Raw genomic sequence first — 144,179 nt, forward strand, 5'->3', positions numbered from 1 at the left:
AGCCTGGTTCCCGAGATGATCAGATTTGAAGGGTATTCTGAAAAAGCTCCTCCGCTGTCAAAGTTACTGGCTGCCCTCGCCCAGCCCCTCTCCGTGGGTTCTCCAGAACAAGCGCCCCGAGCCGGCGAAGCTCAGATCAGCATCCACGCCGAAGCGAAGGCGAGCATTTGCTGCGGGCGGGCCCAGTCGGGGTAAGGCTTCGCAGCGCGCGGTAAGCCGGGCGCCCCACGGCTGGCCTTTTGCTTTGAGCGAGCATACGTCTTCTTCTCCGCCAGGTAGCACTGGAAGGAAGAAGCGATCTCTAGATTTCCAATTACAAGACCCTGGATAGTAACGGGGGCGTCTTTGTTTGTTTCTTTCGTTTTGCCTTAGCCAGAGTTGATTGGAAATCGTACGACAGGAAAATAACCTGTGTGGTGAAATCCGGGCAGAACCAGGAAAGCTAATAGCATCTGGGAGCAGGAGCGAGATTATCAGAAGCGTTTTCTGGTGTTTTTAGACAGGTTGAGAGCCCCCGAAATCCAGATTGGTAATTTAAATGACTCTGAGCTTGCAGCATCTATGAGACCTATCAGATTTGGAAGGAAAAGATACGGATTTGGGACTTGCAGGAGTTTGGACCGGCACAGATCAGACCTCGACTTCCAGCTCTCCTCCCTCCCCCACGAAGAACCCGTGGGGGACCGGGAAGCCAGGGGTTAAAGTGGGCCCTGGAGCATCCCCGGGACTACCGGCGCGGAGCCTTGGCCCGAGCCTCAGTCTCTCCCCTCCTCTCATTGGCCCGCACTCTCAGGGTTTCTCCTGTTCCCTCCTCGCCATTGGTCGGGGGCTGGCTTTTTTTCCCCTCAGTCTTTCTCTTCCTCCCCCTCCCTCTCCCTCGCCCCTCGGACAGGAGCGCACCGCCTGCCCCCAGCTCCTCGTGAAGGGAGGAATTTAGAAAAAAAGTTTCCCAGAAGTTTGGATCAGAGGGAGGACGGGAAGACCAAGAGAGGAAGAGGGAGAGGGAGGAGAGAGAGGGAGAGGGAGGAGAGAGAGAGAGAGAGAGAGAGAGAGAGAGAGAGAGAGAGAGAGAGAATAAAAAAAAGATGAAGTCCAGTCTGCACAGCCTGTGAGCGCCTGCCCGGGTAGGGTGGGAAGCAGGACTCGGGCGCTCATGCTGCGAGCGGGCGGCGCTCCGGGCGCTCGTTCCTAGCGGCTGGGGCAGCTAGGGGCGCCGGTCCGACCCGCGGCGGCGGAGGGCGGGGGAGGACGCAGGGGGAGGGTGCCGGGGACCCGCAGGGCCGCCGCCTCAGTCTCGGCCGCCGCGCCGCCGCCTCTCCCGGGCCCGGCCCGGCGGGCGCTCGGAGCGTGAGGGCGCGGGCTGCTCCCTCAGTAGCGGGGGCGAGCGGAGGCCGGGGTGCGGGCGGCTAAGATGAGTGAAAGGAGAAGATCTGCAGTCGCCCTGAGCTCGCGAGCACATGCCTTCTCCGTTGAAGCCTTGATCGGCTCAAATAAAAAGCGGAAACTGCGAGACTGGGAGGAGAAGGGGTTGGACCTGTCCATGGAGGCGCTGAGCCCCGCGGGCCCACTCGGAGACGCGGAGGACGCGGCCGCGCACGGCCTGGAGCCTCACCCGGGTGAGTGCGCAGGACCGGACCGAGGGAGGCGGGCGGAGAGCGGACGCCGGGCGGCCGGCGGGCGGGCGGAGCGGTGTGGAGGGAGGCCCTGCTCGCTGACGCCCTGCCTTGCTCCAACGCGGGTTTCCTTTTCTTCGCGCAAACGCCTTGAGCCTTCTCCAAATTCGCCGCAAGCAATTTGGGGGAACTGAGCCTTGCATTTTCGTCGCCAACCTCAAGCAAGGAGGCCTCACTCGCATCCCTTTCTCTTCTGGGAGCGGAGCGCAGTGTTCTGGTGTGCGCGGCTGAGCGGCCGCAGGCCCTTGGGGTTAAGGAGGGGCGCAGATCGAAGGCGACGGCGGGAGCGGAGAGGGGCTGGGACTGTCTTTTGAGAGCCCCAGAGGACTGGCGCGGAGCTGTCGGGCTCCATACCCAGTCTCGGGAAATGCCCGGTTTGTCCCATTTAGCTTTCGACCTCGGTCCTCGCCCTGCCCCCACCAACTTTCCTGGGACTCAAGTTGTGTTTCCCCTACCCCGGCGACAACGGAGCATAATTATATTTCTACTTCGTTGGCGTTTATGGAAAGAGAATGTATGTTAGACCTCTCACCCTGCGCCCTGGGCCACTCTTCAGGGCCCACACCTCTGTGTATTGCGGGGGGAGCGGTGCGATTAATTTCTGTGCACGTTATATGTACACAACACGTAAAACTCAGAGCGGATGTCGGTGTCTGTATTTTAGCAGAAACCTGGGCGGGTGGTTGAGGGGGGAGACAACTTAAAGTTCTGTATTAAGTGCCAAGATTTCAACTGTGCAAAACAGCCCCGGGGAACAGCTGTTGTCGGAAGAATCTTGCGCGCGCGCGCGCGCACACACACACACACACACACACACACACACACACACACACACCCGCTCGCAGCTTGGGTTTAGCGGTTTCAGAAACTTTCCAGCCAGGACTTATGTAGCCATTCTGGAGGTGCTCCTGCTGACCAGCTAGGGCTGGGGAGTAAACCTGGGTCAGCGCGCCGGAAAGCGGAAAGCCAGGGTGGGGGCGGCGGCCCGCAAAGGGATGGGGGTGGCCACGGGTCGAAGAGCTCTGGGACGGAGCTTGGGGCCCAGGGGCTTGGGGGCTGGAAAGCTGGCCGACCCAAGGAGGGACAGCTGTCGCTTACATTTTCTCTTTCGGCAGTGACAGTTCAATTTCCATGCTCCTGAGGCTAATAATAACGCGATTAGCGTGTGACTTGCAGAGACAGGGTTTTATGAATTCTCCGTGTTCTTGTGGCCCGTTACGGTATTTGAGTTTAGTGCTGGGGAATTATTTTTATTAGTCGATGAAAAGAAAATTAAAAGGGAGATTTATTTCGTCCGCTCAAGTCTTTCCCTGTATTTGGATGCGGGTGCTTGCCCACGCGGACCCCTGTGTGGGCAATCCAGAAAAGAACGCGTGGCTAATGTGTGCTTCCCATCTCTGGCCAGACCCTACTTCCTCACCGCATTTATATGTTGTCAAAATCTCACTCGGGCCTTCGCACAGTTTAGTGGAAGTTCTTTCAGGCCTCATGACAATTCACGATTCGGGAGGTTAGTTTATTTTACTTTCCCAACGGTGGGAAGGCAGAAGTTACTTAACTGCGTGTGGCAGACGCCTTGTCCGGGGGACTTTTCTTTAAGGAGGGGGTCAGGTCTGCGGAGCTGATCTTGGGTCGCACGTTCAAAAGGACCAACACGTGGGGTCATAATCAGAGGCTCAACTCGCAGTTTTCTCTTATCGCCGTTCTTTTCAGCCATAGTGAGGAGAGAAAAGGTTGGAGCAAGGTGAGACCAGCCCGGAGACATAAACGCGAGGGCCTGTTGTCCAGAATGCGGTTCCCTCGCTCCCACAGTATGGGGGCCAGAGGGTGAGGACCTAATCTAGAACTTTGTGCCACACAGAGCTCAGCTGACCGTTTTCCTTTCCTGTATCATTCTTTTTTAAAAGAAAAAAAATGTGCTTTTGTATTAGAGAAAACGAAATATGTTTGTGGGGCTACGGTCTGGGAGGAAGGAAGAAGCTGAAAGCGGAGAGCACTCCCGGGCCTTATGCCCGGCCGGCTACCAACCGGGCCTCGCTGCGAGGTGCGCCGAGGGGATCTCCAAGTCGGAGCCCCTTTAGTGGCCAAAGCTTTCTGACGAACCGGACGTACGAAGAGAAAAAAGATCTTTCAGAAAAACTGCGCGGTAGCGTGGAGCCTAGGCAGCCCCCGGAGTGGAGGAGGCGGAGCTGCAGGCTCTGGGCCCGGATGGTGGTGGAAGGCAAGGCCAGGGCTTGGGGTCCCCTGTAGGCCTTTCTTTCTTTTTCCTCTAATAGAGCTCCCTAACGAACACAAACAGACTGGGCCACCTTAAAGGTGTGTGTATGGTGGTGGAGGTGGGAGGGGGCACAGGCGACTCCGTTTGTGCCCAGGGCCGTGTCTATGCCGGTCTTAGCCTCCAATTGTTTAAACTCTCTTCCCGGGTTAGGACAGAGAGCAGGCTGGACCCGCTGCGTGGCTCAACTGCGCTAGGCCGGTGATAAGTCAGGAACCGGGATAAAAACGACAACAACAAAACCAAAATTGCCACGGAGCTTGGGAAGGATTAAACAAACAGGCAAACATACACAGGACACCCGCCTAGAGCAACTCTATTTATCATTTTCCCCCTTCCCCTCCCCCCGCCCCCCTGACTGGGACCTCCGTTTCCAGCCTTCTCTGTCCGTGCCTTTAAATCCGAGGATCCTCAGACAACCCAAGGGTCAGATTTTAATGTTTAACTTTTATTCAAAGACGTGGCCTTTTGCTTTTTCACAGCCCGTTTTTCTTTTCGCGTCCGGACAGAGCTGGCTTTAGTTGGCGCCGAGCGCCCCGCAGCCTGGGGCGCCAACCTGCAGCAGCGGGGGACCAGCCCGGCCTGCGCGCCGTGGGCGCTCACACATCAGAGGACACACAGTATGTATTTCAAACGTTTCCACCGAGTCTGCTGGTCCTGAAAGACCCTGAGGCCCTAAGGGCCTTGGAGAAGGGCCTGTGAGATGCCCTCATTATTGCCAGAACTCCGCGTCTTTGGAGAAGCCGCCAGGACGCAGCCGCCGCAGGCTCGGGAGGGTCTCCCAGGAGCCTGACTCTCCGGCCTGCTTGCCTCCGCCTCTCACCGAGCAGCAACAGGGAAAACTTTTGAGCCAGGATCGCCCGGAACAGCTGCTCCGGCTGCGGCCTTAGAAGTATATTTCAGGCACGCGGCGGCGCCATCTGCGCTCGGACCCCAGCCCCGGCTCCACCCGGCTTCCCCAGCTCGAGTATGGGCCTTTTCCCGCCCAAATCCACAGCCGAGTGCTGCCGAGGTCCGGTCTCCCGCGGAGCGAAATAATTCAAACCTTCTGCGAAAGGATTTCCCCCTTCAGGGCCTGCGGCCCTATGCCTTGCAGCCGTGGCGCTCCAGAGGCCTAAGAAGGTGGCGGCGTACGCGGGTGGGCACACAGAGCAGGCACACTCAAGAACGTGCGTGCAGAGCCGCACTCCGCGCGCACGTGCACATGCATCAGGCTCGCGGGGTCCCTGCACCCATCTACGCAATCCCTAGAGGAATGAGACGGGAACAGCCCGGGCGGTGCCCCAGGGCCCTTTCTTCTTCCGAATTACCGAGATCAGCTGTTCACGCGAATTAAGCTGCCAGTTTATGGCTTGTTTGCTCAGAGTAAAACTCCCAGGATTTTAATCCTGACATCACCCCTCCACCCACCCCCAATCCCCAATAGGGAAACACAGGGTCAAAACGGAGGAAGTGACTCTTCACTGACGTTTAAGTAATGGAGAAAACGCGATGCGTTTGAAGCCAGTGGGGAGAGTATGCTTGTGCTGGGCAAGAACCAGACAGGGCGCACGCCGGGGCTTGGACCGCAGGGCAAGGGTGTGGGGTGCGCCGGGCCGGACGCCAAAGCGTATGCCTGAGGTAGAGTCCGGGGCGAGGAACACTGGTTCCTCAGCGGTGCGTTCGCCCCATCGCCGGTGCAGGCCTCAAAGATGCCAGGCCTGGGCCCGGAGGATGAGCCAAGCGTGGTGCCTGCTGGACATGCGCAACGCTCTCTCCTGCCAAGTCAAAACGGCCTTCCGCGGTGGCCGCGCCTTTGGTGAGTGACCTTGCGTGAACGGGAGTGAGGGGGTAGGCGAGATCTGAATTCGTCCCAGGCTGGTGAGGACGGGTGTGTTCGAGGAGGGCCGCCGACGCCCTTTGGTCGAGGTGGTCGGACGCTGGCTGGGTCGCGGGGCTGGGAGAGCGCGCTGCACGGGCTCGCGGGAGGTGGGCAGGGTTCTGGAGCGTTCTGTGTAAAACACCAGCCCTGGTGCGGTGGCACAACAGAAGCCCCCCACCCCCAGGAAGAAGGAAACAGTTCTAACCCCCAGCATTCCGTGGATGGAACAAACTGCTGGAGGGCAGTGGGGAGGACGAGGAATGGGGGAAACACCCTAATGCCCAGCGTTTGGAATGTGATGGAAGGGGGGCAGACGGAGTGTGCTGTGCTTTGCACCCCCCGCCAGGTCGACCGGTGTCCCCCGAGCGCTTCACCGGTCCTTGTGATGAGGGTAACAGGCAAGTGCGGGGGAACGGTCTCTCGCGGACGGGCGGTGCGGGACCCCTCGCCCGGCCCCGCCGCCCACCTCTGCCGCTCGGAGACTGGTACGCCGCAAGCGTAACGCCGGGAGCAGGCTTTTCTGGACGTGACAGATCAGCTCACAGCCTAGGGGCTCAGCGCTTCTGAATTCGTGTCTTCCTTCCACGCCCCACCCAACGCTGTTTCTTATCGAACATTTTTCTTTGGGTTCAGAGCTGGACACTTTTAGGTTTCCTGATTTTATAGGTTAAACTCCCGGAAAGGAAAGTTCGCGGGGTGACGTTCATGCAGGGGGAAGGGGGAATTAAATTTCTAATAATGGAATTCGTATTGCAATTATATTGACACATAGCCGCTACGGTTTTTCTGGCCCCCCACTATCACTTCAAATGGTCTCACGACCATCTTTTAAATATTAAAGAAAAATTAGTTTAAAATCTAATTAATACGCCCGGCACGTGAGGAGCGATTGAAGAATGGTGTGAAATGCCTAACCCAGGGGCCCAAACTAAAGTGATCGGTTTGTGTTCCCCCATTTATTTGTATAATTTCCTTTGTGTGTGCAGACATGAGTTTAATGGGAACAAGTCCCTCATCGTTAATCCTTCATGTTGGACCACAAGGAGAGAGAGACAAATATGTTTTGGTTCAGAAGACCTGAGATGTTTTGTTCATCCAAGCCTCTCCAAGGGCAACGCTAGTATTAAAGAGTGAAATATTCCAGGTCTGTCACAATTGTTCTCTCTATTGCCAAAAAAATGTAATATTAATAAGACGAGAGAACTTTTTTGAGATCCCGATTATGGACTCTGTTAGAAGTTTATTTCCCACACCCAGGAGTAAAATCATTGCTTCTTAAATCTGTAAGTTCCTTCTCTAGGTGACTGTAGAGTTAAAAACAAAAACAAGACTGAACTGAGCAGATTCCACAGGGATAAAGAGCAGAGAGCAGATTGGCATTCCACTTTCCTTTCTGGAAATGCAGAAATCCATCTAATGATTGTTCTGGGGGTGGGTAGCTGGTTATTGCTTTTTTACTCCCCAAAGACAAAGACAAAGTAGTTCAGCAGGAGAGAATATTTAAGTGGTTTTCTAGTTTTGACCTTATGGGATATTTTTCCACAGGGGGAAAAAAAAAAAACTAGGGAACTGGTGGAATGTGAAATCTTCCCCCCTTCTTTCTCTCATCCATGTGGTTTATTTTTGCCTTGCCTTTTCTGGTTTCTAGTGAGCTTTGAATTTTATACGTGTATGACTGAGATACTCAGGGGTCTGCGCTGGGAACGGCAATTAGCAAATTTATAAATTAGGGTCTGTTTACACGTCTTTGGGCAAGGATAATCATTACTTAATTTAAGTGAGGCCCTTGCTCTAAGTGTCAGGATGGAAAATGAGACTCAGTAGGGAGGACAGGAGGTGAAATGGGAAGAGGTGGGGAATTAAGCAACTGGTGACGACAAATCAACATTTATGCAGTGCCATTAATGGCTTCACTTTGAGGCAGGACATTTTGCTGACTACAAACTGATGATGAGCTTTTGATACCAGAAATGAAAATAGACCTTGCAATTGATACTCTATTCTATACTCTTTTTACCAGCCAATGTTTAGCTATGCCCTTCATACAGAAGTGTATAAAATGTATTAAAGAGTATATAAACAACTGTATGTGATTATACACAAGTTTATGTGTGAACTTGACAGCTCGGAATGGCACATAGATAACATCTCAGGAAATATTAGAAAAACATTAGAGAAAATAAACTGCTCTTGTTTTTTTGTGGAGCCAGTTAAAAAATTGGGAATACCTAAAATTTGGGGAGGCCAGAAATTTTGTCATCTGTACGTATCACTCACTTGCCAGTTCAAGAGAATCCCAGACTGGAAGCTCCTGGGCACTGGCATTTTCACTTAACTGCCAGATTAAGTGAACATTTTGACCAAAGTCTAAGAGAAAGCAGCAGAAAATGAGGCTGTACAGATGCAATTTTTAAAAGATCGGGAAGAGTGGAAGTTTTTTTCTAACTAACTTTGGCATTTAATTTTGTGAAGAATGCTACCTTCATTTCAGACGGGCAGAATGCTGACTTCTATTGAATAATTTCATGTTCTTCCATGCAGAGAGCTAACGGAATCACCAAGGGAAATCTGGTTAATAGAAATAACGAGAGAAACTTGATTTGGGGGAAATCACTTAAGAACATAGGAGATACGTGCAAAAATCTTCTCCCTATGTGTCTGTCCCCTTGTATTTTCTTCAGAATAGTTGCCGAGGCTAAATGAGCCGGTTCCAAATTGCCACACAGCCCCCAAGTCTGAACTGCACCCGTAATATCCTAATATAGCCTTCTTTTAAAAACCGGAATACTGCAGATGAGAGCAGAGTTCCCTTGAAAGGTATCGTTAGGGGTCATTACCGAGCCGGTGCCTTGGTGTTGCAGCGCGTGGTTCTCAACAGGGTGACACGAAATTCTTGCTTCCAACACCCACCCGCTGCCTTCTCGGCTGTCCCACAGCCCCGAAGACATGGTCGAAGCCCCGGTAAACCCCCGTAGTCCCCCCGCACCCCTCCCCCCACATCCTGTTCCCCTCCCCCCACTTCCTATACGTATGCTGAAACGCCCATATTTTCCCTCTCTCTCGAAAAAAAAAAAAAAATTCAGATGAAGTTTCAGCGAGGACTGACTGGGGATGGCCAGCTCTTCCCGCGAAACCATCCCGGGGAAGATGGGGCGGCTCGGGGGGCCTTCCCGACTCAGAGAGCGGGGCCGCGGCGGCGCCCTGGGGCGGGAGCGGCGGCCGGGTCAAGAGCGTCCGGGCCGGGCCTCGGTGCGCGCGCCCCGGCTCGGGCCCCGGTGCTCGGGGCTCCGTCCCCGCGGGCGGGTGCGCGCCGCCGCTGGCAGTCCCGAGGGGTGTCCCTACCCTTCTTAGCTCCCGCTACATCCTGGAGAAATGCGGGACTCTGGGGCAATCGGGAAGGCCCCCTTCTCCTCGCAAAAAATCAAGGGGGAGAAAACCCTAAACAAAAACCCCAAACGGAACCCAAGAATCTTCCACCTCGCGCCCCGAGGGGAGTTTGAGCCTTGGCTTTCATCAGGCTCAGCAAATTTCCAAGGAATCAAACTGACTTCAAACATCAGCAATTAGAAACCAAGAATCCTTCGGCCCGAAGAACTTTTAATCCCTAACCATTTCCAAATGGGTAATAATAGGGTCAGTAAATATCATAGCTAGTCTGTTAAAAAGGAAAGGCATTCTGTCGGTTCGAGGAGCGCAGGGTCCCCGGGTGCCTCAGAGGGTCATGAGGGTAGAGATGCCCCTGCTCTCTGGAGAGCGGGCATTGCCCAGCCGAGACAAAATGACAGCAAACAATTGTCCTTTACGCTATTCTTGGAGATTAAAAACAGTGAGGTAATTATTTTTCTAAAAAAACAAAACAAAACAAAACAAGAAACAACAAAAAACAACAATAACGACAACCCCCCGCCCATCTCTCCAAAGTGGATTGAGAAATGCCTATTAGTCACTGGGGGACTATGTTCGCAGGAATAGCTTCCCTGCTACAGCTCGGTGTGAGCTGAGAGGGAAGTCTTCCCTTGAGGCGCCAAAGTGTCAATCACACCAGGCCCCAAGGCCCAGAATTGTAACCTAGGGGCTAGGGGACTTGGGTGGTTCGGGGATTGTGTTCTTACTCCTGAAAAGTACAGAATTGGTTTTTGCCATAGGGAGGGGCAAGCATTTGTGCCAATAAGTGATTGTGAGCATAGCAATACTTTCTCTGGATTTGACAAAGCTTCCTCCATTTAGAAGCCTTACACACACACACACACACACACACACACACACACACACACACATTTATTTATTTATTTGTTTGTTTATTTATTTGCAGGAAAGCTGAGGGAGGGTTTATATACCTATGCACTATTTAGAATTAAAAGGATTTATGAGAAAATTAATCATATGAGCAAGTTTGCAGAAAAATACTGACTTGCAGAACTTTTCAGAAACCTTAATTGCTTATGTGGCTATCCATGAGTCTTCACTATACTACAAAGCTTTCAACACAGGCTCTCATAATCTAGATTATATCCATGCATTATGGTAGGAAGAGGGCTCGACTAGCTTACATTAGACCTAGAGTCTAGTGCTAGCTTTATCATTATTTTTTTGGAACCAGGAATATTTGTTCTAAAGGCAGACATACAGATGTGGCAAAAAGGGTTTCAAAGTTGTTTGATAGCCACTGATGAGGACTCAGTTCCTGGTTTGTGAAATGAGGCTCAAAGACCCCTAAGGCCCCTTTAGCTAGAAGATTCTGTGATCCTGTTAACTTTTTTAAAAAAAATACTAACATTTTCTCCTAATGTACGTTGGCTATCACTGGACTCATCCCTTTGTTGGAACAAGGGGAGTATTACTGCAATTGTAGAAAGTAATAGTAATAGCAACACAAGGACCCCTGTCCCAACCAGAAAAGGATTTTTACAGCTAGAATTGAGAGCTTCCATAAGGCTCTTGAAAAGTTTTTAGATTAATATCACATGTTCAGAAGTTCTGGATCTAGTCCTTTCTGTTTGATGTAACCTATTGTTGCTTGTGTGACTGCCCAGGACCCTCCTGCTGGGAGAGTTCTATGGCATTAGTGTATTTAAAGGAAATATAAGTTATTTGTGCTTTGGACATTTTTTTTGTGCCATTCCCAGAAATAGCTGGAAAAACTCTGGATTCGAAAAATGCAGACTGAGAAGAGCAACTTCACTAGTAAATTGAGTTAGTGGGACCTCCACTCCCCCCAAGGAAATCAGTTGCCCCTCATTACTCTCTGAGCCTGATGGAAAGCACTAGTAACTATTTTCCATGTCTAGCCTGCTAAGCCGAGGTCTTGATCTGGCAGAGATGTGAGAATGCTAAAAGGATGACTTAGTAACGGGCAAAACGCTTGTCAACAAGATGGATCAGAAGACAGCTTAGCGTTGGAGACCTCTATTCATAGCTGCTGAACTTGAGGGCAGGGTCAGACAAAAAACTGGGCCCAGCACACACCTAGGAGGGTTTCTTGTATTTCTCTCTGTGGGACTGTCTCTCCCCCTAGACTTATATGGCTGGGCTAGTGATAGCTCCCCACTTAAAAAATTTTTTTTTAATGTTTATTTATTTTTGAGACACAGAGTGTGAGCAGGGGAGAGGCAGAGAGAGGGAGACACAGAATCTGAAACAGCCTCCAGGCTCTGAGCTGCCAGCACAGAGCCGGACGTGGGGCTCGAACCCACGAACTATGAGATCATGACCTGAGCCAAAGTTGGACACCCAACCGACGGAGCCACCCAGGCGCCCCAACAGCTCCCCACTTTTATTTGCTGTCTCCATTCTCTGCAGCCCCAGCCCTTAGGTAGATTGGAGTCATCAAGGAGCTTATGGATTTACTGGTCATCCTGTCTCACTGCTACTCTGTAATATACTGCTGAAGGGCAGGAACCTTGTTTTCATTGCTTTTGTATGTCTAGAGCCTAGCACAAGTGGCTGGCACAGAGCAACACTTAATATATATATAATGATAATGAATAGCATTATTTGTTGAACACTATGTACCGTCTGGCTTTACCGTCTGGCTTCCTATGTTATTTGTTATATATTATATATAAAGTAATAAAATATAATGTATACCTATATATAATACATATAATAATTCATACAGTATGGCTGTATGTTATTATATGATATATGTATTCCAAATCACAGTATGTAACAGTCATATATTCCAGATAAATACAACTATATATATGGAATGTGTGTGTGTGTGTGTGTGTGTGTGTGTGTGTGTGTTATTCCATACAGATTTTGAGCTCTCGTTTCTGATCCCTGATTCCAACACTTTCTAGTTGTATGACCTTGGACAAGTTTCTTAATCTCTCCCAACCCCAGTTTCTGCACCTATGAAGTTGTAATGATAAACATATTCATCAAAAGGTGGTTGTGAGGATTAAATTAGTGCACATAGAGGAACAAAGCGTTTAGCAGTGTCTATATTCCTATCAAGTGAATTGATAGTAATTACCTCAGTGACCAGCTTGGATAATAAATTGTTGCAAATTGTGAATCTAGCAGGCACCACCTCTCTCCCCCAGTCTTTGGCTTTAAATGGGATGTTTGGGACTTGGAGGGGATCAGCACTTGGTGCATAGCCTATGGTTAGAAACAGTGGAGAATCTGAGTACGAATGGCTGGCTAATGAAGTCAAATAGAACTTTGAGGGCTGTTGCTGTTTAGGGTTCCACTGGGGCAGAAAGCCAGCATCCGAGTGAATATTTGAGGGAGGGAGAAAGGGCCTCAAGGGTGAGGACCAGCTGTCTGGCATGTGGTAGGAAGAGAGGGTAGGTGGAAGGGGGGGGTGGCCAGGGAACCTCAGCTTTACCAGCTCCCTAGGAATTGGGCTCTGGCAGAGGACAGAGGGGCCTTTCTGGATGTGGGGAAGTGAAAAAACACAAGCATGTTTCTCTGGTTAGTTTCTGATATTTCTACCTGGAGCCCAGAAATCCCCAAATGGCCAGGTTTTATCAGATGGGAAATAAGGAAGATTCATTTTCATAAGGCTTTTGTTTGTAAAGCCTGTGTTCCTCGAGGTTTTTTTGGGTTAAATGAGCTAGTTATATCAATTAGTTGAGACTGCAGTAAAGGATTTGTAGGTGTTGCTTGGTTGAGTTACAAACCAAAAGAGTAAAGGGACTAAACTTAAGGAAAATCTGTAATAACTAAGCTGACTGTCAGGAAGAGGAGACTGAGGAGTCTTTTTTTAGAAAAACAGCAGAAGCCCCAGCCGTTGTGTTAGAACTTACATCTGGCAGCACGGTTTCGCAGTTTTCTTCCTTCCAGAAAACAGAAGCCTGGGTTTGATCGTTTACTTTTTTTTTTTTTAAACTAGTTACACCCCAGACTTTGTTTATATTGATTCCTGGTAGCAGAGGGGGAAAGTGCATTCCCAGGGGAAGAGGAACAGAGGGAAGATCCCTCCCAAGGCCTCCTTCAAGGAGCCCAGTCCCCTTCGGGCACTGCCTGGCCATACATAGGAGGAGGGAGTTGCTCTGTCCGGCTGGAATTCAGGTCTCAGTCTTCCAAACGGATCTGTGCACCACATTTCATCTCCAAGACAGCTGTTTCTGTACTTCCCCAATCTTACAAACATCCTCTTATCTCAGAGTGCCCCCAGTGCTAACCAAGAAGCACTTTTATGGATCAAGGGCACACTTTGTACCAGGCACTGTGCTTATGGTTTTATTCGCATTTTCTCATTGCATTCACCCAATGGTCCTCAGAGGGCGGTACGTGTTTCCCCATTTTATAGATGCAGAAATTGAGGCCCAATGAGATTAAAGAACTTGCAGTGCTCTTAGCCACCAGACAACATTGACTTCTCCTGTAGATGACTCTTCAGTGCTCTGGGGAGAGGGAAATTTATGCTTGCTGCCTGTGCTCTCCACCCCCCCCAAACAGAAATTATTAAATCATAAATGAGAAAGAGCTCATTTACAGTTTCTGGGTCTCTGTCTAAAGCTGCCTTCTCCATACAGGCTGGAGGAAGCCTCTGTGTCACAGTGATACGGGGCGGAGTTTCTGAACCATGGTCTTTGGAATATGGCATGTGCTGCTACCCCAACCTGACTTGCTTTTCTTTGACTCTCATACCCAGAAATCTCAGGGTCTGAAATGTGGCTACATATTGAACTTGATCTAGACCCTCCTCAACCTAAATCCCCTCATGCAGTGCAATTCAGGGGAAACTTTAACTGCCCTGTTTTACCCATATCCTTCTCCATTCACAATGGGTTGGATGGAATCTTATTGGTAATTGATTCAAAATGGAACAGCTTAGACACATATCAGTTGCAGTGACGAGCAATTTGTGCATTTCTAAGTACTGTTGATTTTTTCAAACTCAGCAATCACAGCTGAAATCCCTTCGCCATGGATTGAATTTACAAAGGAAGAGATTCTGATTTCCACAGTGGCTTCTTTTTAATGCCCAAGGATTTGGTAACTGCCTTGAGGACCCACAGCAAGTACGCCTGCTCTCAGAGCCACAGCTTTAACTTTAACCTCTGAGTGACTGCTCTGATTCATTTATTTTGTAACAGCTCTATTTAGAGCAGCCTCGTTTGGTATGGGATCGGTTATTTGTAGAGATCTCTCAGCCCTGTACACACTTCTACCCCGTGTTCCTTCACTCTTCTAGCATGCTCTACGTGGACGCACCCCCAGCAGTGAGCTTAACAATGGGCCTCAGGATTTCTGGTCCACCTGTTCCCTGTCTTTCCATCACTTTCCCTCCCACTCCAAGTAACCTTCCTCTCTTGGAAGTCTGATGTCTCTAACAGGGATTTGGAGAAAAAACTACTCCCCCTCATTTCAGGTGCAGACTGTAGCATTCATGTAGTTCTTGGCTGTGTGACTGTAAGGTCTATCATATTCCTGTTTGTTGTGCCCAGTGACAGAAAAGTGGCTCTTAGACAGTAAAATGAGAGGGATGTAAAGTCTGTCTCTGTTTTAAAGCTTTGCTTTTTCCTACTGCCTGCCCCACTCTGTGCAGGCAGAAATTGATGGGTTTCAATATGCTCTCGCATCAACAGAAGCATATGAATCTCCGGGCCCATTTCCTTTACCAAGGAACCCATGTGGAGCCAGACTCTTGAAATACAGAGTGTGGCAGAAGGTGAGGTGAGGGCTGCAGTCTTGGATGGTTTGCTGGGCCTCACTCAAGAGGTCTCTCCAATTAGAAAGGTAGATTCTGCAAGGCAGGAAACCAGCCAGCCTTGGCCACCTCCTTTTTCCTCCAGCATTCAGAGCACTGGTTGCATGGCCAGCACTCATCCTGGGAATGTTAGATTCCATCTGGTGCAACTGTGCATTACCCAGATTAGACTGTGACATCACAGAGATTTAAGGCATCTTTGTGATATTCTGACTGGGTGGTAGGTACGGCAGGAGACGCTTCCTGCAGGCACAGGATGATGTGAGTGCTGTAGGAATGAGCAAATACTGAACAAATCCCTGGCGAGTGTGTGCGTGCATGTGTGTGTGCATGCATGTGTGTGTGTGTGCGCATGCATGTGTGTGTGCGCGCGCGTGCATGTGTGTGTACGTGTGTGTGTGTGTGTGTGTGTGTGTCGGGGAGGGCTGACAGGGGTGCTGAGGGGGTGTTATGGGGAGCTGGGAGTAACGGTTCCCCCAGCCTGCGTGGGTGAATTGGTTCCGGATGTTAACATTTTTTCCTTGGGGCTTGACTACATTCTTCTTTTTCTTTGCCTGTCTGTTTTCCTGCCCAAACTGTTGGGCCTCCACAGCTGTGTGGCTCATTGCTGGTGAGTGTTGGGAATGACAGATCTGGCTTTATTGCAAGGGCAATTTGGGGGCATGCATATAGGTAAACTTTTGAGAGGTTTTCATCCAGCATCTTTCATAAATTTTGAGGGTTTGCTTTTTTGGCCATCATCTTGTCGGCTGAGTACCAACCTGTAGTGCATTGGGAAATGAGTATGAAATGCTTTGGAAAGCAGAGGGTCCTTCATATCCTAGAAGCAGAAGAAACTCCATCCAAATAGATGGAAGTCAAGGAATCAGCAGAACATAGTGAAGAGCATGCGGTGTGGGTCAGGGCACATAGTTCTGGTTTTGGGCAAGTGCCTTAACTCTGCCTCAGTTGAATACATATAAGCAGAGGGTAATATCGCCTGCTGCAGGGCTGGTGTGAGAATTCAGTGGGATAGCAAATGCAAAGCACTTGGCACAGTGCCAGGCTCATGGAACATGCTCAGTATTAGCCCCTGCCTCCCTTGCTCATAATTAGACTTCTCGTCAATTGCAAAAGCTCAGAAGCTCTTCGGGGTTCTTATGAGGAGCGTTTTGGTGAGTGTCAGACACAGGACCACCCCAAGCTACCCTTCTTAGCTTGTCTCCACTGCTGCCCCATTCATAGCACCTCCCTTCCCATAAGCTGTTGTTTTTAAATGGATGCATATTTGACACATACATCTTGTAAGTTTAAAGTGTATAGTGTGTTGGTTCGATATGTTTATATATTTGCAATATGATTGCCACCTTTTGTGGTGAGAAAATTTCAGATCTAGTCTCTTAGCAACAGTATGTAATATGTAATATGTAGCAACAGTATGAAATACAGTGCTGTCAACTCTAATCACAGTGCTTTGCCTTCGATCTCTAGAGTGTGTTTATCTTCTCACTGTGAGTTTTGCACTCTTTGACTAACATTACCCTGATTCCCCCACCCGTAGCCCCTGGTAACCACCGTTCTAGTCAGCTTTTTAAGATTCCATGTAGAAGTGAGATCATACAGGATTTGTCTTCCTCTGACTTACTTCACTCAGCATAATGCCCTCAAAGTCCATTCATACTGTGGCAAATGTCTGCCTCTCTCTCTCTCTCTCTCTCTCTCTCTCTCTATCATGTCTCTATCTGTCGTCTTTATCCATTGATGGACACTTAGGTTGTTTCCATATCTTAGCTATTGTGAAGAATGCTTCAGTGGACATGTGAGTGCTGACATCTTTTTTGAGCTCCTGTTTTCATTTCCTTTGCTCACAGGCTTCTTATCATCCTTCATGCACTTGCTCCTTCTGCTTCTGTTTGGAACACTTTTTTCCTTCTCTTCTCCTAAAATTCCTCCTGAAGAAAGTTTATCCTGCTTTCGAGACTCATTGTAAGCACCTAGTAGGACAGAAACATTTTAAGATGTACAAGGGCGATTTGATACCAATGTGAATTGGCATGATGTACAGATTCAAACATGTGATGAGCTCCATAGGAAACTACATGTGTCCGTGCGGAGCTCACATACATTTTGGGCATTATGGTAATGGAAGAAAGTTCTTGAATGCCACCAGCTTTACCTTCACTTGGAGTCTGTTTTAGAGCTCCTCTTTCAGGGGACTCATTGTGGTTTCCTCTCAAAATGGTGTTATGCACTTCTGTCATTTTATAGTCACAAAGGAGTCTCAGTTAGGTGATCTTCAGCTGAGCAGCCAAAGTGGTAAAAATACAGGGGACCCCCATTGGCTCCATTGGCTGCCATCATCAGCGAGCTCCCCTGGAGAGGAAGTCTTCACCGAGGATCTGATTAGACCATTTCTGAGCAAGACTTCTGTCCTACTTTTGACTTCGTATTACCAGCAGGCCAGTAATTTGACTTTAGTCTTTCTTTCCTTGGCAGGATATATGCCTGCTACCTTCTTATTGTCCTATTAGATTGGCCTGTACCTTTAGACTCTTGAGTAACCAATGACCACAGTCAAGGAGACCGTGCCTGAATGTCTCTTTGTTCTGTGGTTATCTTTGCTCATATGTACACACACACACACACACACACACACACACACACACACACACACTGATGCACTGCTTGTGATCGCTCTTCTCTGCATTTTAAAACTGGGTACTGAAGAAGGGGTAAAGTAGAAGTCTCTAAAAATTAATGCTTGGTGCCTTTCTTATGACACTGAACACATTTTGCCTTGACTGATAACGTTTTGGAGGACCTATTTGTTTGATAAGTGCACTACAGTGGAAACCCCAGGGGAAGCACTGTGGCTTACTCATCTCTGAATCCCTGTTAGCTCTCCATGAACGCTTGTAAAAGGGAACTGGTACTTGTCAAACTTTAGTGATGGGTTTTGTAACCACTGTAGCCACTTTGCAGATGATTTGGCTTCAAGATGGTCCTGGACACCCAGCATGACGTGTCTGCCAGTTGCCCGTAGGTGTGATCCTGGACGTGTCAACTGATGTCTCTATACTCTGGAGTCTCTCTATCTCTAAGGGACGTTAGTAAGGAGACTGTGTCTAACTGTACTATTAACAAGGCATTTTTGTAGCTAATTGCTGAATGCTTTCTGCACGGAGCCTATTTTGGAAGCTCTCTCCTGATGAAGCATTAGCATTCAGAAGCACGGTTAGTCTGTGGGAGTAACTTTGCCCCATCTCACCTGATTTGTCTCAGGCCTTATGTCCATGGCAGACTCTGTTTTCTGCCCAGCATGGGAGAAAAAGAAATAGAATAAAAGGCAGTCTGAAAATCCCCCGTGCTACACAGAAGTGCAAAAATATATCCAAATGAAAGACAGATTGCATGAGTTTGCCCTAGAAAGCAGCATAGAGTTAGACCGAGCTAGAGCAGAATGATAGTCTTCTGGCGGTTGTTTTCCATGAGCAGTAGGGATATGTGAGTGAACCGACAGGACGTCCCAGCTCAGGGCTTGGCCCCATGATGTGGGAGAAGGCAGAATGTCAGGAGGAGAAAGGAGACCATCCTCTGAAACATAAGGTAAGTTTTGAGCAGGGTGGGGGCCCGAGGAATGTAAGGCAGGTCTGTGAAAATGTATTTCACATTTCAGAACCAGCACGTTCATAAAGAAGAGTCAGGAACTGAGATGTACAAAGTGCCAAGTACTTTTTGGTGCCTGTCAAATTACATATAAAATCCTTAGTACTGTCCTGGGTCTGACTCAGATCATCAAGGGGAAAAACAGCCTCACTTTGCTATCTCCCCTCATCCTACATGCCTTCACCATTACATGCCTTACAGCTGGGAGTAGCTGGAACTTGCTTTAGAGGAAAAGGCTTCCCAAGCTTGTCTTTGTTTGGGCTCTCAGCCACCATGCCCATAGTGGCGGCCGATCGTTGGGACCAACCCACTGTCGTTACGGATTTTTCAGGGATTTTTCAGGGCTCTGGCTTCTGAGCCATTGTTACATTGTGAACGCAGCCAAGTGGAGACGAGCTTACATGGCGGTCAATAGACCTGGAGCTCCAAGTTATGGGAAAGAAAGCTTTTCTGCACTTTATATGTAAACAAGTAGGATGATTCTGAGTCTCTTTCTCTGGTTGAATATCCTTGATCCTGAATCCTGAGGATGCTTCTTCAAGATGAGTCTAGTGGCCTCTGAATGTTCACTGCCAGGGGATTTTAGCAATTGTCCAGTGTCCCAGTGTCTTTTGGGAGTCCACCATTCCAACATAGGTGCTTATTCTAGATCCTCTTAGAAAGAGAATGTGCTTCAGAAACTCAGACTTGGGAATGGGGCACATGGCAACTAACCACGATCTAGTTACAGGTCACAAAGGGCCCTATTTGCACACCTCTGAAAGACAACAGGGCTCTTCCAATGCTGTAGTGCAGCTTACGGAGTATATATTGTCCACAAGAGGTTTAAAAGTTCATTGTTTGTTCATTGACATCCTAATTCTTAATAGTATGACAGGCTTTCCTTAAGGTCTCTCATGGTCTTGAAGGTCAGGAGCAAATAACCACAGATAGTAACCCCAGGAGGCCACTGCCCTCTGGCCCTTGTACTAATCACACAGATGGAGCTCCTTCTTTTCTGTTTCACAAAGATGTGATATGAAGGACCGTGAGCTATCGATGAGGGGAGGGGCCTTTCCTTTGAGCTGCACTAGGTACAGGGAGTAAGTATATTCGTCCAGGGTGCTAAGGAACTTGGCATAGATACTCTGGGGAAAGACATGCTCTGACCATTGTGTCAGTTTCCTTTCATGGCTTGCAAACCTCTTTAACCCAGTTCTTGTTAATAGTCCCTGGTAGGTGGTGCAGTGATTATGATGCCTGGGCTATTCTGTCTCAGGAAAACCCCCAGATTGACTTTCTAATGTCACCCATGTTTATACTTAAAAAAAACCCCACAAAACCTTGAGGCACCTGGTACTCAAGATTGAGTTTGAGGTCTTGTATCTTTACCTGGAAGGTGCTCTGGACAGAGAAGCTCCCCAAGTGTGGTTCAGGGGCTGGGTTCATTGCAAACTGGAATTCAGCAGCCACGTCACATGCTTCTCTTTAGATGGGAGTGGTGGCACCAGCATCCTCTTTCAGAAGCCCAAGCCAGAGCCACCAGCCCCTCAAACTATGCGTGTTAAGAGCTTCTGGGTCCTTCCTTCCTCATGAGGCGGCATCAACAAAGCAGCCTGATTACCTACAGGTGCGAGATATTATCAGCACCAACTCTTCTGCTGTCTGAGTAAACCCTGTAAATAAACTTACACTTAACTTTAACCAGTGGGACTTAACAGTTAGGGGCTGCTGTATCTTACCCTTTGAAGTATGTGAATTTTCACCACATGGGCACATAGAAGTTTGGGATGATAAACCTACTTTTCAACATACAAAGTTGTTTGCTGTTTTTAAGTATTCTAGAGTGAAATAATATGTGGGACGATAAAAGGACTCATTGATAAAATGAGTACAGATTTCTATCACTTCGGTAATGCCAGATCTTCACATATCAAATATGCCAAAAAGTAAGTCCTATCTTCCTGGAACAGACTCTGTGTTTTCTTGCTGGGGCTTGAAAATGGACCCATTCTGTACATTTGGTGACTTGGATTTCACCTCCTGCATTTACCAGACTCACTGATTCTGTGTATTACTGCTTGAAAATGAAAGTGTCTTGTTTCAGGGAATTTCAAAATACTTTACAAGGGTCAAGGGCAAAAACGTGGCTCAGGTTACGGTTAGGGAGAGGGCGCTCATCCTATTTTTGGGGTAGAATATTGCCTGGAAAGTCCTCTTCCAAGGGAAAAATGCCAGACACCTCCTAGTAGCAGGCTCCTGGCTATCCAGGCAGATCACGTGCCCTCTCCGCATGCATATGGGTCCGTGTCAGTGGGGGAGGATGCCACGTGCTGTCTTTCGGAGGTAGTGGAAAATAGCCTTGTGTGGCAGAAACAGGCTCTGGTTCTTATGATTGTTCTCTTCCAGACAACTAAACATTTTATTATGAAAATTTCTCACCATGGAAGTACCAGAAGCCCCCACGGGCCCTTCCTTCACCTTCAAAGTCATCATGATGTTTGCTGCACTTGTCCTCCATCTTCTTTTTGCTGGAGCATTTTGAAGCAAACCTCCGGCTTTATGGCATTTTACTGCTAAGTACTTTAGTACTTGAGTAGACCTCCAAAGAGGATCATCTGCTGACCTAGGTACAATGACAACATCACACATACCATGGTCAATAGGGATTCCTACACATCATCTTAGTCAAGCCCTCAGGGCCAACTTTTCTCCTCTGATTTGCCTACCTGTTTTTTGTTTGTTTGTTTGTTTGTTTTTTAAAGGATGTCACACACCAAACAAAGGCCTGTAGTAGGCTGACTGCCCATTGTACCTGAAGGGTGCCTTTCCGGGATACATTCTGGGGTCCCCAACGTGGCTGACTTCTTTCAGGAGATCTGAACAGGTGGTGAAGCCTGTGTTTTGGAAAAGTCCTCAGATGATTTTGATGGGCAACCAGGTCTGGAAAGCACTGTTCTCTACCACTGTGTTCTCCTTAGGAATGCCCGGGAGACAAAGGACTGGTCAGTGCGTGTTTGGCATGTGACAAGAATGCTCTGGAACCTGTAGTTTTAAAACTATTGTTCTCCCAGCACCCAAATAAATGCCATATCTGAGAACATTTGTTATTGTAACAACATCAGAAATTTACTTTTTGTTTTAATAGGAATGACTAGTGGACATTGAAATAATGTGGGCCAGTAAGTAATATCTGATTACAGAGTCCCCAGGCAAATAAAACTCAGGATGTTTTTCTGGTTGTGGCAAATACAACTTGTCTTATAGAGGTCATGGAAAACGAAACTCCTTCAGGGTTTTGTATTGGCAACAGAATACTATTCTGGAAGTGAATTAAATTAGAATTAAATTTAATTTTATGCAGGTTAATTCAAGGAGCTCAGCCCAACATTTGCAACTCTTCGACTGATATTTAGACCTGAATGAAATACAAAGTTGAATAAAACACAGGTTTAAAAGTGAAACATTTGGTTAACCTTTCCTTTTGTCCACATGGCTCTAGACAGCTGCTTGGGGGACTTTATCTTTTATGTATTCATCTCCTCCTCTTTTTAAAAATTTTTTTTTGCATTTATTTATTTTTTATAGAGAGAGACAGAGCATAAGTGGCGGAGGGGCAGAGAGAGAAGGAGACACAGAATCCGATGCAGGCTCCATGCTCTGAGCTGTCAGCACAGAGCCCAATTCGGGGCTCGAGCTCACAAACCGTGAGATCCTGACCTGAGCCAAAGTCGGATGCTTAACCGGTGGAGCCACCCAGGCACCCCTATTAGTCTCCTCCTCTTAACCGATGCATGGGATCCACTGAGTTGGAGGAAGGAATACAGCTATATTTTTCAGGCACATGGAGAACATCAAACCTGAGCTTGGTGGTGAACGTATTATTTGAAGTTACCTTGATTGAAATATTGCCTAATGATGCGGCTGTTTGCAGGTGATTTCTTTAATTTTTACCCAGGGTTCCTGTGATTGTGAAATCTGCAATGACCCCTTGTGGGAGGGTCATGTTTAGTCATTTAGTTTTGAGGTTGTTCAATGAGAGCATTGATTAAATCAAAACAATACTGAAGAAATATGTTGATTACTATTGTTACAAAAATTATTACTGATCACTTACAGATTGCTTACCAAATACATGTGCATTTTACTGAGCAACTGTTATTAGTCTGTGTACCATGCATGGTATTTGGTGAGTCTGTGAGGATCACAGGGTCAATCCTTGTGTTTTTCTCCTGTGGCCCTCTGCTTGTACCTCTAATAAAATATACTAGTAGCAATGATATTGGAGTACAATTATTTGCTCATGTGTTTCCTTGACTAGACATGGCATTTTCTAGAAGTTAGGAGTCTGGCTTCTCTCTCTGTATCTCCAGTCCTGGCTTGCCACGAGTGCTTAATTTGCACGTGTGGCAGTTAGTGAGTGAATCGTAACCTTGGTTTTTGTGTGTGTGATTGACTGTTTTGACTGAACCAGCTGACCGCACAGTGGGGTCCAGTTGCTGTCTTTTCACCGAAAACATCGCTTGTGTAATGCTGCTAATATTTTACGTTGGTGTATTCTACGTTGCTTTATTTTCTCCAAAAGTAGTGTCTGCCCTAGGATGGAAAATCATGAGGATCTCATTTGATTTTCTCAAAAACCACCCAAAACAGAGCCACTGGACATCTTAGGTTAGAGGTGGGAGAACAAAGGAAGACAAGTTGCCTCAAATCATAGCCAAGTATGAGTAGAGCGCTGAGATTTCTGTGGCTTTCCCATGAGCATTGTCCCCGCCCTATCCCCCCTCCCCGCCCCACCTCAGTACACTATACTTTCCTTACGCTGGCAGTCCGGTGAGGGGTTAGAGGATGTGCTGGAGGCAGGTGGAACACTGTGTGAGGGTGTCTGTGCAATGGGTTTTCCTCTAGTTCTACAGGGGTTTGGCTGAGCTGAGCCTCAGGCAGGTGGTAGTGATATGGAAGGTTTCCTTCACTCTTTTTGAAGAGCCAGTGTTTTTGGCCCCAAATACTTTTTTTTTTAATGTTCATTTATTTTTGAGAGAGAGAGAGAGAGACAGATTGCGAGCAGGGGAGGCGCAGAGAGAGAGAGAGGAAGACATAGAATCTGAAGCAGGCTCCCGGCTCTGAGCTGTCAGCACAGAGCCCGACACGGGGCTCGAACCCATGAGCCGCGAGATCATGACCTGAACCCAAGTCAGATACTTAACGGATTGAGCCACCCAAGAGTCCCCCAAATACTTACCTGTGTGTTTCCTCGGCTGCTGCCCAGTGGGCCCAGGAGCATCTGCTCTGCTATTTGTTGTATCCCTACTGAATGACAGACATCGTCATGTACCTCCTTCCGAGGATGGGCCTCTGGTTACCTCTCTGCCTGTTGAATCTCTCTCTGCTCAGCAAGTGTGTTTGTAGGTTTTCCCTGAGAGACTGAATCAAAGCCTCAACATCACAAGATCGGCTCTAGTCTCCATTTCCCCTTAAAGTACCAGTATCTGTATCTGCTCATGCTGGCCTCTAAGATTCCATTCTCTTAATAGGCTGTGACGGTTGTTACTTACTCTCCTCTTTTACTTATAAGTTAAAAAGAAAAAAAACCTCAGGGGTGCCTGGGTGGCTCAGTCTGTTAAGCGTCCAACTCTGGATTTGGGCTTAGGTCATGATCTCATGGCTTGCGAGACTGAGCCTCGTGTCGGGCTCTGTGCTGACAACTCAGCCTGCTTGGGATTCTCTCTCCCCCTCTCTCTCTGCCTGTCCCGTGCTTTCTCTCTTTCTCTCTAAATAAGTAAAGTTAAAAAAAAAACTCAGATAATTTGTACACATATTAAACAGTTCCAACAGCACAAAAAGTAATTACTGAAAAGCATGAAGTGAAAAGTAGTCTCCCATCCCTGGTCTCCTAGTTTATCATCCCAGGACCAGTCACATTACCAGTTTCTTTAGCATGATTTCAGACATATGTAGGATGTATATGAGTCGTTATATGAATGATATGTGTGAATTATTATATGTAAGTACATAACATGCAAATACGCAAACCTTTAAAAGTAAAACACTAATTGTGGCATAATGCACACAACTTTGGACTTTATGACTTTAGTTTTGAACTGTTACACTAGAGAGCATTTAAAAAAAATTTTTTTTTTTAACGTTTATTTATTTTTGAGACAGAGAGAGACAGAGCATGAATGGGGGAGGGTCAGAGAGAGGGAGACACAGAATCAGAAACAGGCTCCAGGCTCTGAGAAGTCAGCACAGAGCCCGACACGGGGCTCGAACTCACGGACCATGAGATCATGACCTGAGCCGAAGTCAGGCGCTTAACCGACTGAGCCACCCAGGCACCCCTATACTAGAGAGCATTAAATAGACATACTTAGGAGTTCCCTTTCCTGCTGTTTTAAAGGACACATAGCATTCCATTTTGTGGTTCTATCACAATTTTTATCGAACCTATGTTAATGAACCTTTAGGTTGTTTTCAGTCGTTTGCTTCTATAAATATAGCTCCCTTGTTACTTTGGGTCCCCCTTGTGATAGCATTTATAGAATAAATTCGAGAAGTGGAGCTGCAGTTATGGCATTTAAAATTTTGATAGGTGTTCCAAAATTGCCCTCCCCAAAAGGTGCAATTTACACTTCCACCCACAAGGTATATGACAGCCTATTTTCCCACCCACCTGCCAACAATACATTAGAAAATGTTTCCATCTTTGCTAACTAATATCCTTGTCTTTGAAAAATGTTTGCAAATTGATCTTGTCATAAATTCTCTTCAGCTCTCCCCACCGACTTTCCAATTTTTTCCAGGTACAGAGCTTAAGTTTATAGGTCTATAGGGCAATTCCTTCTTCCCTTTAAACAGGCATAGGGTTTTGTTTAATCCCTTGGGCTTCCCTGCTCCTCCATTTACTACCAATCATTACTTTAACTTATTCTTTTAGGATCCTGGGGTGCAAGTTGTCAGTGCCGGAGGCTTTCAAGGTGTTGAGTAAATAAGAAATGGCAGCAAACATTTCTTGTTAGTGAGGGAGAGAATAAAAGGCATATCACTCAGGGTTTCTGGGGGCAACTTTGGTTCAATTATCTTCAGATGTTTAAAATCAAGGCTGTTTCCAGACCATTTCAAAGAACAGCAGGGCAACCTGCTGGGAACTGTGTGAAATGAACACCCTGTTACAACTAATTAGTGTTACTTTTTTCCTTCAGTTGGGAGTGAGAGGAAATATATGAAGGGTGTTTATCCCTTCCTGTAGTAGGAAAGAGTTGGGACCACTGGAAAAGCCTGGAGGGGCACCCAGGGTAAGATTCCTACATGACTATCCCCTTTTCCCAAAGAGTGGCCATGAGCAGTCGTGATCCATAGTGTGTATTCCATCCCTGTGCTATGCTTTCTTTGAGCCATGCGTTAGCTCTTCAGGTTGTTTTTACAAGAGCCCTAAGACAAATAGTCCATTCAACGAAATTCAACAAGTATTTGTTGAACACTTACAGTATGTAGATGAGTAGGAAATGGTCCCAGCTCTAAGGACTTTAAAATGTGGGCATAAAGAATAAATGGCGGGGTTATTTGGAGCCCCTGCAAGATTTTGAGGAGAATAGTGATGAGCTTAGACAGGGTTTCAATTGTGACTTTGTCCTTTACCGGCTCTGAAAACTTGGGGAGGTCGCTTAACCCTCCTTATGTCAATTTCCTTACCTATAAAGGTTTCAGAGTTACATCAAGTTGTCCATGGTTAGTGATCAGTTAATGTTAGGCCATCAGGCCTGTGCCTTAGGAAGATTCATGAGACAGTAGCAAATAAGATGATAAAGCGTGGGATGGGGAAAGCTAAGAATGGGGAGATCAGAGTTTCCTCAGGACAGGTCAGTCTGCAGGGCAGGGACCAGCAAACCCCGAGTCATGCTCCTTTGTCCTAGCAAAGATGGCTGCCGTATCCCCCTGCTGCTGTGCAAACAGACTGCTGTGCGGCACAGCAGCGCCCCCTCCGTGTCAGCAGAGGGAACGAATCACACTTGTAGTTCAGTCGCTCATTCAACAAGCACGAACCTAGGCAGACAGGCTCTCAAGGTGCTGGGAGCCAGAAAGGCAGATAAACACAGTGGCTGTTTTCAAGAAGACAGATGGGTCACCAGATAAATGTGACTCAGGTGACGAGTACTCCCAGGGTGTATGTGCAGGGTCTGTGGGTGGACAGAGCAGGACACCTGACCCCGGCCTGGGCTGGGAGGGAGCCGGGCGCTCATTTATAGTCTCTTGATTCCCACCAGGTTTCCCAGAAGCAGGGCCTGGATGAAGGAACACCTTGCGTGGATTCCCTGTCCTTGTGGGGCCTCCCCTCTCCTGCTGTCACCACAGTCCAAACCGCTGCCAGCCCCCTTCTGCTCCCAGCCTCTGCTGGCACGGCTGCCGCAGGTCGCTGGCTGAGGCTGCCCAGTGCCCATGACAGCAGCGGTAACAAATGTTCCTCCCTCACACTGAGAGGACGGGTTGGACCAAGCCCAGGATGATTAAATTGCACTTCGAGCCACTGCTGTGTTGACCAGACCTCCGTTCCAGCCGCCCCCCTCCCCCCTTCAAAGCAACAAGTAGCAAACATTTGATAGAGTCAGAGTGGCCACCCGTCCCCGTCCCCGTTTCCTCACACCCGCTCAGCTTTGGAACACGAGGGCCAGGTCGTGAGGGCAACCGCCGGCTCACACACCAGCCTGCTTGGGACGCTGTGTCATGTTCTGTCAATTACAACCGCGTGCTTCCTGCCCTGGCCTGCATTCCCGCGGTCCTAAGGTTCATTCTCCGGTTTGGGCTTCTGGTCACCCTGTGCTGTTGTGCAAACTTCAGTGCTTTTGGGGACTGGCTCCCTCTTTGGGGGGGGCCTGGGGCGCTGGCAGCGGTGGACACGGGAGCCTGGAGAAGCTCAATCATGGGATCTGCTCACCCAAGTCAGTCACCTCGAAGGTTAGATGGGGGAGCTGGCCACCGGCGAGTGCAGTGAGGAGCTGCAGATTCGCATAGTTGTTTCCATGGGGCGGAGGGGGGGAGCACAAGTGCACTGGGCTCCCTAAACCAGAGCTTCCTGGTGTGAATCAGATGAAACCTGAACCGTGGGGAAGGTGGCAAGTTCTCCAGTGCGAGCCCAGGGAGTGTACTTGGGTGGAAAGTCACGTCGGGCCCATAAACAGCAAGATGGAGAGGCCGCCAAAAGCAGAGACAGAAATAGCCGAGGGGTCCCCCATCCTGCCTCAGTCAAACCCACCAGCTCCCGCCAGACATTCCTCTCCCTCGCTCTGCCTTCCCTCTTTCTCTTGTTTTTCTTTCTCTCTCCAAGTTTTGTTTTGCTCCAGGGACTCCTCAGCTGGCCTGCAGGGCTGCAGTTGGCTTGATAATCGTGGAGTTGCTGGGTCTTTTTTTGCAAGTGCAGGAGAGATGCAGAGAAGCTGGCCTTCTCCAAGGGTTTCTCCTCTCTGGGAAGCCGTAGGAAACATGCCTCTCTGTTCCACCCCGAGGCAATATCTTCCAGGTGTTTCTCCTACAAGGAGGAGGAATTGGCTCCTAGCTCACGTTTTCATCAGAGTGCTTTTGGATATGTCGAATTCGTTGCCGATATTTGTGCTTTTTCTGGTTTTGAAGTCAGACTTCATCTCTTTCTCATTTGGTCTGTAGGTAGCTCTTGCAGCACGCTGAACTGAGCTCATCCTCTATTTGAAAATGATGAATTAGGAGCCTGGAGGAGGACTGAAGCTGTTCCACGGAGCAAAGCTCTGTATTGTGCTAGTGCTCTGAGGTGGTAGGGAGATTTTAGGAGATGGGTAAAACACAACAGCAATGAAACAGGTGCTGCCGTAGCAGTCACTCCCGGGAGGGCTCAGCCCAGCTTGGCAGCGGTGGTGTGCTTTTTTCCAGCTACAGAGACTGGAGCCCCCGCAGTGCTGACAGAGGTCAGGTACTGGAAATATCAAGGACCATCATCTCTCAGGCACCAGCCCGAGACACCTCGTACATTTCATGTTAGGATGCAGAAGCACACCTGGCAGACCGCAGCTTTCTGCCTTCCAGCAGGGAGAGCTGATGGTCTCTCTCTCTCTCTCTCACGCGCACAGATGTCTATAAATACACGCTCTCATTCGCCTGAAAGCTTTTGGCAGGAGGGCAGAGTGTATCCTTCCTGGCCCAGCTTTCCGAGGCGGGAGGACTCTGAGCTCATATGGGAAGCGCCTAGCACAGCTCCTGGTGCAGAGCAGGAACTCGATCACCAGCCTTCTTTCCTCCATTCTGCCTCCCCTTTCTTCTTTATTCCTACCTTCTCCCTTGAGGGAAGCTACCAGAACATGGGTTTAATTTCCCCTTGTGTGTATATGTATAATAGAAGATGTTGTGCTCTTTGATGAGTGGGAAGACACCTCTTCTCTGGGCGAGACTCCTCCTTAAGGAGTGTAAGTCACACTGGGCCACTGATCACGGTCTTCTCCCCCTCCCCCACCCCCCCACCCCCATCAATCTGCGATCTCACTTACTATTCCAGCATCTATCTTTGCCCCTCCTAGGGTGAGACATCTGTTTAATATTTTCCTTCTTTGGAACCAGGCCATTGGAAAGCAGACGAGGCAGGGCCAGCCAGGTGGAATTGGCAGGGAGTTGGTGAGCACCTCAACATTGCCTAACGAGGCAAGACGTTGGTAATACACAGGCCGGGAACCATGGGGATTTGGCTACTAGACTGCGGGAGGGAGGGCTCCTGGCAGTACGTGAGGATATTTTAGTGGGAGCAGAGTTCAGCCCTAGACTGCGTTTCTCAGGGCAGGGCCAGCACACGGGTGAGGCAACACTTCCCTCACTATCAAGGTGAGTAATGTTTTAGTGCAATATTAAAAATAATAGTTAACTAGCTTGAATTTAAGTAAAAAAAATAATCAAATTTAATGTGAAAAGAACCCATGATAAACCAAGTATCAAAATATTGGGGTGATAGTAATACAGATCTTGTCTGTCTTAGTCATCTCGGGCTGCAACCACACAGTGCAGACTGGGTGGCCTAAAACAACATTTATTTCCCTTGGTTCTGGAGGCTGGAAGTCCATGATCAAGGTCCAGCAGAGTCTTTCCAGTGAGAGCTCTCTTCCTGCCTTGCAGACAGCTGCCTTCTCTCTGTGTCTGCACTTGGTTGTGGAGAGAGACAGAGTGGGAAAGAGACAGAGAGAGGGAGAGGGAAAAAGACATAGAGACACAGAGAGAAGGAGAGAGACAAAGGTCGAGAGAGGGAGAGACAACAGAGAGACAGAGATAAGGAGATAGATAGAGGGACAGAGACAGAGACATAGGGAAAGAGAGACAGAGAGAGGGAAAGAGAGACAGAGAGACAGAGGCACAGAGGGAAAGAGACAGAGACAGAAAAAGAGCATTGGGTGTCAGTAAGAGAGCACACTTTCTGATATCTCTTCCTTAAATGGCACTAATCCCATTATGAGGGCCCCATCCTCATGACCTCCTCTAGTCTTAATTATTTCTCCTAGTCCCCATTTCCAAATACCATCACACTGGGAGTTAAAGCTTTAGCATACAGATTTTAGGGGGACACAAACATTCAGTTCACAATACTGGCTTTAATATTTTGATATTTTGTTCATCACTGATTTTTGTATTAATTTTTATCTTAAAAAATATTGCATTAAAACATTGTTTATTTGGACCGTTGAAGTTTTCGTTGCCACCTTCAATTTTGCCTTACTCACCTTGTCCTTGTCGTGGCTCTGCTGTAGAGAAACCCCAACTCCTGGATCTGGGGAAGGGACGTTGGGCCCAGGCATCATCCTGAGCTAAAGGATCAAGGTCGACCACTCGTTGGACCAATCCAATGCTGACCAATTCTTCATTTCCTTTTTCTTCCTTAATCATTGTCAAGCGTATGGTTGCATTGTCAACACTTAATTATTTCTGTTGTGCCACAGGACTTGGCATTTCATCCAACACTGCAATAGTTAGTTAAATGCAATGTTCCGTAATCAAATCTGATTTTTAAAAGTTCTCATATGAATGGAGGTAGTCAGGAACCAGAGAACCCGTTCTGAATCTTCAGCTTTATCAGGTGAACTTTTGCCATAATTTCTGTAATTTTGGTGTGTCTGAAGATTTAATCTAATTTTAAAGACTACGAAAGTCTTTTCAGCTCTCCAGTAATGCGGTGACCTTTTTCAAAATCCTTTTGATGGTTTCCCCAAGTTAAACATTTTTTTAACTTTTGATTTGGATATAATATTGAATTTACAGAAAAGTTATTGGAGCTATACAAAGAATTTCTGTCTGTATATCCTTTACTCAGTTTCACTGTTTATATTTTGCTTCATTTGCTCTCTTTCTCACTGCATGTATACATGCACACACCCACATATAGGTATGACCACACACGTATATGTATGAGCACACACACATTTATATGTGAACACATATATACATGTACCCATGAATACACGAATATACATATCAGCACACACCTATATACACACACATAAATATGTAATTATTTTCTGAGCCATTTGTTAGTAGATTAGAGACCCCATTAATTGATATAATCTGTTATATAATCCACAGTCCATATTCAATTTTCACCATTTGTCGTAATGTTCATTATAGATATTCTTTTTTCCTGGATCCAATATCTAATACAAGATCATGCATCACATTTGGTTGTCAAATTCTTTTAATCTCCTTTAATTGGGAACAGTTCCTCAGCCTTTTCTTGTCTGTCTTTTCTTTTTTAATAATTCAACTTTATTTTTTCTAATTTATAAAACATGTTTATTTATTTATTTTTATTTTCGAGAGAGACAGCACGAGCAGGGATGGGGCAGAGAGAGGGAGAGAGAATCCCAAGCAGGCTCCATACTGTCAGCGCAGAGCCTGATGTAGGGCTTGAACTCATGAACCATGAGATCACGACCTGAGCCGAAATCAAGAGTCAGACACTTAACCAACTGAGCCACCCAGGCACCCCGTCTTTCTTCACCTTTTTAGTTTTGAAGTGCTCATTTTGTAGACTGTTCCTAAATTTGGATGTCTGATGTTTTCTCATGTTTAGATTGAGGTTTTGCATCTTTGGCAGAAATACCACAGGAGTGATGTGTTTTCTATTTACCATATCAAAAGTCTATTGGTTTATCTCCATTTTGATGATATTAACTTCTTTTTTGCTGTGTGTGTGTGTGTGTGTGTGTGTGTGTGTGTGTGTGTGTGTGTGTGTGTGTTTTGTGAAGACATCACCCAGCTGCTTTTTCTCCCCCTAGTTTTTTTCTTCCCATTGTGTTGAGATTTTATTGACATATAACATTGTGTAAGTTTAGGGTGTATGATGCGACAGGTTGATACCTATGTTGAGAAATAATTACCATAATAGCCTAGTTGCTTCCATCTTGGTGATGTTCGCTTTGGGCACTTTGTTAAGGTAGGGCCAGACAGTTTTCTCCACCATAAAGTTAGTTTGTTCTACTTTGAAATTAATAAATAATGTATAGAGAGCTATTTTGAGAGTGTGTATCTTTGTTCCTAATCAAACTTTCACTCACTTGTTTTAGCATCCATTGATAATTGTTTTCCGTTTTCATTTCAAAGTATTAGAAAAATTTATCTTGAGGTTTCTTCTTTGATTTATGTGTCACTTAGAAGTGTATTGTTTAATCTCCAAGGATTTGGGGATTTTCCAGTTCTCTTTCTGCTACTGAATTTTAGTTCGGTTCCATTGTAGTCTGTGAGCAGACACTGTGATTGGGGCACAGGTGAGACTGTGCTCCTAGACCGTGAACTTCACCAGTACTTCTAGGGTTCCTTCTCCCGCCCCTGGGGGTGGGACAGGATGGCTAGAGGGGGACAAGAGTTGGATATTTCCCTTCCCCAGGTAAGGTTAGGCTCTGGTAAATCATTTCTTCTGAGGGTGGGCCTTGTTGAGAAGAGAAGGCTGTGGGATATTTCAGAATGGTTCCTTGTTTTCTCCCGAGGCTGGAAATATAAGGGGACTTTTCTCTGATTTGTTATGAAGAGCTCACAAAAATGTGGGAGCCTCCTATGATTGGGTCCCCCTGGAGTTTCCAACTCTCACACTTGTCCAGATTGAGCCTCCAGCAATTTGTCAATTATAGTCAGGTTTTCTGCCCCTGGCACTGTTTCTGCAGGGTTTGTGCTCCTGGGTTTCTGCTCCAGTAAGTTGATTCTCAGTATCTGCCTGTCTCTTCAATTCGGGGTGGGGAGCGGTGGGGAGCGGTTGCCCTGTGACCTCATTTCTCTGACACATCTAAGGAGAGTTGTTGGCTTTTCAATTTGTGAGGTTTTTAGTTGTTGTTCAGGTGGAGTGATGGCTTCTAAGCTCCTTACATGCTGGGCCAGAAACCAGAAGCCCATTGATAAATGATATTTTTATCTCTATCATTCCTTCTATATTTATTAGCTGTCTAGTGCAAGCAGGAGCTTTTCTTTTTTATTAATTAAAGAAAATATTTATGTATTTATTTATTTAAACAGACTCATAGACTCATAGGTTCCTGTATTATTTAATGGATTATAACCTGTTCTTACTTATTTTGATACTCAGATCACTCCTGACTTGGCCAGTGGAAGTCTTTTCCAATTAACTCTTGAATGCGTTGACATGTTCCCATTTTTCTTTGAGTACTTTCTTACTTTCTGATGCAACAAGATGTTCCAGGCTTGTCTTGTACTTTTCCTGCCCCAGGCCTGGCACAATATGATTCAATTGGAGTTCATGAGCTATTTTCTTTTTTTGGAGAGGTTATTCTAGCTGAAGATAGAGCTTGGATTCCATGTTATTTGTTATGTCCATTGTGCCATGCAGCATATTCTGTGTGTGATGTCATCAGCATTTCCTATGAAAAGGTATCATCCGTTAGTCTTCTTTGAATTCACTGTTCCGCTTTAATTTAGCATTTCAGGCCGGGGTGTGATTCGCACGGTTGCATTCATGTATTGTTTTGATTTAGGTAATTGCTTTATTTGGATCTGTTTGCCAAGCACTACAATTGAAAGCCCTCAGTTAACTCAATATGTCTGGTGATGGTTGGTTCTGTGCTTAGCCCTTGTTGATTCTCTAGACAATAAAATACAGTACCTACTCCCAAGAAGTGTATAGTCTAGTAGGGAAGGCGAGAAGACTCTACTTTAACCTGTGGCACACGCCTCATGCAAGTGTATAAACCGTCACTGCATTTTTTTTGGGAGCCAACAGTTAGTCTGTGCCAGATCTTATGGATGAGGATGGAGAAGGCAAGCAAGACCCCACAGCTCATAACCATCAGGACAGGAAGTCTTTTCAGACCTAGGAGGAACTCTGCATATTTGCTTTGCCTAGAAAGATGAACTGTTTCATAGATGACCTTTTAACACCTGGGCTATAAACCTCAATGGGACACACATAGGGAAGAGTGGGCCGGGTCTCACTAGCTTTCCATATGTAAGCATTCCCTGGAGCCTAGAACAGGGTCATGAAGTTGAGGTAGGAGAGCATGACCTTATGAGATTCTTTGCCTGTATTGACTCCCGATTGTCCTAGAGCAGGAGGCTCTGGGGCTTTGTAAAATTGCTCTTGGGAGCAATGTTGTCAGACTCTTGCAGAAAGAATGTTACCTAGGAGAGAAGCATGGCGAGGTTTTTTTCTGGCCCAATAATTTTATATCTCCATCCTGTCTACACTCTAGGTTGTAAATGCCTTGGGGAAAGGGCCCTGCATTCTACTTATTGGCATCTCCCATTGTATGTGCATAGGAGTTAGTCATTGATTGATTGTTCTTCTGAAATAACTCTAACTGCTTTGGGATGTGTGACACGGGAGATACAATGATGAGATTTGTTGAACTGTGTATATATAAAACTTTTGCTGTGTTAGCTTAAACTTGTGGCCCTAGAGTGGCTCTAGACTTCCCCCCCCTTTTTTTAAATGTTTATTTATTTTTGAAAGAGAAGGTGGGGGAGAGAGACGGAGACAGAGGATCCAAAGTGGGTTCCACACTGAGAGCATAGAGCCCAGTGCTGGGCTCAAACCCATGACCTGTGAGATCATGATCCAAGCTGAAGTTGGACACTCAACCAACTGAGCCACCCAGATGCACCTAGACTTTCCCTTGTAGAAGCAAAATCACTATAGTAGTTCCAGACCTCACGTTTCCTAAACATTTTTTTTTTTTTTTACCACATTGTTCCTTATTTAAAAAACAGATGGCCTTTTAAAAGGTACTCTATATATTGAAAAGTCTCTTTTGGGTAAAGGTAAAGTTATGACCTAGACGATCTTCAGTGTTAAGCTGTAGGCAAACTTAAAAGCAAGAGAGGCCCTCCTGGCAACTCTAAAATGAAAGCATGTAGGTGACTTCTCTGCTGCCCAGGAAGATGGCTCCTGGATGGTTTCCATTCTTCATGCTCCTTTCTTGGGCCCAGCGAAGCCTGAAGCTTGGTAATTCTTCCAGCCAAGGAGGCACTTGGGATTCTCCCCTATTTATTTATTTTTATTAATTTTTTTAACGTTTATTTACTTTTGAGAGAGAGAGAGCACAAGAGAGAGAGAGGGAGACACAGAATCCGGAGCAGGCTCCAGGCTCTGAGCTGTCAGTGCAGAGCCCAACATGGGGCTCGAACTCACGAGCCATGAGATTATGACCTGAGCCGAAGCTGGACGCTTAACCGATGGAGCCACCCAGGCACCCCAGGGTTCTGCCCTTTTAATGGTAGAGGTAGCTCTGGTAGAACTTGAAGGCTGTATTGAATAAGGAACTATCAGATCATGCAGTGCTCACAGCTGGGATGCCCGTGTGCATCAACTTTGGAAATCAGCAGTTGGATTAAGGAAATTCTCCAAACTGAAATGAATATCGGCTTGAGTTATTAAGCCCAGAAATATTTCCTGTCTTTGAGATTTGCTGGTAGGCCATGCTTGCCTTAAGTTAAAGGGTCAGATTTTCCCGTAAGCACTTGAGCTCTCTTGCTATTTTGGGTAATCACCTCTCCACACACATATGCTTAATCAGGAGCCGGAGCATAGGGAGTGTTGTCGACTTTGTCCTGTGCTGCATTAGGATCCCTTCCTTGGCCAAGCGAGTGCTCTTGATGAGTTCACTCCCATCTGCGATCATGTTGTACGGCTTCTGATCAGACATTGTTGTATGCAATCCAGCCCCGTGTTAACAGGCATTCCTCCAAGTGACGACAAGATCTGGCCTGTGGTGGATGATGGCTCTCCCCTGGGATCTCCTGGGGACAGGCTGGTGCTTTTAGAACTGCCGTGTGCCTTGATCTTAATTTATCTGTTGTATTCAATATCATTGGAAGCCGGGAAAAGGCCACATACCTGACCTCTGTTCCAGGGCTGTGATATTGCACCCACTCCAAGGTTTCTTTGATCCTGACTTTGGCAAGCCAAGTAGGGGAACTCCTTGGTCCCCAAAGGTTCATCTGACTTTGTACATTTGTGACATTTAGTCTTCAAATTACAGTTTGATTTGATTGCAGGTTGGAGAAAAAGAAGGCTTTGAGGGTCTGCCGGAAAGTAGGCTTTTCCAAGTGTCCACATGAAGATTAGTATTCCTCCCAGTTGTCACCTGGCTGTCATGTGCCAATTCTTGAGGGAGAGGACATCGGGCTATTGGGCTTTGTTTGGGCTTCCTGGTTATGAGACTTGGAAAGGTGAGCAAAGCCATTATAGACAGCTTACAGTATTCACGTTAGGGCCACTCCCACTCCAAATACGGACCACTCCTTGGCCTTTCTAATTTTAGAATGCTTATTTAGAATGAATTCAGATTTGCTGAAATCATGTCTGCCTTTGTAGGGGGTAAGAGAATAATCACCAATTTTTACTGAAAAAATTTCATGAAGAGAATTGTTGACTTTGTTGAGTGTGAAGGCCAATAAACTGGAAAGGAAGGAAGGAAGGAAGGAAGGAAGGAAGGAAGGAAGGAAGGAAGGAAGGGGGAGGGAGGGAGGGAGGAAATTGAAACAGCTTTGTGTAAAATATTAGTGCTGAGTTAGGAGGACACAAGTTTCAGACGGTTGTGTGTAACATCATAGGTTACATCTCTCATTCCCATCTGAAATCTTATTGTGTAAACTGTAAAATAATGAAACTGCATTTTAAAATGTAGTTTATAATTAGAAGCAGTGGTCTTGATGAATTTTGTCACAAAATCAAGTCTTCAAGAGAACACTCTTAGCTGGCCACAGGCTGGAAACCAGTCCCTAGCAATGTGGAAAAAGGTCAGGATTGGATTGGGTCTATATATTAAAAAAAAAAATGAAATGTCTCCTTTCTTCCAGTATCCTTTTGGAGCTTCTTTCTGTTTCTTTTTTTTTTTTTTTTAATGTTTCTTTTTTTACTTTTGAGAGAGACAGTGGGGCAGGTGAGAGTGGGGGAAGTACAGAGAGAGAGGGAGACACAGAATCCAAAGGAGGCTCCAGGCTCTGAGCTGTCAGAACAGAGCCGGACATGGGGCTCAAACCTGTGAGCTGTGAGATCATGACCTGAGCGGAAGTCGGAGGCTTAAGCAACTGAGCCACCCAGGTGCCCCTCTTTCTCTTGTTTCTATGGCTTTAAAATGCCTGAGCTGAGGGTAAATCTAAATAAGAAAAGGATGTACCATTCCTTAATGTGCGAAGGCCCCCCCCCCCCCCCCCACCACCCTGTGCTTGGTTTTCTGAGACAGCAGAATTTCAGGTAAAAGTTTTTTTTGTTTTGTTTTGTATGTGTGGGGGGGCTCTAGAGCAGATTCTTGGATAAGAAAAAAGTCTTTGTCAGCCTTCCCAGAGCCAAAGAGTAACTGTGATTCTATCTATGGAGCCTCCTATTGCTAGCCCACCTGGGAAGTTCAGCCATACTTCATGGGGGCACCAAGTCTGGGCATTTGTGGGTGTTCAAGCCTGTGTTAGGGCAGGCTGCCAAGGAGACAGAGGGGTTAAACAGCTAGCACTCACTGCTGGTTGGCTCCAGGATTTCACCAGGCTTATAAAAAGAGAGGGCCTAACAGGGTTGCCCCTCGGTGAGGGCCCATTTGAGAACTGAGAGTCTTGGGTTCAGTCTGAAGACCTGGTTGGTTTCAAGCACAGAAAAACTGTACATCATCTGTCGCCACAGCCCTACATTCCTATGAGCTGAAAGCACTGCTCGAGAGTCCAATGCAGATTTCTAACACTGCTGGGGACAGGGCCCTGTCTCATGTGCAGCAAGGATGGCACTGAAGAGAGAGCCTTGTAGGGGCTGTAGGTCTGGAGAAGCAGCGAGGCCCATGTAGGGGTAAGAAGCCCTGACATCAAGCTGGTGACCTTTTGGAGTGTGTGGTGCAAATTGGCAGGGATGGGAGCAGGAAGCAGTTTTGGCCCAGGCCAATGGTGACCTTCAGGTGTACCCGCCTCTGGGATCAGGAACAATGGGGTGTTGCAACCAACGCCATGAGCAGAGCAGAAAATGGCACCTGTGGTTGCAGCAGGTGAACTTTAATGACTGCCAAGGAGAGCTCAAGCGCCATTTGGAGACCCTACCAGCCAAAGGGGGAGGACCAGGGCCTGGGATTCCGCAGATCTCCTGCCCCAGGCTGCAAGCCAATGGCTGTTATTATTGTTACTCAAAACCCCCCTCCGGTGGCTTTTCTCCAGCTGGGAGAAGGGGGAAAGGCACAGGCTACTCCCGTTCCTTAGCGGAGAGACGTCCCCGAGTCATATTCTGGGGGATTGCATGTCAGCAGCTGACGGCGTGTGGAACTCTACCGACGTCCATGTAGGGCTCTACTAAGAACTTAGAATACCAAGCCAATTAGGGGCAGCATCTCTTACGGTGGAGATATAGATGTTTTATGGTATTCCCAATGTGTTTTTTCCCCCTAGTCATTTGTGTTCTGGAATATTCTATACTCTATTGTATATAGCTAGATGACATCTGAACAGTGTCATGATCCTGCCTGTTCTTAAGTTTACATGTGTCGTGGTATGAAAATTGCTCATGGGTGCTGTTTTTTTGGTGGCATAAATACTAGCACTCATTCCAAATGCCACAGTGACACGCTGGGCTTTCCTGTTTTGACTGCTTCATTTGGCAAAGGCCTAAGGTCACACATGCTGATGTTGAGAATGACCCCCCCATCCCCCCCCCCCCCCCAGCCTACCCTTTTCTCCAGTGGGAAATATGGAGCATAAGGTGCCTTCACACCAGCGGGCTTTGGGGAACAGAAGCTGTCCTTTCTTACTCTTCTTGGCAATAGTGTTTGAACTCTGTCTGGTATTCTGATTAAAGTTTACCTGTTTACTTTAAAAGTGAAGGGCAGGCTCATAGTTCTCAAGATATGAGTATCGGATATTCATTAAAAAAACAAAAAAAACAAAAAAAACCCATAACAGCAAAACCACATCACAAGTCACGCAGCTCAAGCCGGTGCAACTTAAACAGGCTTCTCTGGGAAGGCCTCAGGCTCGGCGCTGTACTTTTTCCTTTACCCTCCCCATCCACTCCTGCCAATTGTGCCATTTGGCCAGAATATACCAAATTGAACATGAAGTATTTTATTGTGTACTTACGCTGAGGGATGGCTTTTGAAGCCAGGTATTAGGATGTTACCTCCTATCTATCTGCTTCCAATGCAAATGTATTGCAATGGTCGCAGAATGGAGTATTTAAAATTAGGACTCTCTTAGAGAATCTGGGCTAGGTGATTGGTACAACCGTAGGGCATAGAAAAGAAGTTGAAGACCACTCTTGCCTGGAGGTTGTTTGGAGATTTTGTGAACCTCCCTGAGAAAGATGGAGACGCGTGAATTGTGGATCACAGTGTGAACGCAGCTGTGTTTTCCTTCGATCTGCTCCTATTTCTCAGGATCCTGGAAATCTGGACCACCTCACACCACTGAACCAGTGCTTTCTGAGAGGCAGAAAAAGTCTGTTACCTTAAGACTCCAAGGCCACGGCTAAGGGCCTTACCACTAGCTCCCTGCCAAGGCTGTTGGCTTTCTTAAATGGCTTGATCACACCCTGATGTTTCAAGGCTGGGTGCTCCCCAGCTGGAGCCCTGAAAATGCTTGCATGGCATCCTTAGAGAAGGAAACCAACTTGAAAGAAACTCCCACAAAGTAAATCACCAGGACCGGATGGTTTTCATCCAAGAGTTGGGGAAGGAAATGAAGTGTGAAATAGCACAGATACTGATGAAGACATTAGTTCTCCATTAAAGCCACAACTGTGTCAGAGCAGAGGAAGTTTGCTAACATGATGATCTTATTGCTGGAGAAGAGAGATTACTGGCCTATCTGCTGCCTCCAGAAAACCTGGTCCACTTGGAAAGAATGGCACAAAGTACGAACAATAACACAATAGCCTTTATTCCTTGAAAGCAGGTGAGAGGGACAGTATGCTGATTCATGCATGACAGCATTGTAGTAGAAACCTTGGAAAGAATATAATAGTGACTATGTAATTTGTAGGCTGCTATCCTCTATTCTGTGCCCGTGGCAGACATTGCTAATCGATCTGGTACTCTTCTCTTTGAGCTTGGATTGGCTCTCCTTAGTTCTGTGCTCTTGACTGTCACCATCAAATGACCAGAGTTGACATATGTGTTAAAACTCATTTTCCCTCTTGGCCTACGAGGATATATTTTATCATGGACCACAAGGGCTCATAATTAAATTATAAATAATGACAAGAAGGAAGTCTTTCACAGATAGTTTAGTTTAAGAGCCTGACAAAAACATGTCACATTCTTTCTTCTAAAGACTGAGTTAGAAGAACATCCATCCCCAGCGATAACCAATTTTGTGAGAGCTGAATCCAGACGTGTAATCCCAACTCAGACCACAGAAGGGTCTTTTTGGAAGAAAGAGAAGTCACTTCCTCTGTGGCAACAAGCAGCGTGCTCCAGAAAGTTCTTCTGAGGGATGAGAATCAACAGCAGCCTCCTTCATTAGGCATTTCCCTGCAGAGCTGTTAACGTTGTTGAGTCCGGCCACAACAGTGACTCAGTGGGGCACAGAAGTGAGATATGCTTTTGAGAGCAGAGCTACACTGGAGCCCGGGGAGAAGAGAGACAGGAATTTTGGACCCTGGAGAAACTGAGTAGCTTTATGGAAAACCTGAAGTCTCCATGGGACTGGCCTTCATTTCACACTAAGGAGCAGAAGACCAGTTCTGTGGCAGGTCTGGGAATCCCGTGGAATCCACAAAACGTTTTGCCACTGGAGTGAACAAAGCCTCCTGTCACTGATAATGGCTAAAGCAGTTTGGCTGTAAGGGGCATCTGGGTGGCTCAGTCAGTTAAATGTCTGGCTCTTGGTTTCAGCTCAGGTTATGATCTCATGGTTCGTGGGTTCAGGCCCTGCATCGGGCTCTGTGCTGGGAGCCTGGAGCCCGCTTGGGATTCTCTCTCTCCCTCTCTCTCTGCCCCTCCCCTGCTCATGTGTTCTATCAAAATAAATAAACTTTAAAAAATTTAAAAAAAAATAAAACAATTTGGCTATCCTATAGCCCAGTGATCTCCATGTAAAGGGGTGTGTGATGGAACAGATCTCCTGGAATATACTATAATCTGATCACTTACAGATATTTACCTGCCTGCCGCCATTAGGGAATGGGCTATTTTTCTTGATCAGTGAAAAGAGGCAACACACTTGGATTAACAGAGAGTCGGAATATGGTAAAATGCACATAGCATGGGAGAGACCCTGACTGTACTGTGATTTCTCATTGATTATTCGGGATCTTGTCATGCCGCAGAGTGCTCACTGGGGCATTGGCCAGGTGTTGTAGCTCGGGGGCCGTGGCAGCCATGATACAATGGGATCCATTGGTTAGCAGACCTGGGTGCTTAGTCCTCACCCCACCAGCAGGTGCCCTGAGACCTTGCTTAGATCTAGCAGAATCACAGGGCATGGAATGAGACGCTGGGGAGAGCATTTTGTCTAGACGTTTGCCTCAAGGATTATCATCTCCGTTTTAAAGCGAGGCAGTAGTTGTTCAGCAAGAGTAAGTTAAGTGCACAACTTGCAGGGGGTTGGGGGAGGGGAGGGTGGGGAAGTGAGAGGAGAGAGTGCAGGCTCCCAGCCAGCAGACCTTCTCACGTCACCTCTTTGCTTCTGAGCCTCAGTTTCCTATCTTTAATGGGCGTGGAAAAGTAGGTGCGGGTTTAACATGGTGTTTAGAGCATAGGGAGAAATCTCTGCGGGTTAAATGATCACGTGTCATGCTGATGACTCCTATTTCGAAGGCACTTTATAGTTGATAAAGTGCTTTCGTCTACATTATTTGACCCTGCCGAGGACACCGCGCGTGCGGTAAGCGGTAGGGTTCCTTATCCACTCTCCCCAGCCCAGATGCCTCAGCTGAGACTCAGCGGGATGAAATGGCTTCCACAAGGTCAGACCAAGGTCAGACCCAGGGCTCACACTCCTGCCTTCTGGTTCTGGACCCAGGGCTCCTTTCACCACATAATGATAGATAATGGAGAGTTTATTTATCATTCACTTCTGTGGCAGCGGAGACTTCAGCGTCACGGCATGGTAAAAATAGACCGTGAGGGCGCGGAGGTTCTCAGGAGCAAACAAACTGAGCTCACCAGAATGTTCTCGTGGGCAGGCTCGGTTGCCGTGGCCTTTAGGGAGCCTTGGCAGTCCTGCGGCGGGCGGGCAGCGTCACCTACTTGCCTTCCCGGAGGAGCTGCCTCTGGGCTCCAGGGCCAGATGTAGGCCCTGCCCTAGGGGACACAGGGCCACAGGGCGAGGGGCAGGGGGTGAGGGCTGGGAGGAGGGTTTTTTCTGAGGTGCGGGAACCACCGACCTGGAGCCCATCCCTGGGCAGGGGGCCAGATTGTGTGTCCCACAGTAGCAACCTTCCTGTGGTTTAGCACACGCGAGGAGAAACAGCCCAGTGAGCCCGGGCTTCTGTGTCACTGAGGGTTTTCTGAGGGGCAGGGGGAAGGGGAGCAAGGGAGTATGGATGAGTAGAGGTGGCAAGGCTGAAGAAAAAGCCCCATTAACATTCACTTAAAGATATACATACATTTTTCCATTTGAGAGAGAGAGAGTGGAGGAGAGGGGCAGAGGGAGGGAGCGGGAGAATCCTAAGGAGCAGGGAGCCCGACTGGGGCTCAGTCCCACAGACCTGGGATCATGACCTGAGCCGAAATCAAGACTTGGGTGCTCAACTGACTGAGCCGCCCAGGCGCCCCTTCTTAAAGATAATTTTTAATCCCCCTAATGCCGGCAAATGATTTGATTGTGCTATAATTGAAAAAAGTTATACATACCTGTATATGTGGTTAAAATACAGTTATTCGAGAAAAAAGGAATCGTACAGAGAAAGTGTAACACTCACAGACAAACACGGCCACTTTGTCTTTATAAGGGGGACAAAGAATGTGTTTTTGTGAAGATGCATCGCTACTGTTCTGGGTTGTATTCTTTTGAATATTTTTCCTGTTGGAAATATCTGGTTAAGAAGACGTGCTTTACATTGTAGCAGAAGAGCTTAGAAAATGGATGTTTTCCCCACTTGCAGAAAGCCTATCAAACCAGTGGCCCTTGTCCTGTTAAAGTCATAGATTGCTTTGAGAATCCCATAAATACCCTACATTCCCTTCCTAGACAAACTCAAGCACTTACAAATTTGACACAACTTTAGGTCAGATAAACCACGAAAGCCCATCCACTGACATTAGGTTAATATCTTCTTCATTGAAAAAATTAGAAATTAATATTTTACGAAAGTTTTTTCTTTACAGAAGGATTCACTACATGCAGCTGAGACGGTTATAATTAAAACGTAGGTATACATCCAGTGACACACAAAATATTCTGATTTCTACGAAGTTCCCTAGCTGATAACATTTGTATTTTACATCTGTAGTCATTGCACGTTCATACACACACACACACACACACACACACACACACACACACATATATATATATTCAAGGAAGCTCTATGCCCAACATTGGCCTTGAACTCACAACCCCAAGATCAAGAGTTTCATGCTCTACCAACTGAGCTAGCCCGGCACCCCCACATTCACTTATAATTTTATCTTAGTTTTTTATTGGTTCTTTTAAAGATGTTGTGTAGTGTTACTCCATTGTAATTTGTATCTGATAACACATGTAATATTTGGTATAACAAGGAAAATCTGCCTTCACTGTTAAATCAATTTTGATTACATGTAGAATATACTATATAAAGTAATATTTTAATATATACAACGGCCCACACGCCATCAGTAAGATCTCATCCTCCAGACTTGTGAATTCTGGGAAAAAAATTACTTCCACATGTTTCTAAAACTACTTAGGATTTTTGACTGGTTGGTGGTCTATTGATTCTAAGTATCTGACCTGTCAAAACGCCATCTTTAAACTCCAGTGATGCATAGAGGCTTGGAATTAGCCGGGGCTGAATTTATTACAGAACAAAGGGAGGTGATGATTAACACACCCATCTGAGCAGTAGGGGGGAAAATAATCCTTGAATGGATTAGATGCCATGATCCTAAAACCACATTCTCTGAGTGTTGGGTACTTGCCCAGAAATGGGGAGAGGCCAAACACTGATGCCTTTTAAATGACAGGGTAGCTCCATGGGACTCTGGTCAGGGACACTGGTGCAGAGAGTTGAGGGTCGATAGGGAAGAAGCCTTTCTTTCTCCTGTGCTCTAGCAGAGTTGAGGACTAGACCCGCTCCGTGTGCAGTAACCCTCAGAACGGACAGCCCGCTCTGTTAGTGTTACACAATTATCAGTCTGCCTGTGTGGGTGGGGATTACACTGAAGTGTAAATAAAAGAGTTGTTTTTTGTTTGTTTGTTTCTTTTAACCACTGAACGGGAATAACTTACAATTTTTTTTGGACTCCAGTAAGCTACTTTCAAGACAGACATAGAGGCTGCCAAGAAGCTGAAATGAATTATTATGTACTGTCCCCCAAGAAGTCAAGGGTGCTAGTCAGGCTTTCCCTGTTCCCTGACAATATCTGGTAGATTCTGTGCACTCCCAAGATGTAATTCCAGGGAAATTTATCTTTGTAAGAATAGTCCACGGACAGAGCACTAAACCCCTTTTCTGAAAGATTTTTTCATTCTCTCTTTTCTCTAACATGGCTTACAAACTTCGTAAGAAGTCTGGATTTTTAAAATAGCATGATTTAATAGCATTGATGGAGGTTGGGTCTCTGAGACAGACCTCCATCAGAAGGGTACCCTCCTGAGGAGGAAACAGGCCATTAGGAAAGTCATTTTGACCCCCATTCCCTGGAGGGAATCACAGACCCAGGTGCTCAGGAAATCTCCTGTCACTCTGAGATGGGTCGGGACACGGTGCCATGTCCGAAGCTTCTAAATACAGTTCAGGCTGGGTCATCATGACAGATGCTGAACTGGCACCCCCACGGGCTTTGCAGTGGGAGCTCTGACGGCTTAAATGCCACGGCCCCTGGGCTCCAGGCCCTCCTGGGCTGGGACAGAGAGAGGCCCTGCAGAGCCTTATGGGGAGGAGGGCAGGAGCAACTTTGGCAAGGAAATCCCGCTGCCTCGACGACACCACCACTCTTTCAGAAAGCAACAGGCACCCGGCGACACACCAGCTATTTTAGAAGCTGTCAGATTCTGAATTGCTGACATACTTGGAGGACACTGTCTCTTCAAGAGTCATTCTGACCGAGGTAGGTAGGCCTGGGGGAGAGCAGAGGCATGCTGTATGTAGCCAAGGTGTTGGCTGAGGAACGAGTGGAGTTCAGTGATCTGGGCAAGGTGACTAAAGGAGTCAGTAATGGAGTTAGGAATAACATGTTGACTTTGGGATTCCCAAATCAGCCGTTACGCAGAGGACAGTGTTAGGCAATCTCTTACCTTGCCCCACCCTCTTCTCACCGTCACCAGAAATCTGCCTGGGGTGAGCATCCTTTGACAACTCATTCTCTTCTGGAGAGGGCTTTGGAGGGAGAAAAGAAGACCAGAGAAGACAAGAGGGGGGCTTTTCCTGGAGGGCTCCGGGGACTTGGGATGGGAGGATGGGATTCCAAGTGTTGTAAGCATCTCCAGCTGGGGTTGGTGAGTTGTAAATATAAAGACGCTGTTGTGAACATGATTAATCCACGGTGCTCCTTTCCCCCTCAGCACTTGCCCTGCAGCCCAAAAGTGGATTCTTTTCTCTTGTCAAGGCATTTGGCTTTAGGATTTCTGAAGATCGTGTGGCCCGGTGGATGAGTTCAAGCTTTGGAGTAAGACACCGGTCCTTTTCTTTTCTCTGGTATTTCTGTGCAGGTTACCTTGGCTGAGTCTCAGTGATAGGGTTGTAGGGCACAGCTCTCAGACCTCATCCTTATGCTCCCTGGGAGACTCCCTCAGGCTCTAGATCTTTTCTACCTCCTCTGTGTGTATTTTCCTTATCCTGAGACAGAGGGAGAGTGCTCTTGACAAGGGTGTTACTTTGGAGTCAAGGTACGCTGCAGCTTCCCTGCTCTTTCTTGTGTTTTCCCCTTCTCATGGAACAGTGCCCTTGGACTGCTTCTCTAGCCAAGGTTGACCTTTCTGCTTCTCTGCTCAAGGCTAGAGTTTGCTTCTCCAGCCCCATTTCCTTACTGAGGGTCCAGCATACATCTTTGCCCCGTGGTATTCCCTGTTGTCTCTTCTTTCAGATTCTGGTCATTTCCCTTTTCTACAGCGTGGCAGCCATTGTGGACCAGGAGGGCATCACACAAGCAGACCCACACAAAAGCACACTTTCTTCGCTGATATTTTCACTGTTTCTTTGCCTTCCTTCCTTCTGCTTTTCCATCATGTCTTCTAACACTATTCAGTTTTGGTAGTTTCTGCTCCAGGCCCTGAATTACTTTCTTCACCATGTGATCTTTTCCTGTTTCACATTTTACATTTTCTTTATTAGGATTTGCTTTTCTCCATTTGAGAGAATACAAATCTTCTTTCTCTCTCTCAGATATGGACAGGGAATAATTGGGGAAAGATCTAACCCTTGTGGTCACTCCCCTTCCCAAATGATGGAAGGAACTAACATTTAATATACTCCTGCTGTGTGCCAGAAGCTTTACTGAGAGTTATTGGCACCTCTATTTTAGATGAGGAAATTGGCCTAGAAAGGTTAAGTCGCTTGCTCAAAGTCATACATCTGGGTCTATGTGATTCTGGGGTTTTTTTTGAAAAATTTTAATGTTTATTTATTTGAGAGAGCAAGAGACAGAGCATGAGCAGGGGAGGAGCAGAGAGAAGGAGACACAGAATCTGAAGCAAGCTCCAGGCTCTGAGCTGTTAGCACAGGCTCTCACGGGCTTCAGGTCAGACCTTGTCAATCAGTTCAACACAACTCAGTCATGGAAGGAAAAGTGGGTGGGGTTCCAATAGTTTAGGTTCTATGTAGAGGTGACCCTGTTGGGATTTCACTGGGAGCATGGCATTTAATGAGGACACCTCATTATCAGAGATATATTGGTCTCCTGAAGAAGATGAGGAAATGAATAGCATTCGAGATTCTTCATCTCACCTTCCGTCTACTGTCACTTGCCTTGCTAAACATACAACATTTCATCTATTCCTTTATTCAATAAAAACCAACATTTTTTGAGTGCCTAGTAGGTGCCAGGCACTGTCCCAGGTGCTGAGGATACAAGTTCTAAAGCAGATGTGGTCTGAATCACTTGCCGTTTTCTAAGCTGTCTGGGAGACGTTACTGCCATGCTTCCCTTTTCCTGGAAGATCCTTCTCCTCCTTTCTTATCTTGCAGACATCTTTTCATTAGGCCAGGAAAAAAAAGACCACTGGGCTAGAAGGGGTTCTTCTCACCTCTAAACTTCCAGAGCATTTTGTTGAAACTACTCTTCGATGTAGTGCATGAAAGTTAACATTTATCTATCTCCTTTACTATTGATAAGGTATTTACATAAACATACATACATACTTGGTTAGTGATTCATAAAACTTTCACATAGTAGGTATTACTACTGTGATACAGTACCTAGTGTATCACAAATGATAAAACTAAGGCTTCAAGAGGTTAAGTGACTTGTTCAAGATTAGACCGTTAGAAAGGAAGAGGTGAACTTTAGAACTCAGTCTTTTGAAATCCACATTCCAATCCCCAATGTGCTGTGTGCCCTATTGGATTTTGACTGTTCTACTTTTATTGGATTGTTTATTGTGCTGTCCTGTCTCCTAAGTGATTTTGTAAGTTCCTGAAAACATAGATCATATCTTAGTCAATTTTGTGCCCCCTCTTAGTACCTAGCACATTGCTAGGTCCAAGCTAGTTAATAAGTAATTATTTACTGAATAAATAAATGATTTATTGAATGGATGGATTTAGAAGATTATTGGGGAGATTGTTACATACTTGCTGGCCGTGTAGCTCTCTTATATTCATTAAACAGGATGGTTCTGTATGTTTGGCATGATACATTGGGTTTTCAACTTAGTGTAGCTGGTGGTCTCTTGTGTATAATTTGAAGGGAATTTCATCTTCCTGGCTGTCCACAAATGTCTAACCTACTTACGTGTTTGAAATTGCCATCTCCAAGGGCACTGTTTCTGGAAGTCAGAGCTAAATTATACTTACTGCTTGCAAATTGGCTGCTTAGTCCTTCCCTGTTAGTGTATTAGCATGAATTTGTTTACTTACTGGTGCTCAGGGGGAATATCCTAACAAGGTAGAAGGCAAGGGCCTTCTTCTAGGGCCTTTGGGGGAAGGCCTCCTTCTCATTTCATGGAAATGTAAAGACCACTATGACAGATGTCTGATGGTGCTATGGCAGTGGCCAGGGTGGTGGTGGGAGGTTCAAAGTAGTTGTGGTTGCAAACAGCAAACAAGCATTGGCTTGAGGATGAGCTGATGTGTTACTTCACTCAGAAAAAAAAAATGCCAAGAGCCTCAAGGCAGGGCCTGTGTTGACAGCTGCTGGCCCAAAATTGACTGGTAAATCTTGAAGACCACCCAGTCAATTAGGATCAACTTTTGGAGGACCTCTGGTAGAAGAGGTATTTAGACTGAATATTGCCATGTGGCTTGTAACCAGTTTTTTATTATTTCTCTCATGCGTTTTCTGGGCTTTCCATTGGGAATATTTTGTGAACCAAAAGCCAATCTGAAAATTTTTAATTCTGTAGGAAGAATTAAATAAAATATTTGGAATTAGGACTCTTCTGGAAAATCCAAGACCCATATTTGTCTTTATTTTTTCTTGGTCTTCCTGATTAACTTGCTCATTGGCATCTAATCTTATATGTTAATTTGATACTTTGTTGTTTATAAATGCTTTCACATACATTGTTACCTACCAGATGAATTCTCCTCAAATACAGATATCCATTTAGGATTATCAAAACTTTTGGGCTGTGAACTATGACCTGAGTTAAGCCTAAATTAACCAAATTCTGCACAAGTAGGAACTCCCTCAGCTGCTTTTTTCTTGTCTGTCAATACTGTCATTACATATTTCTCAAAGTCCAAACATTTTCCAAGTACCTCCTAATGTTGTTTTGTTTATGGTCTAGGCCAGAACGAAAGTGACTTGACATTGACAGTGATCTTCAGTGAACTTTCACCTTTGGATGTTTTCCCCAGGGTGGGTACTGGGGACAGGAAGTGAAATACAACAAAAAGGGGCCTTGTGTGCTTGTACTTAAACTTATTAAATAATGTTAAGTTGGGGCAGACACCTCAAATATTCCTGAATGCAACTGTCCCACTACTGAGAAAGGAAAATTCCTGTCTGACTTTGGCTTGAATTTTCTCCTCTCCCGAGAGAACTGACAATGTCTTAGTTTCCATCGAGTTGTCTTCTGACTGAGCAGCCTGAACATTAGCTCCGCATTTCCAAGTTCAGCGTGAGCAGCACCTGGCTCTGTAGGCCTCATTCTGAAAATGGGGAAATCTTATACGGTGGACAGAATGTCAACTCTAGTGTCAGTCTAACTCAAATCCCACGATGACACCTATTATATAATGTGTGTCTCTCAATCTTGCCAAGCCTCAGTTTCCTCATTTGTAAAGTGGCAACAGTATTGCTTACTTCATAGAGTTTTCTACGAAGATTGCATGGGAAGTGTCTGTGTAGTGCTTATAACCTCTTCCCTTTTTGCGCCCACCTTCAAAGTACGCTGGAGCATTAGAGGCTGAACCTTTAATGACATTGAGCCTTCGTCTGATCAAAGAAATAAATATAAAAGTCACTGCTGCCACTTCTTTGCAAAGCCTCTTTAAAAGACTGAGTTCTCAGGGATGACTTTGGGTCCTTGCCTCTAGTTCTGTGTACCACTGGGTGAGATGCTGGTTGTCAGGTGGAGAGTGCTTTAGGCAGCTGAGAGATAATGTGCTTTTGGTCTCCTTAATTGGCTTATTGGCATGGGAATCGCAGGCTTCAGGTTACCTCCTCCTTTTCCCAAATAGAACTTGGAGGGCATGGAGAGCTCAGAGACTTCATTCCATCACTAAAGTCATCTAACAGGCTTGTTTGAGTGTTTGCTATCATCATAATTTTAGTTTAATCCAACCTGGGTTATAGTTCATTCCCTTGAAGCTCTGGACTGGGTATCAAATTTGGGGTCAGTCCGTACTCGGGTCAGTGCCAAATGCTCTGCTTCTGCCATATTTAGAATTACTCTGTGAAAAATTTCGTCACCAGATTTTGCTAAGCTACCTGATAAAATCTGACATCGCAGAACCAACTTCAACGGCACAAGTCCTCTAGAAATAAGAATTTACTTGAGCATGGTACAGTGAGTGCTGCCTGTCCTGGTATGAATGAATGAGAACCCTTGGATGGCTGTGGGAGTCTTGGTTTTGGAGACTTCAGGATTTAGGAAATAGACCAAGGAGTGGCTGCCCCACCAATATCAGATAGGATGTACCACTCAATGTAGTCGTGTCCCACTTATTGGCAGAAAAAAAATGATTGTTTGATTATCATCTGGGTTGTGTCTTTCTCCTTTGTTTCAAACTATTTTCTTCTTTGGAGTAAAATATGATAGCTGAAGTCCAGGCTTATGGAAGTGGCACTGTACATCTAATCTCAGAACATTCTGGATCTCTTATCTGACTTACAGCAGTCTTCTGTGACCCATCTTCCACCATGAAAACAGGCTATTCTACCTCATTCATATAGAAGATGTAGCAAAGCATTAAACTCAGCTTGTAGAATTCATAATCTGGAAGGGGAGACAGAGATCATCACTTTCATTTGAAAGAAGACTTTGGAATAAAGAAAACAAAGTCTAAGCTCCATATTATGACACCCAAGTTTCTTCTGGAATATAAACTCCGTGTGGCCAGAGATTTTTTTCCCCTGATGTGTCAAGAATCTAGAAGAGTGACTGGCACATAGTAAATGTTAAATAGTCATTTATTTGAGTTTGAGTTGAGCCTGACTTTCCACCTTTATCTCTTATCTCACCTCCCCTCTTCTCTTATGTATTTTAAGCTCTGGCCATATCAGTGTGCTTGTAATTCTCCAAAAATGACGAGTCCTTACTCGTGCTATTCCACCTACCTTAAATTCCATCTCCATGGTTTCTTTGTGTGCTTATATTGAACTTATATTTCAAGTCTATTCTCAAATATCACCTTGTGAAGTCTTTTTGATCCTAAATTATTGACTTGCTTGCTTTTCTTTTTTTTTTTTTTTAGAGATACAAGTATGTTTTCTTTTTTCTTTTTTCTTTTTTTTTTAATATGTGAAATTTATTGTCAAATTGGTTTCCATACAACACCCAGTGCTCATCCCAAAAGATGCCCTCTTCAATACCCATCACCCACCCTCGCCTCCCTCCCACCCCCCATCAACCCTCAGTTTGTCCTCAGTTTTTAAGAGTCTCTTATGCTTTGGCTCTCTCCCACTCTAACCTCTTTTTTTTTTTTTTCCTTCCCTCCCCCATGGGTTTCTGTTAAGTTTCTCAGGATCCACATAAGAGTGAAACCATATGGTATCTATCTTTCTCTGTATGGCTTATTTCACTTAGCATCACACTCTCCAGTTCCATCCACTTTGCTACAAAAGGCCATATTTCATTCTTTCTCATTGCCACATAGTACTCCATTGTGTATATAAACCATTTGCTTGCTTTTCAAAGCTCCTGGATTCCTTACTCCCATATTTGTTGGGCTGCCTATCAGTCAGTCTTTAACAGTTTGTGTGTCCTTCGCATCAGATTGTGAGCTCCTTCGGAGCTTATCTGTCTTGGTCCATTAATATATAACCTGATCTATGCAAAGCAGAAATGTTTGGTGAAATAAAAGCAGAATTAAATATAGACTCATATGCCTGAAATCCTTAGAAAATAGAGCTGATGTGATCTGGATTTTGGTGTCAATAATATATAAGATGGAGATAATAATAATAGCTTTTAGATTTGTTTCATTAAATTTGTTATATAAAGTCTTAGCAGAGCACCAGATGCATAGTAAATGTGCAATAGATGTTGACCGTTAACTCTTTGGTGGGATAGTTCTTGTGGGCTTATATTCATCTCACTGTCCAAAGTCACTGGCATTGTTATCAATAGAATCATTAATTTCGGTTTTATAATAAGGATATAAATATAATTTTATAAGCAGGAGGGTATCTCCCGCCAGCTCCTAATAGTAAAAATAAGGAAATAGTAACAGATAAAGGTAAGTGAATAGTAAAGATAAGGAAACGGAGCCTCCCTGAAATGAAGTGACTTTCCAAGACCCCACTCATGGTAAGTAGTGGAGCCCCAGGAATAAATGTGCTCTGTTCATTGTACTAATGAATTGTTCCCCCAAATTATTAGTTAAGTGGAGATGAAAATCACCTGGAAGATTGTGAAATATGTTTTAATAATGTCTGGTTTTGATATTAAGTCAAAATGCACATGAGTGAGGCATTTTCTACATATGTCAATCAACTCAACTTATCATGGTTGAGTTGCTGTTGTTTGACCTGGTGGTCTTTAAGCTGCACTACTAATCCATCCATGATTCATTAGACTTAAAAGGGACTTTGTAGCACCTCTAATTAAATGTGCATGTGCTGTGCTAAAACGATTAAGGAATATGAGGGTCAGAATAGTCATGTGACTTGCTAGGATCAAACATATTAAGCCATTTCATTTGTAAGGATGGTTACAATAGTTGAGGGTTGTTACAGAATCGCTGGCTGTTTTGGCCGGGGTTCAACCTAATATCTTGGGAGAGAACTGGTCATTGGATCAGAAGGCAGAAGACCTCCTTTCTAGGCTATGTTCATTTTAATTTTTCTTAGTCTCAATTCCCCCATCTATATAATGGGCATAAGAATAAGCCATTTCTACCTCATCAAATGGAAGGATGTATTAAATAATGTGTAAAATGTAAATTAAGAAACTATTTTATTATTGCTATTATTTTGCATGAATTGAGAATTGAACTTGTTGTAAGTTAAACTCAATTTTCTTTTTCTTTCTTTCTTTCTTTCTTTTCTGAAAACTTTTATTTTTATTTATTTATTTTTTTAATTTAAATTTTAGTTAACATACAGTGCAGTATTGGTTTCAGGAGTTGAATTCTGTGATTCAACAAGTGCTCTCCTTAGTACCTATCACCCATCTAGCCCATCTCCCACCCACCTTCTTCTTTCAACCCACAGTTCGTTCTCTATCAAGAGCCTCTTGCGATTTGTTTCCCTAAACTCAACTTGTTATGAGAACTTAGTGTTACAATGTCCATTTTATCAACATGAAGCAGGTCAGAGGAGAAAGCAAGTGACACTATGAGCTGATGGTTAGAATCTCTTTTTCAGGGAATTTTTTTGGATGATAATAGATAATGTTAGTTTGACTATATGAATCAGATGATGTTCTCCAGTGACTTGTAACTGGCTCCATGAAATTTCCCAAAGACTGTTTTAGCTTCCTTAATCAGGTATAACATTATCATTTATGTTCCTGATTGGCTGAAACTTCCCTTGTTAAAATACTATCCACAACAAACATCTGACGGCCAAGAAGTCTTTCCAGGTCATGCAAACGCATTCCTAATGGTTATTTTTTGAAGGCAGGAAGTCACAAATTGCCGAGTATTAAAAAAAAAAAAAAAGCTTGAAAACACAGAGGTGTTTTCTGATTGTATTTTTGAATACATGACCCTATTTGATTGAAATAACCTGTTCTGCATTTCTTATAATCATGATTTAGTTAACTTGAGTATACATTCTGATTAATAGCTAAAGTAACTGATCTGGTTAGCCTAAAGATTTTATATAGCTATGATTTAGCAAAGTATTTTCCAAAGGATTAAATTTTATTTTTACGTAAGGTGTTGATCTTGACTCCGAGTTTCCTATTTTAAGAGTATTATAGGGTAGCTTAATTTATGTTATTGAAAATGTGAGCTGGTGCCTCCATTCTGTATATAAAAGTCACTTGGGCTCTATTTTGTGAGTGAGTGAGAATTCAGGAACACAAAGTATTTCCAGGAAACAAATAAATGTATCTGAAAATGCTCCTCATGGGCATATACTGCCTATGCCTCCACATCTTGTCCATTTCTTTTCTAGTAAGCATGAGTTTCCCAGGGCTGTTCTAGCCCTAGCAAATCCCTCTCTTTTCTGGATTCCTAGGAGACATCAAAGCAGTACGTAATGGTGTGGAAAACTGCGTGGTGGTAAATACTACCTTGGTCTCTTGGTCTCTTGGTCTCTGTTTGTGAATACGCTCAGTTTCCACTTGTACTGTAAATACCTTTAGGAGGAGCCCCACTCCGTACTTTGGTATTTTCCAGAATCTAGCACAGTGCCAGGCACATAGTAAGCACCCAATAAACACATAATTAATCAACACTAACTGGGAAACTTCTCAAGGTCTGGGATTCTGTTTCAAATTATCTACATGGTACCTCATATAGGGCCACATGCTGATAGGTGCTTATTGATTGATTTGATTGAAACTATAAACAGAGTACCCACTGAATTTTTTAACTTCTGTGATAATCTGAGCCCCTAGCCTTTTTCCTCATTCCACTTGTCTTGCCCAAGCAGTTTTCATTTTATGCTTCTAATTGAGGTTGCCTGAGTTATCACTGAAAGTTACATTAGAAGAGATTCTGACATTCTTTAAGTCATTAGAGGGTGAAGAGATTATGAAATTTTCAGCTCAGTCCTTCTAAATACATGATAAGGAAATAGGTCCATTGTAGTTAAGTGACTTGTTCAAGGTGACTCATTAGTGCGTTTAATGTTACACTTTGAGCTCCCATTTTATTCCAGATGACATAGGGAGATAAGAGCAGAATCTCTGGTTTCCTAATTCTCCAGCCATAGTCCCCATTCCAATCCCAGACCCCATTGTCGTCATTAAAAAGTTATCATTTAATGCAGTGATCTTTTTCCCTCCCCTCCCTCTTCCTAAACACTCATTAGAGAAATCACACGTCCAAAACCTCCCCACCTTTTCATAATTTTTGCACATTGTGGTAAGGGGGATTTCATACCCCTTTGTTCCCAAAGGTAGGACAAGACTTTTTTTTGTTTGTTTTTTAATTCTTGCTTTGAGAAGTTTTTTTAAAGTTCACAATACTTGTGATAAGTGAGGAGCTCTTGGCTTATCACAGAAACAGTGGGATGTGGGAATCTGTGCCTCAGGGGATCTGAATTACCATGTGTGGCCACGTGTGTGAGACCATGCCACGGCTCTGCAGCGGAAAGGCATATAGAAACAGGCTGGGACAGAGATTTGTCACTCAGCAGCGGCTCTCATCTTAGACAAGAAGCTCCATTTTTCTGTGCTTGAAGGGGACCAAAATTAGCCCCTGTGTGGCTCCAAGTATAACATTATGTGCTTAGGCACACAAAACCTAGATATAAAACTTTTTTTTTTCTCTCTCTTCTCGTGAAGATGGTGACTTTACTAGTGAGTGATGAGAGGTAAACTAGTTTTGGGGCAGACTTACCTGTGGCCAGAGCTTGGTTCAGTTCTGCAGTTCCCTGAATGTCTTCAGAAGTGAAGGGTGATGAACTGAGGAGGATGGAGAGAAATGGCACTTTGCTCCCTATGGGTGCCAGCAGTGCTATGGGAGACTCTTGCCAGGAGTGGTGCCTGGGTGTGAGAGAGGAACACACCAGGGCTAGAAGGAAAGAAAAGGGAAGGTCTCGTGGGAGGGGTTTTCACAGGCCTAGAAACCTGCTACGGGTAAGTGAGGATGGCCACAAGATGGTCTGACTTTCTGTCCCGTCTTTCTTCATCCTGCTCACGTTGAGGACTGATGCCCAGGAGGCCTTGACCTTTGACATCAATGAACAGTCAGTTGTCAGCCTAAGACACTGCTGTTTCCGGCCTCTACTCATGTATGTATTTATTTACAGGGGAAGCAGTCAGAATCCTAGATGGTAAGGGTGGGTTGGAGAAAGAGGTTCCCAGGCTTAGCTTGCAGTATTTGACCTAAGGAGATTGCACCATCTGAGTTTGGAAAGTCTTAGGAGACAAGCTTCTTGGCATTGGGCCTTTAAAGCTTTTAAAATTGTAGGAAATTCCCTGGTAAATCTGACTCCAGCCTTCTCCATCAGTCTTCATGCCCCCCCACCCCCTCCCACCCGCCCCCAGCCCCTTCGTTGAGTACAGAAGACACAGGAAGAAAGGACCATCTGGCACAGCATGCCAGCTTTTTATTTGGTTGCTCTCAATCCTACCTTCCTGTTTGGATCACCCCTCCCCTCTGCTCATACTTCAGAAACCAATCAAGGTGTCTCCTGAACTCATTTATTCCCTTTGTTTCCACCGCCTTCTTGGGTAACTTTTTCCATATGCTTATATCCTTGCCTTACAACAGACTTTTTTTTTTTTTTTCATTTTTCATTCAAAATGGCCTGATTGGACTCTTAGGAAAAACCATTTACTCAAATATATGACCAAGTACTTCTAAAAGCCTCAAAAAACTTTTACTTTTGATGACCAAGATATATAAATAAGAGGAAAAAATGCTGTGTTTAAAAATAACTGACTGGTGGGCAATGATGCCGAGTGGTATGAAATTAAAGAACACGTTACTGTTGGCATTGAACACCCCCCTCCAAGTGAAATTGTCTAGATTTGGAGCTGTGTGGTCTCTAATTATTATTATTATTATTTTTTAATTTGGCATTTATGTATTACGTTGTCCCAGTTTGGCTTCAGTGCCTTCACCATGCTGTCATTGGTACTCTTTACATTGCCTGTTGTGGACTAGTTTTCTTCAGCTGTTGCTAAAACTTACTAAAATGCCAGATGTCATGTTGGAAACACGAAACCTAAAAGATGGTCGTAAATCACAAAAACAAACCATAAAAAAAAATAATAAAATACGCCGAGTGCTGTGCTCTGGAGCTTCCCAGCTTTAAGTCTCCTTTTGTTCAGGCCCCCCCACCCCCCACTCCATGCCCCCCATCCAACCTCCCATCTTTTAGGGTGATGGGCGGGGAGTAGCTCTGAAGTTTCTCACCTAAGACTTGCTTGTTTATTTTGCAGATTCCGAGCAGAGCACCGGTTCAGACTCTGAGGTGCTCACTGAGCGGACTTCCTGCTCCTTTGACACTCACACTGACCTGGGCCCTGGTGCTGCAGGCCCTGTGCCTGCCGCCATGTCTTCCATGGAAGAGATTCAGGTGGAGCTGCAATGTGCTGACCTATGGAAGCGGTTCCATGACATTGGAACTGAGATGATCATCACCAAAGCAGGCAGGTAAGGACACGTTCCTTTGCACGACCAGCTTCCAGGAATGGAGAAAAAAAGTAGGAGCCATTACATTTTTCTTTCCCGTTATTTGTGGTAGGTAGCATTGGTGAAGCCAAAGCAACTTGTACTCACTTTTCTGCAGGTGGACATCTTGGTAAAGTGATCTTGTGTTTACTGTGATTTTGCTCTTTTCCTCCGAGCGCCATTCCAACCTCTGAATCACCCCTATGCTCACAAACATTTTCTGCCTACAAATGTATTTCAGCTCACACCAGAGATCCGTGGTACCTAAGGGCCAAACGGTAGATTTCCAAAGCAAGTATTATGTCACCATCCAGTGTTTTCAAGAGAAAAAGTTTGCTCCCCAAACAACAGCTTGCATTTTCTAAGGCATTTAAAACAGCCAGATGTTTTTGTAAGAATTTTTTGGTAAGAACTGGGCTTGGTACACGTCTGGGCCCTGCTTATTGATCCATGTGTTTTATTGTTGGCTTGAAATTATCACAGAACTTTAATGGTGACCCCATGGAAACTTTTGCAAAACTATTTGTGTAGAATGACAGATGTTTTTATACAATTCTTTATTATTTTTTTAATGTTTATTTTTTGAGAGAGAGAGAGAGAGACATGGCATGAGCTGAGGAGGGGCAGAGAGAGAGGGACACAGAATCCAGAACATGCTCTAGGCTCCGAGCCGTGAGCAGAGAGCCCGATGCAGGGCTTGAACTCACGAACCATGAGATTGTGACCTGAGCTGAAGTCAGATGCTCAACCAACTGAGCCACCCAGGCGCCCTGAATGATATAAGTTTTTAAAATACAGTTTCTCTTAAAATAAGCACTTTTTATTAAGCTTATTCCTTCATTGGCATCTTTCAGTTTTTCATAGTTAGGTATCTGTTTTGTGCTGGATACTCAACGTATATTATGTTATTTAGACATATTATAATCCCATACATGGATGGGGATTAAAAGGCTTAAAGAAGTTAATTAACTTGACTAAGGTCACATGGGTAGTAAAGGGCAGCTCCAGAATTCCACATAAATCTGTCTGGTTCTAAAAACAATGTTCTTAACTATTTATAATTCTGCACTGTTAAGAAATGGTTGTAATTTTTGCCCCGTGGATTAAAACAAAATGATTTAAATAAAAATAAATTTAGACAAAGTTTTTGAGTATATAGGAATAGTTAATTAAAGTTAAAACAGTTATGCTGCTTTCATATTTTCAAAGCCAGTCTACATAGTCTCACATCCTGGGGACCAAAAAGAGCCACCCAGCTGATCATAAGCTGTCATGCGAACATCGACATTTAAAGTAAAAGAATATTTGAATGCATATAGAGAAACCTTCCAATTCAACAAGACACCACAAAAACATGAGGTCAAACTGAACCTTAAGTCTTGTTCATTTTGTTTCTCCTTTAGAAGCTTCTTCCTTCTTGGGGCACCTGGGTGGCTCAGTCGGTTGAGTGTCCGACTTCAGCTCAGGTCATGATCTCACGGTCTGTGAGTTCAAGCCCCACATCGGGCTCTGTGCTGACAGCTCAGAACCTGGAGCCTGTTTCAGATTCTGTGTCTCCCCTTCTCTGCCCCGTCCCCGCCATGCTCTGTCTCTGTCTCTCAAAAATGAATAAACGTTAAAAAAAATTTAAAAAAGAAGCTTCTTCCTTCTCTAAGTTTTAGTATGAACAAAACCATTAAAAAGCACTTTAGGAGAAACACCTTTGAAGGGAAATTATTTTCAATACCATCTCTTGTCAGTTGGCTTTCAGTCTACTTCTGTTCTACATTTTGAGATGTTATGGCTTAGAAGGAAACAGAGCAATTCAAGGAAAAAGTTTTTATTCTTCTTTTTTAAAAAAAAGTTCGTTTATTTTGAAAGGGAGATAGAGATAGAGAGATACAGAGAGAGAAAATGTGCAAGTGGGGGAGGGGCAGAGAGAGAGAGAGAGAGAGAGAGAGAGAGAGAGAGAGAGAAAGAATCCCAAGCAGGCTCTGCACTGATGAGGGGCTCAGACTCACAAATTGTGAGATCATGACCTGAGCCGAAATCAAGACCTCAGACCCTTAACCAACTGAACCACCCAGATGCCCCTTTATTCTTCTTAGTTTTTGGCAAGGGGGTTGGTTTGGACAGAAGGGAAAATATTACATTTTTTGTTTGTTTATAAGATTTTCTAGTTTTATTTGAGGTTTTCACTTACTACTGTTGAGTATGTGTCTTCCAGTCATTTTTGTCTCTGATATCATTCCCTTGTTTTTTGCACTTCAGTGAATTCAGTTTACCCCGACACCTTTTTCACAGCTCTCCTGTGACCTCACTTCATGATTTGTACTGCAGTGTTTTCTTTCCCACATCTCTGCCTTCACAAATTCACTTGATACCTGGATGCACCCAGATATTCCCAGTACATACATATACAGTTTGTTCTTTAGTCATATCCCTTTGTTTAGGTTTAGAAATGTTATTCATTGCTTCTGTAGTGGGTTGCCTCAGCCTTTGCTATTGCTACATGTAACTCTGCTCAAGTAATTCTGGAACAACTCGGAAACAGACTTTCTCTCTAGCTTTCTCTCTGTGAATTTTCTTCACTTTCTCCCCTTTCCTCAAGTCAGTTTCTTCCTTTTCACTCCATTTTCCTTCCTTTGTAGTGTCCCTTTCAATGTTAATCTCAGTTTCCATTTTCTTAGTTACATTCGTTTTGTATGACTCTCTGTTCTTTTTCATGCTCAGAAGATCTTAGTCACCATCCACTTCTTCTGACACCTTAAACTGTAATCCTGTTGATTCAGAGCTACTGCAGTCTACAGAGCCCTCAATCTTTGAATGTACCAATGGAATCTGTATAATCAGCACCATGGACAGAGGTTCTTGTAGGGATTAATGGGTTTGGAAGACACAAGAATTGGCCTAAACGTACCCATAAAATTAAAACCAAACACATCTCATTTTCTGAACATGAAAGATTAATTTTTCCCTAGGGTGTTATGACTTCACATGATATTCTGTGCTAAAATACCGGCAAAAGAAAAAGCAACTTTTGGTAAGTTTTTAGGAAGAGAATTCACATGTTGTCATAGAATTTTAAACCAAGAGGATACCTTAGAGACTAGATAGTCCCTTTTCTTTGTTTTATAGGTAATAAGGTTAAATAACTTCTCCAAATTCATTCACTTTAGAACTTGAGTATTTATTGGTAAAGGATGGGTAACTTCTCCACTCAAGGTCATATAAATGTTCCAGACAAAACAGGTATTGAATTTAAGACCATCTAACCCTTTTTCTTGAAGTCATGAAGAAAAACATTCATCTTTTGCAATGTAAGCCTCTCTAGATGACTTAGAGGAACCACATTTTCTTACCTCAGATAACAAGTGAGAGGACTTTTCTTTCCATCCCTGGCAAGGTACTCTCCAACCATTTATAAATACAAGGCAGCCATAAGTCATTGTTATTAAGAAGGGAATTAATGGTTTAGATTGAAATGTATCAGGGAACCCAGGAGGCTCAGTTGGTTGGGTGTCCGACTTCGGTTCAGGTCATGATCTTGCAGTCTCTGGGTTCGAGCCCCACGTCGGACTCTGTGTTGACAGCTCAGAGCCTGAAGCCTGCTTCAGATTCTGTGTCTCCCCCCTTCTCTGCCCCTCCCATGCTCATGCTCTCTCTCTGTCTCTCAATAATAAATAAATGTTAAAAAAATAAATTTAAATGTATAGATCAAGGTTCCCAAATTTTGGAAAAGAATTAATGTGTATCAAAGTGCCTAACCTATAGTGAATCCTGGATTTAGTAATTATGAGAAGTTCACCATTGAATTTCATTAGCTGACTGTAAGACTAAAATATAAGGCTTTCTAATTAAACTTGTGAGCTAGAGGGAGAAAATCTAGGATGATATACCAATAGAAGCTTCTGAAAAGCTATAAAGTAGGAAAGAAAGAATGGCTATACATTATTCTTTGCAAATATTTACAAATTAGCCATCATCCCTATTGAAGGTCTATGGTCCCCCTTGTCCTCAAATATGATTATGATGTCAATGACCTATTACCAGAAAACATTTGCTTTTTGAGTTGCAGTGCAGTGTGTGACTAGCACAGAAGGCTCCTCATGTAAACAACTAGGGCACATATGCAAGATGGCTGTCTGGGGTCAGGGTATGGTCTATGGCCGTGAAATGGAGCAAAGCCAATTAGGCTGTATGTGGATCAAGCCTGTGACCTTGACCTCATTAGCACCGTGCTCTGCCCAGCTAAACTAACTGGCCCCAGATGGTTAAGCTTAGTGCAGCATTTTGTGTACAAGTATCCTAGAGCACATTCAGGCAATGCAAAGTTTTGAACTGAGCACTTTTTATGTCTGACTCCTAAATGAATGACATACAAAAGAGCTTGATGTTTTACTTCTTTCTTATGGTTAAAGAAGAATGGAGAATTTTATTCTAGACCCCTTGAAACTCAATACTCTTCTGGGTTGCTCCCTCTCCTCCTCTTCAATTATGAGAGTAGTTGTAAAGTGCCATATCCTGACCTTGCTTGCTTTGGCAAGTTTAACAAGCCATTGTGGTAGAAACAAGGTATTGCCCAGAGGCCACTAGAATTCATTTGGTATTTGGTCCCTATTCCACAGGGTCCTCCCTCTGACACACATGTTGACAGCCTGAGAACTTGCAGAAATTTTTCTACAGTTTTATGCCTTAAAAAAAACCCCAACTTTGTTGGCCCTTTGTTTGGGGATTGGTAGCCTCGTCTATTTTACTTATTTTCTCAAAAGATTACTTTTAAATAGACTCAGTCAATCAAAAACTATTTCACGATCACCTACAATCAACTGTGATAAGCTACTTGACTAGTAAGAGCGTAAGTTATTCAAGGACATTAAGTGTAAGAGTGTATTTTCAAGGATGTTATAGTCTAATAAGAAATACATGTGTAGATGCACACACATTGTCTATCTATCTATCTATCTATCTATCTATCTATCTATCTATCTATTTATGTATCTTTCTGTCTAATCACTTTAAAGATGAACTAATAATATAAATCAAGGTAGGTATGAGCATTTGGAGTGTATGAATCATCAAATAGTTCAATTTAAGTTAAGAAGACGTGCTATTTCAGCAGTGAATCCTCAGCATATTTTATAGCAATGATTTCCAAAGCGTAAAAAAGCCGCCAACTTTGAGGATTAGAAGAATTGGACTTTGGTGTGCTTAGAGTTCGAAATAAGAAGAGACTGTCTAAGCTTTTATTCCTGCTACTTCTCCCGCTCTGATTGTTGAGCTTACTGTCTATTCCCCTTCATAGGAGGATGTTTCCTGCCATGAGAGTAAAAATCACTGGCCTGGACCCACACCAGCAATACTACATAGCAATGGACATTGTGCCTGTGGACAATAAAAGATACAGGTAATGATGACTCTGGGGTGTGGAACTGTGGACATCACCAGCATCCCAAGACAGTTCTTTAAACTCATTAGATGAAGCATTTTAACAGTGCACTGTACTATGCACTAAACAGGGAACAAAGATGGCAGATATGCCAATTAACCCATAGCAGAGCACCAGGCAGGAAGTAGTCGCTAGTGCTTAGAAATCAGGACTTAGTAACGGGTTAGAGTGGAATCCTCCCTTGTCTCTGGAAAGAGTGAGATTGTATAGTGTCTGCAAGGGTTGCAGAAATCAAATGGATGTTAAGTCTAAAATGAAGTCAGTTAAACATTGAAAGTGATTAACATATTGAATGATTCGGTTTATGAAATGCTAAATGAATTGAGATGATTTATTTTGGAGAGGTGGAGGAGAAGTGGACCAGTGTAGTATATTCAATCATATAGCTGATGGCTTGCCCTGTGGATGAGGGAGGGCAACAAGAGGAGGACTGGGTAAGATTTCAAGAATAAGCTTTAGTTAGGGTGAATTATTGTTTATCAAACTGTGTTGTGAGTGAGTTTGTTAAATAGCTTTCCTTCAGAGTCATTAAAGGCCAATACAATGTCTATGTATCTTGGATGGCTTACACTTATTTATTTATTTATTTATTTATTTATTTATTTATTTATTATGTAGTTCTTATTTAAAACAAGTTGTGGCATAATCAATCTCTTGAGATTTCAATCAAATCAGTGAATCATGACTCATTTTCAAAATATTTGAGTACTTGGCTTTAACCCCAAGAATTAGGAGGCAAGAGATGAATGAAGGGGGAAGACCAGGACTAGTATGGTAGAGGGAGAGAGCTGGCTACGAGAGAAGCGATCTAGATACAGGACTCAGGACAGGAGATGCTTCTGATCTGTTTCAGAGGATCATGGGAGTTGTGATTTGGACTGAGTGTCTCTGTTTGCTAGGGTCCAGGTCCCGCATGGTCCTTTATAAGTGAACAGCAGGGAAGTATCACATCCACGGAGAACTCTCTTCAGAACTATATATAGGGCAATTGGCAAATTCTGGAAAACTGACCTCCTTTGCTACCAACAACATCTCTTACTTTCAGTGGCTTTGTGGGAAAATAACATGGAGGATGATGACATTCCAAACTGGGTTCATCAAAGAAACCCTAAAACACTAACTGGGAAGACTTGGTGGTGTTTCTGGGAATGGTTGCACTAAGACAGAGACCCTCTATTTTCATAGAAATGCCTCAAAATTCTGATTCCCAGCAAAGAAATGGTTAACAAGTGAGAGGCTTGGAAGGTCTCTGCACATGGCTGTGTTTTATAGGACAATATGGAAGATGTTTTTAATAAGGAACCAAATCCTGAACAAGTGGCCAACGGATTATATGGTTTGCATTTGAAAGGTGAAAGGTTGCAGTAAAATACCTTTTCCATAGCTAGACACGTGGGTTCAGGATGCCTGTGTGCACACAGGGGTGCAAGGCAAGGAGAGGGAGAAGAAAGAAAAAGGACTGTGAGAATGTTTTCCTTGTGAGGGCTGCAGCTTTGATCATTAACCACAACACTTTGCTGCCCTCCCCCACCCCACCTCATTCTCCATTTTCGTCTCTGTCTGATTGTCCCTGCTTATCTGCCCTTCTCTTTTTCTCCTTGTATTCTCTCTTTAATCCCTACTGTTTCCATCTTGTCATCTCTCTGTCTCTCCCCTCTCCTGTCTCTACTGGCGTCCTGGGCTTCTCTTCCCTCTGTATCTGTCTCTGATTTCTCCTCTCTCCCTCTCTGCCTCAGATATGTGTACCACAGCTCCAAGTGGATGGTGGCTGGCAATGCGGACTCCCCTGTGCCCCCAAGAGTTTATATACACCCTGATTCTCTAGCTTCTGGAGACACTTGGATGAGACAGGTGGTCAGTTTCGACAAACTCAAGCTGACCAACAATGAATTGGATGATCAAGGACATGTGAGTCAAAGAATCCCATCCATCTCCCTCTTCCTCCCTTTTGGCTCTAAAGCTGACTAGCCCCAGGCTTTTCCAAATGTGTAAAATAAGAATCTCTATGCCACTTTGAGTAATTTTAAGTGAGTAATCCTAAAAGTTCTTTTTTCCTCCTGCAAAATTTCATTTATTACAAATCTAACATTTAGCAAATGTCTGCTGTGCATCAGGTTGTGTTTACCAGACTCCGTTCTCATGCTCCAGGGACCCACAGTCTAATCAAGGGAGAGGTTAAAGACAGAAGCACAGGACATGTTTTAAAATAGTGAAAGAAATCACACCATTCAGTGGAATAACTCACAGGGCAATAAACTCAGAGAAACAATTAAGGTGACAGTTTGGGTGGATTTGCCAAGTAAAGTATGCATTTTTAACAGAAGAATAAGTCTTAAGACTTTCCAGGTATAATTAGAGCCCTTGATGCTATTAATTTATCTTTATAACTTTCACTGGATGCCAAGATCCATACTGAGTGCTGCAGGAAGATCAAAGAAGGAAAACCATGGCTCCCATCTTTACGGAAATGACGATATTCTGAGGAATACCATTCACTCTCACAGGACATAAGGAATGTCCATAAATTTAGTAACAAGGTACAAATAATAGCTGATAGAATTTAAAGACAGCACGAGCCCATGATGAACATTTGAAGCAGGAAGGAGCAGCTGTCACATAGCAGAGGGTCTGAGATCTTTTAGCAGAGTGTTGTCTTCTGGGATTGGGACAGTTGTTCAGTATGTCTGGTTAAAGCAAGCGTACTACATCACCACCTGTGACTGGGGTACTCTGCTGTGTGGTTCCGTGTAGTGCTATCCAATCACTTAGTCCTTCCTGCCGCGGGCAAGAACACTGACTTCCGGTTTCCTGTACATCCTGGTCCCAGTCTCTGTTCTTCCTGTGATGCTTCTGTCCTGCGATTGTATTTGCCTGCGAGTTCAAAACGCTCTTTGAGTCTAGCATAATGCTGCCCCTTCTCATTTCAGATCATTCTGCACTCTATGCACAAATACCAGCCTCGAGTTCACGTGATCCGCAAGGATTTCAGCAGTGACCTGTCGCCCACCAAACCTGTCCCTGTTGGGGATGGAGTGAAAACATTCAACTTTCCTGAGACCGTGTTCACCACAGTCACAGCCTACCAGAACCAGCAGGTAAGAGGCTGCCTTTGAGAGTCTCTTGCTGCATCAGCTTTTAAAGGAGCTTATTCATGCTCTTGGTAAGAAATAGTCCTTCTACGTGGTACTGAAGAGCTGGAATGAGCGATGCCAGGCTTGCTCTGCAAACACCATGTTGGTGATGACAAGCCGTGATGCCTGGTAGCAGCTGGTATAGTCTAGATTTAGATCAAAGACAAAATCTTTGACCAGGAGGACTGAATCTTCTCAGTCATTTTCAACCTGTACTTGGACCTGTGTTCATGATCTCCCCTGCATTCTGGCAAATGTTCTTCATCATTTGCAAGTACCAAGGTTTGATTCATTCCTTCCCTCTTCTCTGCAACTTTCTGTGTATCCCTGCATCGGCTACATCAAAGTCATCAAGCCTCTCCAGCTCCGCTGAAGACCCAACTGCTTTCATTTACACTATCAGACTAAATTTACCTCTGTGTGATCACCAGCCACACCCTAGCATCTGTGTTTTGATGTCAGCAATATGTTCCTTCATTCCATAAATATTCTAGAACTTACAATATTGCACGTTTAGTAGGGAGATCGAGCAGGTGAAGACTTATTTCTCCACGAGGAAAGAAGAGTTTGAGTTGAGTGAAAGGCACGTAAATACACAAGGATAAAACAGTGGACTAATTGAATGACAGAGACGTGGAGAGGGTGCTTTTGGGTTTGGGGAATGAGGGATGTTTTCCCGCAGGAGTCGATGCTTTCTCTGGTGTTGAGACGCGCATAAAAATTGGCCAGACTAATGGGGCAAGTATGTGGGGACGGGGCATAGGGAGAGGGGAGAGACAGTGAGTCTGCAATCGTTGTTGGCATTCTAGACAATGTTCTTGTTTTGAGGAGGGTGGCTAGATGGATCTACAAGTGATCTCACTTTATGCAATTCCCGACAGTTGCATGTGAATTTTGTTTTTGTAAATTAGAGTGTATTTCATCTTTTGACAATTCGTCTCATCAATAGGATCCTGCAGTGACTCCCTTTCTGAAAATAAGAGTTTTCGCTTGTTTATTTTAATATGCCTGCATACTTTTATTTTGGGCCTGCTTGGAGCAAAATGAACTTTCTACCACAACACTCAATACCTTTCGTACTTGGATACTATGCTTAGTGCTCTAAGAAAGAAATAGAGGAAAAATAATCATTTACTAAATATTATTGAGTGCTTACTGTGTGCCAGGCAGGTGAAAGTGATATAATCTTTGGTTCATAGAGAAAGAATATTTTAATCTTTCATAGCACATTTGGATAAGACTTTTTAGATGTTCTTTGCCTCCAGAGGCATGTGATATACAACAACCCCTTAGTCTGGTAGACAAGTACTGTATGCTTGCTGGGCTTTCTCAGCAGCTGTAAAGCATTCCCAACTTCAGATTTTCCTGGTGGATGCCACATTTGATCTAAAGTAGAGGAAGAGTTTTAGTTTGCTTTGGGTGCTACTTAAAATCTATTGAACCCTCTCAAACTCCTTAGATAGGTCATCATGGGTCCTTACAGGAAACTTTAATAATCAGAAAATTTTTTGCAAACTCTGAAACAAGATAGAGCATCAATTTAGACATGCCCTTTGTAGCGACGGGGACCTTGGGATTAACTGTGGTTCAGGAGAGGGGGAGCACGACTCTAAGTTCTTTGAGTCACTGATTGGACTTTTTTCCAAAACACTCACCCACCATTTTAATCATTAGTTTCTCATGAAGGCAGAGATTGTGGTAACAAATACTACAACTTCAGAATTTAGTGTGTGCAGCAAACTAGGACACTGGCGAATGAACATTCTACTGCCTCGCCGAGATCGGTTGTAGAGGCTAATAGGGTCAGTACTGTGACCCAAGCTGAAATTAGAAAGCCACAACTCACTGTGACAATAAAAGAAGAGCTAACAGGGAAACCTGAAATCCCTTACACTTTTCTACCTTCTCTCATAGACAGTGTTCCCGTGTCTGAGTACATTCTACTCGTATAAATATTGTCTTTTTTCTGGACCGGGTGGAGGGGGCAGTGGTGGTTTGCTGGGGGCAGGACGCCATGATTAACTTCATGGCATTCGGTGGCAGACATACCTGGCTTGATTTCTGACCTTTCCACTGACAAACTGTATGACCTTGAACAAGGTTCTTAACCCCTTTCACCCGTGTTTCCTGGTCTGAAAATGTCCTGGCCTCATCGAGTTAGTGACGAGGACTCGATGAGGGAACACGCGTCAAGTCGCTGACGCAAACCTGGCTTCTGATTCATAGCAGTCATCCTGAATTGGTAAACAGCTGGGTCTGCACAGGCATGAAGGGGAGTGGCGAGTAGAGGCAATTTTATAGAATAGATTGCTCGTTAAGGAGAAAGTGGATCGTTGGGAGTTGGAGGACTTGCATTGGCTCTTGAAGGGATTATAACCAATAGGCAACTACTTTGATCTTTCTGTTCTCAAGTCACGTTGGTGAATTCATGATGTGCTGACATTCAAAATAGATGAGTCACACATACTCAATTCTGTGCAGTTTGAAATCAAGATAACAGCTTTTGCCTGTTTAACAAGTCTCACATCAACAGGCACGATTATTTAACATTCCCTTTGGCTGTGTAGATATGATTTCATATAACACAGTGTCTCCTAATAAAGCAAACTAACCTCAGGTCTCTCCCCCAGGCATCTTGGGGTCTGCATCCTGTGACCTAGCAATAATTTTCAGACTTGTCATGAAGATGCCGGGTAGTATAAACTATTCTCTTTTGTGAGCTATATCACCTACTACTGTTTTTATCTCCTCAACTTTCTTGAATGGGAACGATTAATATTTTATGGCAAAAGTATTTACCTCATGTATTTCTTTTTAAGGGAATGGTTAGGAGGCCTGTGAGAGAGGAAAGAGGAAAAGTCAGTGGGCAGGGGGTGGGTGGGGGGTCCTCACTGTTCTCAGGAACTCAATGAAGGAAGGACAATGGGAGGAATGGAATTGAAGTGAAATGTTATTCAGTCAGTCAGATTCAGGCAGTGTCCTTTCCTGGATAGGGAAGGACAGCAGTGGGCTAGGCATTTAGAGACTTGGGTTTTTGTCCTAAGTGTCCCACTAGCTACTTGTGTCACTCTGAGCAAGGTATTCTCTTTCTGGGCTTGGATTTCTTCTTCAGGAAAACGAGCAATTGACCTGTGTTTTCTAAGTTCTCTGTTAGCTCTGAAATCGTAATTTCTTCCTCTTTTTTTCCTGCATGATTTTTAATGAGGGGTGGAAACAATTTCTTGTTTTCAAGCAGAGGCAGTCAACACACACAAGTATTAAAAATTATTAGAATGTTCATGTCTGTCAACTATTTAGTAACCTCCACAACGGTCTAGACCAACAGAGTTGTAGCAAGTCCACACTTGAGAGGCGGGAACTTGGTGTTTTGTTGCTGGTCAGCAAAATATTCCAAGCGATACTGTTCATTGTCACTCCTCCTAGCCCTCTCCTCTGTTAAGGTCTATCTCCTCTTGGCTTCTATCTCGTCAGCCAGACCAGCTGGACACCTGACTCTCCACACGTCCGATCTGCCATTACACTGTGTTGCTTCTACTCGTGGAGTATCTTCTACTTTCTACTCTCGTTGCTTGTGCCCTCGTTCTGGACCTGCCCTCCCTCCAGCTTAGGCTGTGGTGACAGCTTCCAGCTGAGTCACCTGGACTGCACGCTTAATGTCTCATGAGCCATCACGTATATTCGCTGAGGGATGGATCTTCCTAGAGCACAGCTCTGATTTCATCCTTTCTCTGTCACGAATTGTCTATGACTCCCCAGCACCTAAGGGAGTAAAGCCTGAGATCCCAAGTCTTCCTATTAAGGTCCTCTGCAGCTAGTTACCAGCTACATTTCTAGGCTCACTTTCCGCTCGTCTTCGTCATGCATCCACAAGAGTTCAGCGGTCTGGTTTGAGTTTTACCATGGTTTGCGCTTTGTAGCCGCCCTGCTTTTGCTCGTGCTGTTGTCTTTCCAGGAATGACCTCTCCGTTCCTCTTTATCTGTCTAGATTCCTTCCACTCTTCAAGTTCGGTACAGATACAAACCCTCCTAACATTCCCTCCTACAACATCTCTTACATTTTTCAGCTGCAGGTGAGCTCTCCTTCATCGAACTGTTAGTGTGCTGTCCCTCTCTCATGACCCCATCACCAGGTCAGGGGTGAAAAGACTCAGGTTCTAGACCCAGCTCTGTAGCTGAAGGATTGTACTGCCTGTGACAAATCACTCCACCTCAGAATTCTCGTTTGGGAGTTGATGGTTTGCTCTGAATCAGTGCTTCTCAGCCACCAGTCTATGGAGAAATTTTTTATAATCCATTGCAAGATGTAACAATAAAGACAGTATAGGGCCATTTTATACCTGTATGCATTCATTTAAATAGACCGTATGTTAATTTGTCCTTTTCACTTTGTTTGATACTAAAATGTCATTTATTTTATAAAATAATGATGGCAGGAGGTAGTAGATAGATGTAACTCTTTTCGTTTGATAGAATAAAGAAATGGAATATCAATGTTGATCCCTCAAATGTTGGGGGGGGGGTATTAAAATTGGCCTGAAGCCCAGAAACCACTAATTAAGAAGAAGGACACTTCCATCTCCATAATGCTAAGGTATCTGTGTCTATCTCATAGTGCACAGCACTGAATATGTGCCTGGAAAAGGACTGCATGAATAATTAGCCAACACACCTTCACTACCAGTTTCCTTACAAATCTGTGGTTCGCTTCTTTGGATATAAGTAGTAGTGAAATGTGAAGAAAGAGTTTCTATTTTCATAAAATATTTTATGCTTTTCTTTCCCCCTTCCCATTCCTTCCTCCCACCCTTGCTGACTGACCCGTAGACTCCCAGGGCTGCTAGCATACTGAAGTTATTATTACTATTATTTGCTCTTGGAGTGCCAACTTGGCAGGCCTAAGGCAGAGAGGAGGGTACGCCATGCCCAGAATCTCATCGTGGAGAATAAAGTGGTAGAGGTGGGAATAAAGGCGACTCTACGCTTTATGCTTTTTCTTGGAAGAAGCTGACGCCAGCATGTCCTCATGGAATTAGCAGGAAATTTCCATTGCAGAGTCTTTGTCTTCTCTAAGGGGAAAAGACTTCTGAACCTTGATTTTTTTTTTCCCCCAAACAGGAAACTAGATTTCAAAAAGACACAGCCCTGTTCTCCTCAGGTAACACAGTCTTATTTCTCGATGAGAATTGGCTACACGAACCAGATCGGAAGTCTGAAACCACAGCCAGGTCTGTGTAAGCAAATCCAATAGGAGTTCTGAGCCGCTCATTATGTACTGAACTATCGAGCCAGTTGTGTTCTCACGTTCCAATCGAGTCAGTGCAGAGGATTTTTTATTTTTTATTTTTATATGGGCTAAGTTTTTTTTTTCTTCCCTGATGAACACCCTTCAAGCAATATAGTAAAAAAAAAAAATAAGAATAACTAAGAGAGTGTTCATAAGGGAAGGCCTTTTCAGCCTTGGTATTGTAAAATCATACTCAGGATATCGAAATTTCCTTTTCTTTGTGGGTTGTGCTATTTATGTCTACACTGTGTACCGTGAGGCGTCCCTCATTTAGTAATTGCCTTGGTGAAAGGTCAGTGAAAATGATTCAAATCAATGGTGGCAGGCCAGCAGCCACCTCTTCGTGTGCTACAGCCCCCAGTGACACAGACTCTACCATCGGTAGAAGGTCGTGGAAATCAAATCAGTGAGGAAAAATGCTTCCCCAACCTCTGGACTTTCCATGCCTCCTCGCTATCATTGGACCAAGTTTGAACATGACCTCTGTAGAATAGCTTTGGATATACGGAGAGTTACTAATCGACCTCTCGTTCTGCCTGGTGGGACATTGAAGACTCTCGTCTGCAGTGCTGCAGTGAAAGCAGATAGGATCGAGGGAGTTGTTTGGTCTGTGTTCTCTAGGGCCGGTTACCGCTCTGGCGCTGGTGATTCCTGTTTTCCACATTATTCATTCATGCACTCATGCACTCATTCATTCGTTGAACACAAATAGTGTGTCATGTTCGGTTCTTGATAAAATGGTATATGAAATGGATGCGGTTCCTACCTGAAAGCACCCTGTTTGGAGGGATGATCAAGGAACATCTCTCTCAGGAGATAACATTTGGACTGAGACTCATGACTAGGCAGCAGCTGTGTAAAGAGTAAAGAACATTTTTGTCTGGGGGTTGAGTGAGCGTGAGGGGTCTGAGCAGGGAAGGGCCTTGGCACTTTCCAGCACTCAGAGCAGCTTGAGCTTGGCGGGAGCCTGTGGCCCAGGCGTAGAGGAGTGTGGGTGGGGATGGAGAGCTAGGCAGGGGCCACGCTGGGTCCACAAGTCCAGCCAAGGAGTTTGGATTCGGTTCTGAGTGGGGTGGTAACCACTGAAGAGAATGACACGATCTATGTACATGTTCACAAAGACCACTTTGGTGGCTGTGTAGAGAAGAGAGATCAGTTTAAAGGTTTATGTAGAGTAGTTTAGTGAAAAGATGGCGATGTATTGGTGGAAGGTGGGGAGGTGGAGACTGACAGCCATATTTGGGTCTAATTGATAAACAGAACTATGGAGTAGAGTTGAAAATTAATTATTCCAGTGAGCCTTCCGCACTATCCCAGATGGCCACATGTGTGGTGTGTGCGCAGAGGCGGCAGGGGTCGTGAGTCCTCAAGTGGTGACTTGTGGGTCCCTGTGCTGTGGTCCTCACTGGCCTCTGCTGGTGGCTGTCATTATCTGCTCTCGACCTTGGGTCCTTTGTGTGGACATGCTCTACTGATAGAAGACTGCTCAGCTTGTGCTTTTGTGTTTTTGCCTCAGTTGGACCTCCTGGGCCTCCCTGGCTGGCCCCGCCTCCCCGCAGGGCTCGTCTAGGTCCTCTGTTTGGCTCCTGCCTAGGCTGTAGCACCTTGGGGTTAGGGCCACCCTGCCTTCCCTGGCATGGCAGGTGAGGACCTCTGAGTCCCTGACCCCCCACGGAAGGGCTATAGGAGGCCTGCAGATGCTAGCTTGGGCCTCTCTTCCTGACTCATCAGACCAGGCGGCATTTTCACTTCGATGCGGCCAGCCCTATGTATGTATGGAGGTGGCCCTGCCAGGCTTCCTCTTTTTCCCTACTCCACTGGGGTGCGAGGGGAAGACCTTTTACTTCTCTTTCCACTTGATACGAATTCGTCTTGTGTCACATCCTTGTCTTCCGCAGGACAGCAGGCTTTATGGCCCAGCTGTCATTCGCATCCCTTCCTATGCTATATGAGATATTCACAAGATCTGAGGCTACCAGGCTGGCTCTCCATATGGGAACTGTGGGCCTATGGATTTATTGAGGTTGAGAATACATTGGTTTGTTCCTCCAAATTATTGTCCTTGTTACACTTGGTATTGGTAGGCACAGCCAAAGTTGTCAGCACCAGCATTAACTGGGGTCATAGTTTGGCTTATATTGTTAAATTGCTCTCTTCTGCCTGTAGGGTATGTAAATGCCTAAGCAGGGCAATGAGGGCTTTCTGTGATAGGGCCTGAGGGCAGCCTCTAGCTGTCTCTCACTGCCCCTCTTCTCCTACCCCATGCCCTGGCCAAATTGGACTTCTCAGTGTTTTTCCAGTATGCTTCATTCATTCATGCTTCTATACCTCGGTGCACTGGCTTATGTAGGACATTTCTTAGTAAATGCTTCCCTTGTTCCTTTCTCCCCTTTTTGCATGTTTCATGAAAATCCTACACATCCTTCAAGGCCTGGCTCATGTGCTATATCTGAGAGATAGCCTCAGAGACCTTCAACTTGGACCCATTGCTACTTCCTCTTATGTTCTTACGGCACTTTGCCTTTGTTGTGAACCTTATCAATTTCTGTTTTGTGTTGGTGTGTATATCTGCTTTTTACTTCTAGATTAGAAGCTTCTGTCTGGGGGGGGAAGGCCAGACAATACATAGCCAAATGCGGACTAGATATCACTATCACCTATGCATCCTGTCACCTTGCTTTGCACACAAAGGCACTTGATAATCAACAAATAATGAGTATACACTACATAAAGCTCTGTAAATCTCACATTAAAAGCTTTGAAACAAGTATAGAGGTGCTGTTTTTCCTAACATTTGGTGGCATTTTTCTATTAAATCGCCATGCAGACCTCTTGGCCTGAGATAGAATGAGCTGTGGCAAACAGGTTTTCAACCTTTTCTCCCAGGCCCATGAAATAGAATGTCATTTTATTTACAGGGGCCTGTGGAGGCCCCCCAAACATGGCAGCACAATCATATATCAGGAACCCCTATCATAAATGAGCCGGACAGGATAAGCCAACTTGAAAGAGAAAATAAAATATTATAACCCCAACTTGAAAAGAAAATATGGTGTGTGGTTTATTGCTGCGGATTATGGAGGAAGAAAGAACGGATTTTAAGTCAAAAACAGAAAAGCAGTGACAGTCTTTAAACGCAATACAATATTCACAGGGCAGACACTAGACTTTAGAAAGCCAAAGGCTTCAGGCTCCTGCTCTGGTCTATAAAATAGATGTAAAATTGCTTTTGCTACATTATTAGTGCTACATTATTAGTGTGCCATTCTAGAGGCAAGGACTGTTTTAGGGGAAAAAAATTAACTTTGATACTTTCAAGTCAGAGTCTGTTGGTTGGAATCTCACGTTGCATTTTAAAGACCTTTAAAGACTGCGGCTTTGGGAAATTCCACTCTGACAAAGTGAGCCAAAGAGGGACTTGGAAAGACTTGCTCCATAAGAAATAACTGTAGCCATCCTAGTTGATAAGGTCTGCAAAGAGCAGAAATGGGAAGGTGGTCTTAAATAATGAGATTCCCTCTGTGTAGAATTACCTTCCGTTGAGAGTGCCTTTCATCCTTTCCTGAGCTCCCTCGCCCCCACCCCTAAGTCTCTGTTGCTTGAAGGTAGTGAGTCATTCACATCTGGTTTAGACACAAAGATCTCGAAAGGGCCTCCCATGACCAAGGCTGAGAGCGGAAACGAAAGAGCACATGTGGAATTTGTTGGTCAGGCTTGGTCTAGTCTGGAGGCATGAGGGTGATGTGTCCAAACCTCGCCGAGTTCGAGGGGACTGAGGTCAGATGCAGTAGGCAGGGACTTCTGCACTGAAGTGGAGTTGGAGCCAGATGCTCCAGAGGACCTGCCCAACCTGGGCCACACAGTGGTTTGTGTCTTCTGATTTGCTTGTGAGCCTTGGAGACTGGAAGAAATGCACTGTAGCCAGCTCCCTTGAGTCCCCCGTTTGCAGATTTTGCCTTGCGTGCAACCTTGATGAAAGTCTAGCTGCTTTTTGTGTCTTTTACAAGACCACTTTAGGTCATTAAATGAATGATCTCTAGGGACAGGGAAGGGGCAACTTAAGTGAGATGGGATGTGCAATTATTTGGGTCTTTCAGGCTGAGGCAGTTGTCTGGTGCCCTCATTTCACTGGATTGGATTGACTGAATCCATTCATTCATTATTTACTCGCTCAGCAAACACTTTTCAGGTGCTCCCTGTGTGTCATGTTCCATGGACTTGACCATCGCCCAGTTTTCCATTTCCATGCCTTTGTTTGTCTGGGCAAATGATTTAGCCTCTTTTTTGGGGGGGTGGGCAGGAAAGGTGAGCAGAGGAGTTTACAGTCACATACTGGGAAAACCTGGGTTTTTTAGGGAGAAGTGTGTCAGCTGGGTCAGACATCTGTGTGCCAGGCCCGAGTCCTATCTCCATTTCAATTTAAATCTCAAACTTAATGGAAACTAAATAAAAACAACAGCCATTACTAACAGAGTGATTTTTGTTATTTTTCTAGGAGCAACCGAAAAAGAAATCCGTTAATACAAACACAACTTATGTTTTTTGCTTGTTTCCAGATCACCAGATTAAAAATCGATCGAAACCCTTTTGCTAAAGGATTCAGAGATTCTGGAAGAAACAGGTAAGAATAATTGATTGAGAAAGAGACTCACCGACATTTCTCTTCTATGTGACATTTTCCCCCCGGCTCCCCATGCGTGGCTTTTGGCTCCTACTTGTTGGAGACTGCTTGCGCGCTAGCCACTCTGCTGACTCAGGCAAAGAGGAATGGACAGCTGATCCGAGGATCAAAGAGCTGTCCCCCAAAAGTTGAATTTTCCAACTTTCTGTTAACACACTGTACATCAATACTTGGTAATCCAGTCACTTAAAACAAATTTTATGGTGCTTTATTATCCTCAGAAGATTTTGCCACTTTTTCTGATAAGTGCATGGGTGGCTACAGCACTTACACTGACATCTCATTTATTTTGCGTTATCAGGAAACAAGGAATTGTGGACAAATAAAAATTATCAGAAAATTATTACCTTTTTAAAATTTTTTTTAAGTTTATTTTGGGAGAGAGACAGAGAAAGAGAGCATGAGCAGGGGAGGGGCAGAGAGAGTGAGAGAGAGAGAGAATCCCCAAGCAATCTCTGCACCGTCAGCATGGAGCCCAACGCGGGGCTCGAACTCACAAACCATGAGATCGTGACCTGAGCTGAAATCGAGCGTCAAATGTTTAACCAACTGAGCCACCCAGGCACCCAGGAAATTATTACCTTTAAGAGCTAAAACATTGGTAAGAAATTAGCCATTTTTCTCCTAAGACATGTTCCCAAAATATATTAGGTGTTGCCTACCTTGATAAAGACAGTTTCTAAAACCCAACCTTTCCTGATGGCCCAGCATCATTAGGATTAGGTTGTCATATAGGGAAATTCTGAGGAACAGCTGACGTTTGAGGGACTGTTTGCTCTTATTGTAAGTGGACTTAGCGACATGGCATTTTTCTGGTTAATTCTGCTTCTGTCTAAATCCTTTCTTTCTCACCCTTCCTCTGTAAAATTAAAATCTGTTATCCAGAGAGCTAGGTGAGAACTGAAATGGTTAGGAAACACAGATCTACCTAAAGTTATGCAGTCAGAAAAATTCACTTTATATAAACTGTACTGAAACCACAAATGTGACACGCATGTTTTATGAAGTGTGCAGGTTAAGGGGTGCCTGGGTGGCTCAGTCGGTTAAGCGTCCAACTTCGGCTCAGGTCAGGATCTTACGGTTTGTGAGTTTGAGCCCTGTGTTCAGCTCTGTGCTGACAGCTCGGAGCCTGGAGCTGCTTCTGATTCTGTGTCTCCCTCTCTCTCTGCCCCTTCCCTGCTCCCTCTCTGTGTCTGTCAAAAATAATAAACATTAAAAAAAAATTTAAAGTGTGCAGGCTTTGCAGTAACTATTTACATTAGTGTTCAGACATTTTCCTCATCCAGGGGGCATTTCTTTACATCGAAATAACACAGATTGTCAAGAGTTATCTGTGCTATTTTCCCTGCAAGAGTTTTCAGAGAAACTGTTTAGTATTATATTTAGAATCACTTCATGAACTTTATAGCACATTCTGTTAGAACCCAGATGTATGCTAAAAGTCATCTGTAGTGATCATTTCCTTCACAAAATGATTAATGGAAGCACTTCTTTTTTTAAAACATTATTTGCTTTTTTGAATTCTAGGATAATTAACGTACAATGTTACCTTAGTTTCAGGTATAGAGATTCAGCAATTCTATATATTACTCAGTGCTCATTGTGATAAGTATATTCTTCATCCCCTATGGAAGAACTTCTTTATGAAACTCTTTTTGTATACTTAAAATCCATTTAGATTTCTAGAAATTTTTATTTACCTCAGAATTTCTTGAGGTTACACCTATTGATTAAGGTAGAATTCAGTTGAACTTCTAGTTTGAAGATGACAAAAATTGAGTGATGTGTTCTAGATCAAGCAACTGGTTAGTGGTGTGGCCACACTAGAACTCAGGCATAAGGACTCCAGGCCAAATACTTTCCCTTTCAGGAAAGACCTTTGTCCTCAAAATGTAGCCAGTGAGGAATGGGTACTCTCTCTGCCGGTTAGTTTATATCCCATGTTCAGGTTACAGAACTTGCCTGTGAGCTGTTTCCCGTTGCTTCCTTTTCAGGGCTCTGCATTCTAGACTTACTGAGGACCTTGCTAGTGATGATGTTCTCAGAATAGAATCTGGCCTTTGATAAAGAAGTCTTTAGGGTATTTAAGATCTTTAGCTTAAGAGCCCGTGGCTGGATTTTGGGGGTTCTGTGAGTTCCCAGATACTATAAGGAAAATCGTGTGTGGATGAACAGGTATGCATTTTTCTTAGGAGAGGTCTCTAGCTTTCTCCAGATTTTTGGAAGGTTCTGTCACCAAAAGTTAAGAATTTCTGCCCTAGACACAGCTGGGGGTCAACCCTAATGACTTTCGTTATTCAACCACTTTCTCTTTCTTTCCTTCTGTATCTCCAGTGGCATTTAATTATTTGTTTATTTTCTTCTTGGCACTCCAAAGGTTGTTTTGATTTCTTCTTTGCCTTTTACTCCCATTGGAGTCCTTGTTTTTCTGAGGCCCAACCTAGGACAGAAAATTGGGATAGGCTGTATTGACCAGTGTTGCAGCTATGTTCTAGGAATTGAACATCAGTCTTGGGAATAAGTCTACGTGTCTTGAAGCATTTGCCATGGTTAGGAAGTTATGATGACATCTTGGTTCAGGTCCTGAGATTCTCCTATCCCCTCACTGGGCTAGAAGGGAGTTAGACACATCATTTGGTCCTGGCCTGGGTCTGCTTTAGGGCTGGTGAATGTCTTACTGTTCAGACAGTTATTTGTCTTGCCTAGTGGGCTACTCTTCTTTGTAAGGACTCCAGGAGGGCAGAACTATGGATCCTCATTAGGCCATTTCAGTGGCTTATTTATATATAATTTTTCTGGTAGCGTGGTGATTCTTCATTCTGTCCCATTAAAACCTGCAGGCTATTTTAAGTAATGTTAATAGTTATAGAAATTATCTCAGATCGAACACTTACTGTGTCCCAGATCTTTTACTTACATGTTTTCTAATCTTTAAAATGACCTATATTTTGTGTTTATTGTGGGAACCTGAGGCTCAGGGAGCTAGTGTCACACAGGAAAGCTGGAGCACTAACTCCCAGGTCCACCTGTGCACTCTGTGCTCTATCATGCTAAGAGTTTAAACTTGACTTGTTATCTTCGACACATTTAGAGACTAGAACTCTTCCTCTAATGGCCAATAATGTGTGTTCTCTGTCTGTCTTTGTAGACATCCCCGTGGCTTTGTCATTTGCTTGCTGTGCCCCCTGTAAATAAGGAATTCCCTAGTAGAGGACAGGAAGTCAGGTTGATCTTCCCTAGCAAGTGAAACCATGACATGATGACCCTGAAGTCCCCTGTCTCACAATAGGGCAAAGATGAATCATTAGATATAGAAGCCATTTTTATCCTCCGGTGCTCTGGGAAGCTAGATTAAAATTGACCTCTGGGGGCTAGTACAGTGGCCCTTGTATTTTCTCTTTTAAAAAGGTCAAAATTACCTGATAATCAGGCTTGAAATCTCACTACCTGCCTGCAGGATCTGATAAGGACAAGAATTATTAATGTCAAGTTGCAGATGAGAAAGACTGATGAGGATAGAGGGGATTATTTGTAAATCCTCTGGGATCTGGGGGCTCTGTGCCAACACCAGAATCCAGTTCATCACCTTCCAGCCAGTGCCTCACCTACTGCCCTGCTTGTGCTAACAGAGTTCTTATAAATCTATGATCTTCCTCATGCCTTTTAGACATCAAATGACTCATACAGAGGAGCATGGTTTGATGAGTTGCATATAAACGTACCCAAAACATACGGATTACATTTCCTTTAAAAACACATGGGCTTAAAAATTAAGGGGGGAAAGTGCTTGGCCAATGTTTTTTGGTTTTGCAGAACACAAAACATTTGTGGAATACTTTGCAGTTACAGAATTTGCCAAACCTCAAACCAAAACACGTTTATGTTTGTCGATCTCAATCTATCCCAGCGCGATCCAAAGGCTCAGGAAGGGAGGGGTGTAGAGGGCAGATGGGGAAGACACAGCCACCCGCTGCCCTCTCTTCAAATGCCTCTCCAGACTCTCTCCCACCCTGCCAGCCTCTCTCTGCAGCATCCTCTGAGTGTGGCCAGGCGACCGCAGTGTCCTGAACACAGAGAAGAACTGAGGAGGCTCGGGTGAGGACACTTATTTCCATTACTGATATATAGTTTTTAAATGTTTATTTATTTTGAGAGAGAGAAAGAGAGAGAACCTGAGCTGGGTAGGGGCAGAGAGAGAGAGAGAGAGAGAGAGAGAGAATCCCAAGCAGGCTCCGTGCTGTCAGTGCAGAGCCTGACATGGGGCTTGAATCCACAAACCATGAGATCATGACCTGGGCTGAGATCAAGGGTCGGATGCTTAACCAACTGAGCCATCCAGGCACCCCACCTCATATTTTAATATAAAGAGAAATCCATGGAGAGTACTCCTGACTCCCAGCCCTATCACTCTCTCCTTCCCCTCACTGGGCACCGCAGTGCCCCACCTGATTGCTGAGCCTGGGAGAGGGAACTCTTCAGGACCTGCTTCCCTAGAGCAAGTGTACATTCTGGGCTCTTGCCATTGATGGTAAGTCCAGAAGAGGCAGCCTGCCATTCTGGGGAGTGGTCCCTCTTCAGGGCAGTTCTAGCCTGCTCGTTCAGCCTCCACACCTACACCTTAGTATCCAGACACTTTTGTCAGTAATAAAGCTGGTATTTCAGTCTCCATTGCTTCAGGCTCCCAGGACTTTCTTGGACTTTATTCTGAGTTCAAATGAGGACAAGAGGTGACATTAATTGGGCCTTTCAGAACCCCACCAGAAGCCCCAGTGAGCCAGGGTGTCATCCCTGTGGTGTCACCATCACCAGAGCCTGTCACAGTCCTCTCTGCTTCCTTAGGAAGTGCCATTCACATGCTTCTGTGTGACAAGGTCACCACTCCTCAAGCTGTACTTATGGAGCTGCTACTTTGCATTGCCATGTGATTGTGTCCCTGATTAGAAGTCTCCACTAGAAGTGTGTGTGTGTGTGTGTGTGTGTGTTCATGTTGAGAAGAGTGGTAGACAGGTGGTCCTTTGGATGGAGACACTCACAGATTTTGCTTCCAGCATTGTCTCTGCAATGGGAGGGCAATTGTGTTTACTTCTAAATTGTTCCTCCTAGATTTCTCAGAAATTATGTGGCCCAAATCTGGCTTTAGGGAGGTTGGAGGAGATCCATGTATATTTGCTTTTAATCAGGCCTAGTCCCAGGCACGATATCCAGAGTTAGCTCTGGGAGATTTCTCCTTCCAGGAGGAGATAGTAACACCTTCCTGTTCCTAGGGAAAACAGATCCCCTCAGCTTGATTAGTTTATGTCTTGTGGTCTGTGTTCCTGGGCTCTGCCCAGTGTTAGAATGTGAGTTCCATGGGGCGCCTGGATGGCTCAGTAGGTTAAGTGTCCAACTTTGGCCTATGTTATGATCTCACAGTTTGTGGGTTCGAGCCCCATGTCAGGCTTTGTGCTGACAGCTCAGAGCCTGGAGCCTGCTTCAGATTCTGTGTCTCTCCCTCTCTCTCTGCCCCTCTACTGGTTGTGGTCTCTCTCTCTCTCTCTCTCTCTCTCTCTCTCTCTCTCTCTCAAAAATAAATAAACAGTAAAAAAATTAAAAGAAAAAGAGTGTGAGTTCCTTGAAGACTGTACCTATGTCAAGTAGTCTTAAGCTATTTCCTACAGCATCAGGTACACAGAGTAAAATGATAATTGCTCATTTACTTACAAAACAGCAAAAAGATTTGATGAGTGGCAGAGAAATTAAAAACCAGGAACTCTGGAGTGAGAAAACCTTACCCCAACCAAGGGTGAATCAAATGCAACAATAGTGGAGAACTAGTTTTGGACACGAACTAAGAAGGGAAGGAAGAGTGAATCTATAAATAGGCTTAGTCTCAAGACTGGGGGCAATGTTGTTTCAAATCTGAGATCAGGTCCATCTGAGATGGACTGATGCTGTGGACACTGATTTAGCCTCATCCTAGATTAGACACACACACACCCTTCAGGCCGTCAGAGCTGGCTCCGAACAGTGGGAACATGCTTTTTGCTAGTTTCAGAGTCTGTGAGTGCAGGAAAGAAGGAGTCCCAGAGACTGAGTCCAGGCAGAGTGAAGTTTAGTTGAGAAAGGTTGCTCAGTAGCGAATGGAGAGGTAACATTACATCTTTATGGTTGGGCACTCCAGTGGACAGTGTATTCCAAAGAGAAGACAAAGGTCACAGAGCTGAAGAGAACCAAGTGTTTGCAGTGTGTCCCATGGTCAAGAAGCAGCCTGGGGAGATACATCTGTCCACAAGCCTGACGAGCCCACTGTGCTCAGCTAGGGGGAGCATTACACCTGCAAAGACCTTGCACTTGAAAGGGAGAGCAGAGGAACAGAAGGAACGAAGAGTCTCTGGGTCTCAGTCCACATCTAATGTGAAGGCCTTGTCTCTGCTAGGAGTGGCTGCCAAGATTTTACAGAAAGCCCAAGTCAGCTTGGGAAATTTTATACAATTCCCAGGGACTTCCTCCAAAGCAAACACATACATAAAAAGGAGAGGATTAAAATTATGATCTGTCTGGAGAGTGAAAGGTTCTATGAACTTGTCTTAATAGTAGCATGGAGTGCATGACTCTGGGTTCTCTCAGTAGCCTTCATCCTGTCTTTGACCTTGGGTTTTACCTTACTCCCAGCCTCCATTGCATCTAAGACAACTGCAAGGGCGACTGTCCCACGTGATGTGGTTTCATCCAGATACTCCCTGCTTGTGTGGTGCCTCAGAAGCCACTGCTGTTGGTTCCACTGCTGTAGGTCCCCAGGGGAGTGGCCCTTCTGCGGTTCAGGGAACTGGTGAAACTTTTTAGAAGGGTATCTTTTTCTCTGGAGGCCACCTGTGGAGGCTTCTACCACGACACTCAAATCCCACTTAGGAACTATCAGAAAGGAGCTGGAGGCAGGCCTCATATCATGGGGCACTTGGTTCATACAAGTAACTGTAGGTTGTCCTTCACTGAAAAAACAAGAGGGACTTCAGGATGAGGTGTATGAGGCAATGTGTGTCTAGGCTGATTCTCAGCCAGCACTGCTGTTTGCTGGGAACGTGGCTGGTGGCTGTCCTTCTTGGTGCCTAGTGTCCCTTTACATAATATTTCAGGGGAGAGTGATCTAAAAATGGAGCCATTAACTGCATTACGGGAATGGATATATTTGCTTGCAGGAGGAGGATGCTTAATGAGGCTAATACTTAACACAAAGGAAGGAATCTCCATTGATGGGGCGGGGGGTGGATATTTGGGAGTAAAAGATTTTCCTGTGACCTCCCCCTTCAGCAGCTGCTGTCCCAAGACCATGTTCATAGAGTGAAGAATCACCTTCTTGAGCACAGACAGGAAACCTTGTGAAGGCCCAGCCCTTTCTCACAAAACCCAGAGTGGAATCAGAATGCCTCCAGTGAATGGAAATGAAAAGGAAGGAAAAGGAAGAGTCAGCCAGACACTAGCCCCAGGGCCAGGTCATCGGTGCTTAGGTCTGAAAGAAACCATTTTTCTTTGTGAGTTGGAGAAGAAGTGTGCAGGGTGGGTCTCCGTCAAAGTCTGTTAGAAGAATTCTGTTACAACCAAGTGTTTCCAGTCTTGTCCACACCCTGGCCTACCTCTTAAGCTGAACATATGAAATTACTATATTTGTGGGTCAAAGAGGTAAAATATCAGCAGTTTCATACCGTTCAACCTTGTATATTCATTTCCAGGAATTTGAATCATAAGTATACGATAACATTAGTAATAGTCATCTCACGTAGTATCGGTGGTCCAGGTTTTCCCTTTTTATCTCCAAGCTGATTGGTATTGTTAGAGTGTTTCCCATTTGACGGATGGTAAAGCTGAGTAGAGTGAGGTACTAGCTTTCAGAATTTGCAAATCCAGCCAATGGCAGCATCCAGAGGGTGATGTCACTGTCCTCTATTAGGCACAGCTTGCCAGTCAGCAGACAGCTTTGCTCTTGTCCCTCTCCGGGTCCCTGTCGCTCGTGAAGGCTCACATAGCAAACTTAGAGCCAACGCACTGACCACTTGCCTTCTTTCAACCAGCATGACTTCCAAGTGTCTCCCTCACTTTCAATTTCTATATTTTTATTTGTTCTCCCTAAAGCCATTGACTGTGTTTTTCCAGCCAGTCTCATCCTGCTCATTCCTGGCACTCTTACTAGCCCCTGTAGATTTTTCAGACTCTTTTGTTATCCCTGGCACAGGTGCCATTTAGCAGATCTAAAGTAAGTAATCGGCACTAGACTCCCTCTTGGGAACTGCTGCATCTACAAGTCAAGGTAGCTGGCCCTGTACTAGACTCTGGTGGCAGCGTCCTGCCAGACTCCCCCTCTTCTTCCAGGCCATGGCTGTTTATCACGTCCCCTGGCTTTTGGTCTTCCAGCCAGTATTTAACATTTTTCTCTGCCTTGTTATTTGTTCTCTCTCCTCTGTCATGAACCTTTTCCACCATTGTCCTCTTGGCTCCGTTGGTTTGCCAGGGAAAGTTGGCAGTTGTTTTATTATCTATGGCTCTCGCCCAGGGATGGTGTCATCTAACAGAGTGACGTCTTTTTAATGGCTAACATATTGGAGTCTGAAATATCTGCAAGATAATGAGGCCTACAGAGGCTTGAGGGACACGTTTTCAGTTCCTTGAGGAGAGAATGAGAGATGGAATTAGGTAACATGCAGGTCCCTCCACATTCAATCCAGAACCAGAGGGCTGACACAGTTTTGAATTCCAGGGAAATAAGAGTGTTTTCTCCCGTTACAGGTCACAACCTGAGTTGACGGTGGGATTTTGTTTGCTTGAGTTAGACCGATGGTCCTCAACCTTTCATTATGTTTTTTTCTCTTGTTCGGATGTATTTTGTCTTTAATCAATCTGCATTTATTAAGTAACAATGAGGAGGGAGTACTATCATTATTTCCGTTTTATTGACAGCGAGGCTGAGGCATGAGAAGGTTGTATGGCCTGGACAAGATTGCGCTGATAAGCAGCCGGGTTGCAGTTTGGGCCCAGGCAGTCTGGCTCCAAAGCTCTTGGTCTTCTTTAAAAAAAAAAATTGTTTTTAACATTTATTCATTTTTGAGAGACAGAGAGAGACAGAGTGCAAGCCGGGGAGGAACAGAGAGAGAGGGAGACACAGAATCTGAAGCAGGCTCCAGGCTCTGAGCTGTCAGCACAGAGCCCAATGCGGGGCTCGAACCCACAGACCGCGAGATCATGACCTGAGCCGAAGTCGGCAGCTCAACCAACTGAGTCCCCCAGGGGCCCTGCTCTTGGTCCTTCTTAACCACTGTGCTAATCTGCATCTTGTGTGATTACCAAATTAAAGTTTGACCATTCCAGTCAAATGCAAAGAAACTTACTCTTTTAGTTAGCCTGCTTTGTGTCATCAGGGATTGTTACTGTACTTCCTGAGGCAGTGAAAACTCCTTCCAGAGTCCCATTGCTACCCATTCAGACTCCATGTGGGGTGGGGGGCAGGGTTCCCGAGCTGGGAATCCCTTGGGAAGGGACAGTTTTGACTCAACTCCAAGCATGTGCCCATTGGACACCTGTTCTTCCAAACCACTGTAAGGCACATCAGTGACAGCCAATCAGCGTGTAGATATACTTGTTGTACCATCTAAAGCCAAGTTTTGAATGATGGCTTGTTGTTGGTGTTGTTTCCAATTTGCAGACCTCTGTTGGGGGGCCTTTTAAAATATTCCTGGACAACAAATACGTAGGAGCCAATTCCAGATCCAGGAAAGAAGGAGGTGTGGAAGGTTTGCCCTCACCTCAGTGGATGAAGGACAGTCTAAGAAAAAGGATTAGAAAGTTGAGATATGGTAATTAGATCTGAAAGAACAGTGTATTCTGGTTCTGTGTCTTTTCAAATGCTGGAACAGGAAGAGAGAAGAAAGATCAGAGGTGCAGTACCGCCCATGGGATAAAATCCAAGCACCTAACATGGCATAAATATTCACAGTATCTGCCCCATCATCTCATCTTGCACCTGGAGCTCCAGTCACCCTGAACTATTTTCAGTTCCCAGAACGTGCCTTCCCTTCCATACCTCCAAGGCTTTGCGCACACTGTTAGCTCTCCTAGGAAAGGTCTTTCTGCCTCTTGTCTGTGTGGGAAACTGCTGAGTAACCTTTAATATGAAGCTGAAGTCACTGGCCTATCATGGAGTGATCCTGGAGTTTTCCAGGTGTAGGAAGTACTTCTGGTTCAGGGCTCCATGGCATCTTCTATGTATCGTCAGTGTAGCACTGATCACACAGGTCAGAATTAGCCATTTACATGTTGTTCTCTCTTTCTTCTAAGTTTCTTTATTTATTTTGAGATGGTATGTGTAAGCAGGGAAGGGGCAGACAGAGAGAGGGAGAGAGAGAATCCCAAACAGGCTCCACACTGCCAGTGTTGGGCTGGAACCGTGAATCGTGAGCTCATGACCTGAGCCAAAATCAAGAGTCGGACGCTTAACCAACTGAGCCACCCAGGCACCTCTACACGTTTTTCTCTTTTTGTTAAACAGGACACTCCCAAATTACAGTAAAGACCCTCTGCTCTTTTTTGTTTTTAAATCTCCTGAACATGGCACATTTACTGGTTGGAAAACTTCTTTGTGACTTCAAAACCCCATCTCTGTATTTCTTGACTGTCTGTTATTGACAGATGGCCGATGGCCTTATCAATCCCTAGCATAGGTTCCCTTTGTTGCCAGAATCACCAGCAAATGACTTGGGGAAGAGTTAAAAGTCAGAACTACAGAGAAAATAAATAGAAGAATCATAAAAAGCAACCCTGTCTCTCAACACAAAAAAACAGAAAGTATGCATCAACGTGCTACCTAATAGATTCATGAATGTAGTTATAATTGTTGTTATAATTATCAAATATTTGCTGAACTCCAAAGCAGGGCAATCCCACATTTTATTTTTAATGAGAATTTGGAAAAATAATTCTTTGCAGTCTGGCTTTTTTTTTTTTTTTTCAAATCAGTTGATCTTGAGGCATCATCAATTTGTAAAAGAGATCTTTGGCTTGCTTCCTTTCCTTCCTTTTCTCCCTCCTCTTGAGCACATTCTGTTGGTTTGGCCAGTGAGCAGACTGAAAAGTCTAAAGAGAAGAGGCCTGGAAATCAGAGAGATGATTCCAGCCAAAGCACTGAACAAAAAGAGTTAGATATGGCCTCTCTTGTCACTGGAGCAAACAAGGAAAAGTAAGCAAGAAGGAGGCACTTGCCAATATGATCATCTCTGATTGGAAACCTCAGACGTGACATCAGGTCTCTGGTGTGCAACGGACCCAGAGAGGCCCACCATGTGGAACATGTTAATGACGTGAGGTTACCTAAGACTGCCTTTTTTTTTTTTTTAATCTGTTAGACAATGAATTCACTTTTAAGAACCTTAAGATAAAATTTTACAAACCCAGCGTTTAATGGTGATGAATAAGTAAACAATGTGCTGCTCACGATAAACTTTGAATAGATGTCCAAGTGGCCAAAGATGTTAATGGGTAGTTGGCAAAACTCTTGTAAGAGAAGATGAGGGTAGAAATGACGGGCCTCTGATAGGGGACTCAGACTTGGAGGTCAGAAATTCTGTGACTGGAACAGAAGAAACCAAAGGAAAAGTGAAACTCCTCTGAGACCTGAGTCAAGAAAGGCACAAACAGCTATGGAAACAAGTCCCACTTCTCCAATACCAAAGGAGTCCTTTTGTCTTCAGAGTCCTGATTTTCCATCAAGTTGTTTTTTTTAAGTTTTACGCTGGCTACAGTTCATGAAACAATGGCTCAGTAATAAAACACAGGGTGAAAATTCACTCCTTTTTAATGAATTCAGTGCATGTAAATTGAGTCTTACCAGGCAATAGGCATCACCTTAAGCACTGGGACACAGAGAAACATGGGATCCAAAGCAGACATGCTAGTGATGGAGAGGGAATTTATTCCCTGGATTACCTGGAACTTATCTTGCCGTGGCCCATCACCCAAGTCTGATACATAGAACTAGTACTTTCTAACAATTAGATCTATCCAGTGAAGCTTCATGGAGTTTGAGGACAAATAAGATGTGGCATATAGTAAACAAATAGGATTAATTTTTCTAAAAAGAGACATGCTTTGCATATATAAATAGATTCAGGGAGTATCCAGGATAATTCTATGAAGGATGGAGCCACGGCCAAGTGTGGTGAGGAATGTGTGGTCTTAGTCATTATTTTTTGGTAGTCATGACCCCTCCCCCACCACCCCACCACCAAAATGAATCTTGTGACCGACCCCTGGACTGGATAGACCATGGCTGTGTCCATATGTGGAATCTCATACATTACATTCTTAACGGCTAAGGAAAGTCTTCCTGAAGGGGATGTGGAAACCGTCTGGCACTGTCACAGTTTACTCATCGGTAAAGGAACCAGAGGGTAAAAGTTACATCAGAGATTTCAGCCCAAGGTCAGAAAGAACTTTCTAACGTCTGTTAGAAAACTGAGTATTTTCCTTGGGAAATGCTCCAACAAAGGCTGAATAACCATCCAGGCTGGCATCACAGGAAGTAGAAGTAGGTGATACCCAGGAATTTCCCTTTTGTTTTTTTATTAAAAAAATTTTTTTAATGTTTATTTATTTCTGAGAGAGAAAGAGAGACAGAGCACAAGCAGGGAAGGGGCAGAGAGAGAGTGAGACATAGAATCCAAAGAAGGCTCCAGGCTCTGAGCTGTCAGCACAGAGCCCGACGTGGGGCTCAAACTCACAAACTGCGAGATCATGACCTGAGCTGAAGTCAGACGCTTAACCGACTGAGTCACCCACGCACCCCAACTTTCCCAATTTTTAAACCTATTGATTCCACGACTCAGTCTTTCAGTTGGATTTTAGACTTGGACGGATGGGCAAATGGCCACTATCCTATAGAGAGTTGACTGCTTAAATAAAATCATAAATACCTTTGCCACAATCTTTTTGCCTGTTGTGAAAATGAAATCAAAGCTTCTTATATTTCTTTAATAAACACAATATTGGCAAGTATAACAGTGTATTATTGTCACTTCAGTCTTCTGTCACTTTATTAGGAAATGAGAAGGGACTGTTCTTTGTCCTTGAGCTAATATTTTGCCCCTCGTTAGTACATGTTCCTGAGAAGAATGGAATCGGAGGTGGAGCAACAAAGGCCTTGCCATTTGCAGGGAGCCTGCCGTGCCATTAAAGGGAATCCTAAGATGTTCTGGTGGGTGGCCAGCATTCCAGAGCAAGGCAGTGAGATCTAGGCCGGGCCTATCTCTTTCTTACAACCATCAAAGCTCGGCATGCCTTTATCTGCCTATCCCCTTATTATTGTGAACTCCCTAATTGCCTGGACTCTTTCTCTCCACAAATAGTTTCATGTACTGTATTCAGCATTGATGTAGGTGAGTATGTGGACACGTCTTCTATTCCTACTTTTAACAGATTAACAGCTAATAAACACCATGCAACACCCTCTCTTCTCAACCTCTTCTAAAAATACAGAGTTCGATTTGCCAACATTGGTGTATTTAAAGCCTCCAGGATTCCAGGGAAGACTTTAGAAAGTTAACTGTGCAAGTAAGGGCTGTTCAGAGAGGAGATTTTCCAACATAAAGAGCCAATCAGTGTATCAGCAGCTCATCTGAGAAGAACCTCAGGGGATCTTATAGTCATTTATAAGGAAAGGATATTTGTTCTCACTTAAAATAAAACTTCTCACTTTGTTCTTGGTCTGCAGGACTGAAGACAACTCTGGAAATGTATTGCCTAGGGAGCAGGACAGGCAGCGTGTTTTCATCTCAGGAGGGAAAGCTTGTCTTTTCTGGGAAGGGACGCCATGTTACCTTCCAGTAACTTTGCAATGAAAGGACTATGTCACCTCGTTTTCTCTACCCTCCTTGCCCTGCCTTCCCCGTAGTCCCTGAACTTCCCTTCCCTCCACTTAGAAGTGAAGCAGTTAATTTTAAAGAAAAGTCAATAATCAGAAGCTATGTTCAAAGCTTTAAAAGAAGCCCCAGCCTGGACTCTGTTCCGAGGACTTGGAATATCAGCAAGAATATGTCTGAGATAACTTGGACAGTTATGTTGAAATTGTGCCCATCAGCACCTCATATATATGACAGAGAGAGAATTTATTGACGGGTAAAGTAGGCACTGTGTGCATATTTCAATTAATGGAACCTCCAGTATCAATGAAACAGAGAAGCCTTAATGTATTCGTAAAATCCTGGATGTTTCCTGTGGTCTGACTGTCTCAAGTAAGTGACCCTCAACGACCAGCTTGATTATTAGATGATAAAATACAGGTAAATATTTACAGAAAGGTCTTGGCCTTTTTGCTTGAGGTATAGTTTCTGGGACCAAACCCTTTCTTTGCCTTCAGGTGGGTGTTTTTTAAGGCAACGGAAACTCAAAGTGTATCTGCCCTGCTTGCCTCTGTTGATTTAAGAAGGCTGTAAAGCCACAGCGATTTGACAATTTCATTGACTCCACATATTCACTGATAGAGCTGGGGCAGTCTGTGTCTGTGTCACTGTGGTAATTATGACATCGTCCTGTGCTAGAGAAACCGGCAGCACTACTCTCTGTTCAACTCCATTCGTGATATTAGTGACCTTTAACAATTAAGGTGGGTTTTTTTTTTCCATGCAGACCAGACATCCTTTGAAGAAAGCTCAGAGGAAAAGTCCATCATAGTTACGACTTACTCGCAAATAATCTGAATTGGGCTAATTTCTTCTTCCTTTTGCATTTCAGTGTCATCTATACCTTGCGCTCTTCCAGACGAATTGCCCCCAGTGGTGATATCTCTCAGTGCCTATGTCTATACCACTTCTCAGACAAATCACCACAGATCTTTAAAACGTCAGTGCATTTCTTGGCGTTATTTACAACTCCCTTTGCTGACTTTTCTCCTTGGCAGGACCGGACTGGAAGCCATCATGGAGACTTACGCGTTCTGGAGACCCCCTGTGCGCACACTCACCTTTGAGGATTTCACCACCATGCAAAAGCAGCAAGGTAAAGTCGTGGGGCACGGCCTCTGCCTGGTGATAGTGCCGAGGAGAGTGGGAGCAGAACTGAATATAGCACATCTGGCCCCAAGCCAAGCCATGAGTTACACCCGTTCTTCTAGAACGAAGAGTACTTGGTAGCGCCCTAAATAACCAAAGCATAACCACTTGCACAAACAAGCCAGTTCCAGAGGCAGCACGCTTTCACTCTTCCTAAAAGCAGGGTTAGGTTCACGATTATGATGGTGGTGAAATTATTACTTCTACCCCTGAACGTTCACATAGCCCTTGGTACTCGAAGAGATCTTCATAATATCATTTATTCCTCATGGCAGCCTTATCAGTTTTCTTAATCTAGTTTTGTAGATGAGAACAAACTCGGCCTGCACAACGGCAGTGAATTGCTCAGGTCTGACAGCGAGGGGGGGGCTGCCACAAGCCTGTCGGAGTCTCGCAACTTGTGTTCCCTCCTGTTCTTGTTTACGTGGAACAACACCTGCCTCAGGTTGATGGGCTGGGTGGACTTTTTCCTTACACTGATTTGTCCTTTCTTCCAGTATCTGCCCTCTCTGGCAGCTCAGGTTGGGAAGCCTGTGGCCTGTGCACAGGTGACTCGTGGGCTGACCTCGACTCCTTTCTTCAGTCCCATTGGTGGCTCTTCCCAGCACAGCCCCCGTTCACCTGGGGAAGCTTCCAGAGTGTCAGATGCTTTATAAGCCTCCCTCTCCAACCTCCTCCCGTCCCAGAGTGGCATGGGCCAAAATTACAGACAAAGCTTATTCTGTTCTGTCACATGGCTGCTGTTAATAGAGCCCCGAGTTTTGAAATTGTGGCTCTGCCATATGGGAGACCCTTCTAGGACTTGATGATACATTATATTACATTCCCCTCCCAGGGGAGCTTCTGGTGGTTTGCACGCTAAATTAGGTTTTGTAACCTAAATTATTGCGCTCTCTCAGATTGTAAGATAAAGCGATTGAAAACATAGGGTCTGGAGTCAGACCGCTTGGGTTAGGCTCTTCCTAGCTTTGGGACCTTGACCAAGTCCCTAATCCTTTCTGATACTTAGTTTTCTCATGTGCAAAATGGAGAATTTTTGTGAGGATTAAATGGGACAATGGAAACAGGGGAAGCACTCACGACATGCTAGCTCTCGTGGTGGTGGTGGCGGTGGTCGTCATCGCCACCATCTCTGTCCCTCTCTGTCCCTGTACATGGATACCTGAGAGGCAGATGCATCAGGGACGAGAGATACTGCCTTTCTGATGATTAGTTATTTAAAACATGATTAGACCATTCACCTTCACAGGGATCTGGTGAGGCAAGTGATCCAGAATTTCTGTCTCTCTCTCTCTCTCTCTTTTTTTTTTTAATAAATGGAGGAGAAATGGAAGCCCTCTGCATGAAGCAGCCTTCTCCTCATAATCCTGTGAGAAAAGAAGGGTCAATGCATCTTCAGGGTGTTGCTATTGCTTCTAGGCTCTCGTGGCCCTTACGAGGCAGAGGTATTCTGACAGTTGGGAAATCTGGGTCTCCATCTTAGATGGCCACTACCTCTCTGTAACCTTGGGCAAGGTACTTCTAGTGAATCTGTTTTCTTCACCCACCAAAGAGGGGTAATTTTTTACAAGATCACTTATGTAAACACACTTCATAAAGGGACATGTGTCATTCTCATGCAAAGATACTTACTTGATCCTGTTTATTTCTGAGGTGGCTCCTTGCTTCTTTGCCCTTGCTTTATGTTGATTTTGCAAGCTCTAGCTAAGCAAGAGTTTGTATCATGGAGGCTGGTGTGAGAATGTTGGCAGGGGTATTGCCAGTTCTTGAGAAGCAGGCATGGGTGGGGACATAGTGTTCACTGCTGTGTTCTCAAGAACTGTCATAGGGCCTGGCACCCCGGAAGTACCTAATGAACAATGCCAAGTGAAGTCACTTGGTGGCACTGTGGCTCAGGTAGGCAGGGCCACTGTCTGATACATGTGCTTGGAGCACAACTACCTAGTATGTGTGTAGATGTGGATGTGGAGTGATGACTGGGGTTGGCAACCTGTATTTCAGCAGCACGTGGGGCCGTTAGGCAGGCACAGGCACAGGGAACTGGCATGAGTTGCTTAGGTGTGTAACATGGCCGGTTTCACGGTGTTTCTATCAAAAATTTATCCATATGATAAATTTATTGTTGACACTTGGGAAACAATGGTTTAAGAGAAACTGGACTTTTGAAGCAAAATGTCACACTTAATTAGGGAGTCCATTTTTTATTGGTGGGGGATGAACTTGGAATTACTAGATACATATGGTAGTGGGATGGGGCTGGAGGAAAAGCCAAAATTCTGTTCAATTGTTTAATTGGAATCCATTTTTGAACTATACATTGAACTTGATCCAGATTCTCATTATTAAAAAATATGTGGCTTGGTTTCTTCACATTAACAAAGGACATAAAAGAAACAACATTCACTCCCTCCTCCCTTAAGAACTAAGAATTCCGGTAGCTCTGGACAGTATCACGTATGAAACGAAGAAAAGAGACATAGCCACCTGTGTTGAACTGTCTCGTGTCTTAGAAGGAGTAGAAAGTGATGACCTTCTAGAGGAAACTTTGGTGGCAGACTGATCTTGTAGTAATTCCCTTTTGGTGAAGAGAGTATTGGCAGTGTTGACACGAAACCTAAGCTCCACATAATGACTGACTTACCCAGTGTCCATATAACCTCACTGCTTCAGACACATGAATATCTGGCATGTCAAATACATGGCCCTAAGACTGTTTTCTACTGCTGCTTCTGCTGCTGTTGCTGGAAGCTAGACTCTTCTATCTGAATGAGGTTACAGATGCTTTTTTCATCCCGTCCTTGCTGTCATTTTTATTTCTCTTTCGTGAAGACCCATTTGTTGGTAACATTGCAAGGAAAGCCCTTAGTTGAATTAGCCTCAGTTTTGCAAAAACCCAAATCCTTCTGTTTAAAAAAATATATTGAATGGGTATTCTATGTAGTTGTTTTCTCCTATGGAGAAGCATTCATGGGATTCATTATCCTCTGCCTTTTACACAAAGAGAAACCGAGGCACAGAGCAAAGTCTGCTCACATATCTGCAGGTAAATGGTGGCAGAAGTGAGCTTAGGATTCCGAAGTGCGTCTCCATCTTGACAGGGCAGTTCCCTTTCCATTAGACCACATTTGATTTCTTCATTCTTACTAGAGCTTTGATTGTCCACAACATTGTTTTTTAGTTTACACTTCCAATTGATGTTTTCTGGTCAACACCTTGAGCATTAATTCTAAATAGGTCGATATTCTATTTTTATGAAGTCAAGTGTATGGTCTTACCTTCAGATGTCTTCATTTAGAATCAGCAAGGGAGTTCACATGTTTGGAGAGTCTGGAGATAGGATTCTATTTCAGGAGGGGCTTCTGCCTGAACACTGCTAGTGGCAGGGACAAAATAACTAACCAAGTAGGTGATGCTTGGGGACGTTGACTGAGGCAACACAGGTAGAGAAGAAAAAAGAAGAGCCCAGGTCAGTTATGGCCAAGTGCAGTCCTGTTGTTCTGATGATATATACAGTGGAGCTGTTTGTATGGCCCAAACCGAAAGAGCTTGTGTGAGCACCATCCGTGTCCAAGGGGCTGACAACTCTTGTACCAGGAAGGAACCATCTTGGACCAGTGACACCAGAGCTGACAGTCCATCTCCATCTGTGGAAATAAGGAGACCTGCCATTTATGGAACGCTCCCTCTTCCTCAAATGGTAGCAGACATCACCAGAAAAGATTGGGTCTTTTAATGTTTGTCAGGCAGTTAAAAGGATATGAGCATCTCTGTTGGTGCTGGGATTTTCATCAGCTTGATTTATAACAATTAGAGGTTGGTCCTGGAAAGGGATCAGAAACTGAGAAATTCAAACCAGTAAAACACAGGGAAAGGGGACAGTTCAAGGGACAGCTTGTCTTTGAATTACTGTGGATTACTCTGTAATGATTCTGAGATAGCTACTTACACAGATCTCATGTATCACTGAGGTGAGGAAGGATGGCTGTGAGGAGCTCGTGACAGGGATTGACAGGGTGTCTGAACTCAGTCCACTAAAACAGTGGCGACATACATTTTGTTTTGTCCCAAAGTCCCTGATGCTCAATGTGTCCAGAAATCTAGCACACGATTTACCTTACAGACTTGGCGCCCTCTCCTGGGGGAAGAACACCACTATATATATGCATCATCCTGGGTGTTTCCCTGCCTCCTTCCCCACCGTAGGTAGCCCCCATCTCCAAGTTCTGGAATCCGTCCACACCTTTAATCTCCCTTGCCACCACCTGCTCCAGGCTCCCACCTGACTTCATCCTCAGACCCCCATGGTGGTAACATAGCTGTGAGCAGCAGTAGACCTACATCTTAAGTCTCAATTTGAGGGAAAGGGTCATGTGCCCCTCTTAAGGTTTCTAGCAAAATCTCTGAGTCTCATTGACTCAAATTGCGTCACCCCCGAACCAATTACTGTGGTCAGGGGTGGGGAATATGATGTGTGGACCATCCAGCTCTTAGTCACATGCCTTCCCTGGAGGTAGGGGTGGAGAGCTGAGAGTGGGGGACGGGGGGGTTTCTCAGTGGGAAGCTGGGTACTGTGGCCAGGAGACAGGCAGATCAGCCCTCAATGGCAATCACAATCGGTGTGTACATGGCCGCAGGGAAGGCAGTAAAACAAGGAGCAGAGAAAACAGACCAGTTCATGGAATGTGAAAAAACAGGGCCACCCCAGCTAGGCAAGGTGGTAGGTGTGAAACAGGGCCATCCAGGAAACAGAGAGACTCAGAACCCAAAAGACCAATGTGAAAAATGAGAATTGGGTGAATATATTACAAGCTAGATTAGGGGCACCAGGTAAGCATCTGACTTTGGCTCAGGTCATGATCTCACGGTTTGTGGGTTAGAGCCTTACATGGGGCTCTCTGCTGTCGGCACAGACCCTGCTTCTGATCCTCTGTCTCACTCTCTCTCTCTCTCTCAAAAATTAACATTTTAAAAAAAGGAAGAGGTCTGGATCTATGTATATCTTTAAGCTTTATGGAGAAAGATGCATTAAGAGTCTTTCTAAGATTGAAACCACACAATTCTCATTAGCACTATAATGTTTCACATTTGCATTCTAAGAAGGGCCCTCATTTCAACTAAGGGTAATTCCATAGTAGGGAGGAATGGAGTTGTGATCCTTAACTTTATGGCTTTTGGGTTTATTCCCTGGGATCAGTCCACAGGGTGCTGACATCTTACCTTTTCCCTGTTTGAATGCCTCAAAGGCGGCTACTCAGGGACACAGTGATCCCACATTCTCCAAGGAACACATGCCACCAAGTTATATGAGAGAAGAGTCTGGCTTACGCAACCAAGTAATTACATGGAAATTTATTCTTTACTAGCCCAGATGGGGTCTTGTTTTTACTGTTTTTCAATTTTTGGGGGGGGGGGGGAAGCACAACAAAATAAACCCAAAAGGAAACTGTATGTGAACGCCTCCATATTACAATCTGGAAGTGATCAATTTAAAGATGCAAAAGTCAGCAGGTTTGGTATTCAGGATTTTCATGGTCACATTGTACTTGTCTTCATGGTACACAAGTATATTCTAGGTTATTGTCCTCGTATGGAATCACTGCTAAACATGTATTCTTTTTGGTTATTTTGGCTGTGAGCCTTGAATATTGGAACAAGTTAATGTTGAATATGAATTTCAATGAGTATCTCCTCACTTGGGTCCATGGGTAAAACAAGATGCAGGGAGGTGGGGCGGGTGGGGGATGGGTCCTGGAATACCAGAGAGTTTTCAGCTACTTAGGGCATTACATTTTAATCACCTCTCAGACATGGATTAAGGCCTCTGGGGACAGTGGGAAAGACACCAACCTACCTATTTGTGTTCAATTCTGCTTGCTTGATCTGAGAATAGAGACACAGAGCATGGAATTTCCATTCTAGGCAGGGGTGAGGCGAGAGGGAAAGATAGTTCAGAGAGGAAACAGAGCTGGTTTAGCCTTTGGGAGGCTTAGTGGGCCCATAGTGGTCACGGGCCCAGTGCTCTGTCATTTGCAACCATGGAGGCTCCTCCAGCCTGTTACATCCGGGCATCTAGCTGTGACATATGCTCACCAGAGTGCGGGGAGGCCAGACATGCTCAGCTCCATGGACAGAAGCCAACACCTGAGAGTCTCCCTATCAGAACCCAAATGCCCTGTGATTCCTTTCTCCTTCTTTCACTCCTTCTTCACCGACGGAAGGGAAGAGAAAAGGAAATAAATATTTAATGCCTTTGTGCACTTTGTATTATATGTTATTTCTTCTGTTTCTCAGAACATCCCTACAAAGGTAGATACCCGAAATTCCATTTGTATAGAGAGAGGCTAACTTGCAAGGTCCTGTAATCAGTAAGACAGCTGGGCAATCCAAACGCTACAGCCCACACTCATCTATTAAATCAAGCTTCAGTCAAGAAAGACCCTGAGAGCATTCAGGACCTGGCTGTGGCAGAGGGGTGAGGCGAGAATGTTATACAAGAAAGGGAGGTGTGCTTTTCTCTGAGAGGCAGCTCTGCCCCCTTTGTATCAGTGTCGCCTGGCCTTCCACTCTGCCCTAGCTCTTCTGTGATGAGAGGCCTCAGGCAGCCAAGTGTTGAGATGCACAGGGAGGGCAGCCTGCCTCCTTATGCTTATTTAGCGCTTGGCTGGCACTTCCGATCTTGTTTGACAGCCGACAAGCTGTTAGATCATGCGAGAGTAAAGACTTCTCGGTATCTCGTTTGCTTCTCTGCAAAATGAGTGCCGCAGTCTTCTCTTTCTACGTGGACTTTGAAAACTAGCTGTCGTTTGTATTGAGTGCTTTAAGTGCACAAGAGCACTTCTTCAAAGTGAATGGAAGCAATGTGACCTTCTCCTGGACAGGCTTGCTCCCCGGCTTCAAACACTGGTTCATGTGGGGGCTCCCGCCCCCTGAAACTCAGCAGGCCACCAAGTCTCATTTCCAGGGAGTGTCATCTAAAAGCCAAAGCAAGCTGACTACAAACTTTTTAACATGTACCTCTCATCTGCTCAGCAGAAATCCCTGTGACTTGTTAATAGCTCCCTTCTTATTTTTTTGTAGTGAAACCAATTGAGGCCTTAAATCAGTACCATTCGTTCCATCTCGGGCCATCTGAGAAAACCATTTAGAGTTGTAAAAAGTCATCTGTTGCATCTTGCGCTTCCTGCTGCAGGGCGAGGGCCAGTGCCTGACAGAGCGAACCCACAACAGGACGGTACAGTGTGCCGAACAGGGGGTCTCTTCGGGGACCCCATAAACACCAGATCTGGGAGAGCAAGAACGGACCTTCAAAGAGAGGAGACCAGATACATATCCCATAAAACACAAACCTCTTTACAGCTGGAGTCAAGTTTCTCCACTTGCGCCACAGCGCTGCTTTCACCGAAGCTCATAGTGTTTAGGGTGGAAGAGGAGGAAGATGTGTGCAGAATGCCGCTTGCAGAAAACGAATCTCTGACCTTCCCTGGCCGGCCCTGTCGCCGAGGCCACGCAGTGGTCCAAAAACAAGAAGTGGGAGATGTTCTTCCTCCTCCTTCTCAGCTGTCCCCTTCCCAAACTCCTTTATATTAAAAGGATTCCTTGAAAAGTCCTTGTTGGCCATGCACACTTTTGTGTAAGTTTCATCCTCAGACGCAAATAGAATTCTGCAAGGATAGAAAGTGAAGCCTTATCAGTTTGAGACCGTCTTTCAGAGATGAGGAGAACGAAGAGGCAGGACACGTTGCCTGTGGTCATCAGCCGGGTGGAGGCCGGCAGACCTAGAATGTGTCTGGGTGCTGTTCCTATGACTGTCAGCTGCTGGCTTCCTTCTCCCAGGGATGTTGACAATGTTGGCCTTCTCTCAGTTTGTGGAATAAAAATCTTTTCGCGAATCCTCTTAAAGGAATTTAAGGCATGAAGAAGAAACAAAAGAAGGAGAATTTCCTGAAATGACTCTAACCAAAATCAGCTCCTGTTTGTAGTTCTACCTTGGAAGTTTCATGGGGGAAATTTTTGTCACCAAGGAAGAAGTGATACTAGTTGGGTTTTGTAAAAATTTAACTCTAACAAAGCTGTTGGCAGGAGCTAAGTTTGTACTTCAATACTACTACCATATCTGTGCACGTAGGCTGAGGCTAAAAATTAACTTTGGGTTTCTCTTTGAGGTATCTGCGTCTCGGTGTGCACATCTGGATCCTCCTCCCTGGCACACTGCGGATGGTTCCTCTGTATCTCAATATCTCTGGAATCCTGCTGGTTTTCTTCCCATTTCTCTCACGGATAAAAACCTTATTCCTGTTCCTTTCCACTTAAAATGTCCTTTACCCTTTTATAGCAGATCAGGTTCCTCACATGAGTTGTGGATGACCTGAAGATAACCAGGCTCGTGGGGGGGTTGGGGGGGGGGAGCTGTGCTTTTAAAGAACTCTGGGAAATTCCCAAGCTTGCCCCGAAGGAGGGAGTCCATCATCGGAGGGTCTCTGTGGAGGACAAAGCAGCCTCCTGTTCTGGAATTCAGATGACAGCTCCAGCGGCCCCAGCAGTCCCCACTGTCTTTGCCAGTGGGCAAGGCAAAAAGCGGTTGCTACCCTGCTGCTTCCTAGCCCTGGGAAAGGAGAAGCTTGGAAAGGCCATTCTTTTTTTTTTTTTTTTTTTTTTCCTTTGGCTTCTGAGAACACATTTGAAGTAGGTTGGGTTGAACTGGCCCTTCATCTGTTGGTGCATCAGCCGCCAATCCAGTTCTAATATCCACACGTCAGAGAAGCAACTCTTTCAAACACAGATACGGGGACTTTAGGAGATGGAGCTGGAGTTCCTCTACCCCAAAGTGTGGTCTCTATGCCAGTAAGCAGCATCAATCTCAGAAATGCACGTTCTCAGGCCCTGCCCCAGACCTATAGAATCAGAAACTCGGGGTGGTGGGTGGGGACAGTCAGCAATCTATTTTAACAAGCCTTCCAGGTGATTCTCATGGCCCTTAAAGTTTAAGGATTGCTATTCTGGGTACTTTGAAAGAAGGAATTTGGGTTTTATCATTGCTTTTCACCCCCAGCTGCACATTAGAATCATTTGATTGCTGTTTAGTTGGTCTGAGGTGGGATCCTGTCACTTAAAGCTTGTAGCTTCTCCTAACTTATCCAATTCAATATCTCATCTTCTGGATAAAGAAACAAACCCAGAGAAGATAAGTGATGTGCTCAGGGTCAGCTGGGGGGGGGGGGTGATTCGTGTGGCAGAGCTGTGAGGGCGCAGGTCTCCTGACTTTGTGACTGTCTGAACCCCTGCCCTCACAAATATCCCAAATCCACAGACTACATTTACAGACCTTGTTCCAGTCTCTGAGACTGGACAGGGTCTTACAGAGGGAGATTGGCAGACCCTCTGGATTATGATTTAGTTACAGGTTAGCTCTGCTTTATGCTAACCTAGCTCTTCCGGTTGTACTCATAATACCTCTCATATGACAGAACTTCAGGCCAGTGCCTCCCTTCCTACTACCTGGGCCCCTCTCAGTCCTCAACCTTGACCCAGTGCCCCATTTCCTCTGTGGGTATGGTCCTGAGATTTGGTATGGTGTGTTTTTACCTGGAAGACTAAATATGGCAAAGTCTGCAACAGTCCCTGGTGAAAACATATATTTCATGCCTTTCCACTGAGAACGGAAGAAGTTTTGTGGGGGGATTTTAATGCTGAGTACCAGAGGTCTTACTGGAAAGTGAATTTGTTTCTTCTTCGTGCCTCAAGTGAGAAATGGCAAAGTGAATATTTGAAGGGTTTTTTTTTTTTTTAAAGACTTTGAAGGCATTTACACACAAACAAAAGTTTAGTGTTCTTTTGTGTCATCTCTGTCTTTTTTGGAGAGTGTGTGTGTGTGCACACGCGTGTGCCTATGTATGTGTGCACAGATAGAATCACTTAGGTCTGCTGAGTTAAGGGAAAGCTGTGGTTCTGTAAAAATCAGCCCGTCTGGGACATTTGAGGGTACCTCCTGCATGGCTTGCCTCTGGCCTGGACGGGCCTCTGTCTCAATGGTATTTACCTTTTATTTTTCAGGGGGCAGCACAGGCACTTCCCCGACCACCTCCAGCACTGGGACACCATCGCCTTCAGCTTCTTCTCACCTTTTGTCTCCATCCTGTTCTCCTCCAACATTTCACCTGGCCCCCAACACTTTCAACGTGGGCTGTCGAGAGAGCCAGCTGTGCAATCTAAACCTCTCTGATTATCCACCATGTGCCCGAAGCAACATGGCTGCCTTGCAGAGCTACCCGGGGCTGAGTGACAGTGGCTACAACAGGCTCCAGAGTGGCACTGCTTCAGCCACTCAGCCCTCCGAAACCTTCATGCCTCAGAGGACTCCATCCCTGATCTCAGGAATACCGACTCCTCCCTCGTTGCCTAGCAACAGCAAGATGGAAGCCTACGGTGGCCAGCTGGGGTCCTTCCCCACTTCCCAGTTCCAGTATGTCATGCAGGCCGGCAATGCAGCCTCGAGCTCCTCCTCACCACACATGTTCGGGGGCAGCCACATGCAGCAGAGCTCCTATAACGCCTTCTCTCTCCACAACCCTTACAATCTGTACGGATACAATTTCCCCACTTCTCCGAGGCTAGCCGCAAGCCCGGAAAAACTGAGCGCCTCTCAAAGCACTTTACTCTGTTCTTCTCCTTCCAACGGGGCCTTTGGAGAGAGGCAGTACCTGCCCACGGGGATGGAACACAGCATGCACATGATTAGCCCTTCGCCCAACAACCAGCAGGCGACTAACACCTGTGACGGCCGGCAGTACGGGGCGGTCCCAGGCTCCTCCTCCCAGATGTCCGTGCACATGGTTTAATGGCCAGGCGAACAGCACGGAGCCGGGGCCCCAGAGTCTCCACGGGCAGATCCTCCTCTTTGGGAGCCCAGCGCCTTTGAAAAACGGGAACTGTGTATTTTTTTTTCTTTTTTCTTTTTTCTTTTTTTCTGGAGGAGGAAAGCACATCCCGAAGAAGAACAAAAGACCTTTAAGCCACTGAAGGATACTTACCATGTGGAATCATCTCTGACTCAGTGGCCATTCTCCTGCCTTCCCAAACCTTAGTTTTATAAAGCATTGTCTACTCTAGAGTGGCCTTTGAAGAAACTGAATTATCATTTTATAATAATGTTAAGGGAGATGCTAGCATGTAGCAGCCATAAAAAGTTACCCCCACACAAATACAGACCTACCTATACGTACACACATACATACATGCATGCACACACACACATACATATTTGCACACAAACTTACCTACAGCGATACACACACACACACACACACACAGACTTGGAACTGGGCGAACTCTGTGGAGGGGGGCCCAGGTGGGTGCTTTCACCAAGAATCGGTCTATGTACAACGCTAGATGGACTGGGCCAGCAGTAGCTGCCAACCTTTCTCCCCTGCAGCTTACCCTGTTTCTGGAATGAACCGTGTATCCTGGAACCCCCTCCTACCCACAAGGGTGGACAGACACCACCACTACAACTGGACTTGGCTTCCTGAAAAAAGATGGCTTTTGAACTTTGGCTCTCCTAACTCTGTGTTCGATCGCTGACGTTCCCAGTGGTACCTGTGAAAAGGGAGTAAGAGTAGCCGAATGAGAAAAGAGGAGAAGGAGTAGTGGGCAAGAGAGAGGCGGAGAGCAAGACTGAGAGCGGAAGTGTGAGCAATGGTGAGAGTGACAACGCACCGAGGAGATTGGTTTGGGGTGGTTTCTCTCCCTCCCCCTACAGGTGATAGAATCATGGCGTTACCTAGGAGTAAGCCTCTCTGGCACACTGTGCAGAGTCAGGGCACTGGAGAGAGGACCCGGGCAAGGAATGCACTTGGATCCCACAGCTCTGACCAGCATGATCCAGAAGAGGGGTGCGCTGCCTGGGAAGTGCCGATTCCAGAGCGCGAAGCCTGGCGGGGGAGGGGGAACAGGAGTGTGAAGAAGGAAGGGTGTTATAATCCCGACAGATGATACCAAGAGCAGAGGCGACAAATCGAGGCCTGGCCGTCTGCATGCCAGATCCAGACACCTGACCTGGATTGCCTGCCCCGCAGCCCCCGGGGCAGGAGAAATCCAGTCACGTTCCAGGGAATTACAGATGGGCCTTTCTGCATCCTTCCACCTGCCCTTAGGTCTCCATTTTTATCAAATAGTTTATTGCATTTTGAAGTTTGGGTTTTTTTCCTTCATCTTTCCCTTTCCCCTCAAATCCTTTAATGTTAAGAAAACAAGTAAAGTTTGGTGCAAGCTAAACTTTTTAAGTGGTGTGGAAATGCAAATAATACCAAGTAATACAGATATTATTAAGATTTTTGGTTTTGAGGTGTTGTAGATAAATGTATTTATGTGCCTAGTGGGGAATCCAATATTATGAATATTAAAAAAGGGGGCAATAAAAAGGGTATGTAAAATATGTATGAAGTAAAGGTGTATAAAAAATTTGCCCTTATGCACGGAACTGTTTCTAAGTGCCAAGCACAGAAAGCCGCTAAATAAAATCTTTGCAATTGTTTCCTGTGTGTTTGTATGGAAAAAGTAAAAAGTCTATGCGTTTCCATTATGCTTTGTAATAAGCACAGCACGGTCATCTATACCACTTTACGTGATCTCTGTGTAGACCTCATGAAGTAGATATTACCATGCTCATTTTATGATTAGTAACTGCGCTCCAGAGAGGTTGAGCGGATTATCCAGGATCACAGAGTGTCAGAGAGGGAGCCAGGACTTGAAACCAGGTCTAACTCTGTGGGATGTTCGCCTCTCACATTAGCTGCAGATGCCAATGAGTCTAACAGCGATCCTCACCCTGGCTATGTGCCCGGCATGATACCATTCTATGACTATCTCCTCTCATTCTCCCACTGTTCTGTGAGATATTAGTTTATCATCATTTCATAGAACTGGAAACAAGCTTTAAAAAGTTTCAGTACTTGATAAAGGCCCTCAGGTAGCAAGTGATTGAGCTGGCGATTTGACCTCAGGGTCCTACAGGGCCCCAGCAGTCCCATGAAGCACTTGGGCAATCAGTAAAGAAATTCTATCCAAAGGGAGTGAGGGGAGAGTGACTCTGAGGCTGTTTAATCATAAATTTATACCCCCCCCTTTAAACACACCACCGCAAGACCAGAGGCATGATTTTGAGTTCTCATGCACCAAATGACTGATAAGAGACTAATAAAGTGCCTCAGGCTGTTCACTTATAAACACTTCCATATTCTCTCATTTGAGCCTCACAGTGTCCAAGGACAGGGTGGGAAGTATTGTTTTTGCAAATGGGAGATGAGGATTCTTAAAGTTGTGACCCGCCAGTGGATTCAACATGGATGGGAAGCAGCAGAGCCAAACAGCAGAGCCCCCTGCTCTCCCTCCATCCTGGATCATTTCCGGTTGACAGCGACGTTGGGAGTCCACTGACCCATTTCATCGGGGCTCGATTTCGGGGGTCAGGTTGTCCATGAGCACACCCACTCACTGGAAATGAAGCTTGGTTTGGGGGAGTAAAAACTTCTCCAATCATTGCGTCAGTTTTATAAATAACTTCAAAGACTGACATGCCAAGTTAATTCCATTAGCTATCACGTGGTTGCCAAAATAGCTGAGATAATGGCTGGATCTCCATTGGGCTAGATCCCCAGTCTCAATGGATTGTGGGTATGACATATCTCAAGATTTAAATAGGCACTATTTACTTGGAAATCTTGCAGTCAATCCTTGGCTTCATGATGGTAGATAGAAAACAACTACATATAAAGCTTACGGTTATTTCTTTCTGATTTAACAGCATACCAAATATTATGCACTGGCCTAATAGTGTTTGAGGTTTTAGCTAACAGATAATCATAATATGCCAAGAGCAAACTTTACATAGAAATTTCCATACTTTCATTGAACAGAATAATAATTTCAATAATCACTTACGAGTGTTAATTACAGAAAAATTCCTGTAATTTGTATTAATTAGAATGGTCCAAATCAATTACATCTCAATTATGGCATATGTTTCTATCTATAAATGAGAAAGTAATAAAAACATTTATTTTAACAAACTGGATAAAGAATTTGTCAAGAATATGTCTTACCCCATTCTCTTTAAGTAATGGTGAGAATTCATTATAATTGGCACACTGATTACATACATAGAGGTAGTAGAAAGCTATTCTGCCCTCATGCATGTTTCTGGAGGAAAGGCTGTCTTGTTCCTCTTTGCATCCTAGCAAAGTTTGTGACCTAGTATAGAATCTCAATACATAGTCATTCTTACTGCTGAATGTGTCAACCAAACCCATTTTTCAAGGACAGTGCAAAATGGTTGCATGGCTGAATTAGCATTGACTCCAAATGAATGGGCCCGAATTAACAAAGATTTATTCTTCATATCGTATTCCATGGCAGATTAATGTAAATTTAATTTTGATACTAGCCTGCCAGGATCCCCTGTACATAATGGAGTACTGAAAAGAAAAAAAGGCATGTCATAGTTTCTTTCTTCAAAGCGTTCGCTATTCAGGCAGTCATGCACCTTGTGGAGCAAATGATATAAAAGACCAAAAATTCAGAGGAGATGCTCAGTGTAAGAAGGTGACATTGGAACTGTTTTCACGGGTTGAGCTTTGAATGATGCTCAGAATTTTTATGGAAGGAATGATGGGTTAAGAATCAAATAACTTTGGGGTGCCTGGGTGGCTCAGTTGGTTGAGCGTCAGACTTCGGCTCAGGTCATGATCTCGCAGTTTGTGGTTTCGAGCCCCGTATTGGGCTCTGTGCTGACAGCTCAGAGCCTGGAGCCTGCTTCCAATTCTGTGTCTCCCTCTCTGTCTGCCCCCGCCCCGCCCCCCCCGCTCATGCTCTGTCAAAAATAAATAAACATATAAAAAAAGAATCAAATAACTTAAAAGTCAATAAAATAAGTAACTTCTGGAGGAAAAATGATAGCATCTCAATTCAAATTTAGTAATTTAATAAAACAAGACATTCAGAACCTTCTTGTAGCCTACAGACTAATACCCTCTTCTATGAAATCTTTTATCTTTAGTGGGGGTATAAAGGTTGAGATGAAAGGGCACAGTTTCTTGGCTGATGCTAAATGTTTGATTTATTGCTTAGTACTTGGAGGATTTCGGAGAAGCTCTGCTGTACCAATTTGCCTTCAGTAAACTAAAGGAGAGTTGTCCTCCTAAGGAAACCCAGCCACAAAGATAAATTTTCACAAAGCTTTTGTGTTTATGATTGCCAATTGGAGATCTGATTTCCAGAGAGGGCTATGCCTGTGACAGCTTCATTCATTCATCTGGATCAATTTCAATAAGCATGTATTTCATGCCTATTCTGTGTCAAGCACTGCCCTGGACATGAGGGTGTAGAGGTGAACAATTGGACATGTTCCTGCCATTGAGGAGTTCGTGGTCTGGTGAGAGACCACTATGGGATACGCTAGCAAACGAACAATGTAATTCCAGGCTCCGAGTATCATTTTGAGGTCATTACAAATAATAGGAATGTTAGAGAGTAATTGGAGAATGAGGATGGAGACTCCTTTAAATAGGGTTTTCTACGAAGGCTGCTCTAAGGAGATGACATTTGAGCAAGTACAAATGCGGAAGTTGCCTCAGAATTTGCTTCTCCAACTTAAACCGAGGGCAGCCATATCCTTACTGGAAGATGTGCTCTGCTAGTCTTCCGTCAGCTGAGGCTGGGTATTTCGTTCTTCCCTGGGCTCTGTAGTATCATTCCTTATTTGCTGAAGCCTGGATGCTGGCCTTCTGGGATGGGGGCCATTTAGAGACTCCTCAAATCTAAATCTATCTTCCACATGGCCCCAGTAATGTCCTATTTTCATGACTAAACAAAGGATCAATTAATTAATAACAGTCAGGTAAATGGTGAATAACAGATAATTAAAAAGTATTAAATATGGCTTGGCATTCTATAATTTTCTCAGAACTGTTCTATGTAATATGGAGATGTAGAAAATGTCTACCTTCACAAAGATTTCAGCTTAGTTGAGGAGTCAAGATAATATGCATGTGAAACAGTGAACAGTGAAAGTATTGCATTTGTTGTAAAGACCATGTATTCTAGAGAAGTTTAGAAGGAAACACATTTTTATTGAGTTTTTATTATATGTTACGCATTGGGCAAGTTTATCCTATAATCCTTGCAACTACTCTACAGAATTTGTATTTCAATCCCTATTTTATAGATGGGGAAATAAAAACTCATAGAGGTTAGCAGTGTGCACAAAATCACAAGAGCTTGTAAGTAACAAAGACAGGGCTCCAGCCCAGGTCTTTCCACCACTATGTTTTTCTGAGAATGAGATTCAAAGGGACTGTAGTAAAGAGAGGAGTGTTCATGGCGAAGGCGGAATTTGAATTGTTTGCAGAACTGGCAACCGTGTAGACTGAGAAGAGGGTGGGAAGCGGCATGTTAACGACAAGTATTTTCTATATGGGACAATGAGTTATGGCGGTTGGCAGTGGGGAGAGGATGTTCACCTTCTTAAGTCAACTCTCAAATGTCTTAAGTCAAATGTTCTCCCTCCTGCTCCTGGTACCATGAGTCTGGATTTCCTTTTTGTATGTGAGCTGTCCTGGCTCTGTAACGTGGGCAATTCAGGATTTCCTCCAGGGTCTCAGTGGGAGTCTTTATCCTGGAAAGAACCAGTGGGGGCTGGGAGGCCACAGAGGAGTCAGGCTACAACCCCCCCGAAACCCGCCAGGGCCCCTAGGCCAAGCTTTCTGCCACAGTCCCGGCGTCGAGCTCTGCACAGAGCCCCTTGATCCCACAGCCAGCCATGCAGCGCCACGTGGGACTGTGAAAGGGGATCTTGCTGTTTAAGGCCGAGAAAACATTCATCATGTTTTCCTTCTTAGCTCATTTTACTGCTCGTAGCACTCATCTTTTATGGGCCAGCCTAACAGCATTTCCCACTTCAGATGCTTCCTACTCACACTTTCTGCTTTTATTAGACTTTATTGCAGGCCCTGCAGAGGCACAGAAAACCAAAGAGGTTTTGAGTCCTTTTTAGTATTTTCACCCAGTGAAGCTGAAGTGGACAAAGGGGACTGCCAGAGGACTGCCAGGTCAACCCTCCAGCAGTTCTCATTCTAGGAGAAATTTCTGGACTCCATGAAGAGAATTTGTGAGGTTTTTCCCTTCTTGTCACACTGCCCATCCTTCCTCCACCCATGGGCAGGGAAAGCCTCTCCTAAGTTGTCTCTGGATGATGTAACAGCCAAACTCTCAAATAGCAACACATTATTGTTTATTTCTCCTTCACCTTGCAATCCTACCTGGGCTTCCTGATTAGGTGGCTCTCTTCCAAGCAGTGATTCCAGGAACCAGGCTCCTTCCAGGCTCCATTATCTTCAACACACAAGCTTGGTTCCTCTCCATTCAGGTAGCAGATGGAGAAAGAATGGAAACTTGAACATGGAAGATGTTTATAAATCAGGCCTGGAACTGACTCCATGACTTCCTCCTGATTTTGTAGTTTGAACTCATGTGTAGTTTGACCACACGTACCTGCAGGAGAAGGTGGGAAATACAGTCTAGTTGAGAGTCTAGGAAGAAAAGGAAATGGATTTGGTAGGTATCAGGGAGTGCCTGTAAGCCCCTGAGTGATCTAGACTCACTTTCTAAGATCTGCTCTTCCTGTAACCCCAGACTGGTAAAGGTAAGTCTAACTTCTAGTCCCAGCTTCTTGAATGTTTGGCAAAACTATTTGGAGCAGTTGACTTTACCCCACTAGAGGTCAGTTATCCATAAGAGGTATCTTTCAGTAGGCGTTCTTTCCTATTCTCTTAAAACATCTTGAGGATTTATGCAATGCAGAATGAGCTTCTCCCATGTGGTAATAACTATAGAACAAGAAACATTTATCAAGTGCTTATTATTACCTGCCAGCATTATTATTATTATTATTATGCTAATATAATAGCTGAGAGAAAAATTACAGATGCTAAAAATCTTACACAAGGTCATACTCAGGCTGTCCCATTCAGAGTTTGCACAATTAATTAATAGAAGTTAGCTAATTTACAGCAGGATTTTTGTTTTTATATTTATTTACTTGGGCAATGCTGAGAATGCTATAGGTAAGTCACATTCCCCGCCCTAAGAAAACTTTAAAGTATAGAAGGAATCCGTTCTTACTGTGTTTCATCCAGAAAGATCTCAAGCATGACACTGTGGTGTTAGGTGCCTTAGAATTAGCTTTTTTTATTATTGTAATGTAAGTGCCCAGGTGGTAAGCTTTTGATTAGTGAGGCATCCATTTCAAAGACATCCATCTCCAAACGTATTGCCAGCTACACGACTAAAATAAAGGCCGTCCCGCCCATGCCCACAAAGTTCCCCGTTTTAGAAAAGCCCACTCGAGTGACCCTTTTCTTTTCCGGTGTTCCAGTTCCTGCTCTTATGTTTTAAATTCACCAAGAAAGAGTGAACCTGTGAAACCCTAGGCACTCTACCTGCAGCCCCAGCAAAGGCGGAGCCCCAGGTCAGGTCCATGTCTCCCATGACCTCACTGTGGGTCTCTGGCATGCCATGTACCTTCCAGAACCTGGAGGTTTATTCAGTGTGCCCTGATGGTTGTTTCTGAGGTGCACCATGCAATCATAAGAAGAACCACAAGGGCTGGTCCATCCACAAAATTGGCTCCAGTCAATCAGGGAGATATCTGTGGGGGTTCAGCAAGAGTAGTAGGGACTCAAGCGAATGCCCCAGGCATCACTATCAATAGGCTGAGGCGAACACAAAATGAACGTGGATATGTAAGCCATCTCTAGACTGTCAGGATCATCTTCTACTCAGCTTGTAGTTTGCAGGTCTTCAGATGACAATTTCTGCCCCAAAGTAGGATCATGGAAAGCCTTGTCATGCAATGTTCTGGGCAATCCCAAAAGAGCCAGTAAAATCCTCCTACGTGACTCCCAAACTGGGTTTCTGGAAGTAGGCTTTGTCTAACCCTGTGACAGCACCAGATTTTGGCCTCAGAATGCTGCCAGTGATGCCCCTCAGAACACTCACAGAGTGAGGCCCCCAGGACAACAAGCCAACAACCATCTTGTCCCCTTGCCAGTCAGTCTTCTTTTCAGGGAACTTGTTTAGCAATCCCATCATCCAGAAATGGTTCCCAGAAACACCTAGGCAACCTGCCACAGGTTCCATATCCCATTACCAGAGTCTGCTTGTCTGTGGAGGATTTAATGCTCCATCAATGGAGCCTTTTTCCTAAATGTTGGTTTTGTTTCTTTGCGATATGGGTTACATACATCTTCTCATTAAGGTCTCCAGGCCCCACCTTAAATTGGGCTCATTCTCCTGAAACATGGCCAGGGAAAGACTTCCTTAACCATTCAGAATTAGAAAGATTGAGGCCCTAGTAAAATAATCAGGGCAAAAGTCAGTAAGTCCAGAATTGGAAAGACTCATTTTTCTACTCAAAGCTTTAGGATGTGAGACTCCTTGAGACTTAAACACTCAAGGACATCCTTTATTATGTAGCTGAACAGAGCTATCCTCAAGCAAACTGAAGTTGCTGAGATCGGCAAAGATGATCTTGGCAGCTCCCAATCTGTATCTAAGACTGAAGCATGTTTTATGGTAGTAGTGTGGCTGGAAAGTTGATACAGAGGGTTAGGGGTTCATAAGTCATATCAGGCATCTTGGTTTGATAATGTCTGTGAAGATCAGCAGAGCCTTTAGGGAGGATTTAAAGAAGATACTGTCAGAGAATATTGAGCTGTATACCAAAGTAAAGGACAACCCAAAGTGGCTGCTAAATTCCTTGTCTCTTACAAGGTGAAAGTATGGGGAAAGTCAGTCATCTCTGTCAACATGGCCCATCCACAAGACCTGATAAATCAAATTACCCTTTGAGTGCTAAACTAATTAGTCTTTCTGTAGTGACAACTTCAGTTGGATGTGTGTTCTCCTATTTGAATGTCAGCGCAAGCCATACTTGACATATACCATGGGAAACTAATACTGACAACAAAACGACTTTCTGAAATAGAAGTAATTCACAGGCCTGGAAATAATATTAACCCAAACTCATTCAACCAAACCTTCAATAATGGCTCATCAGCATGAACAACTATTTTGTGCAGGACATGGTGCCAGGTGTTAGTAATGCATAGATAAATGAGAGCTAGCCCATACAATTTAGGAGCTCACAGTCCAGTATGGAGACAGGCCATAAACAGAAACAGTTGTTGTAGTGAGGAAATGCTATGATAGAAATAAACATGGATGCTATGGGAACACAAAAGAGAAGCAGTTGGGTCAGTGCAGAGTTGGAGGAAGACTTCTTGGAGATGATGATGGGTGGCTAAAAGTAAGAGTTCTTGTGCTTAGCATAGACATAGGATAAGTGGAGGACCCGTGATTGTCATCAGGTTGGCCTACAGTAATGTTGAAAGGAAATGCAGGTGCCCAGTGCCACATGATGCAGTAGGCCTGTGGAATTCTGGGAAATTTCGTATCAAAGGAAATGGCTCTGGAATGGTAGAAAATAATAACACATGGTCTAAGATTTAGAGTCCAAGGGAGTGGGCACCACTGGATATGTGGAAGTTCATTTTGATATAAGGTGCTGGGCAGCTCAAAGAGCTACAAGAGGCAGTGTCATGGAGAAAACGTAGGGCATACATCATCTTGTCATATCCTCTTAATCCATAATTATCCCAGAAAAGATTGCAGGAACCAAAGCAGAACTTCAACCCCTCTTGCATATCTGGAGAGCAATAGCATGCATGACCACGTCATCTTCACACCACGAACCTGATGACGCAAATGTGTGCAGACACTTAACCCACCATAGAAAAGCCAAGCACAGAGTGAAAAGGTCACTTGTGGGAAGGTGTGAGATGTGTGAGGAAAGCCAAATCACAGAAGAGTTACCCATGCAAGGGCCAAGTCAAGCAAGATTCAACAGGGGCCGTGTTGCCTGTTCAGGCATTTCATAAGCCTACACTCAAGAGTGCTAGCAGGACCCAGAGATCCAAAATTATGAGTTATTTAACTTGGCCTCTAGCATGACTAGCTCTTTTGTGACTTGGCTGTTCTTGGGGATGTCACACCTTGATTCTGTTGCATTTTACCAAAGAATATTTTTTTAGGTGCATTTTATACTTTCAGTGACATAGTCCTTTCTGTTTAGGGAAATAATTAAAGAAGAACCAGCAGTAGGGGATTTATTCATTCCAGGTCATTATCTTAGAAAATGCTGCTTTGCGAAGAGTTGTACCATAGAAGCATGAACTTTAATGGGACCTGCTGGTGCACACAAAACCATCCTTTTTCTCCCACTACATTAACTGGTAGATCTCATCAGAACCAGGAGACATTAAGGAGGAGATGCGGGATGGTAGAGTAACCCTTAGACTTAACTGAAGCACATTAATTTTTGTTTTCAGCTCTCCTCAGTGGACGGGATTTATGGGACTTTTAAGCCTGAGACCTATCATCTGCTCCAAGGGAGCACAGATTTCACAGACTGTCCAAGCACAGAATGGAGTGCCGCTGTGATTAGAAGAGAGCAGGAAGCTGGCCTGAAGACAAGACCCAGAAATCTGGAACATTGAGAAATGAGCAGAGACTCTTGTAGAGCCTGGAGGCAATGACTCTCCAGGAGTCTAGTCTTCTAACTCACTTTTATAGGTCAGGAGATGACAGAATGAAATGCACTCTTATTTGATTTCCATTGACTCCCTCCTGGAAGCAGAGATTTTATTAGCATGTTTTGCTTCTAAAGAAGCTACAGTCTTTGGGCCATATCCAATGTTTCTTTTTTTTTTTTTTTTTTTTTTTTTCTTCTTCTTCTTCTTCTTCTTCTTCTTCTTCTTTTCTTTTCTCCCCTGCTACATGGAAGGCAGCACACAGGGAACATGACCTAGGCATATTTTTAAAAAAACCTGGATTTGAGCCTTTGGTTCTATCATTTATTAGCTGTAAAATGGAGATCATAATCTACTTCCTAGATTGTTAAAAGATAATGTAATCAAAAACCCTACTCTCAGTGAGGGCTGTAGGACAGCCACTTGTTAATAAATGCTAGCTGGGCTAGCGGTGGTCCTTCTGTCTTCCTGATAGAAAATAACATGATATCAAAGGCTGTTTCAAGAAAGACATGATTAAAAGTGAGTGACTTCTTGCTCCATCAAAGCTGGTCTGGGGGACTTTGAACCAGTGAGGATCTTGCCAAGGTTAGACAGCAACTGGAGTACTTGTTTTGTCAACTGGGATACCTAAGAGTGATGAGTCACTGGGTCATTCATGAGGATGAGCGAGGCATGAATGGGTTGAAAAGGTAGTAGATTCAAGTTCTAGTCCTGCCTCTGGTCAGCTGTATGACAGTCTTCAGGCCTTTCTGGGCCTCAGTTTCCTGTCTTAAAAATAGAGATGTCACAAGAGGTGATTTTTAGGGTCTCTGCCATCTCTAATGGCCCATGAAACATAGCTGGATCTCGTCCATGATTTTTGGTCAATCTTTGCAGTGGGTTCTGTTTAAAGAAATAAGTGAAAATCAAGATCAACCATAAACTGACAGATTTCACTTGTGTAGAAAGTCATACTTGACAACTCAGGTATCTCCTCTTCCCCAAGCACTTCTAAATGCTTCACGATCAGTTTTTATTGAAATATTTTTTTCTTTTTCACAAAGAAGACATTTACTTTACTTAAAGGCATTCAGTAGCAAAGATCCCTGGGTTTAGAACTAGCACTCAGTTCCCTCCCTTGCTGGTACTGAGTTTCCCTGAATCTCAGTTTCCTTCATCTATGAAAAAGGAATAATAAACTCTTTAATGTATAAAATGGGAAGGACTCAATTACTTGGGCTTGAGTAGTGTTTATAAACTATACATACATTAGATAGGCTCTCCTAGTAAATCATAATATTCAAGGATAGGAGGAGTTTTTCTTTTATGTTCTTGATGGCATATAGCACAGTATTGGAGTCACAATGGATGCTGTAGTAATTATTGACTTGATAAGAATTAAATATTTTCTTTCTTTCTTAAGAATTAAATACTTTCTTTACATATTCACCTTTTTAATTTACAAAAGTATTCTTGCTTGCTGTAACAAAGTAAAATGAAAAGCATATATTCAATAAAATTATTTTTCCCCTGGCATGCTGTTATTAATTGTTTGGTATGGATCTTTCTAGAGTATTTTCCTGAGACTCTTTAGCCCACACACTCACATGTCCGCTCACACTTACACATGCATTCACATAGGTTTTTATTTCCTTCTTTTCTTCAACTGTTTTTAACCTAATAGTGATAATACTATACATATTATTCTATAAATAGCTGTTAAAAACTAATTTAATTTATCCCGTAACTGGCTGTATACTATTTCATTAGATGAATGCACTATAACTTATATCCAGTTCTCTCCAGATAAATATTTAGTTCGCTTCTATTTTATTTATTTATTTATTTATTTAGCCAACACAAACAATGCCAAAATAAAAATTTTAAATATATATTTTGTCCACTTGTAGGCATTAAATCTTAGCTAATCCTAGCTCAAGCCTTTATGGGTTGAGTCTGCTGGAAAATTATGTTGGATTCCAAAGATAGACTTGGCTCTTAGCAACTTATCAAGGCTTCTTCAACTCTCTCATAATCCTCAAATGAGTAAGGCTTACTCAACAGCTGCTACCAGCCCTGGTTTCCCCAAACGGATCATCTTGTGGGCTTCAGCAGGCCTGACCGTGAACACATTGAGTGCTGGCTCCAATAACCGCCCCCCTCTCTTCCACAGATGCTCAGGCCCAGGGCAGGGTTCTGTCTCTAACCATACATAGACAATTTTAGCAACAGCTTGTCTGGCATCTGTTTCACCAGGTTCTTAATCTCAGCACCATTAGTAATTGACACCATAAATAAGATCACCGGTGAGTGCCTGGAATCTTGGGATGGGCCAGGAATTTGACCTGGAGATTCTGGGGGATCCGACAAGAGCAGTCTTGTGGTAAATTAATATCTGTGGCAAAAAAAGGGTGACTCTAGCACATAGCTGAGTGGACACGCAGGTTTCCCATCCTGGAGGTACTCCATAAATAAGATAAAGTTTCCTGACCTATCTCTGGGATTATTTGTAGTCATGGTTACAGCATGTAGTAACTACAAGTCCTTTCTGTGACTAGAGGTGTGGGGCTTCAGACTTCAGGCTTTAGGCCAGAGACTGCAAACTGCTTGTATGTTGTTCTCAAACATGTAAAATGCTAACTTTTTAGAAAATAATTTGCCAATATTTAAAAATTGGGAGATTTTACATAAAAGTCTAGATATTTGGTATCTCTTGGGAAAAATCAAAGAAAGATTTGGAACACTGAGGCCTCAGTTTCATGTGGGTGCCAAGTAGGGCCATCCTCTCAGAAGGGTCATGAGCAGGGTCTTTAACTGGTCTGCTCCACTGGTATTTGAGTCTGTAACTTCTGGCCTCTGGCTTCGATGTGATGACATTTATAGCTCAGAAATTCTGTTGCTACCCATGCTAAGCAGAAGAGCTAACCACTCACACAGTATGAATGCAGTGGCATTCATTTGACTTCAAAGCTCCCAACTCTTCAATATTTCTTTTTTCATTTACCTAGAGGCCAAAAATGCCAACATTAAGATTCACCTGATGATAATTAATAGCCAACATTTATCCTTATAAAACCATTATCCCTATCCTAGAAATAAATGGAGGCCCAGAGAGGTTAAGTAAATGCCAAGGTCACATAGGTAGTAGGTAGTAAAGTTGGTATTTGCATCATTCTCCAGATGTTGTGGTGGGAATCATTATACCTCACTTCATCAGTCCCTTCCAAAGACTAAAATGCCTCCCAGTAAAGGGAGATTTGGAGTGCTCATCAGCTGATACCAAAGGACAGTTGGCTGAAGGCCATGTTTTTAGATTATAAGTCCATGAGGGCACAGAATGGGCCTGAAAGAAGGTGGATGAGGCATTGCAAAGAAAGGAAGAGGAAACTTCCATTTGTAGATTTGCCCTGCACAGAAAGAAGAGCATGGAAAGGGCCCCAATGTTAGGAGGATAGAGTCAAAGAACAGTGTTGATATAAGAAATATGGACTTCTGATAAAGAGTAGAATGCATATCCTTAGGATCCAGAGGAACCAAGGCTCACCAGCATGATCAAGGGAATTTTTGATGAAATATGGGGGGTGAGGTTGGGGTCAACATAAAAGTGGAAGTTGAAATGGCGAAAAAATGATAAAGCTCCTTCTGCTAGAACACGCTCAACTATCTGATGAATGCTTAAAAGGTAAGGACAGACATGAGAGGGAAGAAAGCATCTCTGTTTCTGACAAGTTCCCATTTTTTTCACCAAGGAGAGGTGTTAATACTGTGAAGTGCAGAACAGACAGAATCAAAAGGGAACTGAAGGCCAAGGTAGGTGGGAAGACAGAATGAGAGCCCCAGTGAGAAAGTAGGTATGGCTCAGTGGGAAGAACCTGGGTTTTGGAATTGAACAGACTTGGGTTTGGCTCCTGACTCAGCCTGACTCTGGTTGTGTAACCTTGGTCAACTTTCTTCTCTGTACTTCTGTTTTCATGGTTGGGATTAAATGAGGTATGTGTGTTAAATGCCTGGCACATGGCAGACCCTCATCACATAGCTGAGTGGATACGCAGGTTTCCCAGACTGGAGGTGCTCCATAAGTAAGATAAAGTTTCCTGACCTATCTCTGGGACTATTTGTAGTCATGGTTACAGTATTTGGTAGCTGTAAGAGCTTTCTGTGACCAGGGAGGCTGGGGGGTTGGGGGGGACTTCAGACTTCAGTAAGTTCAATTCTTTAGATACAAGTGAATTGTACCCTGGGTACTGGAAGAATTTACAGATGAGATTAAGCAACTGTCATTGGTAATGGTTAAGAAATCATGGTTACCGAGAGGATTCCTAGAAAAACTGGAGAAGGGCAAATATCATTATTTTGAAAGGGGAGTTGGAAGGAAGAGGGTTTCAAAGGCACACACTTGGTGTCCAACACAGGCAAAATTTTGGCATATGTTAACTAGCAGAAAGTCTTAGAGAAAGACAGCAAATGGTTTAGAAAAGACAACAGATAGTTTAGAAAGGACAGCAATGATTAGTAGGAGTCAGCTAGAATTGCTAAGGAAAAAAATGATTCCAGTAAATACCACTTTAACTTTTTGTCAAAATTACTAATTGAGTAGGAGAATGCTATGGATTAATCACACTATTGATGTAACATTTGACAAAGCTCGCAAGATATTTTGTGAACGAGATGGTGAGACTGGATTGAATGACAATATAGTCCAAGTGTGTGGACTACTCTCAATTCTTGAGGGAGCCCCCAGCACCGCACCACAGGGGTCTCTATTTGGCCTTCTCCTCGTGACATCTTCATCAGCAATTTGTATGAAAATAGAGTACATGTCAGGAAGATGTGTAGTTCATATGAAAACTCAGAGAGGAAAATAATATAGTGAACAAGAGGATCAAGATTGAAAAATAATTGCCAATCTTCAAAATGGGCTAATAATGAAAATTTGGTATTACAATAAAAAACTTAATAAAAATGTATACACATATATATTGTCAATCTTGAAAATGGGCCAATAATGAAAACTAGCCAACTCATCAGAGGTGCTTGTTTATTTGTACTTCTAAATTCCAAAGTTTTCAGTTCTTCAAAGTACAGGAAGGGGGAGGACTATGTCACAAGAAGCACACACACACACAAACACACACACACAAACAATAATAATAATAAATCAGTTTCTCTTTCTTTTCAGAGTTGTCGATTGGAATTTCAACATAAGTCCAAGTCTGTTGTGACTCCTCAAGTCGTAGATTCAATTTCAGGCTGCAGTGACTAGATCAAGTGAGATGAGACCTTGAACTCCAGTCAGACTATGTCTGCGGTAGGAGTAATTGCAGAAGTAGTAGTGATGGAGGGGTTTGCCTGTGGTGATGGTAGCTAATATTTATCAAGCACTTTCTCTATACCTGGTACTGTGGTTTTACATGAATACATTAGCCTAATATACATAGCAGTATTAGGCGAATGGCTGAAATAACTCTAAAATCATAGTGACTTAATATAATACAATGTTATTCTTGCCTATGTCTCACAGGGACAGGGGAGAGTCTGGGGTGAGGGGATGCAGTCATGCAGAGACTCAGGTTCTTTCGATCTTATGGCCCCATCTTCTTCTAAGCCCTTGAAATAATCCTCATTCAGTAGGCAGGTGGAAAAAGAGAAGGAAGGTCCCACACAAGAAATTTGTGTGTGTGTCGGGGGAAGAGAATATCTGAAAGTGGTAGATATCACTTCTGTCCACTTTCTATTGCCCGGGACTCAGTCACATGGCCTTGCCTAACTTCAAGGAAGACTGGAACATGTACTCCCACTGTGTGCCCAAGAGGATGAACAACACACACACCGGTAAACACTAAAAGTCTGGATTATTTCTTTAAATATTCAACACACACCTAGGAGGTAGATAACTACTGTTAATCTCATTTTAAAGAAGAAACAGATTCAGTGGTGGCACCATTCAGATCTATGTATTAATCTTAAAGAAGAATAATGACAAGTTATATATTCCGAAGAAATAGGACCAACCTCTTTATAGATGTCCTGTGAGCTTGACAGAATTGTTTATGTATAACTTGGAAAGGAGAAGCCAAATGGATGGGAGGATAAATACCTTCAAATAGTTAAAGAGTTGATTTGAACTTGAGGTAGAAGAAATGATTTTTTAGAAGTTGGACTCATTCTGTAAAGCCACAATTCCTGGCATTGCTAAGAGCTGTCTGTCCCCAGAGAGTTCCTGTGGAGGCAGAAGGGGTGACTTTGAAAAATATTGTTGAAGTGACTCCAGATTGGGTAGAAGGTTTGGTTCTATGATTCTGTGGGGAGAAAAAAAAAGACACTATGCCCATTTAAAATTTTTGCCATGGGCCTCCAATTTCTCAGTTGGCATCATGGACGGAAACAGGCTCCTACAAATTTGCCATGCAAACACAGTAAAATGTCTTTAATTCTGGTTAACTGAGCAGGGTGTGTATGTGTGAAGTTGTGGGGGGTGGTGACGAAGAGGAAGGAGGATAGAAGAAGGCTGGTCTGAATGAGGTACTAAGAATGAATAAAATAATATTTAAAAAAAATTGTTTCATTCTATGATTTTCTTTTTTTTTTTTTAATTTTTTTTTTCAACGTTTTTTATTTATTTTTGGGACAGAGAGAGACAGAGCATGAACGAGGGAGGGGCAGAGAGAGAGGGAGACACAGAATTGGAAACAGGCTCCAGGCTCCGAGCCATCAGCCCAGAGCCTGACGCGGGGCTCGAACTCACGGACCGCGAGATCGTGACCTGGCTGAAGTCGGACGCTTAACCGACTGCGCCACCCAGGCGCCCCTCATTCTATGATTTTCAACCTGATTAAATTTTACCTCATTTTAGGTATGCTTTTGGTGAATAAGCCTAACTTATTGTGTATGTTTCTTCTCTGACAAATAAATCAAGCTTCTAAATGAGTAAATGGCTTTTAGCTTTCATTCAAGTGGGTTAATGACAAATTCCCTCTTATTTTTGTTTCCTACTCGCCCCCACTTCCCCAAACTAACTGCTTTAGACTATGTTTCTTAACATGTACTAGAAATGCCAACTATGTTTCAGGCCCTGTTCCAAACATCAAAAGCTCTGAATTAGTTACATTTGAGTGAATGAGAAACATATATTACAATTAATTTTTTTCCTTAAGGTAACTCTTTGAAGAATTTCTGCTAAAACCTCATTTAGGTGAGAAGAACAAAGCAAAACAGAATTTACTTTGAAAACATTACTTTAGATTACTTAGATTCATGCCTAGTTAGGGCCAGAGCCTTGTCCTCTCCTTCCTCCCTCTTCTGCTCTGCCCACCACTGCTTGTTTGACTTTGTTTTTTGGTGTGTGATTTCTCCCTTCTCCCTCCCATGAATGGGCTCTAGAGCCTAAGAGAGGTTGAGAGGAAGTGTATGGAGCTGGGGGAGGACATCACACTGCTAGAATAATGATCTGTTGAAATGACTAACATTTTCTATGAATCATTTGAAGGACTTTACTGGTGTTTGTTGGTGATCCAGTCTCACTGGAGGAGGGCAGAAGGCATGGGCGGAAGTTCCAGCTGGCCTTTCATAAACTATGAAAATCTGGGAACATGGCTTACTGTTCGTGAATCTCAGTGTTTAAGAATCTCACATTTTAAGAATGGGAATAATAAGATCACCCAACTTATCTTCACCCACTTGTCAGAGTAATGGGTCAACATTGTAACACGTGAACATTCTTTGTAAGTAAGAAGCTGCTTTCCTTCTCCCTCACCCTCGTGTCCTTCTTTATTTCCCCTTCTTTTATTTAAAAATCATTTCGTGGACGCTTACAGCCAAATATTTCACTTTTGAGCATTTTTTTCCCCCTGAATGACCCTTAATGTATGGAAGGAGTTGTCTCCATGGCTGAAAGAGTCTCCTCTTCTGGGCTCAGGAGATAAGTTGAGCGTCAATGGAGGCATTCTGTGGAAATATTTTGCTTCCTCAGAGACTGAACAAAGGCATCTTCAAGCAGATAGTTCCATTGGGTCCAGGACCAGGCAGAGTCACAAATTCAGAAAGCTCTTCTGATCTTCCAGAAAGCAGTGGCTCAAGAATAACTTCTTTCACGTTCCAGGAAGATACTAGACTAATTGAATTCCTCGCAGGTAAAAGTCAAGGGGTATCTGGCTTTGGCACCAACTCAACATCAAGTCTGATGTGGAAACTATGAAAATGTACAACCCTCCAAATACAGGGAGACTAACTGACCAAAGGCCTAAATGTTGCACCCTGAAACCTACCACGCCATTCACATGGAGGCCACACTTCCCACAAGCTGCTGCTAGGATATTAAGGCAAGCCCATTTCTGTGAGGCGTGGGACTCTGATGACAAATGACTCTTGCTGGCTCAAGGACTCCCCAGTGGTCTTAAATGATCTTCCTTAGATGGTACAGGACTCTAGGACACTCCCATTCAACTTTTTCTCACTTTTCCTTTCCCTCAAGATTAGATTCACGTCTTGCTCTGAGGGTTTCCTGGTCTGACAGTTCTTCCGTCTTTTTTCTGGCTCCCTTTCCATTTCGCTCACACAGGCGTTCCCCCTAATAAAATCTTTGGACACACAGTCCCAGCTTGACTTCTGCTTTTCAGAGGACCCAGAATAACACACTTGGCAGATCATGTAAACCTCTCAGTTTCAGTTTTTATATCCTGCAAATTGAGTGAGTTGGGGGACTGAGAGAAGATCTAGAAGAGAAGAAGGCAAAAGACTCAGTGACTACATTGTGCCAGACAACATCATGCATTTTTTAAAACATAATTACCACATCAACTTCAATGCGGCTGGTAGCACTGTTTTACAGAAGAAGCTGAGGATCACAGGAATTAACTCATTAGCCTAAGATTACTGCAGAGTCTAGACTTGACCCCAGATCTCTTCTAACTTCAACATTATGTTTCCTCCACACTTCCTCTTCTTTTCTGACTGCTTAATTGTGAGGCTCACATGAGATAATGGATGTGAAAGCACTCTGAAACTGTAAACTTGTGTTACTCCAAAACCAGAGATTAGTCTTTCTTTGGCTGCAGTCAGGATCACTACATGATATGCAGGCAAGTGCAAAATGAAAATGTGGGGCTCCTTGTTCAAACTTTATTGAGAATTTTAAGATGGCATGGCAGAGCATTAAACCAAGTGTGGGCCCTTCTGAGTGTGGGACCTATGAAGCCAGCCCTGGTAACAGATGAATTGTCAATACAGGGATATTTGAATTGAGCTTGTAGTAAACTTCCTAGAAGAATCATTCAAACATTTAATTGTTCATCGAGATCATGTAGAAAAGAAAGCCCCACATAGATCCCTGGGACTCTCAGTTCCACAGAAACGATCTCCGGTTGTCTTTAGGAGAAGTCACATACATTTCAAACAAAAACAGAATTCTGAGCCGGAGGGATTCAGTAATGTTTACGACAACATATGGGCCAGAGGGCAGGATGTGCCCGTAGTAATTTTTTTTTACCAGCTCCAGTGTTTCTGGTGCTGGATGCCTAGGTTTCTTCTGAAGACATCCAGGGGCCTCCACTCCAAGCTACAGCTCATGGGAAAGCACCGGGCCCTGCCATCTCCCCCACTGAACTCTATAAAGCCATGCCTGCTAAATTAGTTCTGGGTTCGGTTTTGGAGGCAGCTTGCTTTCTTGAGGGCAGTGCTGCTTTCTTCAAGTGTGGGGAAAATCCTAATTCTCATCTAGCAGAAATTCACACCCACTTTGCTTAACCAGATGGGAGGCACCATGGTTCTGTGGCGACTTTAGATTCAAGCAGCCTCGTTAAGGATGGTTGGCTATGGTATGATTATGAAATTTTAAGGTAGGCACAAGCTAGTATGATTTCTCCTGTGACTGGGGATATTGTTGGTTGGGTCAAATATCTATTATCGGGAAAAACCTACATGAGCTTCTTTGTAAGGCAGTATGAGGTGTATATGCACATTATCCTGGCCCTTGGTGCAGTTAGTTTCCCCTGAACATACGGATCCTCTTAAACTGGGCAGGGAAATCCATCAGCATTGTCCTCATTCCTGCTTGGGTCTGACCTTCCACTTTGAGCTTTTGACATGGTTACTAAGAGCTACTCTATCATTTCATGGCATAAAAGCTGGTGACAGCCTGGAGGAAAACAGTCATGAATCTTAGAGTTATTGAATTGTGGGGACCTCAGTAGTCCACCCCTGTGCCTTTGGGCAATCTAGCACCAGCCTCTTCTCTCACCACTTCCCCCATTTGTTCTTTGTGCTATTGCCATACTGTTCTACTCTTGTTTACTTTTGTGGAATCCATTTAATTGGGCTGGAATGCCCTTGTTTGCCCACAAGAAGGACGCTTACTTTTTGAAGATGTTGTTCAAAATCTCAGTTGCTTGCTCCGTCCTCTGGGCTCCCACTCCTTCTCTTAGTACTATGCACGTGTGCACTAACTCACATATGGCCACCATTCACTTGCATACTGCCCTCCCAACTAGTCGGTGTGTACCTGAAGAACTGGAGTTGTTCTTCTTGGTCTCTATAAGCTTGGACTTGTAGAGGACTACAGTGTCCAAACCATGGTAAGTTTTCATTAAGTCACTGATGAACAAGAAGTAAATGAGTGAATTATCCCCCGTCCAGAGTGTCTTTCCCGGCATCCTGCCACAGAACAAAATTGCTTCCTACTCCCAACTTCCTCTTACGCTGGTTTCAGTGGAAATGTAGACGTCATTTCTGTATAACAAGCTGTAGACTATCCTCATCCCTCACCTTCACAGAGAAACAATCCTTGTCTCTTTAATAAAGTCATGCAAGCCTTAATTTTTCAACCATTCAGCTGCATCCAGTGCTCTTCCCAGAAACTTCTATAGGATGGAGTCATACCAAATAGCAGGGTTCTTTCTTCCAGTTTAGCCCTCAATATTCAGGAGGCCAGGATGCAGTCAGCATGGCATGACAGGGCAAGGAGAGTCCAGCTGTATAAGTTCTCCTAGTATTATGTAATTTAGTGTTCACCTTGGCCCAGAAAAAAAAATTCCCCAGAAGATTAAAGGGGATCTATGTCTTAAAACTTAGACTAAGGTGATTCGGTGTTATCAAATAGTATGTCACATATTGTATGTCAATTATAATAATAGTCAATGTCAATATAATAATAGTTTAAAATAGTTTTAAATATAATGTTATTATAGTAATTTATGATTATCACAGTTATAGATTATAATAATTTATTTTAAAAAATAATACCTATTATAATGGACTATGATAGTTGATAGTATATTATAAAGAGGTTATAATAGCTTATGGATTGCCAGAAGCCCACTTCCAGATTGTGTTCTTATATCATCCACTACTTATACCCAGAAATGTTCAGAGTCCATACTATCTCACTCTCTCTGCTGAGGATCAGGGGGAAGTCATTTTATAAGAGGGGGTGCTGGCACATCACCTATGTACCATTTAAGACTTCAGAGGAACATTAAAGATGATATGTAAAACTATGAACAAACCTGTCACAAATGGAAAAAGGGCTTCAAAGCCAGAAACATTTTACTTATGGATATTCTGAATGGAGAAATAGGAGATTATGACGGAAACAAAGGAGGAGAAAACCCCTAAATTGATGACTAAGAAAACATAGATGTCTGCTTCTCCAGGCTGTAAGTGTCTTCAGCTTGTATGTGCAGATGCCTCCTACGTCTAGGGCACTGCACAATAAGGCTTTAGCTCTTTTAGACATCCAGATTTGTCAGTATAGAAGGCTTTCGTTTGGTCCCATGGCAACAATTATAGGGTGGGTGGGCAAGTTCTAGTTATTTCTATCTTTACCCCATCAGAGAGGAGGCCACTGTGACACCGTGCAGGGAGGCTTCCTGCAGGGATGTGTGAGCTCCCTTCATGCCTGAGCAGTTGGCCTCTTAGTGGATGACTTCTGTGCAGTATAGCAAGCAAGGCGCTGGGAGGCTGGGGCATAGCAGTGGCACCAGTCACACAGGTTTCTGGTAAGAGGCTGAAAATCTGTCCTGAGGCTGACCTGAGGGAGAATGGAGGCAGGGCTGTGTATAGAAGACTCAGATTTGTGTAGGTCTGTCCCTTCTTCAAATCTCTTGTCTCATTTTTAGACTATGTGTCAGCTCACACTGTCAGGTTTTTAGTTCAAAAAATATGGTTATGACCAATGTGGATGATTGCAAAGGGCACCGTCTACCCCTCAGACGAATGCATGCTTCTCTATGAGGATTGTCTTTGAAATCTGGTATCTGAGAGGAACAACACATTAGGTCTCTAACACTGCAGAGAAGCATTTCCCAAATCCTTTCCAAGAAACTATTAATAAGTGTTTGTTTGTTTGTTTGTTTCTAACCAGAGTGTGGTGTAATACTTATTGGGAACATCTCTACTCAGGGACTTCTGAGAGCTTAACATGAACTGGAACTAAGACAAGGTGTATGATATTTTCCAAACTTACTGCTCTGGACACCTGCTGGTACAATCATTCAGAAGAACACTCTTTAGAAAACACAGTTTGGAAACAGAATGGTCTTCTCATTTGTCATCCAGGCCAGGGGAATTTGAAGAGAAAGGGGGCACCATCGTGTCTGTAGAACAAGTGTATACTAGAACTGTCTGAGGCGAGCCTCTCGCAGAATCGGCTGACTGGGATGGCTCCGGAGCCTTGGGATTTTCTTAGGGAGGAGGTGGTACTGAGAGAGACAGTGGCTGGCAATGCAGGAAGCATCAACAGCAGATTCACAGTTGACTTAGAGATTCTCAGCGCACAGTGAGGGAGGAGGACTTTGGGAGGCTCCTTGGCAGAGCCGCAAACAGTAGCCATCAGTAATGGAGGTGGGAAGTACATTGCCATCCTCGGGCCAGGACTTTCTGCCACTCAGCTGACCCTACCCGCGCCCTGTATTTCAGCGGAGTAATGTGCTCGCCGGTGGCATCAGGTCTCCGCGTGAGTGCCTATGACTCCTACTTGTAAAATGGCCAATTGCAAAAACAAACAAGCAGCTTCGAGGACCCTGGGAAAAGAGGATGCCATTTCACCCAGGATCTGCCAAATAAAACAGTCTGGGAAAAACAAAATAAATAGATTTCTTAGGCCTAATGAGAAACAGCAAGTGTTTCTAATTCAGGCTTCCTCTGGGCCTCCTCTCTCTGATGTGCCATTGGAACCTGGTCTTGCAAAAGTTGCTGCTCTTTGCCCAGCTGATTGGGCCTCCTTCACAGTTGGCTTAGTTGTCCTGGGTTTCCTCTGAATAGCTTCATGTATTCCATGCAGCACAGTGTCCACTTCCTTCTCCAGACATCAGACAATTTTTCAAATCTTTCATCAGTTAAGTTCTTCTGTTTATTTTGCCTGACTCTAATCCTGGAGCCTCAATGAGAGGAAGATTAGCAGAAGACCATTTCAACCTCCCTCTGTCCCTGGATCAGAAGTAGGCAAGCTCTGTGTCGTTCATTAATTCATTATTTAAATACATCTTTCTCTTTCTCTCTCTCTCTCTCTCTCTCTCTCTCTCTCTATATATATATATATATATATATATATCAGGGAGCAAGGGACATACTTGATTTTTTAAAAAAATTCTGAATAACCCTCAAGCTGCAGTGGAAAGGTTGGATTGAAAGGGAAAGTTCTTGGGGCACTGGCTCAGTTGGTTGAGGGTCTGACTTTGGCTTGGGTCATGACCTCACACTCCATGAGTTCGAGCCCCATGTCGGGCTCTGTGCTGACAGTTCAGAGCCTGGAGCCTGCTTCGGATTCTGTGTCTCCCTCTCTCTCTGCTCCTCCTCCACTTGCGCTCTCTCTCTCTCTCCCTCAAAAATAAATAAACATCAAAAAAAAAAAAAAAAAAAAGAAATGGACAGTTCTGGGGCAGGGAGTTCAGTAGGGAGAATTTTGCAGGAGTCCATCCCAACTGTGCCAGAGGTTGAGAGATCCCAGATCCTCTAGCATTCAGAGTGATTCTCCAGTTTCTCTCAAAGCTAGAGAGAAAGGACCAGAGTTGGCATCCTGTAACACAGGCTTACATTTGCATGTAGATTAAAAACACTTTCATAGTTATCCAATGTGATCTTCACAACTATCTTGCAAATTTGGAGGTGAAGGGGACAGTACCTCCACTGCAGAGACAGGGAAATGCTGCTGATGGCTGATGATAGAGCCAGGGCTAGAATCTACATCTCCTCATTTCCAGCCCTGAGTGTGTTTTACCTGAGCAAGCTCCTTATCAGGCAGTAGTTGTTTGGGGGTTCTTGGTATGAGTTTGGAAAGGCATATGGTAGACATACCTCACCACTCCATGATGAGAAAATGTGTGTTCTTCGTGGCAGGGAGGCACAGGCTCCTTTTTCCTTAAAATGACAAGTTTAGCCATTGCATCGGGTTGAACATTGTCCCCCCCCCCCCCAAATTCATGTCATTCTTGAAACGTTAGCATATAATGTTGTTTGGAAATGGAGTCTTTGCAGATGCAATTAGTAAGTTAAGATGAGGCCATACTGGAGTAGGGTGGGTCCCAAATATGACGAGTGTTCTTGTGAGAAGAAAAGACACAGACACAGAGACACATCAGGAAGAAGGCCATATGGCAACGGAGGTGGAGATGGGAGCAATGCTTGTACAAGTCCAGAAATGCCAAAGACTGCCCAACCACTGAAAGAAAGGAGAAAGGCATGGAACAGACTCTCCCTCAGAGACCTCCAGAAGGCAACAGCTTGGTTGACATCTTGATTTTAGACCTCTGGCCTCCAGAATTATGAGAAAATAAATTTCTGTTGTTTAGGCAACCTTGTTTGCGGCACTTTGTTACAGCAGCCCTAGGGAATTAATATAGTTATGTTCTGGAAAAGTGTTGTCCGATAGACGTATATGACTCATATGTGCAATTTTAAATATTTTAGTAGCTGCATAAAAAGTTAAAGAGATAAATTAATTTCAAAAATATATTTTATTTAACCCAAGTTTCAATTACACAAGAGGAGTAAATTATAGAGATCTGTTGTACAACATTGTGCCTATAGTTACCAATGCTGTATTATACATTTACAATTTTTGTTAAGAGGGTAGGTCTCATGCTGGGTGGTCTTATCACAAAGCAAACAAAACAACAGCAAAACAAAGGGGCATGAGGAAACTTTTGGAGGTGATGAGTATGTCTGTTACATTGATTGTGGTAAGGATTACACATAGGTGTTTGCCTATGTCCAAACTCATCAAATACTTAAACATGTATAGTTTTTGTATATCAATTATACCTTAATAAAACTGTAAAAAAAGATCAGGCTAAAAAAATGGAAACAATTATTTAAACATGTAATCAATATAGCATTATTAATGCTATTTGTTTTACAATCCTTTTTTCACATCAAGTCTTTGAATTTGATGTGTATTTTACATGTATAGCATATCTCAAGTTCAGACCAGCCATTTCAGGTCTTCAGCTATCACGCATGACCAGTTGTCTGTCACGTACTCCATCTTGGATAGCACAGTGCTGGGCTCTCCCCTCCCTGTGCCAGGTCGGTGAGCATTGTATTGCACTGCTTTGGTGGCGGCAGGAGAGGGAGCTAGAAAGGAAGGCCTTTGCCCTTTGCACTTCTGGTGCTCTCCCAATTCCTTCTGATTTGTCCTAAGCACAAAGCCTTGCAAGGGCCCACTGCTTCTCTACCAGGGAGCATCAGGTCCAGGCCTGCCCCCGGTGCCACTAGTACATCTGAGATAGGTGGGATGGGGCAGAATTCCTTTCCAGACATGCTGCTTCCTCACTATTGTTCCAGACATGTCCTAGGACCTTCTCCTTGGCTTGGCTGAATCTTGCTTCAGCTTTCTGCTGTCTCCCAGGGACAAGGAATTCTCAGGCTTCTGGCTTCTTCTTGGAGCCCTGAATATCCATCGTCTTGAAGCATCTACTGTATTTAAGTACAGGTTCTTCCTTCCCTCCCTTACGCTGTTGCCTGGGAGTGAGGCAGCGGGCACAAGTCTGAATCTGACACTGACGGATTCTCATGCTGATTCCAAAGAGATGCTCAAACCAAATGTTACAAAGACAAACCATATGGGAGCCCCGGCACTCTGGGCCATTAATAGGAATTTTTAAATGACTGTGATTGATGGTGTGGCTCTTACAAGTCCAAGATCAATGAAAGTGCATCTTGATCTTTTGAACTCCTTCGTTTTTCCTTAGATCCTTTTCCTGTACAATGAGGCCCATTTCTGTGATGCCTGAAGGCATCTGGGGGCCCCTCCAATGGATTTGCCATCCATGCCTTTGCCAGCCGGCCTGTTGTTGGAATGGCAGAGGGTGAGGTGAAGGCCTTGGAAACTAGAATTCTCATCATGAGGTTAAATGCCAAATCAGGCCTTTCAAAGTGGAAATTCCATATCATGCCTAGAGAAGGACTCTGGGCCAAATGAGGAACATCATTTGCCTTGTCACAGACTAGGGGGATACTATTAAGGTAGGCATTTATGTTCTCGAGCTTGTTTCTGGCATGCTTACCTACCTGGGCATAAAAGGAACTCTTCTCTTTCACCGTCCACCTAGAACTAAGGTGTTAAAGAGGGCTTGAGAATTTGCCTTACTTTGAGTCTTGAACACTTCCTCACATCTGTGAATCTCTCTGCCGAGAATACATACAAGAACACAATTTTGCATGCGATTTCAGGGCATTCACAGGCCTCCTGTAACCAATCCATGGATCCCACATTAATGACAAACGGTGCCAAATAACTATTATGGGATCGAAGTGAGACAGTCAGATTGAGGTAGAGTACTATAAAAAGGCAGGAAACCATTTCTTTTTCTTATTTTATGCATTTCTCAGAAAGCCTCAACTATGCTTTACAAAAACAGGTTCCTTGGTAAAATGAGTTTGGGAAACACTGTACCTGGTCCTGTCTCCACTCCCACTTTGGAAATTCACAATGCAAAATAACATGCTCTCAGAAATCCTGGAGAAATCCCAGATTAATTTGACCAGGGAATCTTATATTTTTAACACCTTAAATGTCTCACAGAATATAGTGTGGAAAATACTGGCCAACATTATTAAATCAGGATCAATGTGTAGACCGCTCCACATTTTGGTTTCTCCCGAGGGAATTCCTAGGTCCTATTTTTCTCTCCTATTTTTCTTCAAACTACGGTGTGTCTCCTGCTCCTGCTGTATCCTGGGTAGCATGGTCATCTATGTACATGGCTAAGTGTGAGGAGGTAGGGCCATGAGTGAGTACAGCATGGCTGCCTTTTTGCGTACCTCAAGAGGCATCATGCAATTGCACTTCGCTATAGAAGGTGCCATTCTCACAGAATACAAGGTTACGAGTGTCCCCTGGAGTTGTGCAGTGGGGATGGAGTGCAGACTTAGTTCTCAGAGGTGCTCACTTGTTCTTGCTCTTTCTCTGGTTTGTGGACAACTAGGATCTCTCTTTGGTGGCGGCTGTCTGGAGCCACCCAACAGGAATCACAGTTGTCGTGCTGTGTGGGAGACCCAGCTGAAAAACGATCGAAGAAAATGTCTCCAGGAAGTTGGCATTTGAGGTGCACCTTGAAAGACATGAAGGTTTAATTCAGCAGTGAAGGGCCTCCTTGGCAGAGAGGATGGCATGAGCAAGGCATGGAGGTCTGAATCTCGTGGAACCAGAGGTTTGTGGAACATATACTGGGAAATGGATCTCCACAACTAAGGGGCATCTGACTGGATCTTTCATGGTTCAGATTTTGGCAAAGGCTGCAGCTATATACAAACTCAACTTCATTTGAGGCTCCACAGTTGTGGAGTGGTAGAAAATAAAGGACCTGACAAAGCTAGGTGTTTGACAGACCGTCCCAAATCCTCCTTCAAGGATTCTGACTTGGACAATTGCCAAACACGGCTTCCTTCTTCCCTTTTTAAAACTTTTTTTTTCCTTGTTAATTGTTAAGCCCTGGGTATTCTGTAGGAAACTTAATCCATCTGTTTCTGATTCTTTTACACTTGACTTTTTGAAATGTTATTTTGTAAGAACTTTTGGATAGCCAAGCATCTTTCAGAACCATTTCCATAAGCCTTTAAACCTATTTACTTTGAAGCAGGAAGTTGCTGTTTTGCCAAGAGAACATGGATCTTGGGCCTGAGAGCCCTACTGTAGGACGTTTGCCCACCTCATCGGGTTCCCCACCTGGCCAAAGTGTCTGCCCATTCTGGACATGAGGCTGCAGGGTTTCCCCCAGTGCTGTGACTTTATAGGCAGAATGGATCCAATATTTTCTGTGTTTGCTATGGAGGTCATAGCACCTAAGAGATTGATCAGTTTCTTGGCACCTTCAACTTGCTTAAAGCACCAAAGGAAGTGAGCTCAGCATGCAATTTTCAAATGCTCCTTCCAAGTCAGATTTCTTCAAACAAGGTAACTCATAGCAACATGTGGATACCCATTTAGAGGGCAGCTGCCTCTCCAATTTCCTTTTGGCCATGATGTCAGGAACCACTTCTTACTTATCTTTGAATGTCCAGTATTTATCGCAGGGCTCAGCATAAGATAAGCGTTCAGGAAATGTGTGCTAACTGCTGGCTCAGGGGTCATTGTGTGAGAACAAAAATCATAGAAGTTCTCTTCAACTAAACTAAACTAAACCTTCTTTTTTAATTCTCAAGGGATCCTTGGTGTAGGATATTAAAGCATGTATCAGTTCTTAGAGGCAAATTTTACTTCTTCTATATAAAGAAAATAATCAGTGCTTCAAGGAAAAGAATACATGCTTCCCAGAATTCCAGGCGGTTTAGTTTCTATAAGGAAAGATAGAGAGACTTGGAAAATCTAACTATTTTTTTTCCTATGGAAAGTGAAAAACTTGTTAGGCTGTATTGGTTCATGGCCACCAGTCTTAAGGCTTTTTGTCATTATGGTTTTGATTGGCTTACTCAGAATTTCCAGGGGAATTTGAGACTTTGAAATATAAATGCTTCTGATCTGAGGGAGTAAAACACTGAGCAAAGTAAAATCAGGCAGGAGTTATGGACAGAGGCAGCAGATAGAGGTGTCTGCCCCATAAGACTGAGTTTGATGATAATGGCAAACCCTTATTAAGCACTTGCCAGCTGCCAGACACAGTCTTAAGTGTCTAATTTGTAATTTAATTTAATTTAATTTAATTTAATTTAATTTAATTCTCACAACAACTCTATGAGGAACCATTACTTTTTCCATGTACCAATGAGGAAACCAAGGCACAGAGATGTCACTTGCCTGAGGTCACACAGCAGAGGCAGAATTTGATCCGAAGTAGCAGAACTCCAGACTGTGTTCATAACCCCTGATTAGTTGCCTGCACTGCTTCTGAGCTAAGCAATATTGAGGAGGCATTTTGAACCCTTTGACCCTCGGTACTCAGGGCTACAATGGGAATAATAATAATAATAATAATAATAACAATGATTGATTTATCATATCTATGTTGTAGGACAATTTTCTGAATCATCGCAGGTGATGAATATGACAACATTTATAATAAGCCCTGAGACACAGGTGCCTGGCTCAGAATAATGGCTCAATAAATATTTTTTGGATAGCAAACTGAATAATGGATTTATAGTAAGTGACGTTCTCCCCAAATCTACTATGGTATCTATTCACACCAGGTCTTTTAACAGATAACTCTTGAAGGCAAGCCCCATACTTGATATAAAAGTAGCATAAACCTAAACATCTCTCAAGGATCATCTGCATTTTAGATGCATTTCAGAGCCCTTGAAATCATCTTATTTAATAGCGAATGCCAGGTAAGGTGGCCATTTATAGACTTCTGACTAGAGAGGGGCAAGACTGCAACTGTGTACCCCAAGTGTTAGTGAATATTATCATTCAAAAAGTTAAATATACATTTGCTGAAAATTATTAGAACTCAAGAAGCCAGTATCTCAGTGAAGACCACTACAAGCTCTATGAGAGCAAGAAATGTGTCTATCTTGTTCAGTGTTGAATCGTTGGAGCCTAGAATAGAGCCTGGCTCATAACACGCTCAAATATCTACTAAATGGATGAACGTAGTAGAGGTCATTGACCTGTCCTCCCCTTCCAGCTAGAAATGGGGGCTCAGGATGGGGTCAGAGCTGGGGTCGGAGCAGTAGGACACTGCCTGAGCAGTGCTGTCGAGGAGGCGTTCATCCCAGGCTGCTGACCCTGGTGGCCTTCCTACTCAGCCACAGGGAGCTGTTTCTCTCTTTATGAATTTTCAGACTTTATTGTGCACCCAGAGGTCTCTTTCCATAACCAAGAGCCAAGTGACTAGTGACTGGTGAAATGAGCTTGAATAAAAATCAAGGTATTATATCATACTTGATGCATACACATCCACACATACAACACACACAAATCTATGAGCTTTAACTGAACGAAATCAGAAATCCCTGGCAGAATTGCTGAATTTAAACAGAAACCACCTATGAATCTCTTTCTGAGCCTTGAACTGGATTGAAGCTTCTTCTCCAATAATAATGATCAAAAACCCCCCAACACACACACACACACACACACACACACACACACACACAGAGCAAAGAAATAAAAATACTCCTAATGAAACAGTTTGAACTAGAACTGACTCTCATATTTATAAAAACTGTTGATCCCCTAGATGACATTAACCAAACTCATATTTCATTCATTTAAATTCATTTAAATACAGCTATGCTGTATTTTATGTAAAAGGTACATTCAGTGAAAGATGGATGGATCTAGTTTTTGTGAACCAAGCATATTTTTAACAGTAGTAGGGAATAGGATAATCATATTTTGAGCAGTTTTATAGAGAAAGATTCCATTTGTGACAAGAGGAATTGGCTGCTGGTTTATATTTTAAATCAATTTAGATTTCCATACCTTGACTTTTCTTAAAGTGACCCCACCAGCATACACATGTAGCTACATTTCAACATCTGAATCAGGCTGAGTCTTGGTTTCCATCATTCCATGCAGCCTCCCTTGTTATTGCACTCATGCTTTGACGTACTTTACAAAGCCAAGTCCAAAGAGTTTTCACATGTATGGCCCTCTGTCCAGGTTCTAGTTGAGGTGTCGGGGATAGCACAGCCACCTGAGTCTTGGACCATGATGTCACTGTTCTCAAGATGTGAGCTAAAAAATGTTCAAATACCATAATGGTGGTATTGCCTCCAGCCCTGATCCAAAGGGAGCTGAGGCAGGACTTTGAGAAATAGTTGGATGATGGTGGTATTCAGGCTCATCCCAGGACACCCCAGAGACTGCTGGTAGTATTACATCACACACAGAGTTGATTTCTGGCTCCTGGTCAGCTTTCAGTGAATCATATACAAGTGAGTAGATGATCTGACTGCCCCACTGAGAAATGTCTGTTCATAGATCTCGGGGACAATGGAACTATGAAATATATGCCTCTTCTAATCACATTGCTCAATCACTGAAATTCACCATCCTGACCCTTCCTTTCTTAAGACTCTCCCCCCCCCCCCACACGCTATTTTCTAAACTTTGTGAGTTGTTGTTACATAATATCTGTCAACTGTGATTTCATGAGGTTAATGTGTTTTTCACTCCTACTATCTAGACACTGTTTTTCCACCATGAATAGTTTTCAAACTGAATTTTTTATTTGTTTTGTGATTGTAACCTTAAAAACAAAACTCAGGTATTTTATCAGTAAACATGGGTGTAATTGGGACTAACAGTCCATGACATGCAAGCTGCAGTAAAACCATGGGCAAGTTGGGAGAACAAAGCAGAGGAATGCTCTATTATAGAGGAAAGGCAGAGTTGGGAGGGGTTGCTACATGCAAAAAGTCCATTGGAGTAAACTAGAAGTCTGAAGGGTAGTGGGTTTTCATTGGCTGAGTCGTGACAGTCTGTTATTGGCTGGGCTGTTGCCAGGCAAGGAGAAAATCTTTCGTCCTCTTGCTGGAGTAGTAAAGTAAGCTGCTTCCTGTTGGGAATGTAAATTACTTTGTTCTTGTTGGGGTCTGCAGTTGACTATGAGTGGTAGGGAATAAGAGCTCCTGACTTCTGGACTTCTTCTGACTCCAGGAAGATTTCCTTTTATTAATTTTCACATGATCATTACATTTCTTTTAAAACAATTTCCATTAGAGTGTATGTCCTCAATTCATCTGTAAAAATTCACTCCAGGAATTCTGCTGAACCTACTTCTTTGCTGTATCCCACTGTCCAAATTCATAGTTTCTGATAAGATTTCCCCAGGATTTTTCCTGGGTCTATACTAGAGGATCACAGTAAATGAACTGTATATAATTGCCAACTTTCAGGCAATCTTAATGTTCAATGCTTATTTCTACTATGCTGAAAGCATTGGTTCTGGAATTTTTTTCTCCATGGTTTGCTTAAAAGTTAAAAATAACTATGCACTTAAAATATTTAAAAAATTCTTGTTGTTAAAAATTCAAACTATACCTTTAATAAAAAGTTATAGTATTCCTTCTTTCTTCAATTCCTTCTCAAGATACATACTTCTAGAGGCCCTTGTGCCTAAATAGTTACGTTTTTTTGACTTGTTGGAGTTATTGTGAGGATTTCCAATATAGGAACCCTTGGCTACTCATTGGGTCTTTACAGTAATTATTGATCTTTTAGCTGAAGTAACTCATCAGTAATACCACCATCTTCTACCATTTAATGAATGCCTATCATATGCTCAACACTATTTTCTTTAAACATATATTTTAAACTAAGTTTTATTTGCATTACTCACGTTTAAAAGGCGAGGAATATAAGGCTTTGAGAGGTTAAGTAATTTGCCAAGGTCACACACTTAGTAAGGGACAGACCCAGCACTGGGGCTTAATCTGTTTGGCTCCTAAAATCAATGTGCAGATCAGTCGTATGATGAAGCCAGCTTCTACTAGCTTGTGACCACTGATTCTGATTACTTCTTCCCAACTCTGTCTTCAGTGATATCATGTTGGTAGTATTTCACGGTGGAAAATCTGCAAATTCTACCCACTGATGTTTCTGCTCCCTTTGGAGACCTGATTTTACCACTCTCTATGTTGTACTTTGACAAACTACTCCTCTGAAGAGGAAGCCCATAGAATTAAGCCATGGGAGTGGTGAAGGGAAATAGTTTCCAGAAACCTTTGCCCAAATATGTCATAGTATTTTTTTGTGACTGAATGAGCTATAAAAATTCTACAGCTAGAGAGCTCCCATTGACAAGCACTCAACATCTATCCTCTGTCCCCCATAAAGCACTTCTTATAGGAGTTGTGTCAATGTTTGCACACACTTAACAAGGCAGTGTCTCGACTCCTGGTTCTTTACCATCTCCTCTGGGTTTCTCACACATTCATGGGTAGAAAGGGGATTCTGCAAATCTAGTTAAACCAAATCTTCAGGGACTGATTATACAGGTCATGGATAATCCAGGCTCTCTTACCCCCTCCTCCTCCTCACCTTCTGGCCTTTTTACTGCTCATTAGCACCTCTTCCAGAGACCTGGGCTGGGGAAAGGAGTGAGTGGGTGTGGAACTCTCATCAGCCCTTCTGGCTCCTTGCCAACAGCTCTTATGTAGGTTTCCTTGGGAGGAGTAGTTTAGAGACAAGGTAGCGAATCCCTAGCAAATGTGGATTTTGCTCAGCTGAGCTCCCCAGCTCTGCCTCTCCCACTCCCAACACCCCCTTAAACAGAGCCACTCATCATTAAGTGTTAGTTGCATTAACTGTTGTCCTGCTCTGTGGCACTTTAATACATTTCACTGGTGGCCAATTTAGTTAATTCCATTAACTGGATCTGGCCAAGCATTGTGCAAGGTCAGAGTGAAGATTCAGATTAAACAATGTTCACAGGGTTGGCCTTAGGGTAAGTAAAAGACAACTATGCAAGATTTCAGGACAACTCATTAGGTGCTGCCCCTTAATGCTTTCTGAAATTGTACTCTAAGGATCACATAGTTTTATCATATAGCATTCCCCACTCCGTGTATATCATTATTTATAAATAACATAAATATTATCAATTATTTACATATAAATTTATAAAACACATGCCCATTAGCCAAGTCTTGGAGTATGGCTATTTAGTTGGCTATGAATTTACCTCTTTCATGAATGTATTCACTTATCAAATATATTTGAATATCTAATATAAGCCAGATACAGTACTAGGGATGTATTGCTGAATAAAACAGACATGGTCTCTGTTCTCACGCTGCTTGCATTCTTCTGGGGAAGATAATCAAGCAAATAAGCTAAATAAAGGTAATGACAAGTTGTGTTAAGCAGTAGAAAGCTAAGAAATAGGGTGCGGCTATGTAGAATAATGAAGCCTTCTCTGTGAAGAGACATTTAAACTGAGACTTGAGGAATGTGAGAAGCTGGGGAAGAGCATGAAGACTGGGGAAGCTGTAAGCGCAGAGACTCAGGGGGGAGTTTTATCTGCTGAGGAGCTGAAAGAAGGCCGGTGTGTATGAGGAAGGGGGAGTGGCAGGCAACTCTAGTGGAGAAGTAAATGTGGACAAGGGTGGGGTGGGGCAGGTTATGCAGGGCTTCATAGACCATGGCAAGGAATTTTGACTTAGTATTTGAAAGGCAATGGGAAGGCATTGATGAGGTTTCTTTTTTCTTTTCTTTTCTTTTCTTTTCTTTTCTTTCCTTTTCTCTTTTCTTTTCTTTTTTTTTTTTTTTTTTTTTGAAAGGAGGGAGGAGGGGCAGAGAGAGAGAGAGAGAGAATCCCAAGCTGGCTCTGCACTGTCAGCCCAATGCAGGGCTCGAACTCACGAAATATGAGATCATGACCTAGGCCAAAGTCGGATGCTTAACTGACTGAACCACCCAAGCATTGAAGAATTTTAAGCAGGGGAGTGACATGAGGTGTATTTTTAAATGCTTATTTGTTTATTTTGAGAGAGAGAGAGACCATGCATGTGCACGTGAGCAGGGACAGGGAGGCAGAAAGAAAGGGAGAGAGAGAATCCCAAGCAGGCTCCAAGCTCAGCGAAAATCCCAATGTGGGGCTTGATCCCATGACTCAGGGATCCTGACCTGAGCCGAAATCAAGAGTCGGACCCTCAACCAACTGAGCCACCCAGGCACCCAAAGAATATTTCTTAAAAAGTCCACTCTGGCTGCTGTATAGAGAATGCCCTGTAGGGACCCGGAGCAGAGATAAGATGGTCAGTTAGGGGATTGTTGGGAGCTTCTAGATGAAAGAGGTTGGTGAGATGCACCATGGTGACAGCTGTGAGGACGAAGACAGGTGGATAGATTCAAGATTCTTTTTGGAGGTAGAATTTATGTGACTTATTTGATGAATTGTTTGTGTCTATGTGGGGATTAAAACTCAGGACGATTCCCAAGTTTCTGTGTAAATGGTGGTACCGTTTCTGAGATGGGAGAAAGCTGGGTAGAGTTCACTTAGGAGGCACAAGGGAGAATTGAGTGCTGTTCTGAATATGTTCATCTGGAGTTTCCTCTTACCTGAGCTCCAAACTCCTCATGCCATGCCCTGAAAATATTAGGAAAGAATTCCTGGAATAAAAATAAAAAAGCAGCTTTTAAAGACAATTGAAATGTCTGAATTGAAGTACGCGCGTTACATATCGTGGGTGAACTCAGACTGGCTTCTAGTGATTGTGTTTCACGCGAGTACTCATAATAATAGAACACACTCTTCTGCTCTAGAATTTTGTTAGAAATCATTTTGCTCTCTTTGAAGATTAGTTAGTATGACTGTCTTTACTCTTTGCCATTTTTCTTGTATTGTGAATGCATGTAGAATCACCAGTGGTGATTCTGAGCCCTCATGTATCATTTCTTTCAACAATAATAAGAACTCCTCACATGCACTGAGCTTACCATGTGGCACACTTTTCTAAGAGTGTGACATGTGTCACTCACAGGCATACATTGAAAATATTGTGGGTTTGCTTCTAGATCATTGTAATAAAGCACATACTACAATAAAGCCAGTCACGATTTTTTTTGTTTCCTTCTGCATACAAAAGTTATGTATGCATGACTCCAATAGGAGTGGATTACACATGTATAGTAAGTAGTATGTCTAAAAAAACCCAGTGTACCTACCTTAATCGAAAAATACTTTGTAGCTAAAGAATGCAAACTATCGCCTGAGATTTCAGCAAGTCATAATCACTGATCACAGATCACCATAACAAATGTAAATAGTTTAAAAGTTGGCGTGAGTGTGAGAATTACCAAGATGTGACACAGAAACATTGAGGAAATGCTGTTGGAAAAATGGCACCTATGGACTTGCTCAATGCAGGGTTGCCCTCAAACTTCCAATTTGTAAAAAAATGCCATGTTTGCAATGCAAGAATAAAGCAAAGCATAATAAAATGAAGTATGCCTGTATTTCAACCTTACAACAACTCTGGGAGGTTACTATTATTATCCCCATATTCAGAAGGGGAAATTGAGAAACAAAGACACTTATTTACTTTTCCAAGTTCATGTAGCTAACAAGTTACAGAGCCAGAATTCTATCCTAGGTTGTTTAGGACCTTTTATACCCTAAGAGATCCCAAACTCTTAACCATCAAACTATATTGCCTGCTGAGGAGATGTTTGGAGAACAATCCATGTGAATTTGCCATTAAACCGTTTTAATCATCTGAGTCAATGATTCCAAAACTAGCTGTTCATCAGAATCGCCTAGAGAGCTTGTTAAAATCAGATTCCCTGGTCCATCCAGACCCAGATCACTGTTAGACTTGGGGCTTGGAATCTGTGTCTTTAACAAGTTTTCCAAGCGATTTTATTATAGCCAATCTATGGTAGAACATTTGGGAATGAGAGATATAAGTTATCTTTTATTGCCTTCTCTCCTGAGAACAGATTTCTTCCTTCTTCTTCTTCTTCTTCTTTTTTTAAAATATTCATTTATTTTTGGTACAGAGAGCGTGAGCGGGGAAGGAGCAGAGAGGGAGGGGGACAGAGGATCTGAAGTGGGCTCTGCGCTGATAGCAGCCCGAGGCGGGGCTTGAACTCACGAACTGCGAGATCATGACCTGAGCCAAAGTCAGACACTCAGCCGACTGAGCCACCCAGATGTCCCCCCCACCCCAGATTTCCTTCTTAATGGTGCTTGTTCTATTCTTCCCAGTTTTCAGAACATTCTCCTTGATTATAAGACAGAAGCTCAACAGGAACTAATAATTTTCTTTCTGCATTCATTTCAGACTGTTTTTCAACCTCTCCACTTATTCAAGGTACAGTTTATAGTTGAGGGATTGTATTTTTACTTTCTGCTACTCATGAAACAGAAAGCCAAGACTTCTCTGAGATATTTTCAATGACTCCACTGTTTCACCACAAATGGCTAGTTGTTTTCCATTTAAAACAATATGAAGAATAAAATTTTCATTTTATATTTTCTTGTCATGAGCATCTTAATTTATCCAGAATAAGGAAAAGTTTTGGATATTGCTCCCATTTGGTAATTTTTATACTGTTTAGTGCCAAAGAATGTAACAGTGAAAGCTTCTCTTCAGTCAAGGCCCGGGCCCCAGGAGGAGTCTGGGAGTGTCTATTATGTTGTTTCAGTCAGCATTTCCATGCTACTCCCCAGGACTGTGACTCAGTGGTGGGTCAGGACTTGACTTGGTGTGCTCTAAAAGGATCACCAACCTTGACTTACCCAGGACCAAGGGGTTCCCTGGGATGTGAGATTTTCAGTGCTAGGTGCTAGAATCTTCAGTGCTAGGAGGTCAGTCCCAGGGAGGGCCACAGCAGTTACTGTGCCTGTAAGAGGACCAGCAGAAGAAAGGATTACCGTTCTCTTCCGTGTCTCTGGGATGCTATCAGCAAGCATTCCAGAGTAAAAACAGGCTTACATTCTATGTCTGAAAGACAGCAGTTGTTAAATCTATGCTTGGCCAAACCACTGTTTGGGTGGGCCTGCTGGGGCAAAAGGCAGTTGAGAACTGAAGAAATTATCCTGAAAGGACCCTCTTTGTTACTTCTACTGAGAAATAAAATGCAGTTTCTTGGTGTGTATCCATAGGAAAGGTCTGGTCAAACCTTTTCTGTTTTAACTTCAGGGCATTCCCATAGTTCCCTTAAGCATTTTTTTCCCCCTTAATGTAAGCTCTACACCCAGCATGGGGCTTGAACTCATGATCCTGAGATCAAGAGTCATGTGCTCTTCCGATTCAGCTAGGCAGGCGCCCTGGTTCCTTGAGCATTTTAACAGCTGAATCATCTTTCACAGAAGATGGGCAAATGTTTCGTAGGGTGCCTGAACGCTCCCCTGTTTAATCTTGATAGTCTGGGCCTAGGTTTCTGGCCTTTGCTGCCCGTATTTTCGCAGCAAGAATTTGATGGGTAATAACTGAGTCCCTGCATGAGGAAACACAGATTTTATGCCTTTCTTACTCAATGCCAGAAGAGTTGACAGGGTGTCCCACGTAACTGCTCAACAAATTCCTCTTTTACCAGCAAGTCAAACGTGGACTCGTCTGTAAGGAGGCTTCCTCCTGGGATGAAAAGTGCGGTGCATCTTGGGGGAGAGTTCTTGGGAAAGTTCATCTCCTTGGGTGCTTTGGGGAAAATGTTTTGACCCATATATAGATTCCACCCCAGGGACTTAAAGGGTAGATGCTTAGTGCGTGCCCAGCTATGCTCTAAAACTTGGCTTTCAGCTTTACAATGACGGTTTTCTCAACCACGCTTCTATATGTTCTTTTATATATGCTGTAAAGAGGTGATGTATGTGAAAGTAGTATTTAAATGGTAAGGGGCTGAAAATGAGCTGGGAGATAGGGATGGGAAATCATCTGAGAAGCTAAATGTGACATCTGAGGTAAATTTAGACATCTCCCATGAAGAGGGACAGAAATCCTTACTGGCCTTTCTTATGTCACCCCTCAGTCACCCTCTCCCACCCTGACACAATCTCTTTCTGTAGAGTTTGTGTCACGGACTGAAAGCGTGTATTTATTTGTGTCTCCATCTGTTTAGTATTCAGTCCTTACTTGGCCCCCTCTGATCTGGTCCCAGTGCTGGCTGTCCTTCTCCAGTGTGCTAGTTGCTTAGTTGCTTCATGTTTGTGAGACCATATACCAATCTCCCCAAAATGAGACTATTAGTTTATTTAAGAAATGGAATTTATTAAGCCCCTTAGAGTTTATTGTGTAAGTGTGTTGAGGGAGTGGGGTGGTGTGGGCAGGGTGTTAACTCCTTTGGGGCAAGAGTTAGATATAAAATAAATTAAGACTCTTCGGGAGCTGCCAGAGATTTTAGATGTCATCTTTTCAAACATCCCTTCCCCTATTATTCAATAGACACATAACCTTCTTGTCATTTTCCTTTTCTTCTCTTTGCCTGAACTTTGCTGCTTCTATAGTCCCTTCCCTGCCTCCACCAAGCAGGGAAGGGAGGGGGAATGGTTGGGCCATTACACTGAAGATCACACTCCGTCCATCCTCCCTCAGCCCACCTCCCATATCCCCTGTCAGTGGCTCTGCCTCTAATTCCCACTGCCCCTGTTCCACCTCTTTTTTTTTTTAATTATTTATTTTTGAGAGAGAGAGCACGTGTGTGCAAAAGAGCGGGTGAGTGGGGGAGGGGCAGGGAGTGAGGGAGACACAGAAGCCGAAGCAGGCTCCGGGCTCTGAGCGGTCAGTCAGCGCAGAGTCCGATGCGGGGCTCGAACTCACGAACTGTGAGATCATGACCTGAGCCGAAGTCGGTACCGACGGAGCCCGCAGGTGCCCCTTCACCTCCTCTTCAGTGCATATCCGAATGCTACCTCTTCACTGAAGCCTTCAAATTAGAAGCCACAGCTCTCCCCTTTTTGTTTTGCATAGCGCTTCATTGCTGTCGATCCGACTCTAACTCGCCCTGTAGCCGTTTGCCGGCACAGCCCACCTCCCCTGTTTTGTGAGAGCCTTCAGGCCTGGGGCCTTGTCTCTACTCCTTTGCTTCTCTATCTGCACTTGGCACAAGTCCTGGCACCGAGGGGCTCCAGCAAGTGCTTGTTGCAAGTGCTTGTTGCCACTATGCCGCAAATGTTCTAATTCCCTTTAATGTACCCTGAGATAGGTTGGTTTTCCGTGGGCTTTTCTCGTTCGTTTTTTGCAGCCATTTATAGTTTTGGCTCGCATCACTTCACGGGAGTAATGAGTTCCATAATCATAAAATCTGTCATGGAAAATGACATATTTATTTATTCCCTCTAGGTTTGCCTCTTTCCAGCTCGAGCCAGGGTCTCCTAATGAAAGAGTGTGTTCACTGGATGGGCAGGCTTATGATTCAGTAGACTCTAGAATGCTCTCCTTCAGTCTTGCTCAGAAGTCTTAAGTCATCCGATTACCTGCCCCACAGCTCTTCAATCGTTTGGATTACTTTTCTCCAGTTCTGCAGCTTCCTGTCCTGTTTCAGCTTGTGGGCGGAGCCTTATGCCAGCAATGGCACAGAAATAGGGTGGGAAGAGGTGGGATACAGATTAGATGGAAGTTGGGATGACGTGTCCTCAAGGAGCTTGCAGGACGCTGTGTATTTGAGCTGAACATGCCTCTTCTCTTTCCTGGATATGAGGTCGTGGAAGCAGAGTAAAAGTGGAACTCTGAGCATTTTGGAGTATAAACCATACATAGGTGTCCACTGTTAAAAAAAGAAACAAACCCAAAATGGAGTCATTTGCCCCTACAATAGCAAACCAAGACTTAAGTATAGTTTCAGCCTATCCCGGGAATGCAGCTTTTTAACAATCTTAAATGTCCTGATCAGCACCAGTGAGGTAGTCTGCATGATAAAAATCCTGTCAGTCCTTTCCCCCACAAAAGCTGTCATGGTCTAAAACAAGCCTTTCTTTTTTGCCGTCGACTTCCTTGTCCCACCCTCCTTCCTATAAAAACCTTCCATTAAGGTATAACTACTCGGAGCATCCACTTGATAGATGGGATGCTTCCAGATTCATGAATTGCTTAATTAAACCAATTAGATTTTTGGGGGGCGCCTGGGTGGCTCAGTTGGTTGAGCATCAGACTCTTGATTTTAGCTCAGGTCATGATCCCAGGGTCATGGGATGGAGCCCTACATTGGTCATGGGATGGAGCCCTACATTGGGCTCTGTGCTGAGTGTAGAGCCTACTTAAGATTCTTTCTCTTTCTCTCTGCTCCTCCCCTGCTCCTGTGCACTATCTCTCTCTCTCTCTCTCTCTCTCTCACACACACACACACACACACACAAATTAGATTTCAAACTTACTCATTTGAATTTCATTTTTTAATATCACCAACATGTGAGGGTGATCTGTATCTGTATAATGTACTATCTGACCACATGTATGATTGTACCGTTTTTGATAATGACAACACCTACAATAGCAATCATTCACAAATCATGGATTTTGTATCAGGTAAGTACCATGCACTTTTTCAGTTTGTTTCATTAAATTTTCTACAAAAACACTGCAAGGTTGGTATTATGCTTTCTGTTTTACAGTAAACATTACCAATCCTCAGAAAAGTTCATTAACCAGGCTAACTTAGTACCTGAAACAAATGGCAGGCGAAGTCATGATTTAAACTCATATCTGGTTTTTTGTTTTTGTTTTTTGTTTGCTTTTTAATTTTAGAGAGAGAGAAAGCAGAAGAGGGGCAGAGGGAGAAAGAGAGTGAATCTTAAGCAGGCTCCATGCCCAGTGAGGAGCCCAATGTGGGGCTTGATCCCACGACTCTGGGATCATGCCCTGAGCCGAAATCAAGAATC

The 144,179-nt window shown here is 44.1% G+C and overlaps 1 protein-coding gene across 3 annotated transcripts; it reads left to right on the forward strand.

The window, feature by feature from the left end:
* The first annotated feature begins 856 nt into the window (after positions 1-856).
* Positions 857-103,388, forward strand: TBX15 (T-box transcription factor 15). 3 transcript variants are annotated; one of them, XM_053890687.1, is made up of 8 exons: positions 857-1,616; positions 57,039-57,252; positions 62,555-62,656; positions 64,435-64,606; positions 65,626-65,793; positions 75,670-75,734; positions 90,709-90,806; positions 100,910-103,388. In XM_053890687.1, exons 1-8 carry the CDS (start codon positions 1,412-1,414, stop codon positions 101,692-101,694), a joined length of 1,809 nt encoding a protein of 602 aa, XP_053746662.1. In that variant the 5' UTR covers positions 857-1,411; the 3' UTR covers positions 101,695-103,388. The 3 variants fall into 3 exon arrangements, with proteins under 3 accessions (XP_053746662.1, XP_053746656.1, XP_019313552.1); XM_053890681.1 differs by lacking the exon at positions 857-1,616 and adding an exon at positions 5,402-5,746; XM_019458007.2 differs by lacking the exon at positions 857-1,616 and adding an exon at positions 44,980-45,259.
* Positions 103,389-144,179: the final 40,791 nt, after the last annotated feature.

This window comes from Panthera pardus, unplaced genomic scaffold, assembly GCF_024362965.1.
Source record: "Panthera pardus isolate Hobbes unplaced genomic scaffold, ASM2436296v1 HiC_scaffold_11, whole genome shotgun sequence".
In the NCBI taxonomy this organism is placed as follows: Eukaryota; Metazoa; Chordata; class Mammalia; order Carnivora; family Felidae; genus Panthera; species Panthera pardus.

What these genes read in the sequence shown, in the direction of transcription:
- TBX15 (XM_053890681.1), top strand. Translation starts at nt 5,440, where the DNA reads ATGCGTTTGAAGCCAGTGGGGAGAGTATGCTTGTGCTGGGCAAGAACC. An exon ending in GTGGACAATAAAAGATACAG is followed by an intron (nt 62,657 to 64,434) that starts GTAATGATGACT and finishes TCTCTGCCTCAG; the next exon opens with ATATGTGTACCACAGCTCCA. An exon ending in CACCATGCAAAAGCAGCAAG is followed by an intron (nt 90,807 to 100,909) that starts GTAAAGTCGTGG and finishes TTTATTTTTCAG; the next exon opens with GGGGCAGCACAGGCACTTCC.